The sequence below is a fragment of the Argiope bruennichi genome, chromosome 6 (genome assembly GCF_947563725.1).
Source record: "Argiope bruennichi chromosome 6, qqArgBrue1.1, whole genome shotgun sequence".
Classification (NCBI taxonomy): Eukaryota; Metazoa; Arthropoda; class Arachnida; order Araneae; family Araneidae; genus Argiope; species Argiope bruennichi.
This window is the reverse complement of record NC_079156.1, coordinates 15,039,256-15,157,086: the sequence shown is the minus strand read 5'-3', so window position 1 is coordinate 15,157,086 and position 117,831 is coordinate 15,039,256. Positions and strand designations below refer to the sequence as shown.

At 31.5% G+C, this 117,831-nt stretch overlaps 1 protein-coding gene across 1 annotated transcript; it reads right to left on the bottom strand.

Moving 5' to 3' along the window:
* Nucleotides 1-12,632: 12,632 nt before the first annotated feature.
* Nucleotides 12,633-99,572, bottom strand: LOC129972206 (T-box transcription factor TBX20-like). Its single transcript, XM_056086242.1, has 7 exons — nucleotides 98,636-99,572; nucleotides 77,504-77,789; nucleotides 29,223-29,514; nucleotides 25,649-25,816; nucleotides 16,492-16,568; nucleotides 15,342-15,454; nucleotides 12,633-14,143 (listed from the first exon to the last, which is right to left on the bottom strand). The coding sequence occupies exons 1-7, from the start codon at nucleotides 98,820-98,822 to the stop codon at nucleotides 13,677-13,679; spliced, it is 1,590 nt and encodes a 529-aa protein (XP_055942217.1). The 5' UTR covers nucleotides 98,823-99,572; the 3' UTR covers nucleotides 12,633-13,676.
* Nucleotides 99,573-117,831: the final 18,259 nt, after the last annotated feature.

Below are 117,831 nucleotides of genomic sequence, written 5' to 3'. Positions count from 1 at the left end.
TTCAGTTTATAAACTTATTCTTAAAACTATTTAAACCTCTCAGTTTGCAATAAATTATTTACCAGGTAAAAGATGAAAAAGTGGGTGAATAATATTGCATTTAATTAAAAAAAACAATTAATTTTTTAAGTTTAAATTAAAAATCTGTAAATATTTAAAATATCTATATAATAATCCGTAAAACGTAATGATAGTTTAATTAAATCTGTGCTAATTTTTAAAAATTAGAAAGAAATTTTTAAAATCGCATTTAAATATTTGTTATGAGATGGGAGATTACTAGTAAAAATTTCAGATCTATTTCTGCAATTACTTATTAATTTTTTGAAAAATTTTATTTTGTTGTAAAAAATTGGGTAGTAAAAATGACAGTAAATCTTTTATAATTAGAGCAAATTCAAGATAAAAAAAATTCTAAATTTTTTTTTAAAAAGTAAATAAATATAAATAAATAAATGGAGCTGTGGAAATGAAATTTGAAAAAGACGTTTTGGATTCCTGAAAACAGAGGCGGATTGGGATTGAAAATACAGGTTGTCAAGAGGCAAAAGGGAACCATTCGCAATAACAGTGCTACCATGAATTTTTTCATAAACCGAATATATTCAGAAATGCGTGAATTGAGATCAAAATATGTAAATACAATTTCTGTAACATTAAATTGATTTTATTTTGTTTATCAATATTTTTCACATCAAAACATTATGCGTTTGTTTAACCTTATAACTCCTGCAGTCGTCACTAAGCAATTTAACAAAACTATCTTGCGCTTCAGTTATCTTCAATAGACGATTGTGTTTTTTAATTTACTAGCTGCTGCAGTCATTTGCGTTTATTTATTCTATAAATAGATAAGAAAAGCAAAACATATATACTTTTATGTCGTAAAGTTTTATATTCAATCCTTAAAAAATTAACCGTAATTAATTAATAAGCTAAAGATTTCGTATAAACGACATTATAAATCTCATATTCGACGTATGCATATAAAGATATCTTGGAGCTTGATAACATATTATTCGTTATTAGGAGAAAAACTGAGTTTCTAGGATTGTACTGGCTTTTTAACATTGTTAACAATTCATAGTTTCAAAAATAATGGGAATCTGGACTAAAAATATAATGCTAAAAATAGGAATGAATTCACCGCATGTGCAAGGTATTAAATTAACAGTTTGAATTTCTATTAAATTTAAAGATATTTTGAAGAAAAATTTTATTTTTGATGCATAATACTTGCAAAATTTCATTGCAACTGTTGAACAAGTATGGAGAACCGATGGTCAGCAAAAAGCTGCGAAACGACCCATCATTCTTTGCATACCTCCACACATTCATCAGATGCCAGAGGCGGTTTAAGATTCTTGATATCTTTAACCACTCATAGTTTCAAAAGTGATGGGATTCTGGTCTAAAAGTGCAATGCTAAGAGTAGGAATCAATTCTGCGTATATGGAAGGTCTTGATACTTAGAATTTCTATTAAATTTGCAGATATTGTGAAGAAAATTTTTATTTTTGATGCATAATATTTGGAAAGTTTATTGTAACTGTTGAAACAGTCTTGAGAATAACATTTAAAAGAAATTTAAAAAAAATGGATGATAAATATATAAACCCATCCCTCGCCTTCGGGACTCGAACTGAAGTCTAGGAGAAAGCCGTGACACGACACATCGTTCTAAGCATCACACTACACATACAACTAGTGCCAACTAGTCTAAGATTTTTAATATATATTTTAAAACATTCATAGTTTCAAAAAAAATGGGAATCTGGTCTAAAAGCACAATGCTAAGAATAAGAATGAAATCAGCGCGTGTGCAAGGTCTTGACACATAAAATTTCTATTAAATTTATAGATATTTTGAAGAAAAATTTTATTTTTGATGTATAATATTTAGAAAAATTCTTTGTAACTGCTGAACGGGTATAGAGAATAATATTAAAAAAAAAAAAAAAAGAGGAAAAATGCATAAACCATTTTTCGTTTTCGAACTCAAATCCAGCGAAAATCTCGGAAATTGCATAACGTTCAATTCATCCTGCCACTCATACATCCACCAGTAGATAGGTCTAAGATTCTTAATGTTGTTAACCATTCATACATTCGAAAATAATGAGAATCGGGTCTAAAAGCACAATGCTAAAAATAAGAATGAAATCTGCGCATGTAGAAGGTCTTGACAATTAGTATTTCTATTAAATTTACAGATATTTTGAAGAAAATTTTTATTTTTGATGCATAATATTTGCAAAATTTTATTGTAATTTATGAAATAGTATGGAGAATAATATTGAAAATAAATTTAAAAAAAAAATAGATGAAAAACATATAAACCCATTCTTTCCTTTCGAGACTCGAACTGATGTCCAGCAAATAGCTGCAAAATGACCTACCGTTCTATACATCAAACCACACATACATCAATTACCAGAGGCGGTCTAAGATTCTGAATATTGTTAACCATCTGTAGTTTAAAAAATCATGGGATTCTGGTCTGAAAACACAATGCTAAAATTAGGAATTCTACTTATGTGCAAGGTCTTGACACTTAGAATTTCTTTTAAATTTAGAGATATATTGAAGAAATTTTTTTATTTTTGATGCATAAGAATTGGAAAAATTTATTGTAACTTTTGAATTAGTATGGGGAATAATATTAAAATATATGTATATAAAACCATTCCTCGCTTTCCAAACTGGAACTGAAATCCAGCAAAAAGCTGCGGAATGACCTATCGTTTAACCTATCTCGCTACTCATATATTACCGTCAGCTGGGTTTACGATACTTAAAAGATTAAATTTTGTTTTAAAAGAATAACAATGTCAAGAGAAGTTAGATTATAGGCTCTTGGTCGCAGATAATAGTCCTTTGATTTAATTTTTATGTAAAATCGGTGCTATTAAAATCTGACATCCAACAATTAAAAATTCAGATAATGCGCAAGTTATAAGAACAAACAGCGGGAGTGGTCTTCCCCAAACTTTCCCACATACTCTATGATGAAGATGTTATTCTAGAGAGCGCCTTGATGGCATTGGCGCTTAATAGTCATGAAATATTAACCTCTAATATTTCACGTGATCCTTAGTGAGTGTTTTTTTCATTAATGTCTGAGATGTGGTTAATAGTATATAAAATTGTATTTTTGTTTTAAACGAGCTTTTCCCAATCGATTGGGACAAAAAGTTGACGCAAAACTGCACTTGTAATCATAAATCTCGTAGGAAAGTAAATGTATTTAGGTCACTGTGGTTTTGAGCCATCGCATTGACATGTTTCTGAAAGTACACCTCTAAATTTGATAGGTATCTACACTTTAAATGTTTTGTATTCCAAATTTCATTCATTTAGCCCTCTTCGTTTTATGTTAATTTATATTCTAGCAGCCGGATAAACAGACTTCCTCGCAACGGATTTTGTTCAAAATTTGATAGAAATCTTTACATTTTGTCTAAAGACTGCTTACTGAATTTCATCTATTTATTTTAAAGTTTTTATGTGTTATCTTTGTCATAAACAGACATAACAGACATAACGCCAATAATGTGTCTCTCGAATTCAGGGAGATCTAAAATGTGGATATTCGTCAGAAACTCGAGATTGAATGTTTTAATGATTACAATAATACGAGAAATTAAATAAGGACATAATGTAAATTTTATTCAAATTAATTTTGAAAATCAAAGAAAATTTGTATAGTAATGTATTGCCATTAATAAAAGGCTAATTTTTTAAATTTTAAAATGGTGTAAAAATAACTTTTGAATGATGATATATTTCGAAGTTATGGAGGAAAAACGTAAAATCTTTTTATCCTCTTTAGAGAGCCGTAGATTTAATTGCCTGTGTGTTGGTATTCTAATAAGTACAATTATTTCATATATATTTATCTTTATAAATGATATTTACTTCACCTATCCAGCAGAAATTAATCTAATATTATAACTGTAGCCTTTGTCATGCTATAGGTTTTTAAAATTTTGCTTACTAATACGATAGAAAGAGAAAGGTTTAAGTGAATGTTTTGTGCCAATTACAAAGTTAATATTTTGTTAAAGAATAAAGACATTTTCATCCTGACTTACAGAACTAGTAAGTAAATATAAAATATAAACCTCAATAAGTTGAAGTTATTTTATTCTATTCCTTATTTGAAAACCAATTATTACTTTCTCGTATGCAAATTATAGAGAAAATATTACAATCTCCAAAACATTCGAATTCGATTTAGACGAATTCTCAACATTTTAGACCTTCATGAGCTCGGAAAGCCCATTTTTGGCATTTTGGTCTGTCCGCATTATATAACCACTAAGAGTTTGTCCGGTTAAATTTGCGCATGTGTACGGATCGAATAGACGGGCAATGGGGTATTTGTAACAAAAGTCTCACTAAAAGTGTTATTTCTATTGAATTACTTTACATTATCTTTACCACTGATGTTAAATTACGTTTTGAATTACTTAATGTTAGTAAATATACTTAAATAAGTCATGTATTGCAATGCATGCATTTAATAAAAGCATATACTATGATACAAAGTGAACTTAACCCTAGAATGCCTAACTTTTTTTTTTTTTTTTGACAAAAGAAATATATGTGTTTTGAATGGCTGCATATAATGTAAAAAAATTATTTTTAGAAATTTTAAACTTTTTTTTCGTAAAGTTTTAAAAGATTAAAATATGCCATTCATAAATATCCCAGTGAAATAAGCATAAATGAATGAAACAATATTCCAGTGACACTAATCACATTGCCAAAACATTTTTTACAACACAAAAAAGAATAATATTTTTAATGGCAGAACTATCCAAGCTACCTCCATCTTGGTATTTATCCGAGTTTCAGTTTAAATTTAATTTTAGTACCACTATTGTCATCTATTAGCCTTTTCTATAAATTTGTATCAAAAAGCACATAAAAAAAGATTTTCAAATACTCATTGTTGCCCTTTGAAACAATCATGTGAAGCTTATAAATGGAAATAAAAGCGTGCAGCTAAATGGCTATACGATACTCTGTAGGATTAACTCATCATTGTTTGTCAGAGAAAATTAAAAATAGATTTATATATTTTTTAAAATAATGTTTAATCTAATTTTTTTATTTAAAAAATTTAATGTATATATTTTTGAGATTTAATATTCAACAAAATGGAAAGTAGCTGGGTTTTTTTTTCAGTAACAAGTAAACAGATTAAGAGTTTTAATCTGATTCTTTTTTATTCTGGTCTTCGTCTCTTTCATTGCTCTTGTCTCTCCTCCCTTTAAATTTCTCAACAACCTAAAAAGGATCATTGCATTTCGAACCCACATCAGGAGGTTTTCCAGCAAACACTAGGGATATTTTGGACGGACCACGTAATTTTGAACCGTGGTCAGATGACGAGAATGATACCTGAGCTGGCACCCCTCTTCAAACTTCTGCACCACACCAGTGGTTCCACGGATTTAAAGTGCAGCAGATCACTTACACGACGGTTCTTCGGTGGATTTAGGTCTCGAACCCGGTCTCAAAGAAGAGACCTTATCCACTACGGCCCAACTCACATTAATAAAGTAACTCCGTTGGTAATCTTGTATCGATAATAGTACTTTCACCCATATCTATTTCCGGCGTCCTTGGGTAGAGATAGCGCATCTTCTCCGTGATCTGGGCATCCTGGGTTCGAATCCCGGTTCGGGCATGGTTGTACTTCATCTTTTTTCTATCTGTGAGGTGTGTTAATGCGCCCCCCTGTAAAAAGGGGTTGTGCAAGCGAATGTGTGAGTTTCATCTTCATATAAGCTAGAAGTCAGACTTCTGCTCTCGGGTGCTCAGGGGTCTTTACCCCCAGAAGCTACTGCACCCCCTTTCCGTGGTAACGCTGGCACGACATCATCACATCACTCAAATCTATTAGCTAACCCATATTTTATAGGGATTCAAATATCCATCTTAATTTTCCTATCGATCTTCAGGAAGGCTATCTTGAGAGGCTGTCCAAAAACAAAAATAAAATAATAATAAATATTAGGAAGGTAACCCGAAATCTATTAAGTTTTTAAGAAAATACATTACTATTGCGAAATTATTTTGAACCTTACAGATATATATATTTGGTATTATTACTTTTAGAATGCATCTAAAGTTTATGCAGTATTCTTAGAATTTCAAAATTTTATTGCTTTTAAACTATGAAGTAGAAATTGAAAATTATAAAAAGACCTAGGTTTCCACAGATGGTAGTATGACTCATCTTTATATAGCATTGGTAAGTTATAGATATTCATTTCTTTCTTTTTACTTTCTGATACACGAAGCATAAAGAAAGTATTGTAGGGGAGACAAAAAATTCAACTCCAGAATTTGACAAATCTCGACCATACCGAGTTCTCAAAACACATTTTTGGCACTATGTTTTCTGTCCATCTACCTCGAAAACACTGTCTGATGCAATCTATCGTTTCAAAGAGCTTGGCAATGATGGTAAAGTCCAAGAAGTGAACTAAAACGTATGGTGAACACTTTCAGTAGCCGTAGGTTATCAAAAAGCGAGTCCAATGAAATTTGGAGGCTTCCATGAGAAAGATCGATTGTGAATTGGAAATAAGGGACCGATCAGAGCAACGAATGGCAAAATCAGAGCTTGGACTGAAGCCTTACAAGGTCCAGAAAGTTCAGCTTCTCACTGAAGAAAACAAACTCGTGCGGCTCGATAGACGCCGAAAACTTTTGAAACGGGTCGCATGTCAGAACTGAGAGAGATTCCTTTTCACTAATGAGAAGCTCTTTACCGTCCAAAATTTCGTAACTCCTAGAACTATAGAATCTGGTCTGTAGAGGCACCAAGCACTTCAGAAGTTGGTGAACATCGCAAAAATCCAAAGTCGTTCATGGTCTGAGGCGGAATTTGTGAAAGCTGCAAAACATCTCTGGTTTGTGTGGATGAGGGAGCTAAAAGAATTCAAAAAGTGTACCAGTGGGATATTCTAGAAGCTGTTATACTTCCGTGGGCCAAAACGCACTTCAGAAATGTAAGTTTCAACAAGACTCTGCATCAGCTCACATGGCTAAAAAGGCAGAAGAGAGGTGGAAGGAACATTTTCCGGACGTGATATCATCTGGAGAATGGGCATAATACTCGCCGAATCTCAATCCCATGATTAAAGTGTATGGTCCATTTTGAAGTCTAAGGTTTGCACTAAACGACATAAAAGTTTGGACTCTCTAAAGAAATGACTTCTGCGGGAATGGGATAGATTAAAGGTAGAATACTTGCGACCCATTGCTGAAATTTTCAATAAACGTTTGCGCCTCTGCATCACTGCAAAAGCCGGGCACTTTGAAACCAATTAAATTTATTTATCAGTAAAAGTATACTCTTATTATTATTTGTTATATTTTGTTAATTTATTAATTTTTAATCAAGTTATATTAAAATTTGTTTGTCCGGGTTTTTCTGCAGCACCCTGTAATAACAATTTTATTCGAGAGTATGCGATAAAGTTTTGTGGCTAACACTCTCACTACGAAGTTTTTGTGCTTTAGCAGATAGTTATAAAGGCGCCACAATTCAACTGTTACTAAAGGACAGTTCCCAGGAAGCCACTGTTGGACAGAGTGAGTCACTATCGAGGAGAGGTATGAGAAGCTCCTTAATAATTAGCACACTATGGGAGTAACTATTTTAAACAATACATAATTTTAAATTTAGTTGACCGAGTTTTTTTTATTATTATTACGAAAAATTCTTCAATATACTTGGTTGTTGAAAACAGTGAAAGTCTAAGCTCTAAAAATATAGTTTCTTTATGTGGATCTGTAGAGCAGAGCTTCTGCTCATTTGTGAGCTAAATAGTATTTTCTTTAATTCAGTTGCTGATTTTCACATACAGCAAATTTTTGTAGAGAAAAATTGTTAAAAAAATTACTGCAATTAAGTTTATTTTCATTGATGAGGATGGAGTGCCTGCGTTACCACGGAAAGGGAGTGCAGGAGCTTTTGAGAGTAAAGACCCCTCATCACCCGAGGGCAGAAGTCTGACTTCAAGTTCATATGAAGGCGCCACTCACACTTTCGCTTGCACAACCTCTTTTTACGGGAGGGGGGCATTTTCACACTCCTCACAGATAGAACACAGGGTAAAGAACAACCATGCTCGAACCAGGACTCAAACCCAGAACGCCCAGAATCATGGGGTAGACGTGCTACCCCTAGGCCAAGACGACCGCAGTTTATTTTCATTGTCAGAACATATTACATTCCAGTTAAAAACCAGATTTTTTTTTTCTTAGCATTTGGCATAATTTTATTTAAGTACTGGTAGAGAGAGAGAGAGAGAGAAAGCTTCCGTGAAATTTTTGAATTTCGATTTTTTTACTCTTCGAAACTTTTCAATCTATTTTTTTAGTCTCTTATAAAGTTATTCTTATATAATTAAAAGATGACATTAAGATAGTTTTTAACGCATTATTATTTTTATTAAAAAGTAGAATAGTTTACATTTGATTTTTTTCCCCTTTTGAGCTTGTAATTTAATATCGATTATCTGACAAACAAGAAAAGAAAGATTATGAAGCTTATCTTTTTTTCCCCCATCTAAGAAATTGGGACTATGTTGTATATAATCTTTGCTAAGATATAAATGTGCAAAGACATAAGATATTTTTGAAATTAAATGACAACATCACCATTTAGATTAGTTTATTTTTACAACAAAACAGTGTAAACTATAAAACTGCATAAAAAAATTGAAAATAACAAGCCAGTGATTAATTGTAGGTTTTTATGAAATTCAATGACGTGTGTAGATTACAATTATACAATAAACCCATTCTCAACTACATTGCTTCAAAAAACAATAAAAAGGGAAAGAAATATGGTGTTTATGCATTGTGTTTCTATGCATTAAAGGTACAACAGAAGTTATATAAACAACAGCGTATTCTAGGCATAACAATAATATTTAAAAAGCGAAGAAACATAACTTTAAAACAAACCAATTTTTAACAAAATTTCTGCTAGTTCCAGCTTTTGTCTGGTTACTAACCCTTTGCCCTCTGATATCTTCTCTCTGGTCATCATTTAAGATGTCACATTTTGACATTTCATTTATTTATTTTGATTGTTGAAAATACCTATAGAGTGGTAAGAAGTTGTAGATTCATTTTTCGAGAAAATTCAACTTAAAACAATGATATATATTTATTTAATTTTCGGAGCAATAAACAGGTCATTGTATTTGTTGAATAATTACGCATGGAATTACTTTTCCGAGTGCACAGGGTTAATTGCATTTAACAACACACCAAATTACTTAATGAGTAAGATATCAACGAAATTTTTCGTTGGATATGTTAGAATGAATGCATTATCTGAAAGTTTTGAACACGAAAATAGTGTGCCTTAATTGAGGTTTAAGATATATATTCTTTAAAAATGTTACTTTTTCTTTTATTAATTTCGTTTTTATTAAGTTGGATGAAGTTTTTAAAGCATGAATGTAGGTGACAGTTTGAATCTATTAATACAATAATACATCACCCTCAGAGAAAATTGTCACCTGATGTATCCAGAGTGGATATGACGAATTGGCGGCTTACCGTTAACCTTAGAAGTGCATTTGTTGAGAGGATGACGAGCATGAAGAGGACAGAGGACTGCTGGAGAGAAATTATATTTCTGCATTAATTCCTTATCTACGAATTTACTTAATTTCCTAATTGAAAGAACGCGAATTATTATAATTCCTATAATAATAGAAGGGTTTTTGATATATTAAAGCGTTTTAAAGTGCTTTTTTGCATTTTAAATTACTTTATACTTATACTTAATTATCGATTTAAATTTAAAAATTCAGCAATTCAATGTGCGATTTGGGCACGTCAATGTATGCGAGAGGGTTAAATACGATCTTCTTGAACTTGGCTATTTTTTCTTACTTCCGAGTATTGATATGCCTTTAGTTTCTTGTGACGAAAAAGCGAAACTCAGCTAGATAAGAGAAGCTTCATTAATTAAATGATCAAAATACCTCTTATTAAAATAGGTTTATTTGATATTAATGGATTTTCGCTTTTTACCCGCCAACTCGTCAGAACCAGACTAATATATCGAATATTTTCATTGAAGCTGAAGTAAATATTTAAGCAAATTTCCACTCACTATAATTTATACCTTCTAGATTCTCAACCATTGAAAACACAATTTGCATTAGTTTTATCTGATAAATATTAAGGTACATTGAGTTATGTACTGCCCATTTGCTATTTCAGATTTAAGTCTTTGAATTCAAAATTTAAATAATCTGGCTATATTTCCGAAAATAATGAATGTTAGTAAAAATAAACATGTTGTTATTATTGCAATAAAATGCAATTGCAAAGAATGTATTTTAAATATTTCCTGAAATTAAACTAGGAAATTCACTTCTTTTTACCAAGCTTCAGTAGCTAAAAGTGATCTCTGTTTATGGTTTTTAACAGGATTCAGAAATTTCACATGTTTTTTTTTTTTTCGATGGTAAACAGAAAATTCATATTTAGAAACAAATTAGCTTTAATGAAATGAACTGGCTGTCCCTAATTTACAAAATTAATAGTAATAATAAAAAAAAGGATTAGACTGATAGCGGGTTTACCTTACCAGTTATAAGACAGCCAGTTGGCAGCGCATGCGTAGAAAGGCTGAAAAATGTTGTTCGGTCGATGGCAAGTAATTGTCTCGACGAGACAGCAACATGCCGCAGTATCATATTTTTTTTTCTTACTGCGCATGCGTTTATAGAATTTGGCGGTTGTTTTTTTTTAAACTTGAAAAAATTGATCACTTATCATCGATTAATTCCGTCATTTCTCTTTGTTCTTTCTGATGCGAAGTCGTGTTTTTCTTTTAATTTCAGATGCCATTTTTTTTCTACAGTTTTCCTAATTTAGGTATGTTGACCTTTCTTTTCTATTTTACTGTGTTTCTTTATGTAAATAGCCATCGTTTTAATACGATGCATAGTGAAAAAGAAATTCAGGGATGCCAAAACGGCAATTCATAGCCAAGCATGGAATGCCTGATGAATACCTATCTTATGAAATTGTGACAAACATAAATCAGTCCCTTTCTACGCATGTGCTGTGCCTACTGACCGCTTTATAACTGGCAGAGTGTAAAACCCGTTATGAAAAAGAAGTCGCTAGGGATGAGAAGGGGAAAATAGATTCCATTTAACTAAAAATAAAAGAAGATAAAATTTAGCCCTTCTGTCGTTTCTTTCTTTGATTTTTTTAAGGATTAAAGTTATAGGAATGAAAGGAGTATAGGATGCAACCGATAAGAGCTTTTCAATAGTGCATCTCATGCATAAGTGAAATAGCTTTCAAAGTTAAAACTGAAAATTATTTTTAATAATAATATCTAAACAACTGCAGCTATCTATCGAAAAACTTCAAATACAAAAGTTATTCTTTAAGATGTGGCAAATATTCGCCTAATTTGAGTTAACATTTCTTTCTTCAATTGTTAGAGAATTATGGGAAAATGAAAATTTCTAACACTCCACCATTTTTTACCCCTTTTAATTTGGATTGCCCATCTGCGAACTTGTATTTTTCACCAGTTGAAATCCATTTAAAATTATTCTAGTCTATGTGTTCACCAAATAACATGGACTAAGCTTAATGCATGGATATATATGTTATGGGTAAACTTATAAAATCCCATAATATGAATAATAACTGATTTATATCATGAATTATAACATTATATATAGATATATATAATATAAAAACAAATAACAAATCGCAATATAAAAGTTAGAATAATGGATTAAAAAGCACGAATTTCCTCCCTTGATGAGTCGATCAATGTTTTTTTAACTGCTATATTCTACTTTTTGCATTTTCTGCTGTTATTGATCTATTTTTTTTATTTTAAGATAGTTTTTATTATTGAGACACTGCGCATTCATAGCCTTCTTGTTATAGACAAATCTCCCCTTCTCTTTTTGGACATATGTTTTTAGTTTTCGTATTTGGTATTCTTCGTATTTTTTTCTGTCTTCTGATTGTTTTTGATATTTTACTCCATTTTGTTTTGCTTTTGTTTACACATTTATATCTTTTTTATATTCTGGTTAATATTTTCCTTTTGCAGTGTATATATAGAGAGAGGAACCACTTCACCGGCTAGTTTTCCTAGCGTGGCCCAGTAGTCAAGATTACAAAATTTTAGCCAATTATTAAGATGAAACCATTAAATTTTAACCACGTAAAATGAAATACTAAATTTGACGAGTTACTGCTTGCAAAAATTCAAATTTGGCGGCTGTTCAGTGTTTTATTGCTAACTAAGAAAACCAAGCCGCATGGATGCAGTAGTTCGATAACAGTGGCAAAATAAATACTTAGAAGAAAGTTTCGTGTTGGAATGCATCTTTCAGATTTGTAATTTCTTGAATACCCGAATCTAAAAAAAAAAAAAATCTATCTAAAAAAAAATATCTAATCTATCTAAAAGAAAAAGAAAAGAAAAGAAAAAGGGAGTCTATAAAAAAAGAAGACAGTCCATTATTTTTTGTTATTTGGTTTGCATGAATTGCCTCATGACATTAAACCAATTTTGTTTTTGCTCAAATTGCAAGAAATTTATTTTAATTACTCTGTCACTTTATTCTTCTTCAGTTCCAAACATTGTTATTATCTTTGAAGTTTCCTTATTTCATTTTCTTTTAATAGAATCTGCAATGTGTATGTAATAATTATTTCATTTTAATCATTATTTAATCTGATCAATTGAATTATGATGTCTTTCTAAGTATAAAAACTTGGCGACGATTGTGTTAGACAAAAATTCATGTTTTGATTAATAGTTTAGCTTCTTAGTAACCCAAAAATGCATTAGTATAACACTGATAAAAGAAACATTGGTGAGACTGGTATATGTACAAAAGATTTGTTAGGGAATGACTTTCCGATTTTTTTGCTTTCAACACATTGAATGCCATGGGGTTCACCGGTGACGAGTGAAGCAAAGATTACTAGAAACACTTCATTCGAGTAAATTTTCAAGATCTTTAAATTTTCCAATAATATCATCGGTACCAAAATGGTGTGAAAAAATTAATGCAATCGATATTGCATAATTTTTACATACAGCAAACAACATAACATTTTTTAACATACAAATATAACAAATGATTGTATTTCAGAGCCATGGTGATCATCGGTGACCTCAGTAAAATAAATTCATTACGAATAATTGCACAAATTAATTTGTTTGTTGCAATTAATATTTCACCAAAGTATTCACCAAATACTGAGGAATTTATGTTGGCCAGACAGGCGAGCCATATGAAATTAGTGTGGCGGCATTCATTGTGCTAATAATACTAATTTTCATCAATGTTCAAATTCAACTGTTAATGCCAATCTCTAGTGAATGAATTTCTGTAACAACACTCTTTTAATCTTAAATTTTGGAAATAATCGTAAACTTGGAGTTAAGCAGAATTCTTTATCCTAATAACACAAAATGCCCAACAATGCCTAATAATGTCAATAAATGTCTTTACGATATTAGGCATTCAGAATACTGGACAGCACCATGAAGATGTCGCGTAATATCTTGTGCTAACAGGATAAAGTTCGGCGATAGTTCAGTTCGACAAATACACATTGTGCTGAATTCTTACTCAAACGTTAGGACTCATTGTATCACAGTCAGAGCTTGAATCCGCTGTACTTTTCGGCACAGACGGAGGATGAACAAGCCTTGGTTGGAAATATGGGTGAAATCTCAGTCCTGGGTAGAGCCTGGAGAGCTGCAGTCTTGTGGCGTACAGTGCCTGGTTAGCCATAGTATTTCCTGCCAAGTGGGAATAGCCAGAAGGAGTATTAGTCCTAATGGGCCCAGGAATGTCCCCTTGGTTCATGTTTGTTCCGGATGTCGATGTCATGTGCGCAAGAGGAAAGAATGTCCTCGGTATTCCGAAATATAGACTGGCCAAATGAGCCGCTGCCTGCTGAGGATTGGTTGATGTCATGAGTGAGTTGAGGTCTGCCATTCCTATGCCCGGCAGATTTGGAAATTTCCATGGGGAAACTCTTCCTTGAGAAGCCAGTACTAATAACTCATTGCTTGAGGGGATGCGACCAAGAGCTGTAAATAAAAGAAATGTTAATGAGGTACAGCTATTTGCATCTAAATATTTAAAGAGTCTTCATAACGTCATAAAATATTTAATCACTTGCGGTAGCAAAAAATTCACAGGTGCGCGTACCAAAACAATCCATTGTAACTCATACCGATGCCACACAAAGTATCTGATACCTTATAGAAATTAAAAAAAAGATTTATATATTCTAGATGAATTAATTTTCGACCTTTATTTTAATATTTAGCACACCAATGCTAAGAAAAGTGTTCTCCAATTTTTTTGCGGAGAGGGAGGGACAGTGCTTTCATTAGAGAAAATTTTGGAGAGACTACATCCGCTGGTTCACTTCGTGTTTTCTCCTTTCTGTTTTTAAAATATACATCGATTTAAAAAAAAATCTTGGAGATTTGATATTTTTAATTAATTTCTTTATCTTACAATAATTTAATCGATAATTTTTAATTTTGGAATTCATTTCAAATTTTTCTATTACCCTATTAACGTATGAAGAGGAAACAATAAATGCATAAACGCTTTTCTCCAGATTCACTCTGAATGAAAAGCTCCTAAAAGAATTTTTCAATGGAATAAGAAATGAAATAAAATCGAAAATAATATTTTACTGAAGTGAAAGTATTTAATGAAGATGCATCTCGCAGTTTTCTTCCTTGTGCAGCACAAAACTCGTCATACCGTGCAAGTATATGAGAGAGGAGAACATGAATATATATGAGGGGAGAAGAGTTGAGCATAAAACTCTCCCGCACTTCTTTTTAATTAAATTTTTTCCGGTTATTATATTTTGTTGCATATTCTTAATTATTAGAATAAATTTATAGAACAAAAGCATAAAAATACATTTCAGTGGGAAGATAATCATATAAGACTGGATTTGTGTTCAATTAATTAGCCCTCCATTAGTCATATCTTATATGGCACGGTGCGGAATATTTTTTTCAAGAGAGATAGTAACTCACTATATTTCAATTGGTACTCCTACAAACTGAAAATTGAACATTTCTCAAGCGAAACTTCGTTTTTTGATCTTGATTTATTTTCTGACTTTCATGACAGTTATTTGTCGAACAATTAACATTTCACAAGTGGTGACAGGATCTTACTCATTATCTTAAGTATAACCAATGAAAGCGGTTAAAGGAGAGCTAAATTAGTTTAAGCTCATAAATTACATATTCTTACCCGCAGCACTAGCCAAAGCATGTTGTTCTAGTGTCATCTCCCCGGCCACCAAAGATCGGAAAGGAGAATGTCGGAACGCGTGCTCCCTGAGCAGAGTTTCAACCGATTCCCTGAAACGAAACACAAAAATATTGTTGAAATTATTTGATTCTCTGAAGCGAAACACAAAAATATTATCTAGTTATTCGTTTCTCTGAAACGAAACACAAAAATATTATCAAGTTATTCGCTTCTCTGAAACGAAACACAAAAATATTATCTAGTTATTCGATTCTCTAAAAGGAAACACAAAAATGTTGTCGAATTATTCCTCTCTGAAACGAAACACAAAAATATTGTTGAATTATTCGATTCCCTAAAACGAAACACAAAACCTCGAAATTAAGCTTAATGTTAATGAATTAAAATTTAAAAAAACACATTTCCATCTTCTAAGATATATATGTTTCAAATATGTCAAATATGGTAGCAGAGCACCAAAATGCATGCACGCACGCACGCATACATACATACATATACACTTTTCTTATTAATATTGATATCCCATAAAGAATTCGTTTTAATTCATCATAATACTGCAGGAAATTAAATACAGTAGACTCCCAAGTATCCGACCTAATGTGACGGAAGGGCAGGATGGATAACAAAAAAGCCGGAATTCTATGAACTCTTTTTGCTTACCAATATCAAAAGACAAAGTTTTTATACCAAGCTCACTGTTGTAATACGTATTTTCTCACTTCTCATTGAGTACTAAACCTTCCATGTATCTCAAGCCACGTAGAAACTGAACGCGGCCGGAGAAAAAGTAAGTGAAAGGATGTAAACTGCTCACATTTAAACATAAACTCTGCTTAACTTAAATGCAGGAAGCATAAACAATGTTGCCAATGTAGCGCCTTTCCTTCCTCAGTTAATTACAATGAAAGAAAACTAGGCCGGATAGTACGGAAACCAGATACTTGAGAGGGTACTGTATTCATCATTATGACTTTTTCAGCTTTCTGGTGCTTAAATTGCTTCACTAATGTTGCCTGAATAAAACATAAATGAAATCAATCATATTGTAAATATATTTAAATTAAAAATTTATTAAAACCTTAAATTTTATTCGTTAATTATGTAAATAAAGGAATCCAATTTTACTTGCCTTTCTAGATCAGTAAGTCTGGAAGAATCTCGAAAACCTTTGGCGAAAGGATTACTGTCTATTTTGAGCTTCGTGATCTAGAATAAATAAATATATACCTGTAATATGAATTGTTAAATAGAAATTTTGATCATATTTTATTATTCAAAATTTCATTGTTATTAGCATACACGTTATTTGATTATTAGATCATTTTCATTTCTGACAATTTATCATTTTTTTAAAACTTTACTTTTTTACAACGGATAAATACGATTTATAAAAAACTGAATTATCAAAAAATTTGTCAACATTTCTTTTGATTGTTTGATGATTTAGACGTGTTCACAGAAATAGCGTATCGAAAAAATTAGCTAATTAACTTTAAACGTGATAAACTAAAATCATGCGTCTTTATAAATTTTAATTCAAACTCCTCTGCAGAAAAAAAAAGATGCATATATTGAATTTCCCCATTATGGTATGAGGTTTTCAAAAAAAAAAAAAAAAAAAAAAAAAAAAAAAAGCTCGCACGTGAATGAATATTTCTTAAGATTATTATCATGTGAAAACATGATGTTGTTTTGGCTTGAGGCTTTTGAAGCCTCAAAACGATAGGGCAAAAAATTGATGATTTATCACTTTGGAAGCATCAATTTTTCGCTTTTAAGGTTATTAGAAAACGATAAAGAAGGTTGTTGCATTTGGCCACTTATCGCCAACAAAATGTTACAATTTAGCGTGAATGTAAGCCATGTATCCGATTTTCCTGTCTGGCCAATAAGAAGTTATCACCCGAAGAAGGATAGAGGAGGGGAAAAAAAAAAAATGGGATTCAACCAGAAACTATGAGGGGAGGTATCGGAAGGTTTGCATATACATATTTAAATATATATAAACAAAAGATTGTGAGATGGGGAAAAAAACATCGCTTTTCTAAAAATTAACGAATTTGCAATACAATAGTCACATAATCATTCAAAACCAGTTTAAACCGGAAAAAACCTCCTTTTTTTCCAATAAAATTTTTTTTTGATATTTATCTAGTATATTTTGGTTTCATAGATGTTTTTTCAATCTTTTTTTATGAAAAAATTTAAAAATATAGCTATTTTAAAGCGTTTTTCAAAAACATCCCGAACGTAATCATATACTTTATAACTCTGAAAAATTGTATGATAATACCGGAGAATACATTTTTCAGTTTAGGACGAACCCTTTTTCAAGTCACGAAAGTTCATAATTTTGATCTGAAATAATTCCACAAATTTTATAGGTAACTCCATGAAACGTTTTTCTATATTTTTATTATGATATAGTGTACATTTTTTAGCTGGACTTTTCGGCCGATCTTCTTTATTTCTTGAGTAATTTTTTGTGATTTTCTTATTTCGTCGCTAGGGGAGCTGTAACCTGTCTCATTAAATTCAACATAATCACTTTACTATAAGTACATGTTACTTCCCTAGGCTATAACAAGACGGCATTTTGCCTTTTAAGGGCTTCAAATGGCTTTACTAGTTGTGTGTTATATATAAACAATTTCCCATGCGAACATTGAAAATTTCTTTTACTTTTCTTTTTTTCTTTCTTTTTAGTTAGGTGCCTTAAAGCTTCTTTGCATCATAAAAATTTAAATTTATCTTTAAGATATAAAAGAGAAAGCCAAGGACCCTGTTATTGCAGCAATTAATAGGTTCCTTCAAAGAAGCGCCCCTTTCTCCTTTCCATTAATAAGAGTTCTAATTAGTGATGACGCTGCATTTGGAATTCCCCCGCCTTTTATCTTTGGATGAATGTTGATTCTTATCTATCTCTATTGCAACGATGCTTTTTTGGTTAAAAATGGTATAAGCATTCGAAGATTTTTAAAGAATGAAAGACGTGAAATAACGCTTACTACCAGAACATTTTCTGATAGAGATCTATATTTTCCTAAAAAAAAATACATAATTAATAATTTTAGCAAATCCACATGAAAACTAAACAAAAAAAATCACATCTGTTTGAGAAAATTTATCCATGAAAAGACATTTACTTTACACTAGAAACATATATATAATGAATCTTTGGTGAAACACAGTTTTGACCTATGGTCCTTTGATTCCCAGGGCAAACATACATCTGACCACCTATTATTATGATATAGTGTACATTTTTTAGCTGGACTTTTTTGTAATTTTCTTATTTTGTCCCTAGGGGAGCTGTAATCTCTTTTCTTAAAGACTTGTACTGTAGTGAATTAATTTTTTTTTTGTTGTCAATCTACTTTTTGAATATCCAGTTTTCTTTTTCTCTGAAGAATGTTTTTCTTAGCGTGGAAAGAGAGAATAATGAAATCGTGATTTATTTTGATTTATCCTTTGGTATTTCTGAACAAAACATAAGCGTTAAAATAATTCATCGGCATTTATAAAAGAATGTTACAAATAAAGCAGAATTAAACTATGTTGCGTTACGTCAACATCAATCCCAAATTTTGATATGACTTCTAATACTTAAACACAATAATGACTTCACATTTATATCAAACCCCAGGAGTTTTAATCAGTTAGTTAAATTCATCAAATTTTGCTTAAATTGTAAAATTCTTTTTTTTTAATCCTAAAAAGAGGGTTAGTTAAACTTTACCCAGTTACTTTGACTCACCCTTTTGTACTTCTGAACGAAACCAAAGATCTGGAAACGATGTATTCCATTAATTCAATTTATACCAATTCTCTCTAAGAGTGAAACGAGGGGCCTGGGCAAAGTCAAGGAGCGGCTGGAGACGACAAATCAGGTTCTTGGTGTTAAAAATAAAATTAGCTGCTTATGAAAAATTAAAAGGCTGGTGTGGAGGCACCCCCAAATGAGCGCTGAGCCGCGGTGATTTGTTGTGTTTTCTCCCATCCAAAGTAATCCACGCTTTCCTAAATCAGAAGTGATTTACGATACGAGCTGCATGAGTGGCTTACGACGCAACCACCTTTTGGGTGCTGCACTTGTCGAAGGCAGCCTCTTCCCAAAATTAACGGAACCTTATTCTATTAAGTGATTACGGAAAATGTTTTTATCTTCAAGACTTAATGAGATTGGCGAGAGGGGTATTAGGTGTTCTGTTGAGCTTGTTATGCTGAAATATCTTTTCAGTGTTTGCCAATGTACCAAACATCAGAAATGATTATTGTCTTAATTATTACATTTAGAATATTTAAGGCATTACTTGCAGTAAAGCTGTGGTTAATATTTAGAAACTTAGTATTTGTAATTTTCAGTTGTTTCGTTTATTCAAGCATAATGTTAGAAGAAAATTCGGAGCATTCTAAGATGCATTCTTTTACAATATTTTCTAAAAATAAGCATCTTCGGCAACAGCTGTCCTCCAACCAAATTAAATGTAATAATTAGTCATGTGAATCAACCTTAACGAACTACACTTTATCACAACAGCCAAAGAAAGTACTATTTTAAACTATACCTGTACATTAAATAACAAAGCATTCTGATTGGTAAATTAAACTTGTTAACTAGTCAACATAAGTCCAGTTGTTGAGGGCGATTACAGGCTCTTTGATTTTTTTCTAATTATTTTAAATATATAGAAGAACTGGATACACTTATTGACATTTGCCCCTTCAAAGCCTTACTTTGTGGCATATTTCGAAAATAGAAGTTGATGAGATATAGAAGACCATTGATGGTTTATCTAGGGGCCATGAACTTTATATAAAATAAAAATTGAAGAAATTGGAACAGTGGTTGGGCTAGGGACCTCGTACCGTCTTTTTACCCCATAAGGAATGTACACTGAAGGATAATTTTTGAATCATCTCTTGAAAATAGAATTATTTAGTAGTGGGCACATGCGATAAAGAATGAAATATCTAGACATCATGAGTTTCCATTAGAAACCAAAACTCACTAGCGAAATCGGACAATTGTTGGAGTTGACGAACTGGTTCTTTAATTTTACTTAAAATTTTAAATATTTAGACATATTTTTTTCAATTCCTACTATTAGTTCACACTCTCCCGATATATATTTATATATCTTGTTTAAATTTTCAATCGTTAATAAAATACTTTTTATTCATCCACTCAAGTTCAAATACATTTATTTAAACTTGTAGTGGATGACACTTGATGTTAATACAGTTTTTTTCAAATATTAATTAATTAATTAAATTTGTCCAGAAATTTCTATTTGGTTGCCAAAGTCTCCAAATCTGTCACCATGTCACCAAGTTTGTTGCCAAGCTCTATTTTGCCACTTAATATTGTAATTCTGTCATATGTATATACATATTTATATTAATTGTAATTATTTAATAAAAAGTAACTAAAATAAAAACAAAATTTTGTTGACCTAAGTAGGAATTGACTTAAATTTTTTTTATATATTACTTGTTTAGAAATAACGTCTTAAATATCATACACTAGTGCAAAAAAGCCATGAGAGCTCAATAGGAAATATTTGCATGCCGTTAATGTGATAATCAAAAAGAGTGATCCATCAATAAAACTTGCTTTGAGATGAAGTTAATTTATCTTAATTTTAATTACATTTAAGTCCGGTTTTTAAACTGCTCTACTAAAGTATTTTAAGATGAACTACATAATTTTGAATTGTAATTGGATGTCTAACACGGCATCTGAAGACGCATTCTTACTTTCCAGCTTTCATAAGGATGAGAGCATATTTTTTTTATCCTCTTATCAAAAAGTAGGAAAAATTAATAAACTTTTTAATATTTCATTTGTCTCTTTAAGTATAAAATTCACTCCTAATACACAAAATTCTGATATACATTAAAGAAATTTAATATGCTACTTTTACAGAATTTAATAGATTAAAAAATATATGAATAGGGATGCATAATTCACATAGATTCTTCCTTCATAACCTAACTAAGAGAATTCGTAGGAATATGTGTTGTTGTAGTACGTAGAAGCTTAATCGACGACTTCTTTACCGCTATTTGAGAGATGAGACATCTACAATCATATCCTTTAGTCTACACATAACGCAATTCTTCTAAGCTCTTGAAAACTGTTAGTGCTACATAAGAAAATCAGCTTTTGGGATCGCTTCCTTCTTCCAACATGTAGAGAAATTCTACAACAATACTACAAAGAGCAACATTGACAGGTACTTCATTTACCATCCTTATTTAATGCTAGAAAAATAAAAACGCTGAATGCCATGATAAATATGAATAATATAATTAAAAAAATTAAGGAAAGGGATTGGTTTTTGGTTTAACAATGGTGTGAGCTCGAGAGGTCAATTATTACGCCAACATTTTTTGAGTAACATGTGAAGGCAGGTTAATATAACATACACATTAATATAATAAACATAAAAATATGCATACATGTTTAAATTGATTAATTATTATTAACCCAAAAAGGACATGACAGTTAGCATTCAGTTAGATCAATGAAGTTATCAGCAAAATACTATGTTGACTGTCTTGTCGGCGGGATAATTGTGGATTAAATAATCGTGGCTGAATTTCATGTACAAAGAATTTTATCGCACTAAATATTTTACAGAAAAATAAATATTTATAGAACCGTTAGATATGTTATTGTTGCTGCTTATCTCCCTTGGATTGAACACCTAATTCAAACCAAGTCCAAGCGATCGGGGAGACAGGGGTGCAGTATTTTCTGAGGGTAAAGGCCCCTGAGCACCCGAGGGCAGAAGTCTGTCTTCTAGCTCATATAAAGATGACACTCACACACTCGCTTGCACAACCCTTTTTTACACGGGAGCTTTTTCACACATCTCACAGATAGAACACAAGGGGAAGAACAACCATGCCCGCACCAGGACTCGAACCCGGGACGCCCAGATCACGAGGAAGACGCGCTACCCCTAGTCCAGGAGCCGGCGATTTAACATCTAAAGTATTTCAAATTTGGATTGACCATCTGTCGATCTGCTCCTTCACAAGCGTGTAAACATAGTAACAGCGACTTAATCTGATAATTGATCTTATCATTAAAATAGTTTGGTATGGAATTTTAAGTTTTATTTGGTCGACAAATGAGAGTCCAAAATGCATATTCGGTTTTCTTCATTATTCTACGAAGCACTGAATCATGTAAGGGATTTTGAGAATTGGTGCTTCTTGAATTGATGTTTTTTTCTGCATTAGTTTCACGTGAATTTTATCTTCCAGCATATTTTTAAGCATTTCTTCTCTTTTTCTGTAACTTTTCTTTTATCTTCCACTTCCTTTGTTTAACTAATTACTACACTAATATGAGATGGCAATTTACCTCAAATACAGCACAGGGTAGCAACTTATTTCTTAACATATTAAGTTAAAAAGAAATTAGTTCTCAAATTTTACTCAACACAGTTTTTACAAATTTCAATCAATTTTAACCTCGATCGATAGTATTCGTTTTAAATCCCTCATGAAAAATCTGGTTAATATTCGAAAAGATATATAAATTAAGACCCGGATAATTTAATTAAATATTAACTCCCCACTTTGCCCCCTTCTAGTATTCTATGCTTGATTATTAGATTTATTCCATTGTTAACTTAGTAATAATCATTGGTTATATTTCAGTTGTTATTGGATGCAGAATGTTTCAACAATCACTCTTATTATTGTTGTTAGCAAAAATATTACTGTTTAATGTTAAACAAAGACACAAAATACAAACAATATAATAGCTAAAACAATGAATCCACCTTCTGCTGCTCTGTTAAGAATCATTTCTCTTTTTGCAACTGATCGTTGTGTGACTTTTTTTTTGCTGAGCTATGCTTGGTGCGTTTTGTGTACATTTCAATGGGGCTACGGCCATCATTGGATGGATCGTCTTTTGGACGATCTTGGAACTGTTGAAATATTACATGTTCCCTCACTTACCCTCAATCGGAGATCTGTTTTTCGATCCCGATTTGGATCAGGATGTTTATACATCACCTGATCCACCTGCGACTAGAGCGGAATCCGTCCCAGTGGTTCGCTCATACATGGTATTTAGGATTTGCCAGGCTTTAGAACTTCCTGCGAAACTGGCTCCATCTGCTACCCAGAAGTCAGATATCACTGTTGTAGAATCCTATATGGTCTACAAGCTGTGTTCTGCTTTGGGTTTGCCTGCACGGATGGCTCCTGTCGGAGTGCCAGTGGTAGAATCTTTCGAGATCTACCAGTTCTGCTTAGCCTTGGATATTCCAGTGAGATACCGGTCGCAGAAGGACGCAGTTTAACATCAAAACTGTCGTCGGCTGCCCGATGCAGTTTTCAGATCAGAACTGTCTTCGGTTGCAGCGATGGAGGGTGGGTGGGCGGGGAACGAAAGTAGCCCACCTCCACGTGGTGTTCCCTGGGCAACGGTGCAGTTCTTTGGAACTGCATCGGCTAAGAGGCTACTCAAGTATGAAACAAATAATGACCTTTTTGTTTAGTTTGACAAAACTACACATCTACTTTTTGATTTTGCGTTTTAATGCCCCAAAATTTCATTACAAACATCAAATTTAGAACACGCAGAACGTGTATTTATGGTAACAACAACTGCAATGTTTTTTAGATATACGTAAGAATTATTATTTTTTATCTTAAAAAAATATAAAGGAATTTGAAATATATATTTGATAAAGAATTGCTGTAGAACTCATACATACAGAAAATCAGTAGCGCTGATAATCATAAATCTGATGGAGGAATCTTATAATGACTTGAATATGAAACATTATAATGACAAAAATTTACAAATTCATAACATAATTCATCGCCATACATTTTTAGCCGGTTATGACAAAGTAGATTAAAGACCTTATGGTCGGAGCCGGCTTTCTCTTCAAAGGGGCTTGGGTGCAAGAAGTCATTTGGGGCCTTAATTTTTTGTAAAGCAAAAACAAACAAACAAACAAAAAATAATCTGAACATATATTATTAATGCATATTTATTTAATGCGTGATTTTTTTTTTTTTTTTTTTTTTTTTGCTAATACATCAATTACTTCAAAAAAAAATTAAAATTTTTTGCAATTTATTTTTCGATGCTTAATACAAGTGCATTTAAGCGTTCTGAACACATGTTTGACCGAAGGTAATTCTTTATTAATTTTAATCTGCAGAAAGAGCGTTCAGCACCTGTTGTAGTAACTGGCAACGTAAAAAAAACTTTTAATGCAGTTAGTACATTTAGAAATAACTCATTATCATTATTATTTAGCACGCACTGCAATATGACTTGTGTGTTATTTACATCTCTTTCATTTCAAATCAAATCCCGTAACAAACAAATTTCTTGGATTAGGTTTTCATCTACATCTGTGTAATAAAACTTTACAAAGTTTTTGGAACACTCTCTAATTTATATTTTTCTAAAGTTGTTATATCAGTGATTAATTTGAAATCAGAAATACTATTTAGTATACTTTTAAACACATCTTCTATTTGTACGATAACAGTACCGATTACAATGTTAAAAAAATAACATCTAAATTCCTCTACCACGTTTTTTTTTTTTTTTTTTTTTTTTTTTTTTTTTTTTTTTATATAACTTCGGAAAATAATCTTTTCTTTTTTCGAATTCAGGGAAAGGAAAATGTTTTTCAGGAAAATGTTCAAATTATGTGCTACCACTAATAGCTTTGAAAATGTGTTAAATTTTCTTCTTAAATTTTGGATTTCAGTTTTTATTTTATTGACTAAATTGAAAACCGAGTCAAGAACAATTGTTTCTGCTTGAAATAGTTTATTGATAGTGTTAATTTTTTAAAATATTGCAAACAATAGAATTAAAGATAAAATAAATGTTATTTCTTGTACCTAATAACAGACAGGGTGAAGAGCAACCATGCCAGAACCAGGACTCGAACTTGGGATGCCCAGATTACAGGGAAGACGCACTACCCATAGGCCAGGACGTCACCACAATTTAACCGCGTTCCAATGATCTCTGGCTTTACGGATATGGTCATAGATCTTCTAACTGACCCATTGTTAGACCAACCCCTCCTATGGACGCGATCCAGAGTTTCCCGCAAATTGTTGATAAACTGAACAGACACCAAAGAATCCCGGAAAACCGCAAGAGAGGGGAAAGAGGGGAAAGTGTGCTCGTCTGGAGACAAGCACAGGTCGTTGGAAAGGGGCTTTAGATTTATAGAACCACAGAACAATTCTCTAAGTAAATATTTAAATCATGTACTAACCAGTTGGTTCTGATAGGCAGTGACTGCCGTGAACACTGTTTCTGGAAAGATGTAAGTCCTGAACCTTTCTTGATCTAGATCCGAAATGATAGGCGATCCGTGGCTGTCTTGACGCAAAAGTACCAGATGAATGCGAGGCTGGTACTTATGCATGGAGTTGAGCACAATCTATGGCAGAAAAGAGAGTTTTTTTTTTTTTAATGTGTATGCATCATTATTTGCAAGCAATAAGGACACTATATAAAGAAAACTATTTCTTTGATTTCGATTAAACTCAGAGAATTAGAAGGATGCATTGTAGTATTGCATAAACTTTACCCTATCAAAGCTAAACCTTACACTAAGCATCTTCTGTTTATTTGATCATACTAAGGTAAGTGAAAATGAATGTTATTTAACTTATTTTGAATATTACATATGGAAGGCGTTTGAAAGATTCAGACTTTTTCCTTATGCGAGTGACCCCTTTTCCATACAATGACGAGTCTGATTCGTGCATCGGATTACTGAATTTTAAATTTTAAAACTGTAACTAAGCTCAAATATAATCCAAAATACGAAAATCACTTAGAAATGCTTTAATAACTGAAATGCTTTTTGTATCATTTAAGGATTAACAATAAATGTCCCAAATAATATGTATCATCTAATTAGAAAGTTAAGTAAATTCGTATGTCAAAGGGTTAACGTTTCATGTCCTTTCAGAAACCATGCTAATTAAACTTATTGATTTTTGATTGATATTGTGTATATCTGAAATACAGTTATTTCTATATTTCCTCATTAAATTATATTTGATGCAGCTTATGAAATTTTAAATCTAAAATAAGAATAATAATTGTATGTAAAGAACAGAGTATAGCTAGGAAGCTGATTCTAGCTTTCTGTCTTCAAAGGATTTAACAAGTTGCTTTAAATCAAGTATTAGCTGATTGAGTTATCATGATATCTTTGGAAATATACTATACGATCGGTTTTCAACAAAACCGTGATTCATACAAAAGTGGATAAAAAGAAAAACATAGTACGAATTCGTAATTGATTTCTTTATTTGAAACAAATTTACTCTGAAACTACAATTATTCGAATTTTATCTGGCAATAACGAAAAATTTTCTAGAAGAAAGTGTTCGCCATTGTCATTAATAAAATGGCATCATCTATATAGGCGAAAGCATTCCGGGCTTTGGAATATACCAAAACATTTTAATCAATCGTCGCTCAAAGAGATCTTCACTCTACATTTGGTGAAAAACCACCACCACATCGTTACAACATCGGACGGTGAGTAAAGCAGTTTCAGAACATAGAAAGCTTATGTTTAAAAAAAAAACCCAACAACTTACCGCTAAAACTGAAATGGTTCAAAAAAATTCTTAAAACGTTCTCGCGAAGTTCCAAAAAATCAACACGTTGTTCGAGTGTACCTCAAACAACAATGTGGCGTATGTTAACTGATATGTTCAATTTTTTAACATGGGATATTCTATCACGAGTAGATATCTGCCGGGTTACCGGACGTGGACACATAGCACAGCTGTAGAAACTTGGATAACTGTAATTTCATAGTAAATTTGATTTATCAAAATAAATTAATTATGGCGTTCATAGGTAGACTTTATTTTTGTCCCATTCAATTCCCACCTTTTATAGCGAAATATAACAGAATCTTTCATGCCTTTATATCTGTATATGGCAAAACAATTGAATTAAAGCTGAATCCCCCCTCTATGTACCGACCGTCAGCGTAATTTTTTTTTTTTTTTGTTATTTCGCACGTAGGTCTCGCCTAACTCTTCCTTGCAGGTTAGTACACCGGAAAAGTGCAGGAATGTAATAATTCTGACATCGCTGACGAGTAATTGTTGTAAATTTCGTGAAATAAATCTAAATAATGAAACTTCTGTATTTTTCAAAACTTCTTTTCTTTCCTTAACTAAAGAAATTTGCCACACACTCTCTGTTGTTATTTGTTACTAGCAACCTAGTCATGCAGTAAAAAAAAAAAACCTTACTTGTGGCAATTGTTTCTTAAAAAAAACTCGAAACGCTAATATTCGCAGATATAACGGACATAGAAAATAGTTTGCTAATTAAGACAAAATATTAACTTTATTTATGTTTAATTTAATTTTCACCGTTTTTTAACGAAAGTTGATCATTATAATATAATGCGAAATTGTAGAACAACAATAATTGAAAATTTTTTGGATCCACGAATTTGGGCAGATTGAAAAGTACTTGTATACATTTTTCAGTGGTATTGTTTTTTGACAAGTGCTAAAAAATCCACTTAATGCTTAAAAATCGACTGAAATATTTTCCTGGTATTTCTGTCTGTGTAATATGTGCATAAATAAAATCAAAAAAATATCCACTTAAATTTTTAAAAAAATTAAAATATTTTCCCAAATTTTTTCCTATCTTATTTAAACTATCCCCGTTTGAGGATTCATTGTATATGTCCTTTTAATACTTATAATTTTATTAGTTAAAATGTTCCTCTCGGATAAATATCCTTTTACTGAAATGAGAAAGCTGATGTGACAACTTTTTTAATATCTCCTCCTCTTAACGACATTCGATAACAACTACAGTTGATTGTTTTGAAAGAAAAATCCAATAACTTAAATCAATAAAATTGATATTATGTATTTTTAACACATCAAAGCACAATTCGAATTGAATATTTTCCAAGTTGAAAGAAAATGATAAAAGTAAGCACTCTGTTAAACGAATATTTTCTATAAATGTTTTTTTTTTTTTTTGAAAAATTAAAAAAAAAAAATTATTGGGAACTGACTGGTACTCCGCTCTTTGCTGTCTCAGAAGAAATAATTTTAGAAATATCGTTTAAAATAGCTATCTTGTTTAATTAGGAATGATAGAAAGAAAAATATTCATTTTCTTGTCGACAATGAATACATTCAATCATATTGAATGATATATAAAACAGAAGTATAAATAATATTTATTCTTTTTTTTTTTTACTTTATTATTAAAGTTTACTTTAGGGTAGATACTATTTTTTGTTTTTTCGTCTTCAGCAAAAGCACAATTTTTGGCTGCCCGACTCGTGAGCATCCAACATACAATTGGCCATGAGAAAAACGCGGATTATCTAAGTTCAAAACAATAAATTGGCAAAGTTTTATCGGCATCGAAACGGTAGGGCAGCGCATAAAATACGAACAAACAAACATTCATTTTTATATATTAGATTTGATCGAATTCTAGTTTTTCCAGGGTTTAAATCTTGCCAGAAATTTTCAAAACTCAAATGTTATAATGAAGTGAGGTCATCAAAATGTTGTACTTATAATATCTTAACATTTTAATGGTAGCACGTCTACGTAGTCAAACATCACCAGAACCAGCAATTTTTTTTTTGAAAAATTTATTAGAAAAAATTAAGGTGCAATAATCCTTTTTACTGATATTAAATATTAGCCATAATAGTTTTTAATATACTTTAGGAAACAGCATATTTCTCTTAACATTGTTTCTATTGCTTAAGAGAAAAAATATATATATAGATTAATACGTTCTTTCATCCATGATGTTCCAATACTCACGTGCCCTTGTTTGTCCATCTCATTGTTGGTCAGCTTTACTTTCTCGAAGGAGACCACCTGTTTGCGAAGCTGATCTGCGGTGAAGGGGCAGTCCGGGTGAGTATAGAGTCTGGCAGGAGACGGTGGGTCTGCCTTCCCAGCGACTAACCACGATGATCTGTGGTACGCGTACCGGTACCTCTTCTGGTCCACAGGCACGATGTCAAGAAGAACGGCGTATTTGGCGGAGAGTGCGCTTGGGCTGCAGAATTCCAGACCGGTGAACGATATCCTTAGAGTTGGAAACATGCGCCTGAAATAGTAAACCACTTTAATAATAAAAGTTTATAATTAAAAACTTCAAGTCTCAAACATTCACCTTCTATTAGCCGTTTCAAATGCTTAATAACGATAAAAGACTGCGTTTTTAGTAGGTGCGGGTACACTTTGGAAAGAACCGCAGCCGTAAAATTAAATATTTTTTGCAAAGAAAAATTTCGAATAGTGGACGCGAGCACCTACAAGATATACGAGTGCATATATTTATAAAATTGAAATTTCAATTGAAAATTAAGTGACATTTAAGTATTTTTTCGAAGATAATTCAGGAAAATAGAATAGAAACGATTTTTACTTCATCTTAAAATTCAAAAATTATGTTTTCAGTTATTTTAATTTTGTTTCAATGCCATTTTCATTAAATTTTAATAGTTAAGAACATTTTTAGTATAATTTAGAATTAAATTGTGCGTTTCTGTCATGAAAATCAAGCCTTTTTCATTATTTCTAGGAATATTTAACCACTTAATTTAATTTTAGAGCTATTTCACTAAATTTTAAGGATGAAATATATTTTTAGTATAATTTAAAATTTCATTATTCATTACTAAAATGAAATTCAAACCATTTCATAATTTTTAGATTATTTTACCATGTGTTTACAATATTCATGAATAGTATTGAACTCAAAAATTTTATAGCTATTCGAATTCCATATATTTACTGTTTAAGTTTTACTTGCCTTTTTGAAATTTGTTTTATAATATAAAATATATAAGTTGCGATGAAATTTTTAAAAAAGTGTAGGAATAGGTGAAAACCTGAATGACAATCAAGTTGGTATTGAAAATAAATTGGTAGTTGGAATTGAAAGTTGATACTGAAAATAATTTGAATATCAAATTAGCTTTAGAATCGTATTTTTGGATATAATTTTGAGTCACAATAAAAAATATTGTATCAAAAAATCATAAAACAAATAAGTTGAAAACGACAGTTTTGATTAGTTTACAAGTTTTTTTTTATCGGTGTCAGTAGAGATTGTTTTTTTTTATATTGATATTTAGACTAAATTATTTTGTTGTGATATTTTAAATCGCATTCATATTTGGAAATATAGAAAGGAACTGTAAATAGAACATTATTCTATTAAAAAAAATCTTATTAAATAAACGAGAAAATCATATGTTAATAAATGGGAATGATTCCCTCGAAAATGCCCCCCCCCTCCCATATTCAATAATAAGAGGTGTTATCTCAGAGAAAGCCTGGCATGGATTTGGCGCAAAGTAGTTAAGAAATATTATTCTTTGGCATGAATAACATTTTTACTGAATTTACTGTGTAATTCTTGGGGATTTTTCAAAGATTAATCTCTGGTATGCGGTTAATAAAATGGTTCTTCCCAAATGATTTGAAAGAAAAAAAGAAAAAAAAAACTGACAAAACTACATTTGTAATCAGGAATTGTTATACCAAATTTCATATATTAAAGTCTTTGAATTTTTGAAATACAACGTTTACATGTTTTTGAAAGTATACAGACCGACAGACGGCCAACCCATCTTTGGATTTGATTCGAATTTTTATAGGTGTCTACATTATAGATGTTACGACTGTGTATAAAATTTTATTACTGTAGGTCTCTTTATTTTGTAATGTTAATTCACATTCGAAAAACTGGACAGACAGACTTCTTTTGAACTGAGTTTGCTTCAAATTTTGTAGAAATCTCCAAATTTGGTGTAAAGACCGAACCGATAGAAATCAAATTTGACGCAGAAGTATAATACAAAATATCACATAATAACATGATACATTTGTCATATTAAAATCATCATGTTTTGGGGTTATAGCGTTTACATGCTCTGAAAGTACAGGCCTACAGATGGTCAACCCTCTGTTGGATTTTGCTCAAAACTTGAGTCTATACTATAAATGTTAAGTCTGTGTACCGAATTGTAACCGAATCTCTTTGTTTTGTAGTTATTGCGTTATGTTATATTCGAACTGCCGGATAGACTTCCTCCGCAGGGAGTTTGCTCATTATTTGATAGAAATCTACAAATTTGGTATAATGACCATATACCAAATTTCATACACCTAACTCAAAACGTTTTTGAGTTATTTCTGTCACAGCCAGACATATTTCCAAAAATATGTTTCTCCAACTGAGGGAGGTCTAAAAGTGGAGATGTATCAAACTCTGTAGTTTGAATTTTTTGGCGATTAAAATAATTTTTCTATATTTCGTATACCAGAAAGTAAAAATGGATGAAAACGATCCTTAGCCCTGTTCCTTCCCCTCTATTCTTTTAGCAATTTAGCGGTTCATAGCTATCCATTAGCCAAAATATGGGCAATATGTAAACAAATCATAAAAACCTTCATATTCCTCCAGAAAAAAAAAAAAAAAAAAAAAAAAGCGGCCTCCCGACTGTTTTTCGCTTGAGATAAAAAAGGGCTCAACGTGCTTCTATTGCCCCCTACATTAACAAAATGAAAGGAGTAAGAAGAAATTTCTGCTCGCAGTTTTTGCTTCTGAATGTGTTTTCTACTCAAGACCGCATTTCTCGGATCAGCATCTGTGCTATCGCAAGAGCGGAAGGCGCGAACGAAAAATGATCCTTATTTCTTCATTCGCCTTATCTGCTATCTAGAGCACCTTCTTCACCAGTTTTTGGAATATTTTCTGCCGCGCCGGAAATCATGAGATTCTTTTCGGTCAGATCGTGGAGCTGGCAGCGATAGGGAATAAGAGTCGGCTCTCGGTTTCCGGAGACGAGTGAACTAAGACTCTTTTTCAGGTTTCGGTGTGAATGGTTCACCACTCAACCAGTATTCTCTTGCATCATATCAGCATGGAATTCTTTATTCTCGTATGCAAAGTATAAAGAAAGTATTGTATTCGTCAGAAAAATTCGAATTCAAGATTTTGGCGAATCTTCATATCTCCCTGAGTTGGAGAAAAGCATTTTTGGCATTTTCTGTCTGTCTGTGATAAGGATAACTCAAAAACGTTTTGAGCTAGACATATGAAATTTAGTACATAGCCTTTCCACCGAATTTCTAGTTGCCTATCAAATTCTGACCTAATTCCATTCAGAGGAAGTGCGTCTGTCCAGTTATTCGAATATAAGTTAACACGACAGTCACAAAATAAAAGAGCTAGATTGATACAATTCTATAAACAGATATACCCAGAGGCCATATACCAATTTTAAGGTTACGGTTAATATACCAAGTAAACACCTACGGAAGTTTTAACCAAATCCAAAAATGTTGGTCGTCTGTCGGTCTGTACTTTCAGAATGATATAAATATAATAACGCAAAAGCGCAATGATTTGAATACAATATCAAACTTTGTATGTGATTTTGAGACTACAAATGTAGTTCCATGCCAACTTTTTCGGTTTCAATCGGTTGGAAAAAATGTGAGTAAAACAGAAATTCGATTTTCGGAAACGATTAACTGCATAGTAAGCATTAACCTCTAAACACTCACCAAGGATCACACAACAAATTCAATAAAAATGCTAAATTCACGCCAAAGGTTAATATTTGGCAACTTTTGTACGCCAGTGCCATGAATGGTGCCATAGATTCTTTAAGAAAACACCTTTATTAGAGAAAATGTGAGAAAGTTTTGGGGAAACTACTCCCTTTTGTTATATTTATAATTATTAGGCATTTATTAATATATATTTATTTCTTTCTGATTAATAATATACTTTTAAAATGCTGTATATATTAAAAAATATTACATGTCTTTTTGATATTCATTCCAACACATATTTAAAATTTATAATGTTGTAAGAAATTTTCCATTTAGTTTTATTGCTTCTTAATTGCTGCTCATTTTAGATGGTGCCTATATTATTGATTTTTTGGTGCTTGGCGGTTTTAAAAGGGACCAAAAAGCGCCAAGAAAAAATTTCGCTCATTTCACGATTTCAATCGTTGAACTATATAGTATCGTTCCAATAACAGAGAGCCCTCTCATTATATAACAAAATAATGAAGAAATTAGTGGTTTATCATATAACTTGCTACAGGAGACAAATATGCAATAATGTAAGACACAAATATACATCGTACATGCCATCGGAATAGGAATATTATGCAACCGTAGAAGTTTTTATAACTAAACCAGAATTATCTTCATTAGTTAGAATGGCAATTATAATATAAAAAGGGGATGGAGAAACATACACACAGAGATAAAATCCAAAAAGAATGTGATAAGAAAGACTAGAAATGACCGGTTCGTGAAAATTCATCGAGAAAGAATGGTCTTTATCCAAATCTGTATATACAGGGTGTTGCAGAATTCGACCGATAAATTCAGAGAAGTGATCGTAGGCCTCAAGAGATTAAAAAATCACCATACAACAAAGGGTTCTAAACGATGTTTAGTAGATTAAAATCTCAAAAATATAGGGTGTCCAAAAATTGCTGGAAACTGTAAAAAATTAATTAAAAAAAATAACAAATGATGTTTCTACAATGAATTTATTTTAAGTGAAGATACATTCTTAAAAGTGTTTTTTCATTTAGATAACATGACGATTTAATGATCCAGGGGGTCGTAAATTCCTGGAAACTTTTCGGGCACCTTATAGTTTTGCGATTTTCATGTACTCAACGTCGTTTGGGACCCTATTTTTTGTGGTGATTTTTTTAATCTCTTGATGCCTGCTATCCCCTCTCTGAATTTTTCTGATGCATTCGGCATCACCCTGTATAAAACATTAATGTACAGAAATCGCTCTTATTTCCTATCGTCGAATGGTAACAATCAAATATAAACAAACCTTTGTACGATTTTCAGACTGCTTTGTTGACACTGCTACATTGAATCGGGCTTCTCTCTTAATTAAACAATTGAGCTGTAAAATGCTCTGGAGAGTTCGACGTGTCATCAAAAAGTCCATTTAGTCAGAGGAAATAAGATATCAATGAAATCAAGAAATACGCTTCAAATTGAAAACTTAATTGAGCTAAAAAAAAAAAAGACTTAAGATGATGGTAATAGTTGACTCGGTAGATGGGTAACAGTTGACTTGCCTATGGATTGATATTCATACCTTGAAAAACAATTATTTTACAAAATTTGTGTTAATATCATTTTAAGATTAAAAAAAACCCAGCCCTTTTTAATGAAATCTATTTCATTTCCGGATAATTTTTTTCATAACTATAATAATATTGTTTAATTTAATCTTATAGACAATGTTGTATGTTATTTTAGGAACAGGAATTGAAATTCATCTATAAAAACATTCAATCGCATACTTTTGCCAATCATTAGCTCCTTCGTAGGACTTTTAATTCCGTTTTTATTTCGTAATCTATATAGTTTTTAATTTGCAGAAAATTGATTTAATTGAACTCGTGTCCTTCTGTCATATAATACAAGAAGGTGAATAAAAAAAATGCATTCCATTGTAATCATTTGCATACTAAAAAGTTAATAATCTAGGCGAACAACGTTAATAACCAGGCCGAAAGAAGATTCATTTCGGGAAAAGTAATCCATTGTCATCGTTCCCCTCCCCCAAAATTTAAGTGAAGCTACTACCTGCTGCTTCTTATGTAACTGACCTCGGATATCCATTTTTCATGTACAATGGATTCTCGAATTAAACTACCTGGTCTTTTTTACTTTTTCTACTTGAGTATAAATTATTTCCTTTGTCCAGTAACATGAGGACTAGCCACAGCTGGAGTCCGACACGCCCGAAGACACACGGGAGCATCTAAATTACCGAGAACCGCGACAGCACATGAGGGAGCTAAATTTGAATCAACACCAGCTACGTTAAACCCTTTCCGTAGGAACCACTTCCCGTAATCCGTAGGGGGAGTCTCCTCATACCTCACCGAGCGGCGAGAATCAACCACTGGAAACTTCTCCTCCTATCTGAGGTGCCTCATCCGAAGGGATAGAGTGAAAAGGTAAAAAATAATTTTATTTGTTGTTTATATCTATTAGTGCTATGGAGACGTAGTTGAATGTGTATAACTAAAAAAAAATATTCTTCCCACGACATTTTTGTATAATTTACACTTGTATTGAGTTTTCCGCATCTTAGTATAGTAAAAAAATGTGAATATAACTTTTGGCGAGTTTGTATTTGATACAGGTTTTTCTTTTTAATGACAAAAATCGTCAAAAAATTCGAACAAGTGATTTTGACGAATCCTCACGTTTCTAATCTCCCTGAATTCGAAAAATACATTTTTGGTATTATATCTGTCTATCTGTGACAAAGATAATTCAAAAACGCATTGAGCAAGATGGATGAGATACGGTCTTTTTTTATACGGTATTTAGTATACGGTCTTTGCATCAAATTGGTAAATTTTTGTCAGATTTTGAGAGGAAGTTAGAGGAAATCTGTCTGTCCAGCTGTTTGAATATAAATCAACACAATAATAATAAAACAAAGATAATTACTCAGATTTAATATATATAGTGTAGAATGTCTATCAAATTTCGAGCCAAATCCTACAAGGGGTTAACCATTTAACGGTCTGTATTTTCAAAATAAAATATCCTCTCGGCAATTCAAAAACGCAATGATTTAAATATACCAAATTTGTTATGTGATCTTCTGACTAAAACTATAATTCTGTGTCAAATTTTTATTTCAATCGTTCCGAGAAAAGAAAAGGCGTTTAAAATACAATTTTGAGTTTTTAGATACTATTACTGAACTGCCAAGGATTAATGACCAAAACACTCGCCAACATTGTGATAGGATCACACGATAGATTCAGTGAAAATGCCAAATTCATGCCAAAGGTTAATATTTCGTAGCTGTTGCACCCTAATGCTAGGCGACGTGTATAACGTATAAGTCCAGCGCATATAGCCAAATAAGGCCATAATCATTTGCGGAGGGCGAGGAATAACACTTTTATTACAGAAAATGCGAATAAGTTTTTGTCAAAACACTCACATTAGTTGAAAGGAGGTCTAACAGAACGCAATCGGCCCAAATTAAGTGGCCGAATTTTCTATAACTTTTATGCTTTTGGTAAGGGAAAGTAAAATAGTAGGAAATCTAAGGAGATTAATAATGCTGTTTGCTTTTATTGATCTACTAGATTTGGAAATATATAAAATTAGACTGTCACCAATTTATTGTTACACTCTAAATAATAAATGAAATAGGATTGTAATTCTGTAAATTTATAGAAATAACAGTGACTCTTTCAAATTCATTATATTATGAATATTGACATCATGATTTCATTGATTAATAACGAAATAATAAAATTAAGAATCAATAATATGATAAATTCCATCTTATATAGCACTTCTGCACATCACGTCAGTTTTGGAATATTCGAAAAAAGTGACCATGACGCAGAGTACTGTTGATTGTATGTAATGCAAGATGAAATTTAACATGCAACTCTGACATCACATGAAATAGACACACCATCCTAAGATTGTTTTCCTAAGATTTTTGTTTTTTTTTCAGAGAACTTTTGGTTGAAAATATTTATATACTTCAAAAATAAATATAAAGTATATAATATCTTTTCAGTAATAAATATTTTATCACTTCCAAAACCGCTGGTTTAAAAAAATGATTTGAGATATCATTTTCCAGGTTTATCTAATCAAGCCTTTTCTTGCTATTTTACATATCTTCAAGAATCTTCAAAAACCTTAGGCACACCATTATCTTTCTACCATGAGGTTCTTCTTATAAACCAAGCGAATGGTAGTTGTCCAAAGGTTTTTGTTAAAATACACTCCAATTCGAACATTTGGAATCATTTGATTTTGAAAAGTTCACTCAGCCTGTAACCCACTTCAGACCACTGCAGACTGTTTTCCTCAAAATTAATTTAAAAAATTTCGCTTCTTGTAAATGATAGTTAAAATGATTGGAGTTAACTGTATTCTAGATGTATTGGGATATTTTGCCTTCGTAGATATTTGCAGAAAAACGAAATGAATGTTTTACAAAACTTAGATTAGGTCCATTCTCACACACAATGCTGACACATGGGCAATGACTGGGAAAGATAAAGAGACTGTTCCACTATTTGGAAGAGGAATTTTAAGAAGAATATTTGGTGGAGGTAAATGTGATGATTACTGAAGAAAAAAAAAACCAACAGGTAGATTTACTGATTATATTTAGAGTCAGATAATATTAACCTTCCGTCGGGGGCAATTCATCTAAGAGATTAATGTACTCAATTAATGCAACTTTTGAATGTATGTTAAAAAAACATATTAAAAAGAACTTTTCACTTACATTTGAGTATATTTAGGCTTTTAGATAACATTTTAATTTTTCTTTGCTGTTTTTATTGATAAATTTGAACAAATCACGAAATTGTTCCAAAACACTTTTTTCGTGACTTCATCTCACAGATTAGTTGCGCCCAATGGAAGGTTAAATTTATTGCTATGCAGATGATTAATTGAAAGGGGCATTTAATAAAATTGGATGACAATCGAGCCACTAAAAGGATCTTTTTAGCTAAACCATTTGGCACTAAAAAAAAAAAAAAAAACGAGGGACACCAAAATTTAGGTGGACTGGCTGCCTAGAAAAAGATTTGGAAACTCTTAAGGAGACGAACTGGGAAACTCTTATCAAGAATAAGACAGCATGAAATGAAATTCTGAGGAAGTTCAGGGCCAGTTTAACTTTGTCCAGACATTTTCCAAAAATGTATTTTCGAATTCTGGAAGATCTAAAACGTAGATATTTGTCAAAATCTCGAGTTCGAACTGTTTGGCGATTACAGTACTTTTTCTAAATTTCGTATACGAGAAAATAAAAATCATTGATGTCCTGTTCTTCCTTTTTACTTGACCAGTCACTATATTTAAAGTCATTGTTGAGATATTAAAATAAAAAAAAGATATTATTCTAATTTCCGAAAAAAAAAATTTGTGGTCAATAATTCTTTTCGAGACCCTATTAGTAATTTTATATATAACTTCTTTAATACCCTGACAGCTTACAAAAATAGTTTACATTTCATAAATCACTTTTTTTTCTTGCAACCAAATCCTCATGCCTAACTCTTTTCGATATGCTCGCTTCTCATTCTTATCTTATTATCAGAGAGTAATTGTCACACAGTTAATTTTCAATTGCTAGCAAACAACACACACACACACACACACACACACACACACACACACACGAGCGCGCTCACGCATTAGTTTGCATGCAATATATATGCATGCAACTCCTGCACCTCTTCCCTTAGAAAGAGACTTAAAATCATCAATTATTTGAAAAAAAGTGTAAATAAATCAAAAATGAAAGTAACTTCGTGAAATGATTTAATGAAAAACACCAAGTAATTTTTCATATTAATTTTATAATAATATGTAGAATTCCGGTGTTATGCTCTTTTGTGCTGTATGAGAGATAATAATTTAATTTTAGATCGTTTGAAACGGGAAAAACTTTCGTATCAATTCTTTTGAAATAATTTTCCCCGTTGTTAAGCTATTTTGCTTGGAAATAAATTTGTATAGATGATTATAGGCATTCGAATAATTCGATTCTCTGAATTATTTAAAACTGGGACAGATTTTTTAAAAAATTCCAGAACAGTCTTCCGAATTTTCGAAATACGTTTGTGATTGTCCGAGTTCCAAATTTAAAAAAAAATTGTTATTACTGAAAATCATAAATTATTTTGTACAATGTGAATAACTTTGGCATCATAGAATATTCATTTAAGACGATTTTAGGTTAAAATGAATCTTAAAGTTTAAAGAAGACTTTGTACGGAAACATTATGAAATAGAATCTTGGTTAAGCTTTTTAATATTACTTTAAATTTTAGTGAATGAGGTACAAGTTGAAATTTAAATCATATACATTTAAAATGTAACTTTAGTTTAGTACATCTTGAATGAAATGAATTGCACTAACTAATTTCTAATCCTGATTCGTTGTTTGGATGAAATGAAGAATTTTATTCAGCAGAGGATTAGTTGTTTTATACTTTACGACAATTTAATTGCTTTAATTAATTTAAATATTTAGTACTTAAATATTTAAGCACTTTTAAAATAAAATTGCTTGTCATCTTAATTTACTTTTATAATCCAGTTAAAAAAAACTCGAAAAAGAAATTTACTTAACGAAGAAATAAAAAAAAAAGTTTTTAAATACAAAATTTATCGAAAGAGGAAAATTTGGTTTCGAAGAGTGATTTGTGATTTATCATCGATTTCTTGAGACCTTATTAAACACAAGAACGTATGAAATCTTAATTAAATGATATCTAGACAAATTTCCATACATCAACACGCATTTGATATATTGCATGTGCTTCATTTATTTGGGAATTAATACTCACTTACAGATAATTTATTTCAATTCAATTATCCCTCCTTCCAAGCTTGCAATAACTTCTTTCGCAAATTCAGTTTCTTCGTAATAATTTAATTTGATCCCCTTCAGAAAAAAAAAAAATCTTAAATTTATTTCGCGTAAAAACAAGAACGAATCAGGAATCCACCAAGGGAAAATCCATTTGTTCAAGCATTGGACTTATACCAATTGTACCTTCCCTTGTTCCACAGCAAAAAACATCTTTAAATATGAACCGAGAGCGTGGATAGGGGGTTGTGGGTGATCCTGTTAAAAGTGCTCTAGCGATACCATAATTTCTCACCCCGTCGTGGCAACATCTGCAGAACTTCAGCAACACCTCCCCCACCCATCCTGGCCCTGTAAAAGAACCCCCTTTAACACAAGCATCTCCGTGCGAGTCGTCCATGCGTGTAACATTACGCGCAAAGGTAGCAGCTAAAAGGATAGCGCGGAGAGTGATTTTACATAAAGAAGAGAAGAGGGGGTCCGCAACGGGAGGGGGCACGTGCCCTCTTTTCCTAAGTTGCTGATCGGCCCTAATGCAGTTACCCCCTCTGGAGTGTCAGCTTTGGCCAACATTAAGTATGTAGACATAAGCCGGCGGATGCAAATTGAAGTTTTGCGAGGAACTACTTTACTTCGCGCTCCCATATTTTCCATCATACTCATCATTGGGCGGAGGGGTGCGAGGCGGCATTTGTTTTCTTTCGGAAGATGCCTTGTTCTCTCTCTCCCACTCTTTAATTATATGAGAGTAGGGGTTTTGCCTTCGTGCTATGACGTTCTTTAATGTGGCCGCACTATGCAAGGCGTGCACCAGAGGTTGCCGCTCCATTTCTCGCCAAATGCAGGTTTTGGCGAACTTTTTTAATGCCTCTTATGTGGAATCGTGAGAAACAGCAAACACGAACGTTTAAAAGGCGATTAACAAAATAAACTATGCTAGCAAAAATTTGAAATTTAAATTGTCTTTCAGTCAATAAATAGATATGGAGACATCATCTGATATCAGCGAATCTTAAACTGTGAGTTTCGATCCATCCGAGATCAATTATATAAATATAAGCCACTGTGATTTTCAATATGCCAAATGCCGAAACGATATATGAATATCAGCAAAAGATCGGGTGTTGCTATTCCTGTAAAATAGACTACATTACTAAAGACCCATGCATCAGTTCCAATCATAATTGAGCGCAAGATCTTCCAGTGAGATTACAACCAACTAGATCCTATTATTGCACAGCAACTTGACAATAAATTCATTTATTTAATGTCATGATCTGTTTATATATTTATTTAAGTAATATGACCGAGATTATTCAGCTAAATTAGATCAATATTCCTCTTTTTAAAGCTATTCTGCTATTTTTACAGACGGTTTGGATCCAAACTTCGTCATTTTGAGTCAAATAGTTCATGACAATGTTTTGAGGTACCTGGGTCCTCTTCTAGTTTTCCCACCAATGGATAGACGATCTATTCTGGAGGATTTAATGTGTATCGAGCTCACACATAGTGCGTCAGTAAATTATCCATAAGCTTATTGCTCCTAATTTGCAAATATTAAAATTAGGCAAAGCAAATCGTATAATTTACAACGTTTCATTTTTAATTATATGCAAATTGTATTTGAATGAGAGTCCATCTTTATATCACTGGATCTGTTAACTGTTCTTAAGAAGACATATATCATAAGAATTTGATCAAAAGATTTTCGAAGCATGAATCTAAAATTATATACTTTTCTATAAAAATTATATATTCTTATATGAATACATAAAATTATATGCCATTATTTATGAAATAGAGATTAAGATGTGGAAAAACTTAAAAGAAAAATCAATTAATATTAACAAAAGCTTATTTTGTCATTCTTATCAGTAAATAAACTTTTGATACATGCATTTAGAGTTCACTTTTTTATTTTTGACATATAAAGTGTGATTTCTGAAGATCGTATAATTCTTCATGTCAATATATTGTTTTTTTATATATTGTTCAAAAATTTAAAAAAAAAAACTATTGAATAGCTTACTAAACTCCAATAGCTGAAATGTGAAAATATTTCATCAGTATAGCTTTTTAGAGCAGCTAAAAATGATAACTAAATGATTTTCTTGAAAAACTTCTTAATCATTCATAACTTTTAAAAAAAATTAACTTTTCTTTTTATGATGAAATTTTTTCTAAATGTAAATGTAGTCAGTTGCTAATTCGTGAATTAGAATATTGACTTTTACGGTTTCAAATTTCTAACTCCATTTTAAAGATGGCATTACATCAAATCCAATGACAGCATTTAATCCGTTTATAAATTCCTTATTTCCTCCTTTTCACTGATTTAAATTTTTATTTAATCTTATTTTCATAACTTTTGAAAAATTTTCTTTTTATAATTTTTACTTTCTAAAATAAGTATTTTATAAAATTTCCTGCAATTGTAAAACATTTGCACATCTCCCGATCCTTTAACTTACCAACTTATCTAATAACCTCTTAGTTAGGTGATGCATCCTATTTGGGATGTTTATTGCTATTTCAATCCTTGTAATAATATAAAGGGCACTTAAATTTTTAAAGAATTGACAAGTGATTTTTGCGTTTTAAATTACTTAATACTTTTCTGTAATTTCAGTACTGAATATATGTGAAACACGCTTCGGACACACCTTTGTAAGAGAAGTAATTAAGCATGACAATAGTTCATTCGCCGGCGTCCTGGCATAGGGGTAGCGCGTGTTCCCCGTGATCTGGACGTCCTGGGCTTGAGTCCCGGTTCGGACGTGGTTGTTTTTCATCTGTTCTATCTGTGAGATGTGTGAATGTGCCCCCCTGTAAAAAGGGACTGTGCAAGCGAATGTGAGGCTTGATTAGCTAAACGTACTCTTGGCCCCAGTTGGTGCTACTAAAAAACAAGAGACGCACCCTCGGCTTAAAATCGCTGATTTCGTCAGCGAGCTTGTCCATGGCAAGTGTCATTAGAAACATCAACAACATAGTTCATTCAAATGCTCGGGAATCTAATCTGTTTGTTAAATCGATTATTCGCTTTCCTCCTCTCTTTTTGTATCATAATTATTTTAAGAGGAAAATATTAATTAACATTATTAATTTTTAATTATCAGAACTAATATGATATCCAAAGATCCGCATAATTTTCTGTTTCATAACAGACATATTCTGACTTTGCCACATCTTCCACATAAATTTTAAGAGTTGATGGTGGTAAAAGAAGTTGAAGTTGTTATGGTATTGCTGTGTTCTATTTTGTCAATTTAAAAATTGAGAAGTAAATATTTATCTGACTTCAGCAAAATGAATCATACCATGCAAATGTAAGTCCACACAAGACAATAGCTTGTTACGAACGATTGGGACTTTGTTCGATTCGGATGTAAAATACCGACAATCAGAGGAACACTTTTTCACATATAAGTTCGATATTTGACATTGGAAGATCTTGGGTGATCTTAGATCACATGGTGTTACAAAACTTCTATTTTCCACTATTGTTCGTAGGGTCAAATAGCGTCAATTTCTTACTTTAACGTCCTGTTTTGATCTGAAAGAAAATTTCGGAACCACATTTTTCACTATTGTCTGATGACGAGAACGATACTTGAGTTTGCACTCCCCGTTCCGAACATCCACAAATAATTAGCTTTAATCTCGATATATTTGAAGATTATCAGGCTTAAGTTTTCTTCGCATCTTTAGTAGAATAGAATCTTAAACTTACGATCCACCGATTTAGAAGATGAGACTTGGATACCATAACCATTAAATAGTTTACAGACAAAGCATCGGTGATGTCTCAGTTTTTGCACAGAAAATTAAGCACTCTTTTGTTAGAATGATGCAACAGTTCTGCTACTTTTCCTCTGATTTTTCCGAAAATCCAAGGTATATCTGTTCGTCCATTTAGATCAACGTTTCATCAGAGACATACGCCTTCTATGCAGTTTTAGTGCATTTTCACAAAAATAGATGGCGTTAGCCTTTAGTAAATCGATTAAAGGTTCACTCGTAATTCAAGCGAGGACGCATATCAGTTTCGACAGTATGAGTGTGATAATCGAAAATTTATTTTAATTTTCTATTTAACACAGATAACTTAAAAGGTAAGTTCATTGTTTTGCACAATATCTTCTAAGTTATGCAAAATATTTACAAATTCCAACGTAAGAAGTGAATTATTGCTTGTATTTTTTTGTTGCTGTAATTTTTTTTTGTATTTTTTATTCTATTATTAACATTCTAAAAATCTAATAAATAGGAGGTTTATTATTTTCGGAAAACTATCAAAATGACGCTGCTTTGCACCTTTTTAACCCTCCAGCTGCGTATCCCGCGATTTCCACGGGTTGGCAATAAGTCCGTTTTCTGTTGCATCCCACGTTTTTCGCAGTTAAGAGTGTTTATTTTTAGGATTATAGATTTTCATTGTATTATATTATCATGTAACATATAGTATCAGTTCACTTTCTTTGAAAAGTATTTGAACTTATTTGCAAACATCACATCTAAATAGTGATTTTAAAGAATTACGCAACCAGAGGGTTAAGAAGATAGATTGTAAAGGATATAGTACACCTTTAATAGTAAATTTGAAATCACAATGATAATTGGTTTTCAAATGCATAACCGAAACTAACTGCATGCCATTTAAAGTACACAAAAGAGGACAAAAATTGAAACTCGATTCGAATCAATTCGAGGTATTTCACGTTTGAAGCAAACTGCGTTTTAGCCGCTGCTAATTCAGATTAGGTCTCTCAAGCTATCAGAGAGAACGAGGACTATTTTGGAACAACACTGTAATTTTGAACCATAGTCAGATGTCGAGGATGATATCGCAGTTGAATTAACTTCTCCAAATTTTCCTCCACTCCAAAAGGAGGACATTTGATCCTGACTCCTTGAATGGGCATCAAATTCAATAACAAAGCGATTTTTAAAGCTTCCCTATCCCGAAGACTATATTTTATCATTATTCTGCCGTTGCCAAGCAGTTAAGAATGTATGATACATCCATTTTAATAATTCAAAACATGATTCTAATACATCTAAAGCGAACTGTTATGTTTGATTTAAATTTACTTTTAAGCATCAATTATTGTTATTTTGTGTAATTTGGTATAGATATTTAAAAGGAGATTTTTAATTTCTCGGAGTTCATTCTATAGCTTGAAAAAAGCTTCGGAGCAGGCACAGCTCCATCTATTGGTGGTGATGGTTCGAAATTTTCTACCAACTATTAACTTGAATCGTAACTGACTGCTAATGTAAGCATGGTTGCGAACTAAAGATTAAAGCGTAAAACGATTTAAGTGCTAAAAACAAAGTACAAATGATGTTTTCCACGTTAAGTGTCAAATACGTTAGGGCTTATAATGTGGTAAGCGTGAAAAGTGCCTTTGTAATCTGAGTAGTCCAAAAGAATGCGTAAATATGTCACGAATAAGAGCAATTCTTCCGATTTCCCTACACTTTCACTTTCGACCCTTCGAAAATGAACCAGTTTTTATCCTCAACTATGATGTTTTATTTGTAAGCCATAACAAATATACATAAAAACAATGAAGGATATATTATTTATTTTCAAATTATAAACATGAATTTGGTTAAAACGAGATACTTCTCCGCTAAAAAAATGTTTACTATTTTAATTTAAAGACAGCCAGGTAAATAAATTGAGAAGATAAACGATTAAAAATATTTTATAATGAAAAATAGTTTTTTTTTAATGCTGGGTAAGCTAGGAAAAATGTATCAAGGAAATTCCATATAGACACTACTAGTTTAGTTTAGTTGAATTATATTAACGTTTCCATCTGGAAACAATGCGAGCGCTATTTTGGGACGAATCTCGTGATTTTGGACCTTGGTCTGATGATCTGATGACAAAGAAAATATCTGAGTTGGCACCCCCTCTACAAATTTCCATACCACTCTAACGGAAGGACAACTACGATAACAGATTTTAAGTACATCCGGCGCACATACACGATAAATTTTGTAGAATTGAGAGGCGAACTTGGCATTCTGTGTGGCCCAGTGGATAGTCCAGACTTTACCGCTAGGCCATTGCAGCCTGCTATATTTACCACCAAGAAAAAGCGGTTGAAAATTCTCTATCGGCATCGGATTTCCAACCAGCATAAGGCAGAATAAGTAGAATGTGATGAACGTACATTTTTCATGTAATGATCATATTTGAGGTATTTACATGGGATGATACTTTGAAGAACAAGATTTTATGACAGTAAAAATGGAACTGACGTTTTGTAAAATAAAGAACACGTTTTGTCTGCGTCTTGATCCTCTTTCTTTTAATTTGTAGGTTTCAAATATTCATTTATTTAGCTAGCCGCATTTTTTAATCATTGTGTTGACATTCATGTGAACAAGCTTCTTACTATTTGAATGATCTGGTCCAAAATTCCACTCAAATCTATAATTCGGAGAAAAAAATTGTCCTTCTAACAAATTGCGTTTTTGAATGATCATGTTCACACGGGAAAAAAATATATCGTAAAAACCATTTCATGCCGCCCCCCCCATAACCCGAGAGTACCTGGGATTCTCTGTAAGCAGGTTGGATTATTATGAATTACAGTGGACAAGTACTTCAGTCCAAGCCAAAGTGATATGTACGTCCAAATTACCTTAAAAATAATACATTATGTAAGTACAAGTGGGCAACCCCCCCCCCAAAAAAACGACCCCATTATTATTTTTATTATTCAGTCATTTAATTAGAAACGAAAAAAAAAACGATATAATGTACAGGATTGAAAAATACTCATACATATTTTATTTTTTATAATTTCTTTACAATATTATCTAGACTGCTGAATTATGCAGTCTTCGTGAGATAAATTTTTCTTATGAATAATGTTCAGCAACAGATTCGGTGTGGAATTGTGTTAACCTTCTTAAAAATCGAAGGGTTTGTAGAATTTCATGAGCTGACGGTGGTTTTTTTACTTACTCCTCTTCATCTTCATATCCTCACATTGTATGCCACCATCTCTTCGATGCAGCTGTGCATAATAAATTGTTCTTTCTCTCTCTCTCTATATAGTTTTCTCCCAGTTTGTGTTAACTTTGATCCAGAGCCCATAATCTTCTTCGGGAAGGTCTGACTTTTCAATGAATCAGTCTTTTTTTTTTTTTAATGATCACAATGAAACCTCCATTCCAAACAGTTTGGTCATACAAATATGATCATTACAAGCGAATTGGTGATTACTAGAACCGGCGGATTTTCTATGTGTTAAGATGCAGGAGATCCATTTCTCGCTATTTTGCGTCTTCTTCTTGAATTCTCAGATAACATTTCACGTTCTGTGCTCCATACAAACGTAAATAAAATGCAGTATTCGTTTTTTCCCCCTTTTTTTAATGTTTACCTTTCTGACTTATGATTTCAAAATTTAATGCAAATCCACACAATTGGAGATAAAATTACATACCAAATTTCATTTGTCTAAGTTCGTTGTTTTTTATAGGCCAACACTTTCAGATATTTGCAAATATTAAGACCCACAGGCAGTCAGTCTAGTCACGGATTTGGTCAAAAATCTGATACATATCCACAATTGTAAAGATAAACTTGTATGTTTAATTTCATCCTTCAACGTAATTGAGTTTTTCGCAGCTCGGAGTTTATCCGTAAAAATATGATAAACTCTAGGCCGGATTATGAAATAGCTGGCCAGATTATCAAATCGTTGGCCTAAGGAAAACCGCAACTATGAGGGGGCCTGAGAAATTTCAAACGCTTTGTTTTCAAGGCAATCTAATTTTGGAATTTTGCTTCTTTTATAAGAGTTATAATATCATTTAAATTTCTGTACATTATTCCGGATTTTTATTCTTCATGTCTTCAAATTCGACAGTAGTACAGTTAAGTTTTGGGGGCAGGGATAATCTGGTTGGTAGGCGTTGGATTCGCGTCCCTTGGGTTGCGAACTCGAACGCCGCCGGGCGAAGACACTCTGTGTGTGTAGTGGTCGCATGCATAAATATGTCGTGGTCACAAAGTCCTCCATGTCGAGAGTAATATCACTGGGGGGGGGTATTGGATCAGGGCTGATCGTTCTCTGATTCAGGTCAACAACAACAGTTAAGTGTTTACTTTGTAACTGTAGTAACCCAAATTGTCTTTAAAAGATTTGATTGTTTTAGTATCTAGTTAAACATAACTTAGCTTATAAATTTAAATTCTTTTATATGTGACACAAATCGATGTCCTTGAAGGCGATCTGTTATTAAAAGTTTTATTAACAATTTTTAATTTAATTTAAAACATTACTTTTTAAAATTTTGTTAACAATTTTTATTTTCAGATTACCATAATATTTGCTTCTTAAAACTGCTTACATAAGAAACTAAAAGTAAAGTCAATAAAGAGCAGGGGATTTTGGGAGAGGATAGGAAGAAGCGAGTCTTTCTCTACTCAAGGGTTCCAACAAAGATTAATCTGGTCCCTACAGACAATTTCCCCTAGACTATTTCGTCAACATTTGAGAGGAATCTATTTATTCGGTAAAAAGACTGTGTACCCATTTTATCATAATCTTCATGGAATTTGTATATCATTATATTTATAGACATGATTCAAAGTGGTGGTGGTGGCGGCGGTCTGAATCTCGAGATAAAAATTTTTGTTCATTACAATATTTTTTTTTTGTATACTTCACATGCAATTAAATATAATAAATAAATAAATAATCGAAAAAACCTAATTTGAAGATTATATATATATATTCTTAGACTTCATTCATTCGTTTTCCACTCGATGTGATTTTATAAGCGATTGCTCGCCAAATCCTGGCAGCCCCGGTGGCGCGAGTGGCATAAGATGATTATATCCTTTTCACAAGAAGCGGGGGGCTCCCGGAAGGAGAGCGAAAAATTTCATTTTTGAAATGTAGGAGGCACTTTTATGTATCTCTTAGCGCCTAACGAGTTAAGACAGGAATAAGAATATCTCCGTTCCTTCAGCGTTGCACTTCTGATATTTCACTCGTGCCCTCCGCCGGGAGACAGGGGAAAGTTTATCTGGCGCGTTAAATCTCGGTGCTCGGGGTGGAAGAGGAGAAGTGACGTCATATCAAGGATCACCACTCCAGAAAGAAGAGTTCCTTTCTATTGTTTTTCTTTTTTTCTTCTTTCGAACCTGATTCAAACCCTTTTTTTCCCCCCCCCCTTCCTTTTGGAAAGAAAGTGTTTAACTAGGTGAGAGATTTATATACAAAGAAGGCAGTTTTTAAATGGATGAAACTGGTAATAGCGGCAAATCGTCAAAGAGAAAGCGGCGAAATTTTAAAATCTTTTTAACATGCTAATATTTTTAGGCTGCAGATTGTGTGATATAAAAATGGTTATCGTTATGATACATATCCCAAAAATCGTTGTGCAAAAAAAAAAAAAAAATGAAACGTTTTACAAAGTAGGCGGTTGGATCTAGAAAAATCAGAAAACCAGATTTAAAAAGTAATTACTTCTTGGCTAAGAGGTACTAACTAAGAAGGTGTTTTAAAAATTTAATTATATTTATAATTAGTTACAAATTATTCAAAATTTTATCGTTTTTTTCCCTCAATAACTCCGGATTATAATTATTGAGCAAAAATTATTTTTTCAATATCTAAAAATGAAAAGGGGAAATTATCTTTTCAGTCCCATCAATTTCATATGCAATAATTTTTTCACTAAATATAGTAAATTTTTCCCAAGTTTACTAAAAATACCGATTAAATACTGGTACCGATTCCAAAATATAGATATTTATTGTTTTGTTCAAGTTAATTTTATTGTTTCATCAAATCCTTTACTTGCATGCTTTTGCCAATGTTGCGTTAAAATGTAGAAAAAAGTTATTGATGGGTTATTAATTATGAAGAAGAATTTCCATTTAGCTTTTATTTTGATAATATTTTTTTTCGTTTTTGCTATAGGCTGCGTGATACGAAAATTTTTGCACATAGAAAATAATTTAGTCTTTTTACTATGATATGACACTTGAGGAATTTTTTGGTGATTAATTCCTGGCATTCGGTTTAATAGTATCCAAAAATCGAATTCATGTTTTAGAAGTGTTTTTTCCAACCAAATGAAACCAAAATTTTACCCAGAACTACACTTGTAGTCACATAATCGCATACCAAATTTGATATATTTGGAGTCATTGCGTTTCTGAGTTATCGCGTTAAAATGTTTCTGAAAGTACAGACCGACAGACAGTCAGCGTGTAGCTGGTTTTGTCTCAAGCTTTGACATATGTCTACACAATAGATGCTAAATCTGCACCGAATTTTATTTATCCAGTTCTCTTCATTTTGTAATTATCGAAATAGCTAATATTCGAACAGACAGACAGACAGCCAGACTTACTCTGAATGAATTTGGCTCAACATTTGATCGAAACCTACAAATTTGGTGTAAAGTCCATAACCATATTTCTAGCTCAAAGAGTTTTTATCTTTGTCACAGAGAGACAGATGGACAGACAGTTGTTTTCCAAAAATGTTTTTTTCGAACCTAAGAAGGTTTAAAACGTGGATAATTGTCAAAATTTTGAGTTCCAACTTTTTGATGATTACACTATTTTCTCTGTACTATGTATATGAGAAAGTAATAAGCGTCAGTCTTTAAATATTGAGGTTTTGTTGATAAATAATAAGGAATTTTCAATTTTTTTTTCGCATTGTGAAACTTTTAAACAACTGTGGAATATTTCTGAGTAAATAGAAATATTTACTTATTCTTAAATTCAAGAATTGTAGAACATATTGTTATAATTATGATATCAAATTTTAACAAAAGTTTTTCATTAAATTCTAATTTATGAAGTTTTTCGTAAGAAGGGGATTAATCCTAGTATCCGTTACGAGGACGATTTGGCGATACTGGCGAGATTTGGGAGAGCGATAAAGTTTGCAATCTGTAGTTGTTTACTATTACTTTTTACAACCTAGCAACAGGGTGTTATTACTTTTTAACCATGTTTATAGTATGTTTATGTATTTACAATTTTCAGCGACGACATTCGTAAACACGTCATTTCGACGTTGGCAACAGTTTGGCGACAAGCACCAACGCGTCATTTAGGCGTTGGTGACATTTTTCAAAATCGCGCCAATCGTGTAACGGATACTAGGATTTGACCTAAGAATGTTCAATTTGAACGTAGATTTCCTTCTAAAAAATGATGAACGAACATCAATTTTCGTAAGATATCAAATTTGAACAAAAAATTTGCATTAAATTCTAATTTATGAAGAGTTTTCGTAAGAATGTAAGAATGAAGACCAACAATCAATATTTGAGAAAATAGCTGTTAAAGGTCTAAAATATCATTAAAAACGTACGTAAATACAAATATAAAAATCAGTGCAATTTCCCCCAAAAATTGATTTAGAAAAAAAAAAATTCAAACGGTTTTGTATAGAAAATTTTTCAAACATTAAGAATATTAAATAAAAATAATAATAATAATATTTTCACAAGAATTCAACTTCTTAACGTAGTTATCTAGCTTAAGCAAAAATAGGTCCATCATACTAAAAATGTACCATTGCGTTCGTGTGTCAACAAAAATAAAATGCAGAATAGAATTTACTATTAAACGAAATCTTACTACATTATAAATAATATTACCAAATTAAAATCAACTTATTTTTATTCAAATTCCAGTATCTTTTTAAAAAACAAAATCAAAAATTCAATAATATTGCCAATCTGAATTAACAACTATTTACAAAATAATATTTATAATTATTAAATTACTCGTGAGTTACTTTTAAATGAAATATTTATAATTTAAGTCGCAACAGTACTTATCATATTTGTGCAATATAAGCAAAAGCATATATTAGGCTTTCTAAGTTTGGCCTGCTTGTTTCCCGCAGCAGATTCTCGATTGTTAAATGGACTAACTATTAGCACTATTTACCTTTAAAGCTATTATTTTTTAAATGTCTTTGCTCTAACATCGAAAAGAAACAATCATTGAAAGATGAAAGGATTTTTAAAGGGTTCTGAATGACAGAATTATGATTAAATATATGATGAATGAGGCAATTAACAATCTGTTATTGTTTGAGAAGGAAACTGCTGCCTTTCGTAAACACAGAAAGTAATAAAGTTTCCGTAAAAAGAAAAAGCTGTACAAGAATTGACTGGCATGGAAAGGAAAGACTGCGGTAAGAGCTTGGCTGGAAGAAATAAGATTAGAGTAAGGAAAAGATATTGCTTGGCGTAAAGGAGAAGACTAAATTGTGGCTGGTTGAAACGAATTCAAGACTAAAGCATCACTTGATTGTAATAAATAAGACAAGATCTTCCTTGGAATAAAGAGACGGCTAAATTTTAGCTGTTTGAAACGAAGTCAAAACTAAAAAATCGCTTGGTTGAAATAAATAAGACAAGAGTGAGGCAAGATCTTGCTTGGAGAAAAGGAGACGACGAAATTTTCGCTGGTTGAAACGAAGTCAAGATTAAAACACCACTTGGTTGAAATAAATAAGACAAGTGTAAGGGAAGATCTTGCTTGGCATAAGGAAGACGACGAAATTTTGGCTGCTTAAAATAAATTAAGACTGGAACAGCGTGCTGTGAATGAGAAAGCTGGTGAAGAATTCAAGTATATGAACAGAGAATCAGCAACTGAATGCCCAAAGACGAAGATAATTCAAGATATCCTTATGTCATCATTTTAGTTCTTTTCTGGGTATTTTGTGAAAAATATTGTTTCTTCTGTTATCATACAATAATAACTCTTTATTTTACCGAAGTGCTTGGTTTCAGCAGGACCCTCTCTGCTTCGATTTTTCACGCCTTCTTGACAGTATCGTACTTTATGCCACTGTTAGGTGGACTTTTGGCTGACGCATGGCTTGGAAGCTTCTGGACTATTACTCACATATCCATGATTTATGCAATAGGGAACATACTTTCCTGCCTCGGTGCTTTTCCAATACCATTGAGTTCTAGAAAAGCGTTATCATTCGTTGGCTTATTCCTCGCTGGAATTGGAACAGGAGGTATAAAACCTTGCGTTCCAGTATTCGGAGGAAATCAGTTTGAACAAGACCAAGTACAGCAACGCCAGTTTTTCTTCTCTGTATACTTTGCTGTGTCTAATGTAGCCACCATAACATCCACGTTACTCACTCCAGTGCTCAGGGGTGATTTCGAATGTTTTGAAGAAGATACTTGCTACTCCTTAGCCTTTGGATTTTCAGCAGTCATTTTTCTTGTGTCTTCAATTGTATTTGCGATCTGTAAGCCATTTTACAAAATTCCCTCTGCAGAAGGGAGTGCATTTGTTTCAGTTTTGAAGTGTATAGCTTACGCGTTGGCTAGAAAGATTAAAAGCAAAGGAGAGACCAAAGACCACTGGTTGGATTATGCCGATGATAAATATGATAAAGAATTGATTCTCGATATTAAGTCCTTTATGCGGGTTTTTCAGATGTTTATACCACTCCCTATTTTCTGGACTCTCTTTTCACAACAAAGCTCAACATGGCTTTTACAAGCTGCCAGCATGGACGGTGAAATTATGGGCTTCCGAATTAAACCGGATCATATGCGGTCAGTGAATCCAATTCTCATTGCACTCATGATGCCTCTGTTTGAATGTGTAATTTATCCTACCCTTTCTACACTTCGATTGTGTAGAACTCATATACAAAAGATGATCGCTGGAGGTCTCTTGACTGCAGTCGCTTTCATAATGTCAGGTTTCATACAACTGCAGATAGAAGCTAATCTTCCAGACAAAATACCGCCAGGTAATACTGACCTTTCCATAATGAACAATTCCCCTTGTTTTCTAGATGTACAGGAAGACAGAAAGTATGCTTTGAAACCGTTTAAAGAAAGAATTATTCTAGTAACTATGGGCACGAAGAAACGATGGGAAATCACACCAAGTCGTTGTTTTATAACTAAAGGTTCCTATGCCACTTTTAACTTTAATAAAGAGTTCATGAAAATGTTGATTACCATTTCAAATGATGCCCTTTATGTCGAAGTTAACGCCAAGAAGAAAGAAAACAAAGCCTCACCAGAGATGAAGATTTTTTTTAGTATTGATTATGTGTTTAATGAAAACTATACTGACTCTTTTTTGGTAAAGGGCATGACCAAAACTTACTATCCAATTCCACTCGATTTATCTCATCCTTTGTCCGTGGGGACGACTAAGTATGTGACCGTCCATCCCGGAGAGTATAGGATATATCTACCATACAATGAAAGCCATCATCAAAAAGAGCCTATTGGTAGCGCAATATTCAGAAGAGGAGGTAGCTACATAGTAGGAATTTTTGAAAATTCTAAAAGGAATATCTCGAAGCTTAGTCTCTTTACTGTCATCCAACCTTTCTCAGTTCCACTTCTTTATCAATTACCACAAATCATTGTTCTTTCTGCCGGGGAAATTATGTTTGTTGTGACAGGATTGGAATTTTCTTATTCGCAAGCTCCGCCATCTTTGAAATCCGTTGTTCAATCCATATGGTTGCTGGCATACGCAACCGGAAATCTTTTAATTATTTCTATAGAAAACTTATTTGCCTTTGAAAAACAATCCATGCAATTTTTTATGTATTCTGCTCTTTTGACGTTTAGTATGTTAATATTCGCGATTTTAGGACATTTTTACAGATATGTTGAAGATAGATGAAATTTGCATCTGATGAAACAGGCGGTTTATTTATTTAGAATGAACTTCCTCTCTTATATTTATCTAAACAAAATTAAAATAAATTTATTGAAGATATTTTTCAAAATACTTAATGAAATTCCAATAACATAATTTTGCACGACCCGCGCAGACTTTCCCCATAGACATACATTTATTTATATGAGTTGAAATATCGTTTCTTGTTTGCCAGTGTGTACCAATATTCAATATGACAGCGTCGAAAAGACACTTAAATATCACGTGTTTAACTGTGAAAAGCTGTAATTTTTGACAATTTTAGCGATTACTTTGGCGATTTCGTTAGAAATAATCCTGATGAGAGAAAAAAAAAACATAAAGTGACACATTGAAGCAACGTAATCTTATTTCAATCGAAATGACTCAAGCTTTCTTTATTTCAGAATTATGGAAATTTCATAAACGTATTAAAGCGACAATAATTCATTCTGTCTAAATGTTAAATTTATTTTTAGTGAATTTTTTCTCCGATATTTTTTATTAGAATAAATTTTCTACAAACCCTGGTTTCAGTTTATTTTTTAAAAAATGATTACAATAACTTATTTAAAAATATTTCTAAATTATATATATATATATATATATATATATGTTAAAATGCAACTGTAATGGTTGTCATACGCTTTAATATTTTCCTTCACATCGGCGGCGATACTACTAATCTCAAAGTCAGTGTTTTCAAGATGGCTGGTAAAATATAAATATTGTGCATATGGCTACTACGGAAAAACTACCGCATTTACTTATTTTTGTTTCTATATTCGTTACAAACTCACGACAAAATATTAAAATAGAGGCCAACGAGAATTTATTTAAACTACTGAATTTTCATAAAGTACTGAATAATTTTTTGGGAGGAATTGGGGTAAAGTCATCAGAAACGATACTACAAATTTGTGTGAAGTATTATTAAAAAAAAAAAAAAAACTGTATTTCTACATTAAATTTAAAAATTCGGGATTCGAGGCGGCTGCGTTGCTATTACTTATTGTTTCTTTTCAGAACTATCACTTCATTTTAAAGAAAGTGACAAGACAGTATAATAAAGGTGGGTTTGCACTCAATCAGCTACAATCCCTCCAGTAAGACCACGCATGCATAGAAATTGTACAGTAGCGAGCACTTGCTCCGTCGGGACAAGAACTTGCTATTGTCCGTTCTCACAGTCTCACAGCGCATGTGCAATCTTTCTACTACGCATGCGTGACTTACTGGAATCTTATAACTGGCCGAGTGTAAACCCACCTTATAAGATGAAGTAGCAAATGAAATTATGGACATTAAATAAGTTCAAGGTGGGTTTCCACTCGGCCAGTTATAAGACGGCCAGTAAGACAACGCATGCGCAGAGAGGGACTGATTTATGTTTGTCACTATTTCATAAGATAGATTCAGGCATTCCATGCTTGGCTACAAATTACCGTTTTGATGTACCTGAATATTTCTTTTTCACTGCGTATCGTATTGAAATGATAGATATTTACACAAAGAAACATGATAAAATAAAATAAAAAGGTCAACACACCTAAATTTGGTAAACTATAGAAAAAAATGGCAAATTAAATGGAAAAAAAATTACAACTTCGTAGCAGAAAGAACAAAGAGCAAAAAATGTCGGAATTAATCTATAAAAAATGATAATTTTTTTTCACGCCAAAGAAAACGCTAGATTGTACAAACACATGCTCAGTAAGAACAATAATACAGTACAGGGGCATGTTGTTGTCCGTCGGGACAAGTACTTGTCATGGATTGAACAACATTTTTCAGCCTTTCTAAGCATGCGCTGCCTATTGGCCGTCTTATAACTAACCGAGTGTAAACCCACCTTCAGCCTATTTATATCCACAGTTCAATGGAAATCGATATACCTATGCTTCGTTATTTTTCGGGATATTTTAACATGTACATTTGCTTCTCTCATAAACCGTAAATTTAAAAAAATTTTAAAAATGTGTATTATGAAGCTTTTTATGGCATTATTGATTCAACTGAAAATAAAAACATTGCAATTTTCAAAGTAGATCGCTAAAAGTTTATTATTTATTTTAATAAAACTGATGCTTTCGTTAATCATTTTTGACTGCGCTTTTTTTGTAATGACATGTTGCAGAAACAGAATTTTATTATTCCTTTAGTGAAAAAGTTCTTATAAAAGAAGACGCATTGGTTATTTTTACTTATTAATGTTTATAACAGATTAGTGCTATTCCAAAGCAAATATAATCTTAAAATGTATAACAGCAATTTTTTGAAAATAATAAAAATGCTCAGTAATGTAAAGTCAACGTACTGTGTGTATAATAAATGGTAATCATTCCTGATAAATAAGACGATGTGAAAACTGTGTAAATTGAAGGAAATTTGAAAGATAATTTATTTTTTACGTTGCCAAAAAATTTAAAGCTGTAGAATGTATTGCATTAATATTTTGAAAAAATACAGTGCCAATTTAAAATATGTCTGAAAAGGAGGAAAAGAAGATTGACAAAAACAGTGAAGATAATGATGCAAAGCTTACGACCAAAACTGATATTAAGAGTGGACAGAAAATTGATGACGTTGATGAAACAAAAGGCAAGGAAAATGAAGACAAATCGAAAATGGATGAGATGAGTGGCAAGAGTGAAATACAGATGCAGAGTGAAACCGGCGAGGATGGTGCGACGAAAAGTGATGATAATGAAGCTAGCTCGAAAGATGAAATCGCCAAGCAGGAAAAGATGCCAAAGGCAATATTTTTTATTCTTGGGAATGAGTTCTGTGAGCGATTCAGTTTTTATGGTATGCGTACCATCCTTACACTTTATCTCATTCAAGAGTTGAACTACAGTGACAATGGGGCCTCAAAAATTTATCACAGCTTCAAGATGACGGCCTACTTTATGCCACTGTTAGGCGCTATTCTAGCAGATTCGTGGCTCGGAAGATTCTGGACCATTTTGTATATATCTATCGTGTATGCTTTCGGTAATATTATTACTGCAGCTGGATCAATTCCTGAAAAATTAAGCGTTATGAAGGCTGTATCATTAACAGGACTTTTTACTGTCGCCATTGGAACGGGAGGTATCAAACCCTGTGTATCGGCTTTTGGCGGAGATCAGTTTAAAAGTGATCAAGTCGAAGAGCGCCAAAAGTTCTTCTCTATGTTTTATTTCGTAATAAATGGGGGAAGTTTATTTTCTACTGCTCTCACTCCTGTTCTTAGAGGTGATGTCAGATGTTTCGGTCAAGACAGTTGTTTCCCTTTAGCGTTTTTCATTCCAGCCGTATTGTTCCTTGTAGCTTTAGCGCTATTCATTATTGGTAAACCTCTGTACGTTATAAAACCTCCGGAAGGAAGTGTTTATATTTCCTTTTTCAAATGCATTGGCCATGCTTTGATGAGAAAAATAACAATCAAGGGCGAGAAGAAGCAACACTGGCTGGATTACGCCAATGATAAATATAATATGGATTTAATACATGATATAAAGCGTCTTTTTCGGGTGTTGTTTATTTACATACCCCTACCACTCTTCTGGGCTCTTTTTGAGCAGCAAGGTTCGAAGTGGGTATTACAAGCTTCTAAAATGGATAACAAGGTTTTTGTGTTTTACATAAAGCCAGATCACATGCAGTTAGTGAATCCGCTTCTTATTCTCATCCTGATACCAATTTTCCACAATATAATATATCCCTTACTGCATAAATTGAAACTTTGCCGAAAGCCCTTGCAAAGAATGACTGTTGGCGGTCTTTTGGCAGCTGTTGCTTTCATTCTGGCTGGTTTTCTCCAACTGAGAATCGAGGCTGAACTCCCTATTCCGCCTCCAAAGGGACGCAGTGAGCTGATGATCATAAATAATTCTCCTTGTAATTTGGAAATATCGGGCATTTCAAATGTTAGTTTGCATAAATTTGCAAATGTTGCGATAAAGTCAAATGTAATGGGCCAAGAAGTAACTTGGAAATTCGCGCCTAGTGGTTGCAGCGCAACGACAATTGTGAATAAAACTTCCAGTGCTGCTTCAGAATACGAATCAATGATGGTATCCCTTTTAAATAATGATCTTCAAATCGATTTAAGCAATGATAGCAGAATCAAATCAAAAACTGGAGAACCAAGAATGAGATTATTATTTGCAACCGAATTTGAGTTCTCTAAATATGCAAATGCTTCATTTCTTCTCGAAGGTAAGAGCAACATCTATCTGTATCCTGATAACATAGAACACGCGGGGAAAGCAGGCATGACGGATTATCGTATTGTTAAAGCAGGCAAGTACAAAATGCACATGCCTTTTAATAGAACATCTCATGAAGAAGCGTCAATAGGAGAAGTGGAACTCAAAAGTGGCGGTAGCTATATAGTTTATGTCTATCGAAACATATCTGAAAGCCTAGAAATATTGAAATCTGTGGAAACAGTGCAGCATAATTCAGTCCACATTTTGTTTCAAGTTCCTCAAGGAATCATTATCACTGCTGGTGAAGTAATGTTTTCGATAACAGGACTAGAATTTTCTTACTCTCAAGCACCTCTGTCTATGAAGTCAGTTGTTCAAGCGGCTTGGTTACTTACTAATGCAATTGGTAACCTTTTAGTAGTAGTTCTGGCACACTTTCTAGTGTTTGAAAAACAATCCAACGAATTTTTTATGTATGCTGGACTTATGATTTTAAGTATGGCGACTTTTGGAGTCTTGGCATATTTCTATAAATATATTGAAGCAGAAGAGAAGGATTAAAAATTTCCAAGTAAAGTGTTATGAATGGAGTTATTGAAAATGAAAAAAAGTAGTCAAATTGAAAACGAAGTCTTTCAAATTTTGAATTGTTCTTTGAAATAGAAAACATTATTGCCTTTTTTATGAAATACTTCTTTGTAGATAAAAAAAAGTGAAATTTGTTTGAAGTTTTATTAAATTTTTAGTTTTTTCGCCTATGATATGCTTTTATGATTTTGAAGGGAAGCATTTTTTATTCTCTAGCAAAGTAATGATTTTCTATGTTGCAACGGCTTTAGAGTTATAGAATTTTTCAATACATTTAAAATTATTTAAAAACTCGTATGACATTAATTTTGTTTGGTACTTTCGTATTAACGGCATATCACTGGAAAACATAGTCACATTTCAGTTAACGAAAGAATTTATTAGTATGCTAATTTTGGCGATTTTTATTTTTTGGTGAATAATCAATTGATTTGGAGAATAGTTAATGCATTAAGTACCTTTTATTTGGTTGAAATCTAGTTTAGGGTGCTCCTTCCTTGCCAGGATACCAACTATGCTAAGTTGCCAGTCAAGAAGGTTGACCATGTAAACAGTGTTCTGAGACATTTATTATTAATTATTTTGATCTTTAATATAGTCAAAAATCTGGATGGCTTTCAATAATTGTTTTACAATATAGTTTATCTGGACAACCAAGCCAATCAAGAAGGTTGGAATTCATTTGGCATTTTTCGCATTCTAGGCGTGGTGAATAGCCTCCCTAAACTAGATTTAATCTTTTATGTTAGTAGCTTTACAACTTTAAATACCAATTAACTGAAACCTAGAATTCTACACTCTTATTCTACCAAGGTCTCTCGCATCAACAATAAAATTTCATCAACAGTCATCTTGTTTCTTGGCATTATATTACCGATTGGATAACATAATGCACTTTAATAGAATGGAGAATGTCATCTCTGATTTCACTCATGATCATATTTCAAAATGTACATTTTGTAATTGTTGTTTATTTCTCCATAATTTAAAAAAAATTATTTATAGAATTTTATTTTTCACCTGTATAAAAAAAACCCGGACGATGCTGACATCTTATCGGATGGCGATTTCTAAGAATCCAGATAATGCAAAAATATATGTATATGGAAGAGGATATACATATTTTTGAAAGTGAATATAAGATAATTCATTTGAAGTCTCGTTTAGGGTATTCCTTCACCTCGCCTAGAATTTCAACAAGCCACGAAAACCAAAAACCAAGATGGCTGACTTTCTTACAGTTTTGTTTAATCAACCATCTTGATTGGCGATTTGACATTTTTGGCATCCTTGGCGATGTAAAGGGGCACCTTAAACTAAATTTCTACCGATAATTCATTATGATCGTATCTGCTTGGAGATACACTCGAACTTATAATCTTTCTTCCACTCGTTAAATATAGGTCTGTAAAAGTATCCATCGGATTTGATAATGCAATATTACCAGCAGAGTAGAATTTTTCGAACCATAACTCTCCAAACATCTAAAAGTTTCTCCTGTAGCCGTAAAATTTAATTTTTAGAGCACTTCTAAAAGGCGGAAGAAATTCCGTGAACTTGTAAACGGATCAGTATTATGTTCTCAGGATACGCAATTTCTATTTATACTAAAAGAAAATAAGTGTGCCTGTAGGCTCTACAGAGCAGACAGAATTGCCCTATAAATATAAAATTCTGCACAAATATACTTTGGAAGGTTAGAATGTGTACATCGGAGTGAATATTTCAAAATTTTAATTAGAATGTTAAATAATTGAAAATTTAATGAAATGTTTTTTTGACGAAAATTTTTAAAAATATCACTGCAGAAAAGTAACTTTAACCACTTTAAAATTTAAAAAAAATTATTCTTTCAGTTATGAAAATATAATAAAATACGATGCATCAGCTGGTCACTAAAAACAACCAATACTTAATAAATAAAAACCGCGGTGAAAAAAACATTGGTGAAGAAAATAAAATGTATAATACCGAATTATAATAAATTAATGATTAAAAATTGTGAAATAATTAAATTGATTTTTACTTCAGCTTCACACGTAAAAATGCGTTTAAGAAACTGCTTTTATTCAAATGTTGATTTTACTGTTGTTATAAGGGCTAATAGACATATATTCAAACTTCAGCGCTTTAGGCCAAATTTTCATACAGGTCTGAAACCCTGATCTAAAGATCGCATACTGACATGCACATTCTATCTTTCTAGCAAATAGCCATTTTCACAGATAGGAGATATGATTTCACAGACAAAGGACATGATTTCAAAAATGTATTTATTTCGACTCTGGGACACCTAAAACAACGAGATCAAAATACTGATTGTTTGTTTAATTATAATTACCTACCTTTGTTTATTATTATCAAATCTGATAGCTGCAACATCTTTTTTCTACACATTTCGAATACAAGAAAACAAATGTCAAACGATTATTATATTAAGAGAGACAATTAAGTCACCAAATCCCTCCGATCCATTGCTTGCCTAAATATCAATCAATATTTATAGAAAAAAACAAGAGAAATATTTTGATACAATCACAACAAATGAACAAAAACAAACAACAACAACAACAAAAAAAACCTCGCTCAATTTGTAATTTATTTATCACTCGATTATTCTGGATTTCAATTTTTCCTTTATTCTACTTTTCAAATCAAATTTAAAATTCTTATTTTCATTTTCATTCTACCTTTAAATGGCTTTACACTAGGCCAGTAGACAGCGCATGCGTAGAAAGGCTGAAAAATGCTGTTCGGTACATGGCAAGTACTTGCCACGGATAACAAAATGCCCCGGTGTTGAATTTTTTTTCTTATTGCGCATGCGTTTGTAGAATTTGGCAGTTTATTTGAGGTGAAAAAATTGTTCACTTATCACCGATTGATTCTGACATTTTTTGATCTTCTTTCTGATGTGAGGGTTTTTTTTTATTTTATTTGCCATTTTTTCCTACAGTTTTCCAAATTTAAGTACGTTGACGTTTTTAAAAAATTTTATCATGTTTATTTGTGTAAATATCCACCATTTTAATACGATACGCAGTGAAAAAAAAAAAAAAAATTCAGGGAAGTCAAAACGGCAGTTTACAGCCAAGCATGGAAAACCTGAATCCTTCTACGAGTTCGCAAATTGTACAGACTAAGTCTATGGCAAAGGATACCGACGTGCTCTGATTAGTTTAAGCCTTGGCATCTTTTTGGCAATGTTTTGCCAAAAAGATGCCACACCGAAATCTATTTTTATAAAAATAAAAATTTGTGAATTTATCCCCCCTCCCCTATTTTTTACGGTTTACATGTAATATTAATCTGGAACACATATACGGCAGAAAGGATCAAATCCTGAAACCTAATTCAGGAAATATAAAAATTACAATTTATTAAAAATATTTGTGTGCGTGTTTCTTCTTAATATTATTTTGAGATAACTAAAAAAATTAGCTACTAAATCACATATTCCATTAAATCTTACATATTTATACGTTTTGGGCATTAAGTAATCATCTCCCCATATGTAGTTGATGGGAAAGTAACAAACGTTCAGCAACAAGTTTCAATGACTGCATGAATTATATAATAAAGGCACGAAAATCATCGAAAAATAAGAATTATTTCATTGCTGCATCATATGTTGAGTAATTACTGTACACTTATGTGCATAAACAATATTAGTTACTTGTATTACTAGTATTATTAGTAATATTTATTATTATTATTATTAATTAGTATTAGTAGTATTATTAGTAATATTTAGAGAAAACAATTATATTAATAAAAATTAGATCGTGTTGATATTCACTCGTATCTTCCATAAAACTAATGAAAGGTACAAGGTTTGAGCCAAATAAGCGGAAACTACACTATTATGAGTGCAAAACATTGTCAAAAAGATGCCAAGGCTTAAACCAATCAGAGCACATCGGTATCCTTTTCCATAGACTTAGTCTGTACAATTTGCGAACTCGCAATCTTTTTTATGAAATTCTGCAAGCATAAATCAGTCCCTTTCCGCACGTGAGTTGTCTTATTGGCCGTCTTATAACTGCTGAAGTGTAAATCCAGCTTTATTTTAATAGCAAAAAAAAAAAGGGGGGGGGGGGAACTCTTATGTTTCAGACTTGGAAAAATAAAAGTCAAAATACTGGTATTCCCGGCCTTGCTTGTGATTCACAATTTTGTGTTTGAATAGAAAGCGAATGAATAGAAAGTATGCGAGGTATATATAAAAATTAATATTTTGAAACATATTTTGGGTCAGTAACCAAAAATAAAAATAAAACATTTCTAATTCGCTTCATTATTCTTATTTAGATAAAACTAAATGTAGTTTGAATCTGTTTTTATATTTTGGACCTGTTTAATGGCAATTTGAATATTTTCCACGCCCGTGATCACATCGTAAAACGGTGGTAAATATTTTTCGGTTTGATGTTATGAAAAAGATCATATCAAAAACATGACAGGAGCGAACATCTTAGTTACGTTTTGACCCTATTAGGGTTGCATATAAATAAAATTTCTTTTAAAGAAATATTAAACGATTCAGCCACATACAAAAAATGAACGATAATACCTCGCTGTTTAATAGGTACGATCATAAGAATTCCTTATTTCATTAATTAACACAATGAGAATGTCTGAGAAAGAAGCAGTACCTTCTGATCAAACTGATGCTGCGAAGCCAAAAATAAATGAAGACAAAATTGATACAGAGTCTGAGAAACAAAGTATGCAGATCAAAGATCAAGAGACTAACCCAGAAAAGACACCCAAAGCAAAAAGCATGCCAAAAGGAATATATTTTCTTTTGGGAAATGAATTTTGTGAGAGATTCAGTTTTTATGGCATGCGTACCGTTCTCACTCTGTTCCTTGTCCGCCAACTGGGTTTTGATGAGGACGTTGCTGCCTCAATTTTTCACGGTTTTCAATCGTTTTGCTACTTTACACCAATATTTGGTGCCATCCTGGCGGATTCTTGGCTTGGCAAATTCCGGACTATTTTCTACGTGTCCATCCTTTATGCAATAGGAAACATAACTCTTTCTGTAGGAGCAATTCCACATTCACTTCAGACAATGAAAGTGCTGTCTCTAACTGGTCTTTTTGTCATTGGGCTAGGAACAGGTGGCATCAAGCCGTGCGTATCGGCATTTGGCGGTGACCAGTTCACGAGTGAACAAATAGAAATTCGAAAATATTTCTTTTCGCTATTTTACTTTTCTATCAATCTGGGAAGTTTACTTTCAACCATCATCACTCCAGCTCTTAGAGGGGATATCAGATGCTTCGGCCAAAATACTTGCTTCTCTTTAGCGTTTCTTATTCCAGCCCTTTTGTTTGTAATCGCTTTGGTTTTGTTTTTTATTGGCAAGCCTCTTTATATAATAAAACCAGCAGAAGGGAGCGTTTTTGTATCTGTTTTCAGATGTATTGGTTACGCATTATTCAAAAAGGCAACAGCCAAAGATGTGAAGAAAGAACATTGGCTGGAATACGCAGATGACAAATATGATGAAGAATTAATAAATGATATAAGATGTCTTCAAAGGGTATTACTCCTTCTAATTCCACTGCCGGTGTTCTGGGCTCTTTATGAGCAACAAGGTTCCAAATGGGTTTTACAAGCATCTAAGATGAACGGTGAAGTTTATGGATCTCACATAAAACCGGATCACATGCAAGTGATCAATCCATTATTAATTCTCGTACTGATTCCTATTTTCGATAATGTTATTTATCCTTTGGCTTTGAAATGTAACATATGCCGAACGCCTCTGCAGAGAATGACGATTGGAGGACTCCTGTGTGCTTTTTCTTTCGTTATTGCCGCAATTATAGAAGTGAAAATCGAAGCTGAGTTTCCCGACATTCCATCGAAAGACTACAGCGATATGTTAATTATAAATAACTCTCCTTGTCATCTTGATATAAAGAGTAATTCTAATATTAGTTTGAATCAGTTTGAGAGTGTCAAGGTAAAGCAAATTGCATTAGAGAAATCTATCGAATGGAAATTTACACCATCTGGTTGCTCTGCAACTGGAAGTGCGATTCAGGAAGTGAATGCCACTTCGTTGTACGAAACGATGATGATAACTCTTGAGAATGATAATCTTAGAGTTGATATAAGCAGTGATTCTAGAGTAAAGGAGAAAGATGGAAGTCCGAGGGTGAGGTTACTTTTCTCCATTGATTATCAATTCACAGGAAGTGAAAATGCTTCATTTTTTCTTCAAGGTAATAGGAATTTTTATATCATCCCAGAGAACGTGACTCGTCCAGGAAGAATAGGAATGACAGAATACTGTTCAGTTGATCCAAGCAAATATAAACTGTATTTACCAAGTAACGGAACAAAGATTCACGAAGAAACAGCATTCGGTGAATTGCATCTAGAAACTGGTGGTAGTTACATTGTTTATATTTATCAAAACAAATCTGCGAGTCAAAAGGAACTACATCATACCATAACAGTGATGCCTAATTCTGTACACATATTGTGGCAGATACCTCAGTTGGTCATTATCACTGTAGGTGAAGTGATGTTTTCTATTACAGGTCTTGACTTCTCTTACTCGCAAGCTCCTTCGTCCCTGAAGTCAATTGTTCAAGCGGCATGGCTGCTCACAAGTGCTATTGGAAATCTCTTGGTGGTTTTGCTGGTTAATATTATACAGTTCGATATGCAGTCACTCGCGTTTTTAATGTATGCTTCAATTATGACTCTGAGTATGGTTATATTTGGAATTGTGGCATATTATTATAAATATATGAAGGAGAAGGAAAATTCAGATTAATCTCACATCCATGTTTTTTTTTCTTTGTGTGAGTTATAATTTAATTTTGTATCATATAATTTTAGTCAATGAATGCGCATGTTAACTTTTAACCAATCATCTGTGAATCTTAGTATGGTGGATGGTCAGGTATGATTTTAATTTTGCTGATCTCAGTTTAACAAGTTGAAGCAAAACAAAGAAATTTATATGATCCTTTTAGCGAGAAGGTTCACTTTCTCTCTCTCTCTCTATATATATATATATATATATCTTGTTCAAATTTCAATCGTTAATAAAATGCTTTTTATTCATCCACTCAAGTTCAAATACTTTTTTTTAAACTTGTAGTGGATGACACTTGATGTTAATACAGTTTTTTTAAAATATTAATTAATTAATTCAATTTGTCCAGTAATTTCTATTTGGTCGCCAAAGTCGTCAAATCCGTCGCCAAGCTTTATTTTGCTACTTAATATTGTAATTCTGTCATATGTGTATACATATTTATATTAATTGTAATTATTTAGTAAAAAGTAACTAAAATATTTTTTTTTATAAGTAGGAATTGACGTAATTTTTTTTCTTTATACATTACTTGTTTCCCTTCAAATCAAATTTTGAAGAAAAAATAATGACAGTCATCCTGTGGTAATTTTTAGAATTTTTGTTCTCCCAATATTGAGCCTGGTAATTAACTTTATCCATTTTTTTTCTTTAGAGAAGTACAACAGATGCAACAAAATGTAAGTTATTTCCAGGCCTCAGACTATGTATGCAAGTCAGAAATGTATGCTAGACGAACGTAAATTAAATTAAACATTTTATTTAATTATAATTTATTTACTGGCTCCACCCTGCTTTTATTCAAGTTGGAATGTCAATAGCCGAAATATATGAATATAGATTTCAAAATGCATTTGAGTTTTCACGAGCGAATTCTACATTTATTACACTAGTGGGAATGTTCTACTCTCAGCTTTCTCGGGGAATTTAGAATATTTTTCTGTTAATTGGTTGCAAAATTTCATGCAGAATCATAATTTAAGGGACAAGATCTGTCTCTGACGTTGCATTTTCGAATCCTCATATTCACGCACTCATAAATACAAATGGACATTTGTGTACAGCCGTTACCAATAAACAAATCAATATCAAAAAGATTAAGTAGCGTTCACATGAGGCCAACTACTGCGTTCAATAGAAGGTCATGCCTACCTAATGACATCACGTGATTCCAAAGGAAAAATGGCGAATCGTTGTCTCATAGGGACAACTATTTGCCTTTGTCCCATTGTCGTCACGTGATCTTCCTGAAGTAGATATGACCTTCTATTGCTCACAGTAGTTGGGCTCATGTGAACCCTGCTTTATTGTGGCCAACGGTTGCCATATTCAGCAAGCAGGTATGCAACTAATTCTCCAGACTTGAGCAGTCTGTTTGGAGACTTTAGGCTCCTCCCCCTTAAAATGCAGATGGACAAGCGATAAAATCTTTGATAAATTTTCCCCAAAATTAGACACCAATCTAAAACTCTAATTATACATCGAAGTGCTTAAATTCACTTACTTAGCTGTTTACGTTTATAAGCGTCCGTGTTCATCTGGCAGCTGAACAGATTAAATTCCCACGGACGGATTTTATTAATAAAATCTATATCTGCAAGTTTGATGATAATATATTTTCTTTTTTTAATGATATGTAGCTGGCGTCCCGGCCTATGGATAGCGCGTCCTCCCCATGATCTAGGCGTCCCTGTTTCGAGTCCTGGTTCGGGTATGGTTATTCTTTACCCTGTGAGGTGTGTGAAAGAGCCCCCCACCCCCGGAAAAACGGAATGTAATCCCCCCGGTAAATTAGATTGTCCAAGCGAGTGTATGAGTGTCAGAATCAGATTTCTTTCCTTGGTTGCTGGCGGGCCTTTACTCTTAGAAGCTACTGCACAAACTCGGCTTAAATCTCTGACTTCGTCAGTAGGCTTGTCTATGGCAAGTGCCATAAGTAATAACAACAATGATATAGAGTTATTTAATTCGTAGACCAACAGACAGACGACATTTCAAAAATGTGTTTTTCAGATTAGTGGGGATTTATCTAAATCTCGAGGTCGAATCTTTTTGATGATTACAAAATTTAATTCTTCAAGAATTCGAATATGTACAGCAGGAGTGGTATACCTAAACGTCTCTCTCGCATACCCTCTTATAAAGCTGCTGCCTCAGAGAACGCAACAATGGTATAATAATCACTGGTATAATAGAACAATGACGTATAATAGTCACGAAATTTCAATTTTTGGCGTCAATTAAAATTTTTACTGGATCTATCGTGTGATCCTTGGCGCATTTTCTGGAGATTATTCTCTGGTATTCGGTTAATAGTAACCAAAAGCTGAATTTGTGCTTTAGATGCATTTTTCGAACTGATAAATAATTTGATATGGAACTACAAGTATAGTCAAAAAATCATATACCGAATTTGATACATTTAAATCATTGCGTTTTTGAGCTTTTGGTGTTTAAATGTTTCTGAGAGTACAAACCGACAGACGACCAACTCCTCGTTGGATTTGGCTCAAAATTTGATCTATGCTGTAGATAATAAGTTCGTGTGCCGTATTTTATTCATCTAGTGTTTTTCTTTTTGTACATATCGTGTTAATTTATATTCGAGCATCTGGACAGACAGACTTCCTCTGAACTGATTTTGCCCACAATTTGACAGAAATCTACAAATGTCGTATATAGAATTTCCTCCGTCTAGCTCAAAGCGTTTTTTAGTTATCTTTTTCACAGATAGACAGGGCAGGCATACATATAATGCATGCCAAAAATGTGTTTTTTTATAGCTTTGATAGGGTTAAAACGTGGAGATGCGTCAAAATTTCGAAACCGAATTTAATTCTTTGATGGTTACAGTACTTCCTCTGTGCTTCATGTACGAGAAAGTAAAAATATGCTGTTCTGATTAAAGGACATTCTTCAAAATTTTGACGTCGAATTTTTAACCTTTTCCTTGGAGAGTTCGAATACGAAAAAGTAAGAATTGTGAGTGTTTTGCTGCTTGTAAATAGTATATTAATTTTCATTTGATTTATCGTTCTTTTTAATGAAAATGTACACTTTTTCTGACCTAAGTAGAACAGTATAACTTGCATTGTCTAATGTGACAATGCTATTTCCCCCTTGTAAGGTCACTTAATTTGTAATTTCTTGATTTGTTTGTACTAGCCGCCTTTGTCTACCAGCTTGTTCATCTGTATTATTGACTTTTTAATCTACTAAAATCTTAATATGTAGACATTTTTAAAAAATTTCATTTTGTCATTTGATGCTACTGAAAACTTGAATTTAATTGAATTACTCTGTTACAAATTAGCAAATTATTGTGGATGGAACTTAAAGATTGTATGTACTTGAAATAAAAAAGGAAGTAAAAGTCCTATTTCGGAGTTGATGTAAAAAAAAAAAAATGTAATTTTAACATTCACTTAAGTACGCGATTGAACGTTTCGATAGATGAATTTGAATTTAAATATAACACTAAAAGCATTACAATTAAAAGTGTATTAAATTAAAAAATATTTTTAAAATAAAGAAAGAAATTGTATAAAAATGAAATTGATGCAATTAAAAAGGTATTTTTTTTTTTTTTTAGTTTTAAGATAATGCAAAACAAATTTTGTGAGACAATACTTTTATAAGATTGGATTTGTTTGGATTTAGTTCAAGGTTTGATAGGTTTCTACACTATAAGTGGTAAATCTGTATATTATAGGTATATAATTTTATCTATTTAGCACTCTTCATTTTGCAGTTATCGTGCTAATGAACAGCCGTACAGACAGACTTCCTCTTAACAGATTTTACTCAATATTTGATAGAAATTTGGTATAAAGACAATACATTACATTTCGCCCGTTATTTCAAATTTTATCACAGATTTGACAGAAAGGCAAACAATTTCCAAAAATGTGTGTTTCAAACTCACGGAGGTCTGAAACATAAAGATTCCTCAAACGTCGATTTCGAAATTTTTGACAATATCCATATTTTTTGTATATTTCGTATACGAGAAAATGAAAACAATTGATGCTTAGTAAAAGAAGTTCATGTTTCTATCTTGGAGGCAGCTTCCGTCACGATTTTCTGTGGGAAGTGGAATTAACAAATTACAAAATTACTTTAGACAGTTATCGGAGATACCAAGAAGCGTTGGTAAAAATCCCGGATATTATTTCTATCATACGTTGGACTTAGAAGAGGAGAAATTATAGAATCATAATAATCATGCTTAATAAGTAAAATGCACCTTCTGCATAAATTCAATTTAAATACTAATGTCGGGTTTACACTCGGCCAGTTATAAAACGACCAGTGGGCAGCGCCTGCATATAAAGGCTGAAAAATGCTGTTCAGTCGATGGCAAGTAATTGTCCCGACGGAACAACAGTTTGCCGCTGTATTGCATTTTTTTTTCTTACTGCGCATGCGTTTGTAGAATGTTTGTAGTAGGTTTTTTGGGGTGTGAAAAAATTGATCACTTATCATAGATAATTTCCGACATTTTTTTTTTTTGCTTTTTGCTCTGTCTGATGCGAGGTTGTGTGTGTTTGTTTTTCCCTTTTATTTGCCATTTTTTTCTGTAGTTTTCCAAATTTACGTATGTTGGTCTGTTCTTATTTTACCATGTTCATTAAATTTCCATCATTTTAATAAGATATGCAGTGAAAAAGAAAAATTCAAAGACACCAAAACGGCAATTTATAGCCAAACATGGAATACCTGAATCCATCTAATGAAATTGTGGCAAGCTTAAATCAGTCCTTTTCTACGCATGCGAATGCCTACTGGCATTCTTATTACTGGCCAAGTGTAAACTGGCATAACTCTTTATGCAACAGTTGCAATGTAGTTAACAATATCTCTTACATGTTAAAGCTAGTAAAATTTTTGCTTATAGAGAAAAACTTCAGATGTAATTAAAATCTATCTGATCAATCATTTTATAAAACTTTCCTTTCATCACAAAAGTTTATCAACACAAAAACCCTACGTTCATTTTTCTTCAAAATCTCAAGTGCATTGACATTTGTTAACTGCAACTTTTCGGCATTCAGGGGATAACAGCTTGTATTGCTATACGTACAATCGTTCAAGTAAATCACAAAATAAATCGTTCTTTGAAATGCCAAATAAGGAGATTTTTTTTCCTGTTAGCATTATTGGTGCAAGCAGATTCAATACAACGTTAATGGATCTGTTACCTGTAAGCCTCGTTTTCAGCGCAGAAGTAGGAATTAAATTGAGTGAATCCAGAAGCAGAGAAACAACTTACAATATCTGTTTACTGCCTGCATTTGTATTTATAATCTGAGGAAGAAAAAACTGATATATTTTTTTCTCTTTATGTAATTTGATATTTCCGATTAAGATTGCTTTATAGTAGAATTTTTTCAAAGAGTCTTTGATGCAATCCATCATCGTATGTTATTTGTATATATAACAAAACTTATCGATAATGTGTCTTTTTTCAAAACAGGCAGTTAATGAAATGTGTTTCAATAAAATTGTTAAGTACTGAGAAAAAACAACAGGATATTTTAAAATTGAATGCAATTTGGATCCTTTTGAACTCGGTTTCTTAGTAGAAGGAAAAACTTGAACTGAGGATTTCCTTAGCTTATACTTAAATAATATTTAAAAGATCAAAAGGGTAATGATGAAGGTTTTCAAAAGACATTGGAGAAAAATATATTATGGTTGCGATAAATGACGTGATTGATTGCAGCAAAATGAAAAAGAACTTTTCAAAGAAATAACCTTCTTTTCACTCGACATTTGAATAATAATTATTCTCGTGAAATTTTATTAAACGTTATGACCAAATAAGTTAATAATAATTTTATTACTGAAATGGAAATTAGTGTTACTGACGAAGATGATACAAAAAAGAAGAGTGACAATGTTGAGCCAAAATCTGACGATACAAAAAAGAAGAGTGACAATGTTGAGCCAAAATCTGACGATACAAAAAAGAAGAGTGACGATGGGGAGTTAAAATCGGACGATACAAAAAAGAAGAGTGACGATGGGGAGTCAAAATCGAACGATACAAAAAAGAAGAGTGACGATGGGGAACAAAAATCGGATGATACAAAAAAGAAGAGTGACGTTGGGGAGCCAAAATCGAACGATACAAAAAAGAAGAGTGATGATGGAGAGCAAAAATCGGATGATACAAAAAAGAAGAGTGACGATGGAGAGAAAAAATCGGACGATACAAAAAAGAAGAGTGATGATGGAGAGCAAAAATCGGATGATACAAAAAAGAAGAGTGACGTTGGGGAGCCAAAATCGGACGATGAAGGAACAACAGCTATAGAACTTACAAAGGACAATGAATATGATGACATAAAGCAAGACACAGACAAAGCCAAAAGCACACCAAAAGGAATCTATTTCATTCTGGGAAATGAATTTTGTGAAAGATTCAGTTTTTATGGCATGCGTACAGTTCTTACTCTGTTCCTTGTGCGTCAATTGCAATTCAATGAGAGCGCTGCCGCTGAAATCTATCACAGTTTTGAAGTGCTGAGCTATTTCACTCCAATACTTGGCGCCATTTTGGCAGATTCATGGCTTGGCAGATTCAGGACCATTTTCTATGTGTCTATCCTTTATGCAATAGGAAACGTAACCATTTCTTTCGGAGCAATACCTCATAAACTCCACATAATGAAAGTGGTGTCTCTAACTGGTCTTTTTATCATTGGGCTAGGAACAGGTGGCATCAAGCCGTGCGTATCGGCATTTGGCGGTGACCAGTTCACGAGTGAACAAATCGAAGCACGAAAATATTTCTTTTCGCTGTTTTACTTTTCTATCAATATGGGAAGTTTGCTCTCTACCCTGATCACTCCAATTCTTAGAGGGAATGTCAGTTGTTTCGGTCAAGAAACTTGCTTCTCTTTAGCATTTCTTATTCCAGCCCTTTTGTTTGTAATCGCTTTGGTTTTGTTTCTTATTGGCAAGCCACTTTATATAATAAAACCAGCAGAAGGGAGCGTCTTTGTATCTGTTTTCAGATGTATTGGTTATGCATTATACAGAAAAGTGACATCGAAAGATGTGAAGAAAGAACATTGGCTGGAATACGCAGATGACAAATACCATAAAAACTTAATATATGACATAAAATGTCTCCTTAATGTCTTATTTATTTACCTACCACTCCCCTTATTCTGGGCTCTTTATGAGCAACAAGGTTCCAAATGGGTTTTACAAGCATCTAAGATGAACAGCGAATTTTATGGATCTCACATAAAACCGGATCACATGCAAGTGATCAATCCATTATTAATTCTCGTACTGATTCCTATTTTCGATAATGCTATTTACCCTTTGGCTTTGAAATGTAACATATGCCGAACGCCTTTGCAGAGAATGACGATTGGAGGACTCCTGTGTGCTTTTTCTTTTGTTATTGCCGCAATCATACAAGGAAAAATCGAAGCTGAGCTTCCTGATATACCACCGAAAGGCTACAGCGATTTGCTAATTATAAACAACTCTCCTTGTCATCTTGATATAAAGAGTAATTTTAATATTAGTTTGAATCAGTTTGAGAGTACCAAGGTAAAGCGAATCGCAATACAGAAATCTATCGAATGGAGATTTAGACCATCTGGTTGCTCTGCAACTGGAACTGCTATTCAGGAAGTGAATGCTACCTCGTTGTACGAAACGATGATGATAACTCTTGAGAATAATAATCTTAGAGTTGATATGAGCAATGATTCTAGAGTAAAGGAGAAAGATGGAAGTCCAAGGGTGAGGTTACTTTTCTCCATTGATTATCAATTCACAGGAAGCGAAAATGCTTCATTTTTTCTTCAAGGTAATAGGAATTTTTATATCATTCCAGAGAATGTGACTCGTTCAGGAAGAATAGGAATGACAGAATACTGTTCAGTTGATCCAAGCAAATATAAACTGTATTTACCAAGTAACGGAACAAAGAGCCACAAAGAAACAGCATTCGGTGAATTACATCTGAAAACTGGTGGTAGTTACATTGTTTATATTTATCAAAACAAGTCTGCGAGTCAAAAGGAACTACATCATACCATAACAATGATACCTAATTCTATCCATATATTGTGGCAGATACCTCAGTTGATCATTATCACTGCAGGTGAAGTGATGTTTTCTATTACAGGTCTTGAATTTTCTTACTCACAAGCTCCTTCGTCTTTAAAATCAATTGTTCAAGCAGCCTGGCTGCTCACAAGTGCTATTGGAAATTTCTTGGTGGTACTGTTGGTGTATTATATAAAATTTGAGAGACATACATATGAGTTTTTAATGTACTCTTTTTTAATGACTTTGAGCATGGTCGTATTTGGAATAATGGCCCATTTCTATAAATATGTAAAGAAAAGGGAAAATTCAGATTGATCGTAATTGCAAAATGTCTTCTTTAATAAATATTTGTGATGTGGGAGTTTTAAATATTATTCTTCACATCTAATCCATTTCTTACATTTATAGCGTAATGTTCCATCTCTTGTTGAAGGTAATAATTATGATTATAGCTAATCCAGTCAATCAGTGTTTCCGGAATTTTACTCCATTCAGTTTACCTGAAATCTCTATATGATTTAGTTGGGCAGGTAACTTTCAGTTTTGGTATTTGTCGGTTTGTGAAGGCGACCAAAAAATGCCAAGAAAATATTTCGCCAATTTGGTGATTTCCATTTTCAAACTATATAGCATATAATTCACACTTGATTTGATCTATATTTAAGCACATATTATATATATATATGTGCACTTGAATATATTGTTATAATTTTGCGAAGTTTTTTCCTTGGCTCTTTTTGTTTGTCATTAAAACCGACAAGTATATCGGCAATCAGTGTCAAGATCCTATACTAAATGCAATCGCTTGTTTGTTGTTGTTTGTTTGTTTGTTTCTTATGGCACTTGCCACTGACAAGCCCGCTGTTACGAAGACAGCGATTTAAGCCTGAGGGGGAACGTCTCTTATTTTTTATAGCAGCGCCAACTAGGGCCAAGAGTACGACTTTGCCACTCACGCATCATTCATTCGCTTACACAACCCCTTTTTACAGGAGGGCACATTCACACATCTCACAGATAGAACAACAGAAGAACAACCATGCCCAAACCGGGACTCGAACCCGGGACGCCCAGATCACGGGGAAGACGCGCTACCCCTATGCCAGGACGCCGGCACAATCGCTTGTATCTTACCTATAGTATTTTTTACATTGTCCTCGTAATTGTCAAAAAATTCGAACTCGAGATTTTGACGAATCTCCATGTTTCAAACTTCACTGACTTTGAAAACCACGTTGGTGGAAAATGTCTTTCTGACCGTCTGTCGATGACAAAGATAACTCAAAATTCCTGCTCTATCTCAAAAATTCTTTGAGCTAGATGAATGAAATTTGGTATGCTGTCTTTGCACAAAATTTGTAAATTTCTGTAAATTTTTGAGCGAACTCCATTCAGAGGAAGTTTGCCTTGCAGACTGTGCGAATATAAATTTGTACGATAACTACAAAAAGAAAAGCACGTAGATGGATAAAATATTGTACACTGATTTAACATCTATAGTGTAGACATCTATCAAATTTGACCATCTATTAATCTGTAATTTCAGAAGCATGTAAACTCGGTAACTCAAAAACGCAGTGACTTAATGTACCAAACAAAAATTTATGAAAAATGCTAAATTCACACGAAAGTTTAATATTTAGTTACTATTGTATGCCATCGCCATTCAAGGCATTTTCTAGTATAACAGAGCTCTTAGAGAGGACGCGACAAAGTGCTTTTAGATTTAGTACAAGAATATCTGTCCGTAATACGCTTAGGAATATTTAAATGCTTAGGCAAAGCTCTTTGGACAATCATTCGTCAGATTAGGCGACTTTTTTTTCTTTTAAATAAAGAGGCTGAAATTGCAATTTATTGATTACCTATTTTTATTATTTGATATAACTTCCTTTAAAAATTTTATGAAAAGGTGTATTTTAAATTTGATGTCGTTATTTTTTCAGATGAAGCCAGTTTTAAGATTCGACAGTATTATGGCAGCTGTTCTGTTCTTTTCTATTAAATCTCGTTACCGCCAGTCACATTATAATTCGTAGCGAATGTGCAGTGCGTTCACACCTGCAAAATTTCTCAATGTTTCTTTGTAATCTTAACGATTTTCTGTTTGAATATAGGGTGATAATTGTACATAAGGATATTGTATGCATGAGCCTCTTATTTAATTTCTTAATAGAATGGTTTTTTCTTTCTTTTTTTAGCGCAACCTGTTTATAGCTTGAATTATTGTTTAGGTTATAAACCAGCTTGGAGTGGTCTGGTCAAAACGTACTCGCATACTCACTCATAAAGTTGTTATCTCTGAGAACGCCTTAGATGGCAATGGCATACAATAGTTAAGGGAATATTAATCTTTCGGGTCATCCTTGGCGAATGTTTTGGCGATTAATTCTTGGCATGCGGTTAATATTATCCAAAAACGGAATTTGTGCTATAGACACATTTTCCTCAGTCGATCGAAACCAAAATTTGACACAAAATTGCACTTTTAGTCACAAAATCTCATACCAAATTTGATAAATTTTCACTGCGTTTTGGACGTTATTAATTTTATATATTTCTGAAAGTAATGATCGACAAACGGGAAGTTCCCTGTTGGATTTGGATCAGAATTTGTGCTCCAAGTTTTATCTAGCTAGCTCACTTCATTTTGTAAATATCGTGTTAACTTATATTCGAACAACCGGACAGACGGACTTCCTCTGATCAGAATTTACTCAAAATTTGAAAATCTGGTGCAAAGACAGTACACCGAATTTCATCCCTCAAGCTAAAGCGTTTTTGAGTTATCTTTGTCACAGACAGACAGGTAGACAGACGGACATTTTCTAAAATTGCTTTTTAATTCAGGGAGGTCTAAAACGTGGGTATTCGTTAAATTCTCGAGTTCAAATTTTTTGACGATTATTATACTTTCTCTTTACAACGTATATGAAAAAGTAAAAAATGCATTTGTATTGATATTTTATAATGCAACAATAAAAGAATGATTTCCATGCAAAATAATTTTTTTTATGATTGCATTGAGCAATCCAACGATAATTTAAAACATGAATTGTGAAAATTCTATGCAAAATTTCAAAATTTACTTTGTCACATCATTGGCACGTCATTCAAGCGACGTTTCTAAATAATGCATTGTCGAATCATAAAAATAAAATCTAATGAGCACTCATTTACCAAAGCAGTTATTCGATAAATCATAAGAAAGTTTACCTTCCAGTTTTGGTGATGATCATTTCTGTGCCGAGCTCATAAAACTTTTCCCATAAGTCTTTTGTTTCCAGAATAGCTTCGACACGCTGTAGTTCCTCGCAGTTGCATTTCGGTTGCAGTCGGGGATCCTTCGGTAGGGGCTGCTTGCTCGGAGACTTTCGGCTCTCCGATTTTTCTGAGTTGCTCTTCGGACTGAGCGGTTCTCGCTTCTGGTTCGTAGGAAGTTCCTCTGTTCGAGATGTCGCCTGATTGAGTTGGCCAGGGCTGGTGCTCTCAACCAGTTTCTCTGTTTAAAAAGAGGAGAAAAGTTTTAAATACAAATGAAAATACTTTTTTATCAACTCAGTTTAATTTATCAAATTAATACCCTTGCCGTAGGGAAGTGTGGACATGGAGAATATATATGTCTAGACGCCAGTATTCTGATGATGATAAGGTGTGTGCTAAAAGTGGCGTTACACAAATAAAAGCTGGCGTCCTTGCATAGGGATAGCGCATCTTCCCTATGATCTGGGCGTCCCGGGTTCGAATCCTGGTTTGGGCATGGTTGTTTTTCTTCTGTGTTCTATCTGTGAGGTGTGTGAATGTGCCCCCTTGTAAAAAGTGGTTGTGCAAGCGAATGTGTGAGTTTCATCTTCATATGAGCTAGAAGTCAGACTTCTGCCCTCGGGTACTTAGGGGTTTTTACCCTCAAAGGCTACTGCATCCCCTTTCCATGGTAAGGCGGACACGACATCATCAACACAAATAAAAAGCTCATAATCAAAAAAAAAAGAAAAAAAGAATTTAAATAGCTGTCAGAGGACTAGTCATTCAAAAAAGAGTTTTTCATGCGCATGTGTCCTAGATGCAAAAGACAACCGACGGAAAAAAAAGGGTCAGAACTAAAAATAAAAAGGCAGGTATAAAAAAAAACCATGGATATAGTCCAATGGCACAAACAGTAGAGCCATATATAATAGTATCATTGAAACATAATTAATAAATAATAAAATTTTCAAAATATAAATAATATCTTAAAGTACAGGGTAGTTATAATTAAAGTTCTACTTTGAAATGGTCATAAAAGGAAAACTACTGGCCAAATGCTATCAAACTTGGCAATAGTTTAAAGGAGGTCTTGGAAATTTCTTTTCTGCCAAAAAAAGTATTAAAACTCATCACCAGGGAAAAATGGCTCTATATGCAATATTGTTAAGCAAAATAGGACATGAAGACACCGGTTTCAAATGTGTTTAACCGTTTAGCACGTTCAATGTGCGTTATCTATCTCAAAAGCACTGTTTATGGTGATAATCTAAACAGTTTGGCGGAACTGAAAGATGCGGTACACTGACATATGCATAATATGCCTCCTGACATGCTAAGAGCTACTGTTGAGAATGCAGTAATGCGATTTAACTTGCTTTCAAAAAATGGTGAACGCTACATTGAACATGCTTTGTAACACGTTTCAGAAACGATAAAACACATTTTGTTCTATTTTGTTTTATAATATTGCATACAGCACCATTTCCCCCCTAGTGGTAAGGGTTTTTTAGAGGAAAAAAATTTTCATGACCTACTTTAAATTATTTCCAAGTTTGTTAACATTTGGTTCCGTAGTTTTCCTTTTATGACCATTTCAAAGTGGAGCTTTAATTATAACCACTCTGTATATTATAAGTAAATATAGTAAATAGAAGAATAAATAGAAAAAAGAAAAGAAAAAGAAAATAAAAGAATTTTATAGAAAAAAGAATAAATAAATGAATGAAAAATAAACAAGAAAAAATAAGTATATACATTGGCTTAGGAACAAAAAGCTAGAAAACATGTTCATTTTGCAACTTCTTTCTTATACTCAAAAGATACTGTCTTTAACAATATTTGACTCAGGCAATGGTAGAGTCCAAATTAAAGATTGCTACTTCTTCTAAGAGAAGCTTAAAATAATAATAATAATAAAAAAAAAAGCTTTAACACTGGAAGTACTAAGCACTAATTGGCATACAACAAAATGTCCTTTTGTCTTTGTAGGGTAAAAATATTATAAACTCATACATTTTATTTTGAAAACTCAGTCATAGGGGTATTGAAGGAGCTACCAGGAAATTGAGGGAGGTGAAAAGGATTTTGGATCACCCCGAATTGTAGGCAGCATATCATGATTTGAAACTTTATACAATGGTTTTATTTTCTGCAGGCAGTAGTTGCATGTATATTTTAATCCTTTCACTACTGAACCGGCTTAATTGGCCGTGTAAATTCTATACTTACTTGCCAGTTTCAGTTTGAAACGAGGGCCACAAGGTGTAAAGCGAGTGTATGCTTAGTGAGAATTCTTTTTATATCTTGAACCCTTATTTTAAAATAAAAACGGTTCCACCAGCTTAGAATTTGTATGGCTGGCTGGACAATATCAGTTGCAAAAGGGCTAAAAATGCCAGGTATATTCAGAATAAAAGTTTCTTTATTATACCAAAATTTATAATATTATAAATATTAAGCAAAATTGCCAGAATATATGGTGAAATATTATTAAAGAATTAATGTTAAAATTTGAAAGGAATTCAATAAATTTCCAGAGTAGTTTTAGTAAATAAATTTTCACTGCACATGTACTAAGTCTAGCATATTTAAATAAAACAATTTCAGTCAGGTAAATAGTGCAACTTATATAAAAAATCCAGTTGAATACCATTAAGATGCCATTAATACCATTGGGATACATATTAGCATTGCAGTAAGCTAAATTTCAGTTCTTCCTTAAGAGAAACTAAATGATGAGTTTTTTTTCTTTCCAAAAATTGATATTCCTTAGATTTGATCTTCAAATTATTAATCGAAACTTTCTAAGAGGTTAGAAATACACTTAAAAAATCTTTTGTACTAATAAATTACAAGCATAAAATAAATTCCAGTAAATTCGACATCATAAATAAAATAAAAAATGTTACTTTTTCCGAGTACGAAATATAGAGAAAATATTGTAATTGTCAAAAAAAATCGAACTCAAGATTTTGAATAATCTTCTCGTTATGGCGTTAGAAAAATTCACTTTTGCATTATATTTGTATGCCCGTCTGTCAATGACAAAGATAACTGAAAAATGTTTTGAGTTAGATTGCTGAAATTTGGTGTGCGGTATATGATGCAAGTTTGTAGATTTACTCAAATTTTCAGCAGAATCTATTCTGAGGAAGTAAATCAGCTCGGCTATTAAAACGGAAGTTAACACGAAGCCGCAAAATGAAGAGAGATTGATCGATAAACTTCAGTACTCAGATTTAACAACTATATTATGTATAAACACCTATTGAGTCAAATCCAACAAGGTATTAACTGTCTGTTGGTCTATATTTTCAGAAGCAAACGAAAATATGTAATGTTATTAGAAAATATGAGAGAAAGTTTTAAGTAAACCATTCACGCTGGTATATTAAGTTATTCATTCATTCATTTATTTATTTTTTGCATAAACAATAAAGTTCTAACATTATATAAATTTTAGTTCTTAGTTAAAAACAACATTTTAAGCATAATATAATTAAAATTAAAACAAAACTACATTCGGACGCTTCATTAGAGCATCATCAATCTGCAGATGTGCCATTTGCTAATATGAATTGGGGCAAAGTTTTGCAATAATGATGACTGATATTGTATAGGAAAGGCTATCCATTAGTTCCTGAAAAGTTTATGGAGGATTTCTACGTCATTCTTGTGAAAGAAAATTTGAGACCCTTGTCACTCATGTGAGGAGTTTGATCTAAGGTTGATTTTGTGGTTTGTTTGTTTGTTCAAGGTGTATTGAGGAATTTTACTGTCCAACTCAGTTCCGGATTTCAGTTACATAAAACAGCTTTACTACATAGTTCAGTATTGACCCCAAACCCGTTATTAGCCAATGATGTCCATCCTAAGCAAAATACAAGGAGCGACAAAAACCGAAAGTTTAAAAGGTACACCATTTTACTTTCATTTAAATATTTTGAATAAAAATGTGCCACTATTATGCGTACCACAGTCTGAGAATCATTGACATAATAAACAGAAAATATACAAGTTTAGCATAACAGTATGCATATCGCAATGTAATATTTTAACAAGCTTTGTATATAGATACCATGAATATTAAATTAACTTGAGACCCAATGACTACGGCCGACAAACGAGTTGGTCCTCAAAGGAAGCAAGTCATTTCATAAAATTGTACGTTATATAAATAAAAGAATGATTCAACAACTTCATATGACTCGTATTCAATCAATTCTGAGAAAGGCCTATTTCTAAGCGAAACATCTCCGCATGTTCATCGTCATCTCACCACGCCCTGATCGAATTTTCGTCACTTTTCATAAATACTTTCCCTTTAAGCAAACCAGAACATAACGCAATTCAAATCCAATAAAATAGCGTTAAAATAAACAAGAAAATAATACATTGTACTGTAAAATAATCTTGGTGAAACCTCGTGTAGAAGTGCGCATCTCCTCGCCTCCGCTTCAAACCTTCCATCATCCTGTGCCAATCATCAATAATCATATGATTTTTCTTCTTTTACATCTCGATGGATCTCAAACTGACATCACATCCCAAATTTACCATACGCTTATTATTAGATCACTCCAGGAAATTACTTTTTAGAGGTTTTCTACAAGTTATATTTAGGGAGAAATTGAATCAATCCATTATCGGCATCACCTCCTATGCTTCGAGCCGTTTTTCGCCTGTCTTTTAACGGGGTTTCTAAAATTTTTCTCGGCCGCCGGGCTACTTTCCTGCACCCGTTACACGCTTACATGTGAAGTGTGAAATTTGATAACGGAGCAACCAATTCGTCAATTGATGATATGAGGACGTGTGGAAATTTGGTTAGGGTTTGGGGGAGATTAGGGGGGGGGGATTCACGCTGAATTTTCAATAAATAATTTATTGACGCTTCATGATAAAGAATCTCTGTCGTGATGAATGTTGCAGAATCAGCTATTTTGAAGTTAATTTAGGAGAATGAATTAATGTCAAGAAGGCTTTTAATTTTTTTTTTCATTTGTGAAACCCTTCCTTGTATCAAATTGGGCTACTGTGCTACAAACTGGCAATGACTTTTTATTTTAAAATAGATTTTCTTAAATTAAACTTCATGGACTCAGAAGGAAGTGGAAGGTGTTCTTATTAATCCAAAGGATATAAAAATTGAACAAATAAAAAAAGGATTTGAGATAATGTTTTCGTATTATATGAAAAATGGAATATGAAATTTTGATCTTAAATAGCATAAACAGTAAGAATTTTTCAAAAATGCGAATAAAATATTTTTAATTCAATAGCGCAAGATTATTTTGCGATGATTCGTGTGAAATGAGAGACAAAAGAAAATGAGAAGCTTTACAAAAACTTCGAAAAATTATTGGATCTTATTCTTAAGAAGTGATTTATACGAGGACTCAAACGTTACTGGACAACAGAATTATGGCATGACGACAAGTTTTTTGATTCTAAGGTTTTATCCACATCAGTACATTCAGGATGCAATATTCATACAATATGATACATCTCCCAACTTAATTCGAGTTCTTTAACATTTATTATAACTATCTTTCACCAAAGAATAGGAAGAAAAAAAAATCGTTAATAACTTAGCCTCCGCGGTCACTTATTTCTCTCCATGCGATTTTTGATTATAGCGTTTTTAAAAATTTAATTTGTGTCTAAATGCTTATCTTGAAAAAAAATTTCAGAGTTTAATTCCATTTTTTAAAAAATTAATAAATGTTAGCGGAATCGTTTATCCTTGTTATATAAATTTTGTATAATTTAGACAAATAGAGCAAACTTTACAGGTTTATAAACTGACAAAGTTTAATTTGAATAACTCTGCACGTGATAAATTATTTTTAAATCAAACGCAGTTGTCGAATCCTTATTTCTGAATTCAATCATATTCAATACTCGTAATCATTTATCTATCAAGCAAAAAATTTTCCAGTATTCCGAAATCTAAATGCAGAATAAAAAATAATAATAGCAAATAAATAAAAAAATAAATCTTTGCTTATTTGAGGAGTTTGTAAATCTGCTACATCTATTCTAAATAAATATTATAGAAAACCGCAATGCTTTCAGTTTTAATCTTATCTCAGTGGTGAATAATACTTGCTATCTAGCTCATATGAATTGTTTGCAACTTTTCTTGTATCTATAATTCAATATTTTTCGTATTGATTATTTCGACATGGATATTTGTGAACTGATATGCAATTTCTGATATGCAGATATCAGATATATTAATTGATATGCAAATTCTGACATACAGATAACTGATATTTAGGAAATATTACAAACCCAGTGGCTAGAGATTGCAATACCGGATCAAAAGTTCAATACTGGTATTCGGTATTTTTTAGATCTTAATACCGGTATACCGGTTTTAATACCGGTATTAGAAATTTTAGAAAAAGATTGAAAACACGGGTATTTCTTTGTTTTATTTGCCAGTTTTATTAGAGAATGTAAATATCACAAAAATAATTTGAAACTTATAAATTATAACATTATATAAAGAATCACAAAAAAGTAAAGGAACATCTTTTTTATTTCAATCGCTATACCACCTCCATGAAACCAAAGCCCCAAGACAATCCCAAACCAAAGCCCAAAATTAACAAAGAACTGTCTTCGGTCTAAAAAGCCCAAAAACAATAGCGGATCCCTTAAAATCTCAAAAATCGTAAAATTTAAACATTTAAGAATATGATTGGGGGAGGCTTGATATACCTTGCACCAAGGAAATTTAGCAAAAATCCTCCGACCGTGTTGGAAGGTGAGGGATTTGGTGGTCCACTTGAAAAAAGAGAGAGAGCCGTTTGCTGTTTTGTAGAGATATTCAGACTCTGACACCAACCAGGACTCTAACCAAAGTACCAAGGGTGAGCAGGTGGGACTCTCCAAAGTGCACTCGACTCCAGCTTTTTGATAGAGGAGATTGCAGAATAAGTTAGTGCTGCATCACCATAAAATATGTCAGCTGAGGCAGTCTTAGCTAAATGATCCGCTATCTCATTACCATTTAAACCAACATGTGAGGGGACCCACTGAAAGTGTATAGTGTGTTCAGCGGAGAGCCTGGCAATAATAATGTTTAGATAAACAAAAAAGTGTAAATATCACTCTTCAGTCTCTGGTACTATTACAAATTTTTGAAATGTGATCTTAAAAACATAATTCATCAATTGTACTGTCATTAAGTCTGGAATGTAATTTTGTGCAAAAATTATCAGCTGTCGAAAACGATTCTTTCGACATCTACGATAGTTGGTGGTACTGTTAGCAATGCGTGATATACTTTTTCCAAATATTTACCTCTAAATACCTCATCTTCAAATAAATCGATTACTCGTCGGATGGTTTTGGATATAACTGATTTCTGTATTGTATTTTGGTTTGTTGAATTTTTTTATTGCTAATTTTAATTTTTGTTCGAGACAATTCCTTTCATATTAGTGCCGTCGTAATCTCCGATAACTGTACCGAATTCTTCTGAATGTGGATAGCTTTGTGTGTAAAAAAATTTTAAGAAAATTTACTATAAACTTGATCAAATTTGAATTGGTTAGTCTCTTTTCTTCTTTTTCATTTTTAAAATCATTATAATTATGTAAATACCGTAAGGCATTTTCTATTTCGGTATGCCTTTCTTCTGTGCGATTTTTCAATGTAATATATAATTCTTCAGATAGTGATGTGAGCTGTTCTTTTAGAGACTGCAACATGAAATGTATTGTTGCATTAGCTGTTAATAAATTAGAATCTCTCTGGGGTAATTAATCAATTGTCAGTTTTATTGGAAGTAGAGCTGATGCAGTCCTGAATATTAAGTCGAATTCACAATCTGAAAAATTAATTTGCTGGTTTAAGTCGATTATTGCTTTTTGGATTGGATTTCTCAGTTTCAAAAATCGTTCCATCATTAGGAGTAAACTGTTCCAATGTGTTTTAGAATCTCCTCCTAAACATTTCCTTTCATCTTTCCTCTCACTCCTATTTTGTCAAAGTAAACCCATACTAACGCAAGCGCAAATGGAGTTTTACAATCCATTGTTATACAGTATTTTATCACTTCTCTTGATTGAAAAACAAAAACGTATACTATTTTGCTATGTTGGTGATCCCTGAACAATTTAAACAATTACAAGACAATTTTTAAAATTTCTAGTAAATACCGAAAAATAGGTATTTAAACTTGTGAATACCGGTATTACAAAATTGTGCAAATGGCTCAAAATACCGGTATTCGGTATCCCGGTATACCGGTATTGCAATCCCTACCAGTGGCTATCTGGTTAAAATCTTAATCTTTTTACTTTCAAATAACAAGTATCAAAGTGAAGAAATTATACTTAAAAGAAAAGAAATTACGTTTCAAAGAAATTATACTTAAATACAATTTTGGTTCAAAATTAAAATCAGTAAATTATTCCTATATGGATATTTTTGAATTGATATGCAGATATCAGACATATAAACTGACATGCAATTTCTGACATGATAACTGATATTAGGAGATATTACAAAACCGGTGACTGTCTGGACAAAATTTTAATTGTATGTTTTAATTTCAAATAAAAAATATTAAAATAATTGATATAACATACTTAAATACAATTTTGGTTCAAAATTAAAATCAGTAAATTATTTCGACATGGATATTTGTGAACTGATATGCAGATATCAGACACATCAACTGATATGCAATTTTTGATATGCAGGTAACTGACATTTAGGAAATATTATATCGGTTGTTACAACTCGTAAGTTGTAACAACCTATAAGTGTTAGAAAAAAATTTCTGGTTTTAAAAATCAAGAAAATTGTTAAATGTTTTTTACATATATTAAGAATGAATAATTAAGTTTTAAGTTTGCCAATTCAAGAAATAGCAACAACATTTAAAAATATAAACAGTTTTCGGAAGATTTTTACAACTAGATTCAGTCTCCCTTGCTTTAAACATACAGGTTTCCGTAAAAAAAAATCGAGAAAATTGTTGAACGTTTTTCTATGTACATTAAGAATGAATGATTATGATTTAAAAAAAAATAGTTACTTTCAAGGAATCGCAATTACATTTAAGAATATAAACAGTTTTCTAAAAATTGTTACAACTGCTCTTAGTTTTTGCAGCTTTAAAAATAGAGATCCCCTTTGAAAAATTTGATTTTGTTACTGATTCGAATTGATTGCGTTTCCTTACAAAATATGATTATAACAAAATAGCTTTTTAAATTTAAAAAAATCTAAAATAATTAAACTATCAAAGAAATGTATGCTTAAATATGAACAAATAACAATGATTTTTCAAAATTGTTGATGCTGCAGTTGAAGTTTCATATCTTTTTACCAAGTTTTTATATTGCATCTTGCTTTTTTCTTCTAAGTTTTTCCAAAGTTTAAAATGGTCTCTGAACACATGGTCTTACATATACAGATTTAAGTTTAAGGGTTATATTCAGTATAAGAAAAATATCACACTTAACTGAACGTAAAGTAAAAATCTCTCTCACAAAGAATGAAATCGTAGAACACGAACTAAAAATAGTGACTGACTGACAAGTAAGAGATTATTTACTGTTTGTAAGCATCTTTCGGTGTTTTGAAAATTTCTACTGAGTGAAAACTTTTGTTCGTTTTTTTTATTTTATTACAATAGGTACACATAATTTTTTATTTCATACATATAAATATTTTTCCATAAGCAAATATTATTTTCTATTGAAAATTAAAGATTTCTGTAAAAAATTGATTATACGGCAGATTTTTTGGATTTTTAAAAAATCATGTTAATATTTAGATTGAAATTAATTTTATTTTAAAAAAATCCTACAAATTAGAGCAAGAAAATAATTTAAGGTTTAAGTTTTTCCAAAATGAATATAAAAATTTCCTTAGATATTTATTAAACTTTTATTCCTTTGGATTTCAGGACAAAAGAAATACTGATGTAGATTTTTTAATTATATTTTAAGAACTTAAAAAAATATATAGTGTGCTGAATTCCTAAATGCTTTCTTTTCTATTGTCTGCATATATTTTAGATTTATTTTCTTTGGATTCCATTATTATTATCATAATAATTATATAATAAAACTTTCTCTTAATAATAATCTCTTAAACTCTTTATAATAATAAAGAGTTTGGGTAAATAAGATTAAAGTACAAAATATATTAAAGAGTGCATAATAGTTAAAGTTTTAGGTAATAAAATAATAGAAAATTAAAAGACAAAAAATAAAATCTAAAATAATAAAATCTTTTTGTATGAATTCTGAATTGTGCTGCCCCAAATGATGTATGTACTAATATTCGTTATATTTTTATTTAGGTGTATAGTATATGCAATGTTTTAAAAGATGATTGCATATTCCCCTCGATTATAGTTCATTGTAATGCATCAGAAAAAAATTGAAAATAGCTACGAAACACACTGTATTTAAAAGGCGAATATTTTCAGAAAACATTTAATAAAGTCATTCAAGTTCGGAACTTTTCAATAATTATAAACAAAACAAAATAACCATACTTTGGTTTACAAAAATAATTATCTAATTATAATAATCTTATAGAGCACAAAAAGCAGAAATTTAGAAAAAATGTACTTTCACAAAAGACATATAATTTTCTATATATTTAAAAGTGTTCGGCTTTATTTTATTTAATTGGACCAAAGAAGTATATTCTGCGATTGCAATTTAATATTCAAAGGGCGTTTAACAGAAATTATCGGATGAATACCGCTTAGTTTCTCTGAACATTAACTACATAAAGAAAATAGCGATTCAGTGATACCATAAGTCTCAACATTAATTATACTGACATTTGAATAATAACGGAAATTATTCAATTAATTTAAGAAAGGAAAAGCAATTTTCGGCGAAATAGTTGATTTATGTCGATTTTACAAGACAGATCAAGTCTTATTACCGCGTGAAATTGTTCTCTTGTGAAAGAACATTAATCTTCTTGTAATTGTCTGTAGGTTTACACGTAAGGAAAAGAACTCTTTTCCATAACACTTCTGAGGACTTTTCCTTGAAATAAATTAATTAATCATTGCCTTTTTATTATAACGAGAAAACATTCTAGGGAAAATTATTTTCTAACTGTATATAGAATTCCTTCAGTTGTAAAAGATAAACAACAAAATTATTCTCTTACATTTTTTATTCTTTGGTATTTCATACACAGACATTAATGAGACAGTTTATTATTTGCCAAAGGTAAGAAATAAAAAATTAATAATATTTTGATATAAAAGCACTTTATCACTTGTGCACCTTTCATTATTTTAAATGGCTCTGAGTATAAGGAATAAGGAATAAAGAAGAAGAAAAAAAAAACTAGTTTGTGCTAAACATTTTAATAATGTTTACATGAAATGCGTCAAATTTATCCAAATAAGGCAAGACAAATCCATGCGAAAATTGTTTATTTCACCTTCATTAATAAGAAGACGATTCTTTTTTTTTTTCTTAAATTATTTTCCAATTCCGATTCCAAATAATTCAGAGCGATGAAAATATTCATAATATTATCATTTCTCATTCATAAAAAAAATAATTTTTAAAAAATCTTGATTTTATACTTTTTACCAATACTTTTATTTTAAATGCGCTTTATTTAATATATCTTTATATTATATCTTTATATATATCTTGATATTATATCTTTATATATATCTTTATATTATCCATATAATATCTTATTATACCTTTATACTATCTTTATATATTATTATTATTATCGATTTTATATCTTTATATTTATTTAATATATCTTAAATTATAATATCTTGATAATATTAATATCTAACCGGGACATATGCCTTACACCCCAGGGCCCTCGGTCAAGACAGCGGATATGGGCACTGTAGGCCTTGGCCCAAATAGGCTGCCGTGCCACTGAGTTTAGTTTTTTATTTAATATTTTTAATTATTATTATCCATCTAAAAGTATTCATTTATTTATTTATTTTATTTTGTTAGTTTTGTTCTTAATAGGTAACAATAATCTTTTGCATGCTTTCGGAAATCAAAAACTCTTCGATTTCAAAAATCAAAAAGGAAATGAAAGTAACTGAGAATTCTCGATTGTCAAAAAAAGTTCGATACTTTTTTTTTAATCAGTTAATATGGTGAGAGGAACTTTTAATAAATTTATTCTAGAGATTCTGAAAAGAGTATCAAATTTCTTTAGCTTATATTGCTGAAATAGAATATAAATATGAGCATGGTAATTTTCATGTAAGATTTTTACAACAGATGGCACCACAAACGAAATTTTGGTAATTCTTTGCGAATTAAAAGTAAAATAAAGGCACGGTTTTTTAATTCTGATTAAAAAATTGTTCCTCCTGATTAAAAAAAGTAATTAACTGAATAGTTCGCTTTACTATTTAAATAACATAACATAATTTGTAATTCTCTGATACAACTCCATAAATACCGTTAAAAAGACTATGGCAGGATTTATTTTATTTTTCTTTTTTTTAGGGGGGAGGGAACTCGTTTTCAAGATATTTTGAGACAAATTCCATAACTTTGTACCACAGTCAGTCAAACAACAAGGGTGGCTCACTGCGCATAAAACTTTCGCCCCTCACCGTAGGAGAACACAAAATCGTTGAGGGCACATTTAACGTAACGTTTCAGACTTTGAAATTCAAGCTCGTTCTATCCGGACTCGTTAGATTCTTCAGCCAGGGATCAAACATGGTTCTGAGTAAGGAAGATAATATGAACAGAAAAGTTCTTTTACAGCTTTTAGTGGTGATGTGCAATGTAATTAATTTCGTAAAAATCAGAAAAATTTATATATGTGTTAAAAATTTAACTTTTTTTGTATTAATGCAAACTAATCAAATTTTGATCATTTTAAATGATAAATGGAAATGACTGTTTGCTCAATAAATTATTCGTTCATATATTTTATATTTATTTACATATAACTGTAAATGACCATAAAAATATTTATGTTTATTTATAATTAAAATAATGTAGATTAATATAAAATGTAATATAAATATTTAATTTATGCTTTGATCATTATATATTATACTTAGAAAAAAAAGTTTGTTTTGTAATAATAAAATACAATTCTTCTATGATAGAAAAATAAAAAAGATTTTGCAAAAATTACTACAGGTAGGGAACTTTTTCGGAGTTTTCCTAAAAACATTTTTATAACCAAATATTTAGAAAAATTCCAAAAAATCAATAGTTAAAATTTAATAATGTGTAATAACTGAATGCTGCCATTCTTCAGGATTGAATTAGTTACAAAAGAGTGCTTGCGTATATTCTAAATAATTATTTAGAAATGAATAAAATAAATACTGAACTGAGAACTTGATGAAAAGACTTTTTGGCTTGTTAACTCTCATTTTTTGATGGAAAAATTTTCTTCGCGTATGTTAAGAAAGCTATATTTTAGGAAAAATGTTTTATTAGGATATTACTGACTCCTAATGATTTTTTAATCATTATCCTACTATGAACTAGAGTTCGAAAAAAATTTCTTGTATTTTAGAAATAGACGAAAGTTTAAATTTTTCGTTTTTTAAAATAATTGAATCCCCCCCCCTCTATTTTTCTTACAATACTGATTTCATAATAGAGCTGTTTTTAAAAACTGCGCTTCAGTTAAAACAATTTTAATAATTTTCTTTTATAGAAAAGAAAATTATTAGCATGCTTTAATTATTAAAGAAAATCTCTGGCAATGGAAGTTTTACTTTCTTCACTGCAGTTCCGTGTTAGAAAACATTTGTAGTGACAATTGAAGAATATGGATTTTAAACATTCATTATTTTTTTTTAATTTTTTGGAAAAATAAACAATTTTTATTTGCGCATAGCTGTATGTATTACTATTTTGATGTAAATTAAAGCGTTGTATAACTATATAATAAAATCAGAGAAAAATTCGTTAGAACTGTATTTGGGTCTCATATCGTTGAAAATAAATGCAATGTAAATAAATGTAAATGTTTTTTTTTTCCCTCAAACAACTGAAATATGGGAGTTTGTATCCCAGAAAATAATCGATGAAATGTTTGAACACCAAACAGGAAGTACATTACTATTACGTCTTTGATTTTATATCATATTTTCAAACACCTCTTATGATTTTCGTGAGATAAAATAATTACAAATCTGAAGATAATTGGGAGACCCTAATTTCTATCTAAAATTGGAACTGTTGTAATTATTTTGAAAAGGAAAAAAAAAAGTGCATTATGTTTAACGTTTTTAAATTTTTAAAAAAATTTTTTTTTCATTTTTTTACTTTGATTTCCAGTTTAAATATTTCGTAGAACTCTTTTGGGAAGTTAGCGTGACCAGTGAAGACAATGCGGCCGTAAATTAATTTATATAGAATTTTATTTCAATAAAGCAAAAATAGCAGTTTTAAAAAAAAAACACAACTTTATGATTTTTATGAAAATATTTATTTCTATTTAAAATAATTTATTTGTGAAAAAAATGAATAAATAATCAAATACTTCCTAAAGCACAATGAAAAATTCAAACTATTAAAAAGTTTGAAACTATCTCTGAAAAATACACGAGATAGGAAATGACGATGATTTAAAGAATAATACTCTTGCATTTTGAAGAAATAAAAATATGCAGGTACAGCAGCCACTAGTGGTCTTATTTTTCTACAGCTAGGATTAGGAAATCTCTCGTGAAAGAGCACACAGTTTTGAGGAAATGGATCAAATATTATTGCGAAGCATTAAAAATTCTTCAGGCTCAATAGTACATTATCTTCGATAATTTCAATATAAATAAGAAGGACTGAGTAGACATACAAGCAAACGTAGATTTCCTAATCTACATGAAATGTTTTTGGAAATGTAGCTCGGTTTACTACTGCGATGTCTTCTTCTTCAGAAATAAAATCTGTGAGAGTCGTATCTCGAAGCTTTCTCACATACTCTCTGAGAAATGTGCTTGCGAATTATCAGTTGTATGCCACTGGCGAGCAATGGCTTCGAAAGAGTCTCTTAGATCGCAATCTTAAGCGATTCATCGCTGAGAGGCGGTTAATATATTAACAGAAAGCCGAATTGCATTTTGATGCCTTTTTCCCTGACTTTTATTTAATTCGGAATTACAGTTGTCGTACCAAATTTCAGGTATTTAAGTTATTGCTTTTTTGAGTTATTGCGTTCACAAGCTTATGAAAATACAAACCGACAGATGGTAAACGTCTTGAATCATTTGGCTCGAAATTTGACACAGATGTATACTTAAGGCACTAATTCTACTTTCCAAATTTTATTCATTTAGTCTTTTTCGTTTTGAAGTAATCATACTTATTTGTACTCGGATAGACAGACTTCCACAGAGTGAATTTCATTCAAAATTTGACAGATATCTACAAATTTGGTGTCAATTCCATATACCTAATTTCATTCGTCTAGCTCAAAGAGGTTTTTTTAATTGATTCATTCATTTTCATATGTATTCATATGTAATTTCAAAAATATGTTTTTCGGACCCAGGAACAAGCAGATTTGTCAAAATCTCGAGTTGGAATTTTTTGACGGTTACAATATTTTCTCTTTGTATTTTTCAGATATGAAAAAAAAAAAAATTTATTAGCAAACGCTAAAGGCGTATTAATCTTATATCTAAGCGATTGTATTAGAAGCATCGGCCCTATTACCTTCAGACATCTTATCTGTAGGTAACAATAGCATCACATTTATTAGATATTTATTTTTTGAATTATTCAGCGAAACAATGAAACTAAAACCTCAATTTTTTTTTCTTCTTCAAAATTTTCTGTTTATATTTAAGCCTTGATGAGCTACTCTCTGTTCTGCACATAGATTCTTTCAGTTACATTTTTTGAAAATTATTAAACTTTTCATTTTATTTCGGTAAAATTAAAATGTGCTTTATAAATATGTAAATATTATTTTCACTATTAAGTACACTGAAATCTCTTGTTCTAAGGTAAGCTCCAAAACATTTGGATTTGTGCACTGCATTTCAAAATAAATGAAAGATTTATGAAAAGAGAATAATTCTTCTATTGCAAAAATATAGGAATAATTAATTTAAAAAAAATCGTTTGCTTACAACTAATTAATTTGTTATGATTAAATTTGAAGTGTTTTTTTCCCCTATAAATTCTGAAGTTATTTCATCAAAGCATTCGTACAAAAAAGTCGTTTGCCGAGTTTTGTTGTTTATCAAGAATTACAGGTTTATTTCAAATATCGCTGCACGTTGAAGACATATTTTTTTAAAAACTGATTCAGTTTAAGTGCAGAAACCACAAATGACTAATTTCTCAAAACAATAATTAAATAAAGGTTTGTTTTAAACTGATTCATTAAGATGTGAATAAAGTAAGTTCCAATTAAGTGTTGTTTTTTTTTATTACAAATAATACGGATCATGCACGAGAAAATGTATGATGAATTTTCTCTACAGTGTCTTATGAGCAAGAAACGGATACCTTTTCTTTTTTTTTTTTACCTCTGAAATAGGCGTTGATTACTAAAAATTATAGCAAATTTCCACCAATATTCTTTCTTTCAAGTTAAGAACTTTCGAATTTCTTGAAGTTCGGACTAAACTCTGAGTATCATCTTAACTTTATCTCGGAAAAGTAGGCTTTTTTTTTTAAAGTCATCTAATAAAGAAATTGATGAGCTCGATATGATGAAGAATCGACGAGTTTCATATGTTATTAATCCAATGCCTCGGTAAATGCTGCTAACGATCATGTAAAAGCAATGTACATAAGAGGAAGGACTAGCAGTAATTGGCTTATTTTGTTTCATTAACGTCTTAAGAGTGGTATAAAAAAACCCGTTTCTCATGTTATATCTTTTGACCCCTGTCTTTTCGAATTTAAATGCTTCATCGACTATTTATCGGAAAATTACTGGCTTTTTTTTTACTCTAAATCTTTTTTAAATCTCATGATTTTGTTTCATCCTTTTCGAATAAATAACTGCATTTCAAATACATTTTCTAATCACTTCAAATCGATTCTTCATACAGTCTGTTTCTTTAAGTTGATTCTGTACACGAGCTGATAACAAAATGCCAGTATATAAATAAATAAAATAAAATATATATAGTTCATTTTATAACTTATTCAAAAAGTATAAACAAAACAAAATAATGCAATAAAACCGTCCCATCTTTGTTAAAACAACACATAAAAAGAATACAAAAAAGTGTTTAAAGAGATAAGAAAAAATATTGATTCGTCATTAAAATCCTCAAACTCAAAAGCCATTAGAAAGTTTAACATTTGTTTAAGAGGAAGCTGCTTGATTTTGAAATAATTTTAATTGAATTAAATCGAATCAGTTATAGACAATATAAATAAATATTTATTTTTAATGAAAGAAATAAATAAAACATTTGTTTCATTACATTTTTCCGCTTTGAGCATTGTAAGAGAACGAATTCAAATGCAAGGAACATTTCTGGTAAAATTAATCATGTCTCGTAAAATTAAGAATATCACCGTGAATATAAATGAAAACGCAAGAAAAAAAGAAGGTACTTGGGAAATAGTATGTGCCAAAAATTTGTATCTCATATATAAAACATTTCCTTTGATTTTTCCTTTTTGAATAATATGCACCATTTCCAGGTTCTTTTCTTTTTTACTTTCTTTTCTTTTGCAAAAGCAACAGGCTTGTGTACTTGAATACAATTTTTGCTTATATTACTGAACTGATAGAAAGTAGAAATTTAAAGAAAAGTACCAACCTGACTATCCAGTCTCATGTTCTGCACAAAACAGTTGTAGCGGTATTTAAAAACAAGTTTCCATGCTATTTATGAAACTATATTGAACTACTCTCAAATAATTGATAGTAAAATTGATAGATTTTTATAATATTTTTTTACTCGGTAATCATTTTCAAGCAATTTGTCATAACTTCGAAATTATAAAAAGAAAATTGGTATTAAATTTAAACATCAAGCAAGGAGTTTTTCTGAAAACGTATATCAATTAAAAATAGCAATTTTAAAGATCAAGTGGCTATCTGTTAGACTTTTTTTAAGATGATTGATTTTTCATATTACTTACGCTTAGAAATATTAAAGAATTTTAAAAAAATAAAATCTGGAATTATTCCATGATTTCAATAAAATTTCTCGTAAGCCTGTATCACAATTGCCTCTTTAAGAAGTCCTGATTCAGTTACGGATAAAGATATCATTGAGAAAATTTGAGTTATCAATCACAAGACCATTTTTCTTCACTTTCTCGCTTAATAACAATTCAATAAGTAATATGGTAGCATAAAGTTCAGATGTTGAGATTTATAGCAGCAATCAATAAATTTTATTTCTCTTGCGAACGCAAATCATTCTTTTCGGTTGCCTTATTAAATTATTTAAGGTATCATGCTTATTAAGGTATCATTTTGGTATCATGCTTCAATATAATAAACTTTGGAATTTAAAATTAGAAATATTAATTATCGAGGACAAAAAATAGTATTTATTGAATGAAAAAATTTCATTTGCTCATTTCTTAAACATGATTGAGAATCAGTAAGGCGAATGAATGGCGTCACTGATTCTTAACGATTTGAAATTAATTTATTATACTATAGTTAATATCAAATACTATTTTTGAGCTTCTCGTAAAATCTACTCAGTCAATATGGAATTCTCCGAAGGTGTTAAAGAATCTGTACTTTTCTTTCAATTCTAACAAAGAAAGCAAAAATATTTCTACCATTTTAAATCTGCATTTTTAACTTTCATCTCTTGGAGAAAATAAACAAGAAAAAATTTCAAACTTTCATCTGATTTATTTTTAATTATCATAATTTTATGAAATCTGTCTAGTAAGTTTTAGAATATTCGTAAAATAAAATAAATAAATGGCGTCCGAAAGAATGGGGATATCGAATGTTAACTTTACAAATATTTGTTCTTAGAAACAAAACTATAATGTTGTTTTTAATTTATGGTGCAAACACAAATTACTATAACTTACAAATTACTACTACTAGAATGATTCTTCTTTACTAGAATTAAATAATTCTAGCAAAGAAGAATCATTCTAGTAATAGACAAAATGTAGAAGCAGAAAAAGAACTTATGAACTTGCGATCAAATCCAAACTACACGAAATTGATACAAGTATAGTTTTTTAAATATACATTTCAAAATAAAAGTTCAAAAAGAAAGCAAGGATTCTACTTTTAATAAAGATAGTTCTTTATCTTCAGAAACTTCTAGAAAAATGGTGAATAGTTTTGAAAGAGATAATGGTATTAAAATTGTTCTTATCTTTTTATTTATAAGTTAAGGTAGGTATTTACAATTTTTTTCCTGGCTTTCTGATCAGACTAATTTTAAAATAGTTTCGTTTTAAATACAATTAGGCTTCTTTTGTTTTTATTGTTGAAATTTATAATTTTTTTTAAGATAAATGCATTTACAAAGATTTAAAATAAAAGAATTAGATTGTTCAAAAACAAGTGCCATAGAGCATTTAAAATAAAGTGAATTTTATTGAAATCTGGAACTTTTATACAATAGATTTTTAAGTAATAACTAATTGCAGTGACATTATGTGAGTTCTAGAAAACTGTAATATATATTGATTTTTGGATACTTTCCATTTAGATAGACATAATGTCTTTTGAATGATTTCACCGTTCTTTAAATCGTTTAATTGTGCTATATAAAGTATTGTTTGCTTTATTGGAATAGCTGAAAGATACCTTCTGGTATCAATCAAAATTTGCTACATCAGTTAGAAAGCATAGTTTGATAGCTCCTTATTGAAGAATGCATATAAAAAAAATACTGCAGTCTTTTCAGACATTTATAATGAAAATTCAGAATTTTGAAATTAAATAAGTAACTCATTATTTATCTTACGAGTATATCTGAAAAAAGGAAACTTTTCAAAATTCAATTGCATTCTCATAAGCAGTTTTTTTATTTGGCTTTAGAAGCTTATTAAATGATTAAAAAATGTATTGATTTGATTCGATTTTGAATTTTAATTGGATTTTCAAAAAATTATGCAAAAATAAAGACTCAGAAAATGGGGAATAAATAGAAATGTTATTTGATCCCCTAAGTAAATATAAAATATATTCTTCTTTAGAAAAGCTTCCAAAAATAAAAATAAAATGAGTTATTCACATATTAAGATATGTCACTACGTTTGAAATTAATTTTTTTGAAAAACATCCTAAAAATAATTTTTTTCTATTCTTACATAAAAAAAGATTGAATAAAACATCTACGAAACCGAAATATACCAATCAAGCGACAAAATTCTTTTAAAAATTGGAAACAAGATATTTTTTTTCGGCTAAAATGAGCTATAAACCAAAACTCTTCTAGTTTAGAAGTTCATGATTTGCTTACATTTTTGCAGGTAGCATAAGAACTATATTATATAGATCTAGAACCAAAAAATAAATTGCATCGACTGATAACGAACATGAAATTTTCAATTTTTTCACATTGTGAAGCATTAAAAATCAATAAAATATTTATAAATAAATAGATTTCTCATTCCCTAGTTCAGAAACTGCAGAATATATTAAAAAATTACTACACTAAATGTGAACAAAAATTAGATTTTAATTTAAGAGTTTTTCATAAGAGAATTCTTCAACGAATACAGTTTGAGAAATGCATCTGAAAGTGTAAAATAGTATTAAAACATATGTAAATTCATATATAAAACTCAATATAACTTGCAAAAAATAGAAATAAAATTTAAACGGTTTTATTAAAAAAATAGTTCAAACATTAAAAATATTAAATAAAAAAAAAAATTCGTATGATTCACAAGAAATCAACTTTTTAACTTTGTCACCTAACTTAAAAGATCACAAAAAGGAATTCCGACATCTTTATCTCTTAATTTCTAAAAAGCTATTTCTTTTAACTCTCGATTTAGAAACATTTCAGAGCATTTTTTTTTAAAAAAAGATTGAGCCGTCTTTCACAGAAGGCCGAAGCATCTCATCACAAATCGAATATAATTACTGCCGAATGTTTTCTTTCTTGGATGCGACCCGCCTTCCCAAACAGAAGCAAAAGAAAGAGAGGAAGAAGTAACTCACCGAGCGGAGAGAGCAGGGGCGGCGACAGCAGGGGCTCCTCCGAGCAGCAACTCTCATTGCAGCTGTCGTCGCTGTACGGCATCTGCTGCGACCGGGAGATCAGGGAGTCGATAGAGAAGTCCTTGGCCCTGGCAGACAGCTGCTTCACCAGGTCCCCAGTGTCCACCATGGACGCAGGGGCCACCATTTAGAATGACGGGATCACCGTCGGCATTGGGTTCATCCGACGGAGTAGTTTGGGAAGGATTCCACAGTATAGTTTTGAAGTCTTCAGAACAAGTGAAGCAAGACAAAGTGTTTTTGCAGAACAACCCTTTTCAAGGAGGAGTTTATTCTGATTATTTTTATGCAAAGCCCTTAAGTCTCGTTCACTTGGAGAATGGTGGTTCCAGTAGTTTTCACCGAAAATTGTCTTCAAAGCATATGCAGAGTAAAATGTTTCAAAGATTCCATTTGTTATTCGCCAAAGTTAGCCAACAGTAAATTAACACGATTCTTTAAGTAGAAGAATGCAACTTGGATTTGACAATATTCATATTAAAACTTTGTTCTTCCTTTTGTTTCTTAGAAAGTATATTCTTCTTGCAATCCTAATATCATTCGATGCAATCGATCAAGACGAATGATATAAAATCTTTTATTGCAGAAAAGGAAAATTTTAACTCAGATCATATTCCGCATTTAATGATCAGTTGACAAAGAATGATTTCACGCTTACGAGTGATTTCGTGAACTTTTTTTTCAGAAATTAATAATTAAATCATGAATTGGAGTCCTCTAGTTCTGTTAACTTGCCAGGACGATGATTAATTTTTATTCAAATGTAATTTACACTTGATGAATAATTTTGAAACTCATTCAATGCATTTTATTTTGTGCAAATTTTAATTATCCTTAAATAATGTATCATCAAATTTTTCAAAAGCTGAAACTCATGCTTTTTTTAAACTGCTTAGTATAATTCTGCTATGAATCGAATGAAAGCATTTTGCACAGATTTTTTTTAATGAATTGGATACTCAAATTTAACCAAAAAATCAACTGCCACTTCTGCTTTTAGATTTTTTAGTTTAAGCAAAGAATTCCCGAACGAAATGTACTCTCTTAAAACTTGAAACACAATTCCACTAATACCAGAGAATTCAATGAAAATTTGGTTTTTAATTTTTAAAAGCGTATTGATCCGTCTTGAAATAAAATATTTTTTCGTTTGTTGAAATCAGAAAATATTTAGTCTATTATGAAATTCGTTTTAAACATTTTATCCCCCTTTCCGAATTCGTGAAATAATGTCCTTCCTTTTCTTTTTCTTTTGAATTTTTCTACAATCGTTTATGAAGCTAATCTGAAATTCTTTTTTAATCAGTCAAATCCACTCTACTCAAAGTGTTAACAAAAAATGATTCACTAATGCTAAACTTAAAATATCATCAGTGCATAAACTGATTTTCTGAAAAAATCTTCTTATCACTTAAGTCACTTTCTAAAATTCAAACTTCATATCAGATATTGAATTAATTTTCCAGATTTTTCATCTCACAAACATTTACCATCATGAAAACTTAGCTGTATTTCCAAAACATTTATAAAAACAAAAAAAATGAAATCAAATATCCGGCAAAAAATAGATTTTAAGCAACTAATTATGCGAACAATTAAATTTACGTATTTATCTCTCTTCTCACTTTTTCAGGGGCAGTTTCTTCCGAAATAACGAACGTCGAAATCTGAATTGTCAGACGATACTTTTAAGGAATTCGATGCCAGTTGGACATTGCGATGTCACATGACTCTTTCCATCCCAGTGCGGCGGCATTCTGTTGTGAACTAAAAGTGGAGTGGCGGTTTAGCTGTGATGTTGAGGAGCAGGTGGGGGTGCACGCAATGGGAACGCAACTCTTTTCCTCCCCCCTCCTGTGGCGCCCCCTCTTGACCCACCCAAGTCTCGTGGCAACGAAATTGGAATTGTCGTTTCGGGTGGGTATCTTCGTTTTTCTCTCAATGAACCTCTACTAGGCAAACATTTTGTCAGATGGCTCTTTAGGAACGGTGTTTGGCGATCTGATTGGCGCTATTGGCGATGTATTCTTTCGGAGCAAAGAGAGGATCGAAAGAAAAAAAAAGTGCATTGTTTTAAAGATAAAATGGGATATCAAAAGAAGAAGCGAAGAATCGGGAAACCTTTCTGTATGAAAAGTGTCTTTTGCATTTATCTTGCAACAGACAAATGCTGACAATGGCGCAATTATTTTTTTATTTGTGCAAAATATAAACGCAGAAAATTTAAATGGCAGGAACTCATATACTCTTCAGTGTAACATATAGTTTAAATTTATATGGCATACGAGATTTTATTTTTCATTTGAATGTCACTAGAATCGATTCTATTTCCCTTAAGTTTCATTTAGCTAATTCTATATGCATGTTAACTTTGTTTAGATTAGTCGTATTAAGGGTTGCATGTTGAAGTAATACTGTGGCTAATTAGAGAAAAAATTTGTAGCTTTGAACTATGGTCAGATAACGAGGAGTATAGCACAGTTGAAAGCCTGTCTCCAAACTGTTCATCACACCAGATAGACAGACTAATTTATCGTTGTGTCGGATCACAAACCTAGACCCTATGGTTCCGAATCTAGACCCTATGGCATTTTTATAGCAACTAAAACATGCACAAATTGGGAGTGAGAAGTGCATTGAGAAAATAAATGCCTGTAAGAGCATGTTATATTAAACAGTGTCCTATACCAACTTTTCCGTATTTTTTTTGGCTGATTAAGAGTTGAAGCTTTCCATTGTCTGAACATAAATAATATAAATAAACCAGATGTAGGTAAGTTTTCCAGAATTTGAACCGGTATTTGAATTGGACTGCTATCAAGACTTTAGTGTTGTTAAATATTTAGATCATAAAATAATCAAATTCTATTGTAACGTTAAAAATGTGGTACGTAGAATTTTTTTTAAAGTGCCTATACATTTGCAATTAGAGTGGAAGAGTTTAACTGTACATATCATCACTTATACATTTTATCAAAAGATTAACGCAAAAAATGCATATTATTCAATATGTGCATTACCGTATGCAAGTCTGATGATTTCCTCATTGATTTAAATAATTCACTAAGCAATACAATTTCCAACAATGTATATGAATTCTTTAAATTTTTAAATAGTTTTTTTTTTATAAATCTAAATAAGTAAAGATATTTAAGGTTGCTTTGGAATTTGATCCTTTCAAATTATAGACGAATTACGTTTCCTGCCTTCTTCGAAGAGACGCGATTTCTTATTTCTTTTTCTCCGTTTCGAATATTTCCCATTTTAACATATGATACTGAACCGTAATTCAAAAATAAAAAGAAATCAATTTTTTAAAAAAATGAGACGCTAGTGTCAAAAATTGCTTATGCTTATCATGATGTTAAGAAATTGATTATAGTAAACTTTCTGAGCTTATTGTTGTGATGTGCTGTCAGAAACACGTAAGCAAATTACTATTATAGAATCAGGAACATCAGATCCAGAAAATTAATTGATAATTGTAAAGTTTACAGAAGTTCTCAGATCAGGTGAACATGAAACATCCATTTTGGAAATAATAGAGTCTCTAATGTGAAAAATATTCTTACTATAATGCAAGTATCCTAAGAGAGAATAAATGAGATGAGAATAAATTTAAAGAGATTGAGAATAAATAAATAAATTCTCGGGTTGTCAGATGAATTTATCGGATTTTATGAAACCATCCTCATATGAAAACTCCATTTTGCGTAATACTTTAAAACTATTTTTTTTTGTACTATTTTGTGTGATATACACGAAAACTATTCTCTTTATTATATACATTTCTTTCAACACGTTTTCCAAGCCTTTGATTCCAGTTCAGTGAAATGTTATACCTTTATATGTAAAAAATTGATTTCCATCGGACCCAGCTATCATACAACTTCGGGCTACTACTGTACCGAAAATTATTGTGTCCCCTTTCTACGATTTAAGGTTCTGAGAGTCGAGGTTTGAGCCAACTTCTCATTCTAACCTCCTTCTATAAAGCCGGGTAGTCACGAACACTTTACGCCTCATCACTGAAGAGGTACCACTCGAAAATCCATAATCAATTCAAAAACTGATCGAAGTCGTATCAGAAGGTTGGTCATTAACCCATGCTGATATTTTGTCACTTCTCTTTTATGGCATCATTTATACTGGGCGTTCACAGAATGATGTTGGGGAGATAGAATTTGGAATGCGTGGAGATATCAATTTGTGGTTTATTCTAAACAGCAATTCATAGAAGAATTTAATTTAAATATACTTTAAGAAATTTTTACTTTTTGATAAAATACTGTTTTTAAAAGTTGAGACTTTTCATAATCAGTCATACCATATGCAGTAACTATTCTACTAACTGATGGAACAAGCTTTCATTTTTCATTTGACTCTTATAATCCGAATTTTTTTTTCTTGATTTTTTCCCTATTTAAAATTTTATTGTAGGTATATAACTTTTTTTTTTAAATTTGGATTATAGACATTTTTTCTCTTAGTTCTCTTAGTTTTTCTTCGTCTTTTCTGAATCATGTCTATACCTGTGAATATAAACGCACGCAACTTATTCATAGCAAGTGTTTATAAATTTCATTTGCTTTTTGCAGATTTTTTTTTTGTTTATGTATTTTATTATTTAATTTCCTTCCACCATTGATTTGTAGTCCCTCCCCCTCCAAAGATATGGGGATGAAAGGCTTCCGGTATGATGGTTGGTTCTCGCCCTCCTCTTGGACCTAGAAATGGTGTGGGGTCAGCTACTTCCATCAATGACGAGACGTGCCTCTTAAGTGAGGTGCTGTACAGTTACCGTTGATGGCCCTTAGGACTCAACCATAACTCTTACTTTTGCTGTCGTGACGTTCTTATTCTTAAATATTTCTGTGGGCCTTCTAATAGGTCGAGTAGCTGTTTGTAGTTAACCCTTGATGGGTCAAGTAAGTATGTATATACAGAAATTTTCATGTCGTCGACTCATGACATGTTTCATGTTTGGTAAGATGGGTCTGTTGGGGGAAAAAAAGGGCAATTGCTGAAATAGTTGGATTGAATTTATCTGTTGTGTTCATGTATGCCTTGAATTACTTTATTTACGTTGTGCTTTTCATCAGTTTTTCAAGTTATCAGTATTTGTTATCTAAAGTTCTAAAACAATTTCCCTGAGGTTACAGTCACATAGCAAAAGTAATTCCATCAAGTATTTAATTGTATACTGTGTGGTGACATCACGTCCTTTCTTTTCTTGTAACATGCATCATGGATTTCAAAATTAAATAGGAATGACTGATTGGGCTCATATGCCATATCAGCCAGCTTGAATCTACTCCCTTTTAAAACTCAAACAACGTGCAGTGAGATATTTTTCGACAGTGAACGCGAAATCCATAAAATGCAAAATAGTTCGAGATTTCAAATTTGATTCCAATTTTGTCGTTTATTGGATAATTTTTTCAGTTTTGGACAATTTAAAAATATTATTTTTTAAATATTCGAATGTATATTTATATATTCTTATATCTGACGTTTAATAATTGTATCATTTTAATGTACCTATTTTCATTGAATTCCAATAAAATATTAATCAATTTAATTTAATTTAATTTAAACCGTTTCCCCTATGATATTTGTTATTTTACTCTCCCACGAGGTCATCATCCAACTTATTCACGGTCATTCAAATTTCTTGGTATCAAATGTACTTTTCATTATTCATTCAACTCATTTCATTAATTTTGCTCAATTTGAAACTCGACTTTAAGCTCATATTATATATACATTACTTTTCTTTGATCCTGTTATATTAAAAACATTTCATAACGTTCGAGGAAAGCAGCCAAAACTGCGATACACACCGGAAAATAGTGCGAAAGGTTGCCAGTGTTAACCGGCTAGAGCATGGATTCCGAATGACGCAATCTTTTCGTAACTCGCCGATTGGCTCACACTTTGTCAGGAACCAGGCGTCACCTGAAGCTTATCTGATCGCTGATTGGTGAATCACACTCGGCCAATCGTAAGTGGCGAATTCGAAGAGAGTGGAAAGCAGTGTATTCTGAACTTCTTACATTTAAGGTATTTTATCCGAAATTACATTGCATTTCCGTTTTATTCTTTAAATATTCCAGGCATTTTCGTAATACGGAAGAATTTTCGTTCTTGGCCCTCTTTTTGTGCCCTATTTATGAACACGTTTAAAATTCCTATTCCATTTTTCTCCCTTAAATATTTTAATTCAAAATGCATGAACTTCATATTTATATTTTTTAAAAATGCAGAACATTCGGTTTATGTTTCATTTTTTAAAAATTAAATTTTAAATATCCAAGACATGAAAATTTACATAGAAATGCATGCCCAAATGAAAGACATGTTTGAACCTAATATAGCTGGTAAATTTTAACCTCAAAGCGAAATTGCGTCATTTCTTACATGGTAAGCTTTCCTTCATTTGAATCCAGGAAATAAATAGTCAAGTTGTGATTTTAAAAGGATTAAAAACATTGAGTGCTCTGTCCAAACTGAGCGTGATATTTTTTGGAATTATATACATATTTTTTTTAATTATTAAATTATATTTTTCCCCTTTAAATGGGAACAGTGCTATTTTCGTACGTGAAAATGTTTAATAATTCTTTAAGTATGTCTAAGTCTTCCTTGAAAACGTTTATAGGTCGAGTATTATATGTAAATTGAATGTTGTGACATGCGCAATACAGGATTCTTTTAAAATTCTAACAGCAGATTTAGACTTAGACCTTGCTGAATTTAATTTACTATATTTAACACTTAATTTTTCTAGGATAAATTTAACTGAAATATTTACATTTTTCTTCAATAATGTCGGAATATGTCTATATTAAGAAGAAAAAGGAATTTGTGTATTTGTGTTGGCGCTCTACAGGTGAGACCGTTTAAGCTACAGCTACCAAATTTGAAACATGTATACCTTAAAAATTGGGAATATGCGATTTTTTACAAATTTTTAAATAGAGATTTAATTTATTAAAAATAACGCTGAATTTTGGAGGTTTTACACGACAAAATAATATCGCACAGAGATAAATTTTACATCATTTCGAAATGTCAAAAATTGTATCTTTAATAATATCAATTTAATAGGCGGGCAAATTTTTGAAGAATTTTGGCGTTTTTTTAAAAATACTTTTTAGCCTAATTTAGACCTCTGCTGGATTTAGAGCTACTAAATTTGGCTCGTAGTTTTTTAGGGTAAGTTTATTTGAAACAGTAAAATTTTTCCTCAATAACTTCAGATTATAGCTCCAATAATAATTAATACTAATACTATTAATTACACTGTTGCTTTGAGGTTCAATTCTTTTATTATTTCATTAATTATCTGACTGCGTCGTTTTTTTCCATTGTCGAAAGTAAAAGTAAGATTTAATTTCTGTATAATTTGCTACATTAATAAAAAGGAGAGTTACAATACCGCGAAATTTTTTAGATAATCCACTTATTCACATTTTACAATAGTGCTATGAAGTCATGGGTCCAGTCTACATTAGAAATGTTCGTTTACGCAATGAGAGGAGCGAATGTAAGACAATTGAAGCAACACAGCTTTATTAACTTTAAAATAATACAATGTCTAACAATTTCATGGTTCTTTATATCAAAACAAGTTATCTGAAATCAAATATAAGCAATATTCGCGGCGAATGAGCTGGTAGCCTAAAGTGATTAGTCATTGAATAAAAAGAATTTTCACACCATTTTAAAATGCTGATATCTTTTAGCAATAAAAATTTTGTTTCTGTAAAATTGTTTTTGTTTAATGTTTGGACTACAAAAGAGTATCAATTTATTTTAGAAATAATCTTGATTTTTACTTGAGAATATGCTTATGAGTATGTAGTTTCTGCATGCAACTTATGAGAATTCCACTTATGAATAAGCTCATAAAAAATCGCCATTGGTTTAATTTTACTACAGACTAAGACCGTATAACTGCGCAAACAACTATAAAAAGTTAACACATGCTCTTAAATCTTAAAAGTGGAATTCGGTAGCTTCATTAAAACAATGAAGATAACAGAGGATATATTTTGGATCCTTTCAATCGCTTGAATTCGAAATCGAATACAAGTTTATAGTGTTGTTGACAGACCGCATTTCAAATTTATTTAGGCTAAAAGTCCAAAAGCATATAAAGGTTCATCAAAAAGGCATGGCCAAATTAATTTATTCCGTTTTTGGATTATCATGTTCACTTATTTCTGAAAGTACAGGTCGACAGACAGACAACGCTTTGCTTGATTTGGTTCCAAAATTTGGCAAGTGTTTCGACTAAAGATGTTAAATCTGTGTACCGAATTGTAATTCTTCGTTTTGTAGCTATCGTGTCAATAGAATTTTCGAACATCCGGACAGACTTCTTCTGAACATATTTTTCTTAAAATTTGACAGAAATCTAAAAATTTGGGGTAAAGACCACATACCAAATGTCAACCATCTAGCTCAAATCGTTTTAGAATTATCTTTGTCATAGACATACATTTTTCAAAAATCTGTTTTTCGAATTCAGAGGGGTCTAAAATGCAAAGATTTGTCAGAATCTCGAGTTCGAATTTTTTGACAATAATTCCTCCTCTATAGGATTTAGTCATCTATAGGATGTTTACTAGAAAGTATAAACAGAAACTTTTATTATCTACTTAAATTTCAGAAGTTTAGAAAACAGTTTAAATATATAAACGAATAACTCTTGAGAGATCGTTAAATTAAAGGCTGATAATAGAAGGCTCGAGACTACTACTTATTTTTTTCAGCTTTGTTTTTATATGTTCATGTGTTTTCAAACACAAGACTTAACCCTTCTTTGCATGTTTTTTTTCTTCTATTTTTTGTGAAATAAACCACAGTGATATAATTTATTCTCTAGATTAAAGGGGAAATGTTTAAAAGAAATCCTAGTTTAAATATGTAATATAAAATAATTAAAAAACAATATGATGGAAATATTCATCATCATACAAATTTACATGTTAAGCTCAGTACAAAAACTTCAATGCCCCTGTCTTCTAAATTTCTCCACTCATTATCGCTTTTAGTAACAAAGAAATCTCAGATTAGTTATAAAAAAATATTCAAGAAATCGCCCATTTCTTCCAACCACAACAAACAGCGGAATGACAAGTTCAAACCCGCTATAATAATTGTGACATTTGATTTTTTTTTTTTTTTTTTTTTTTGACAGCTGCATTTCTTACTATTCAATGGTCGTGAAAAAGTAGCCAACAACAACCAGTTTACAGCACAGCTGTTTAGAGTACAATTTTTTGTCCATTAAATGTTATGATGGAAATTTCCATCATCATGCGATTAAAATTTATTCCACTTTTTTTTTTATAGATGTCTCAGTAAAAAGAAAAGAAAATTAAAAATTTTATTTACAAATAAAATATAGATCATAAATCAAAAATGACATTTATTCAAACATTTGAAAAAATGATGGAAATTCATTTACTTGACTCATTATTTTAATAAATCAAATTAAAAATAGCAGGTAAGAAGGCATTGAAACTATCTTGTAAACTGTAGAATAGCAAAGAAACAAAATTTCGAAAATGAAATCAGCAACACTTTGTAATATCTCTCTCTTCTCCTACGGGCAGTTCCCATCCAATGAAATGAAACAAAGCTGCGTTTTGTCCTTTCTCGGATTAACAGCAAATCACCGACGGCCCAAGAATTCAACAGCCCGTGAAACTTTCTCTTCTGAGAGCGATTGCCACTGAAGAAAATGGCTGACAACGACTTTCTCTAGTAATATTTGTGAGAATAGTAATATACGTTTGCCATTGACGTGAACATTTAATTTTTGTGCTGTTTCTCTTGAAAATTTATTTCCTTGAAAGTTCCTTTGTTTAGTAAATTTTAATTGAATAATTATCTTAATAAGAAAAAAAATAATCTATAATGCACTTTCAAGAATTTTCTAGAAAAATCTGATTTTTCTTTCACCCACATCCAAGAATTTTATTTAATATATTTCAATGAATGGTCGTCATTATTGAAAAACCATCAGGAGTAGTCCCTCCAAAACTTTCGCGCGCACGCAAATTCATCTAATAAAGATGAATTTGTCTTTCAAATGCATTTTTTCTAATTGTTTGAATTCAAAATTTGATAAGGAACTATAATTACAGTCACAAAATCACATACGAAACTTGATACATTTAAGTCAGTGCGTTTTTGAGTTAATCGCATTTACATGCTTCAGAAAATATAGACCAGTAGACGGCCAACCCCTTGTTGGATTTGGTTCAAAATTTGATAGATATCTGTACTGTGGATGTTAAATATGTGTACCGAATTTTATCCATTTGACTTTTTTCGTTTTTAGTGAGTTATCTTGTTAAATTATATTCGAACAACTTAACAGACAGACACCCTCTGAATGGATTTTGCACAAACTTTGACAGAAATCTATAAGTTTGGTATAAAGGCCGAATACCAAATGTCATCCGCCTACTTAAAGCATTTTTGAGTTTTATTTCTCACAGATATAAAGTCAAAAATTGGTTTTTCGGTCTTAAATATGTCTAAACTATGAAAATTCATCAAAATCTCGAGTTTGAATTTTTTGACGATTACAATACCTTCTCTATATTTCGTTGCGAGAAAGTAATTATTTTAGTACAGCGACTGAAGAATATGATCACAAGAACGTCGTACAGTGGCATAAACGAAAAAGAAAACGTCTGATAGCTTATAAGAGTTCTCATCTGAAAGTGTGGAAAAATGTATGAGTTTCTGATTGAAAAATTCTTTTTATGCTTCACATCTGCATTTCGGAATACCAGATTGCAAAGATTAAAAAAAAAAAAAATCTGCTGTTAAGATTTTTTAAAAAAAAAAAAAAAAAAGGAGGGGTTAAACGACGAAAATATGAATAAATTATTGAGCTAGGAAAAATAATTTATCATGATTCCCCTTCCCCAGCCATGCTATTTGTTGAAAATTTAATAAAATAGGAAAATATCTGAGATGATACGGCTAGAGGTGTTAATACAACCACTTGGCAGTTGAGCGTTCATTTAAATTCTTAACAAAGAGGACTCCATTACATTGAAAAAGACGCTACCTACGGTCTCCATTGATATTTAGATTCATTTTACGCACAAGATGTTAATTGTATTTTATCAAAACATATTTAAATGTTTTGATAAGGAAAAGGTAAGCATATTTTTTTTGATTTATTAATAGAATGTAATTTTTTTTTGTTTTATAGCTTATTTTATGACTATTAGTTACTGGCCATTGTCGTGGTCTGTACCGAAAAGTTAACATCAGTCATTGGTGACAGGCACTGAACTTTCCATTCGGGCCACACAGAATTTCCACAAAGGATTAAAGTGTGCAACAGCCAGGAAAATACAAAGGCTGAAACTGTAGTCAAAGATATAAGTTTCCAGCCGTAAATTTAATGTTTTAAGATATGGATTATTTATTTACCTGGTTCAAAATAAAGCCACCTTGCCAGAAATAGGAAGAAAGAGTATCTAAACACAGAAAACGAATTTGAATTACTTCAGAGAATTTTTTTCGACGTGGGATATCCCGAGATATGAGCCATGGTCAAGATAAGTGCTTCCACATATTGTAAAAATTTTTCATAAATTGAAAAGATAAAATATTTTAGCGTATTAAGTTTTGGAAGATATTGGATGTAAAGGTTATTTATTGGCTTGATATTCTGAAATTAATAGAAGGAAAAGGCAGGAGATGATTCTTGGGGTGACATTAAAATAATGAAATTGTGATCTATTATTTTGCGAAGTTTTTTAGAATAGGATTAAAATACACAGGGAAAACAAGAATATGACGGCACAACTTTTCTTTTTGGTTTGTGAAGTGGAAAATGTTTTGGTTAATATTACATATAGTATTCTCAAAATCAGAATATTGCACCCTATTTGGAATTCATAATATAAAAGTTATCATTAATTCTTGATGAATTATATAGTAAATTCGTGCATTTCTTATTTATAGAACTAATCATATTTTTTATAGATATTTTAATAAACTTTTTGATGAAAATTTTAAAAACTTTTGATAAAAATTTCTTAATAAATTAAATCTTTTTTTAATAAATATCTTTAATAAGGATATTGAAATTTTCTATATGTCTTTTAATGTTGAACGATTTCAATTTCGACTATATAAATGATTACTGTCTTCTTTCATTTGATGTTTATATAAGTCTGAACTTAATAAATTTTTCATTCATAATTTTTTATCTTGCGTATTATTTTTTATTTAAGATTTTTCATGTATTATCTTTTATTTCTCATTTATTTTATCCTGAAGCAGCCTATTTGAATTTTTTCTGCAATATTCATTAGCTATGCGAGGTTTACACTTTTTTGTAATGAGTAAATTTTCTCATATTTTTTTATGATTCATTATTTTTTATTTTGTATATTTTCTTTAATTTATATTGTTTCATGTTTTATCATTTACTTCTCTTTTATTTTATCATGCAGCAACGTATCTCAATTCTTCTGTGATATTGATAATTTATATGGTGTTTATATTGTTCTGTAATGTATCAATTTTTTAAATATTTTTTATAATTTCTAATTTTTTATTTTGTATATTTTATTTTCTGTTTATGTTGTTATGGGTTTTATCTTTCCTTTCTGATTTACTTTATCATATAGCACCGTATCAAAGATTTTTCTGCAAAATGTGCAATATTAACGTGCAATTTTTTTCCAGATTTTTTATGATTCATTATTTTTTATTTTCTGTATATTCTTTGATTTATGTCAATTCATGCATTATCTGTTATGTCTTATTTATTTTGTCATGTTGCACCGTATCCGGATTTTTCTGCAGTAGGTATCTGAATGACAGTTAATGCTTGAATTCACACAAATAAAAGAATACACATAAGATAAAAAATATGAAAGAATTTGCACATTGCAAAACAATATAAACATCGCATAGTGAATGAATATTGCAGAAAAACTGAGATACGTTGCTGCGTGAAATTCTCTAATAAATAAGTAATTAAATATTTCCAGAACCTGCTAGAAACGAACATCAAGTTCTCTTTCCCTAACAGTTACAGAATTGGAAACTGAGTTTTCAAAGAAAATATTTCTTCTGTAACTGCAGTCCTAAATGAGATATTTACGTAATCGACTTCGTTGCTTCCCAAAATCTTGCAGGTGAAATTCCTTATCGGAAATGGACAGCCCTTTCTCGGAAACTGCAACTGCAACTCCGAAACTTTACCACTTCCGATTCGCCTCGAAGACGAATCGTCGCGTTATTTTACCCCAGTCGCAAATACTATAATGTTTATGTACGTGATGGGGTAAGGGAGGTCGGGAGGGGGGGAGGCTTCCATTGTGAAGCGGGAAGAAAGGAAGTGGATTTTTATACTCCAATAAAAAGTCGCTTTGGGATCAGATTTATGTGGCATTTTGGCAACGCTCTCGCAAGCGTCTCGAGTTGAGTTGTCGGCGTCCTCCACGTGAGTCGAACGGATTTTCTTTAATTGCAGTAAAAATTCCATAAAAAAAGGGGGAAGAACGTATTTTCACGTTTCCAAAATTGAATGGCTCTATTTTTTCCCGATGTTGTTAGACGATCCTGAGGTCTTATTTTGTTGTTTCCTTTGTCTTAATACTTCTTTGTGCGTTAAATAAAAAGAACAGGGGATATAATTTTTTTTTTGGAATGTTCAGGGAGTTTTACCTCTATCCTAACAACTATTGCATTTGTGGTTTTTGTTTTGTTTTTTTCCTCGTTCGAAATTGCACGGGGCCACGGTTTAATGCGTTCGAATATGTAGTCTGGGGGAGACACCAGGCGATTTACCCGAAAGAACATTCAGGATTTAAAGAAATAACGCACACAAATCTTTTTATTCATTTAGTTTCAACTTCGAAATACACTACTTCGAGTTCTGTTGTGTCCATAGATTTCAATAACGGCGGATGCAAGTGGATTTAAATCTAAAGAACTTCTCCCAGAACCCAAACTAATTTTTTCTTAAACCTTAAACCTCCTCAGCCATACGTAAGTTTCGAATTCCTCTTTAGAATATATTACACATAATTCTTCTTAGTTCTGGATTGCCTTTGTCAGTTTTTATAAGTACATCTAAGCTCATAATAAAACATTGCGTCTCTTATTTATTTAGAGATTTTTTTCCCCATCCTGAAAAAGAATCTCTATTTGAATGGATTTTTTCTTCTTCTTCTTGTTTCTCATTTGTAATTGCTGGTGAGAAGTTTTTTCGAGTTTCTTAACACATAAAAAGAACTTTGCTGTTAATCCTAAATAGTACCATTGCCAAATGAACGAAAAAAATTCCATCTTCACAGAAAAAAAAGAAAAAGAATACTATTCGGATGTTTAGAATATTGTAGATTTAAAAAATTATTTTTATTAAGCAGGTTTACTTTCTTTTTTTTTTTTCCCTTCTTCCCTTTTTCTTTATCTTTTTGTATTTATCTTAACAAAACCAACGGCATCGTAACATTAATATTTGTTTTATTGAGAACAACTGCTTTTTAATTTAATTAAATTTTCACTCTCTCTCTCTCTATATATATATATATATATTCTATATACATTCTATAAACATTTTTTTAGTTTTTAATTACAGCCAGCCACCCCGTTACCAAAGAACTAAGCCATAAAGGGATTATTGTGACTGGCTGTTATGCTCATTAAATATCCAAATTTTTGCATTAGACAACGGCCTACAAAAGTTCAAAGAATCTTCAAACTGTTAGTAAAAGGCTAGAAATCTTTTCCATCATTTCTTTTAATGTTTTTAAATGTCCAGGGTATTGTAATAGTGTGTTAAAATTATTATCCATTATGAGTTTTCCCCTAATTTCTTTTAGTTCGATACATTCTGTTGTGTTGTGCTGGACTGAACCTATTTTCCCACATATACATGTGTTGTCTTGCATACTTCCGAATCTGCAGAAGTATTCTGGAAATCTTCCATGTCCCGATATAATTTGCACTATCATCGGGTGAAATATTCTTTTTTTAATTTTAGGCTCCAGTGTGAATTCGTATGTCATGCGTCCTTTGCCTCACATAATCCATCTACCCTGCCACTGCATAGTAATCTCTTCTAATTTCCTTCTTTAATATTTGGAAGGATTTTAGGATTACAATATCCGTTTGGTCTTTCTGTGCAGCCTTTTCGACATATTCATCTGCTCTCTCGTTTCCGCATTGATGAAAATATTATAAGAAAAATTTGGATATTATTTCATGTTTTTCCCTATCTTATAATAAATTCTAATGGTTTAAAAAAAAAATTACATCCGAATTTCCTGTCACAGAATGAATGCTATAAAACTAGGTTTAACAAGCATTTCACTTAACTTTATAGTGTAATAGCCTGGTTGTTTGATAGAAAGGATAAGAAATGTATTATAGAAAAAGTTCCTTCATACAATGATCGCTAGTTATATTTTCTTTATGCTAATTGTACAATTAACTCGAGTTAAGCCTTATATCTCAAATAATGAATTATTTTCCGAAGCATTTAAGTATATAAATATATTTTTAATTTCTTTTAATGAAAACTAACTTCTTCAAACTAACTTTTTTTCCAATATTTTCATCCATTTTCATTGCTCTTTGTATACCATTTATTATTGATTCTTGTGAAAATTTTAATTTTTCTTACTGTCTTAAATATAATTTTCAGTGTTCAAAATACAGTGTTTTCTATTCATTGCTGTTTTATTTTTATATTTATTATGGCCACAGAGCCATAGTGAAAATCATATCTGCTCAGGCAAGAAAGTACAAAGATACATTGGAAAAAGGCATCTATTAAAAATATTTTATACTAATTCTACTACATGAGATACTTTAATGCTCCTCTCAAAATCTAATTCCACCAGAATTATTTCTTCCATGAGAAAATATTAAGATTTTAAACTTGTAGAGTACGTCTTTCTGTGAATGGCGTATTTCGAATGTTTCAGCATTCAGAATGTTATGGAGCATGTTTTGGGCGTACGTTAAAAAAAATTCCTGCAAACTCGTTAACGGATTACAATACTTTATTTGAAGAAACCTCGAAAACACACGTAGAGCAACAGATCAGAAAAACAACACTTTCAGAAATCAAGTGCAAGCACAAGCAACAAATCTTTATTAAACGACTTCGATAGCACTAAGTAAAAGAACTCAGAAAAAACATGTGCTCACACTCTAAAAAGAGATTTGATTCTTACTTGTGTTTGTTAAAAAGGAGTAGAGTTGAAAATAATTAAAAGGAAAAATTTCTAATTTTTATTACATTAATGTTAAATACGGTTTTAAAAATTAATTTTAATAAATGTATAATATAACATGTAGTACATTTTTTCATATGAAATATGATTTTCAAAAAGTGCATCTCTGTTTTAATGTTTAACATCTATACATTTTATTTCATTTCTGTAATAAATGTCGCAAAGTGCAAAACATTTTTCTAGTTCTCATCTATTAGAAAAATACAACGTAATTAAATATTTCTCCATCCATGTGATATAACGGCGCACAAAACGAGTGGTCTGTTTTTCATCCGTATCGTTAAATGATGACGAGGAGCGCAGGTTATTTATCTGTGATCATATTAATATAGAAAGATAATTCAATAACGTTTAACTTGCTCTCGTTTCAACCGAAACAGCGCTACGCTCAAACCGTCTAAAAACCTGAAAAAATAAGCAAAGCGAATTATTACAATACAGATCACTAATCCTTGATAAAGCAATTAAGTTATTGCCTTTTTTGCCATTTAATGAAAGTCTCCGCAGAAAGTGAGTACGAAATGCCGTTTAGCGCTTTAATTCGAAGTGGCAAAACTGTCAGATTTTGCCTTTGTTAATCTTTTAGATTGCCGGCTCTGTAGTTAATTATTAATGTTTTCTTTTTAAAAAATGTTGCCATCAAATTGATAATTTGATTTTTGATGCATCAGTTAAGTGTTTGTCTGGATTTCAATAGCAAAAATGAAAAAAAGTCTCTGCTTTCGTTTTCGTACCAGGATTGTTTGTTGCTCTTATAACTTGATTAAACAGGTAAGAGAGACAATTTCATGTTGGGATGCGAGAAATAATTTAATAATGCGATTTTGGAAGGTTTATAGAGAACGCATAATTAGTTTAAAAAGAACGAATTATTTCGAAGCTAAATGGCCTTCATTACTAGTTCCATAACAAAATCTTATTCTCTAACTAAACAATTACAAATATAGAAAGTTGGGCAGAAAATGGAATGACGTTTGAGTTTGATTCTATGGCGCATATGTTGGTAGATTTTTTTTTTTTATGCTCGAAAACCTTGATTTTACTGCATTTTCTTCCAAACTACATGGAACAACCTTTTACTCGACATTTCAGATACAGCCGATAGAACGGTCACATGCTAAAATATTTCAACGATAATTGTTTGGCATTTCTATAAGGAGACGTCACCTTCAGTTGGCGCTGAAAATTTATCGTTGGGTTTCTTAATTTTAACTCATTTAGACCTTCAAAGAGCGATACTAATTTATCGTCTGGTTTCTTACTTTTAATTAAATAACTCGCTCCAGAAAAAATCGCGAGAATATCGTTTGGTGTTTTCCATCATTTTTATATTTAATTATCGTATTCTTGTAATACGCAGTTTATGTTTATTCTGTAAAAACATTTTGTATATTTTATAATGACATGTAATAAAACTAAACTGAAATTAAACTTTATAACTAAAATATAAATTAGATTTTTTAAACTGTTAACTGCTTCAATACTGGTCCACAATAATTTTCAGATCTTCCTTTTAAATTATTCAATAATTGTCGTCCTATAGTTTCCCTAATTGTTAAATAATCGTACTGACCTGGGAAGCAACATTAAAATTTTGTCGGATAATTTTGTCTCATTTTAATTCTTTTCTTATTACTTTATTAAATCAATTTGGAACAAAATTGTGTATGATTTTGTAATTCCAATTAAATCCTAATATTTTAGAAATATTTTTATGCACATGTATTGAACTTTCATAGGAATATTATATTTTTCTAAATGAAAATTGATTTTTAACTATCTAAAAAACCCTCGAAATATAAAATGCATACTCTATTTTCTTTTAAAGTTTAACATAAATCTTTATTATCAATTTCATTTAATTTCTTCAAAAATTAAAACACTTGGAACATTTTAAAGATATTTAAATCAAATTACAATATCATTTTGAGAAAGAGCCATTAAGATGTAATTTTGTTCCTCTTAACCCTTCAAATATTTACTTTATTGAACAATACATTTTATAACATTGTTTTAGTTGAATATAAACATATATTTTGGTAATGAAACGATAAAATTAAAATTTCATGTTTCCTTCCATTTTTGCTTATCTCAAAGCCCACTGTCTCCTTAAATGACGATATCTAACTATAAACATTTGCTCTCCTCTGATTTGGTAAATCTTCAGAATATAAAAGTGTATTTTGCTAAATACGGTCAGTTTCCCCATTTCATGTCCTCACTAAAATTGGAAAAATGATTCGATTTCTCGCTTTATTCTCAGAAAGCACGCGACTAGTGTCAAATATCTGATGAGTATTCTCACCCCTCCGTTGACAGTTTCCATTTCTATAAAAAAAAAAATCCAGGCGAGTATCTTCCCAAATTGGGTAATTTGTCCCCTGCGGGCGAGTTCATCATCAGTATGCCGTTTGGAAACCCACCTGTAATTGGGGAGGAGGACTAAATGGTTTCCAATTGCCTGTACCGATACCTCGAAGGCAATGATCAAAAATAAAAAGATGAGCAACCCCTCCCCCTTCCTTTGCCTTTCTTCTGAGTGGGAGCGTATAAGAAGCGTGGCATGCCAAATCCTTCTTAATATTCTGACAGAAAATGAAGCTTGTGAAATAAATCTAATGGTTAATAAAAACGAAAGAATTGTGAAGAACTTTTATTTTGGGTGAAAATAAGTATAAATAATATCAGTTATACAAAAAATTCAATATTTCGCTGATTAAGGGAGCTGCATTATATTACATGAAATCCTCAGAAGATTGTTTTGCCCAAAAATTCATTCAGGAAACAAGATGTAAAAATGGGCGTCAAATAGAAAATTTAATCAAGAGAGTAAAT

What these genes read in the sequence shown, in the direction of transcription:
- LOC129972206 (XM_056086242.1), bottom strand. Translation starts at nt 98,822, where the DNA reads ATGGTGGCCCCTGCGTCCATGGTGGACACTGGGGACCTGGTGAAGCAG. An exon ending in GCCCCTGCTCTCTCCGCTCG is followed by an intron (nt 77,790 to 98,635) that starts GTGAGTTACTTC and finishes CTTTTTAAACAG; the next exon opens with AGAAACTGGTTGAGAGCACC. An exon ending in AGACTTACTGATCTAGAAAG is followed by an intron (nt 15,455 to 16,491) that starts GCAAGTAAAATT and finishes TGTGTTTCGTTT; the next exon opens with CAGGGAATCGGTTGAAACTC.